General features: G+C 38.4%; 7 protein-coding genes and 1 non-coding gene across 9 annotated transcripts; 5 read left to right on the top strand and 3 right to left on the bottom strand.

The window, feature by feature from the left end:
* Positions 1-1,991: 1,991 nt before the first annotated feature.
* LOC141904711 (uncharacterized) lies at positions 1,992-3,333 on the top strand. Its single transcript, XM_074793351.1, has 4 exons — positions 1,992-2,368; positions 2,596-2,766; positions 2,934-3,046; positions 3,254-3,333. The coding sequence occupies exons 1-4, from the start codon at positions 2,214-2,216 to the stop codon at positions 3,331-3,333; spliced, it is 519 nt and encodes a 172-aa protein (XP_074649452.1). The 5' UTR covers positions 1,992-2,213.
* A 6,445-nt stretch (positions 3,334-9,778) lies between these two features.
* Positions 9,779-15,070, top strand: LOC141903949 (protein FAM241B-like). The gene is made up of 3 exons (XM_074792357.1): positions 9,779-9,872; positions 13,124-13,221; positions 13,410-15,070. The coding sequence occupies exons 2-3, from the start codon at positions 13,138-13,140 to the stop codon at positions 13,764-13,766; spliced, it is 441 nt and encodes a 146-aa protein (XP_074648458.1). The 5' UTR covers positions 9,779-9,872; positions 13,124-13,137; the 3' UTR covers positions 13,767-15,070.
* Positions 15,071-24,922: 9,852 nt separating this feature from the next.
* On the bottom strand, positions 24,923-50,429 carry LOC141903664 (serine/threonine-protein kinase/endoribonuclease IRE1-like). Of its 2 annotated transcripts, XM_074791886.1 has the most exons (23): positions 50,260-50,429; positions 46,750-46,858; positions 46,096-46,132; positions 45,781-45,923; positions 45,560-45,688; positions 45,033-45,075; positions 43,463-43,524; positions 43,296-43,355; positions 42,140-42,335; positions 41,987-42,068; positions 39,639-39,765; positions 38,888-39,180; positions 38,339-38,480; positions 38,097-38,187; positions 37,509-37,638; positions 37,112-37,271; positions 36,027-36,220; positions 35,610-35,751; positions 29,552-29,679; positions 29,353-29,476; positions 29,178-29,245; positions 27,937-28,307; positions 24,923-26,534 (listed from the first exon to the last, which is right to left on the bottom strand). In XM_074791886.1, the coding sequence occupies exons 1-22, from the start codon at positions 50,347-50,349 to the stop codon at positions 28,068-28,070; spliced, it is 2,790 nt and encodes a 929-aa protein (XP_074647987.1). In that variant the 5' UTR covers positions 50,350-50,429; the 3' UTR covers positions 24,923-26,534; positions 27,937-28,067. The 2 variants fall into 2 exon arrangements, with proteins under 2 accessions (XP_074647987.1, XP_074647988.1); XM_074791887.1 differs by lacking the exon at positions 24,923-26,534 and having other exon boundaries at positions 28,197-28,307; positions 28,406-29,245.
* Positions 50,430-55,379: 4,950 nt separating this feature from the next.
* On the bottom strand, positions 55,380-64,166 carry LOC141903672 (cytochrome P450 3A8-like). Its single transcript, XM_074791899.1, has 13 exons — positions 64,043-64,166; positions 63,800-63,896; positions 63,663-63,715; positions 63,467-63,566; positions 63,072-63,194; positions 62,892-62,980; positions 62,615-62,781; positions 62,155-62,294; positions 61,365-61,541; positions 61,130-61,276; positions 59,677-59,765; positions 58,727-58,870; positions 55,380-55,868 (listed from the first exon to the last, which is right to left on the bottom strand). The coding sequence occupies exons 1-13, from the start codon at positions 64,099-64,101 to the stop codon at positions 55,613-55,615; spliced, it is 1,641 nt and encodes a 546-aa protein (XP_074648000.1). The 5' UTR covers positions 64,102-64,166; the 3' UTR covers positions 55,380-55,612.
* A 7,910-nt stretch (positions 64,167-72,076) lies between these two features.
* LOC141904170 (SPRY domain-containing SOCS box protein 3-like) lies at positions 72,077-80,580 on the top strand. The gene is made up of 4 exons (XM_074792711.1): positions 72,077-72,606; positions 73,126-73,313; positions 75,392-75,620; positions 77,465-80,580. Exons 1-4 carry the CDS (start codon positions 72,186-72,188, stop codon positions 77,869-77,871), a joined length of 1,245 nt encoding a protein of 414 aa, XP_074648812.1. The 5' UTR covers positions 72,077-72,185; the 3' UTR covers positions 77,872-80,580.
* A 9,560-nt stretch (positions 80,581-90,140) lies between these two features.
* Positions 90,141-90,213, top strand: Trnar-ccu (transfer RNA arginine (anticodon CCU)). The gene has a single exon. It is a non-coding gene; the product is annotated as a tRNA-Arg (tRNA).
* Positions 90,214-100,068: 9,855 nt separating this feature from the next.
* On the bottom strand, positions 100,069-104,938 carry LOC141903223 (large ribosomal subunit protein uL16-like). Its single transcript, XM_074791296.1, has 5 exons — positions 104,859-104,938; positions 104,665-104,696; positions 102,653-102,958; positions 101,878-102,040; positions 100,069-100,276 (listed from the first exon to the last, which is right to left on the bottom strand). Exons 2-5 carry the CDS (start codon positions 104,685-104,687, stop codon positions 100,121-100,123), a joined length of 648 nt encoding a protein of 215 aa, XP_074647397.1. The 5' UTR covers positions 104,688-104,696; positions 104,859-104,938; the 3' UTR covers positions 100,069-100,120.
* An 8,613-nt stretch (positions 104,939-113,551) lies between these two features.
* LOC141904364 (uncharacterized) lies at positions 113,552-116,524 on the top strand. Its single transcript, XM_074792950.1, has 3 exons — positions 113,552-113,766; positions 114,621-114,764; positions 116,449-116,524. The coding sequence occupies exons 1-3, from the start codon at positions 113,630-113,632 to the stop codon at positions 116,522-116,524; spliced, it is 357 nt and encodes a 118-aa protein (XP_074649051.1). The 5' UTR covers positions 113,552-113,629.
* The last annotated feature ends 5,522 nt before the right edge of the window (positions 116,525-122,046 follow it).

The following is a 122,046-nucleotide window of genomic DNA, read 5'->3' as shown; positions in this document are numbered from 1 at the left end:
CACCATTCCACGGCAGCTAATCACAGCTAGGAAAGAAGCGGTTGCTGAAGCCATGATTTAATTGCAAAGAAGGTCCACTTTAGCTTCCAGTTTAGGCAGTTGGAGTTTTATTTAATGAGGCTCTGAGAAGTCCACAGAACGCGTCTTCAGAAGCATAAATTAGCAAAATTGTTCGCGCTTACGGCTGCCAATCAAAAATTGTGCCGAAACCGAGCGGTTCGCGGTTTGCGGGTATACTACGGGATTTATCATGTTGTGAGACATTCACAAAATGACCCTGGATCCGCGCCTGGCTATCGCTATAGGCCACCGGTTAAGCGTTGTCGGGAAACCAGGTCGTTGGTTCGAACCCCATACTGTCCCGGGGCAAGACGCTTGTCCTCATTACCTCTCTCCACCCAGGAGTACATGGGTACCTCATCTGATAGATTACTCCTGACTCCATATATGAAATGCGTCTCAGATGTGTTAACTAAGCTTAAAGATTACTAATGTGGATGTTTAGTACAGGATGAAATGTTGAAATGCATTGATAAGCCATGCATGCCTGAGCACTAGGGCGTTTTTTGAATAGCTATGGAAATATTCATCGAACAAAAATTGAACAAAAATTACCGATTGTTATGCATGTACGTTTATATGAAATTACTCATTTTGATAAATGACCAGAAAAATTGTTTGAAAATCACCAAATCACCGGATTTTACTCTTTATATTTTCCTGTGGGAGAAGTACAAACCAAGGTATTCAAAACGCACGGTAACACATTTTTTGAGATTATGATTTGGTATAAATTCAGGGTTGTATCACGAGACCCACCAGAGAGGGACAAAGGAGTCGAGCTAGAACGGAGTTTTCGTTAAGGATCCATAGCAACTACGTCTGACGAACGGACCAAGGGCATCAAAAAACCCCAGCCAAAACGGTCGGACTGCTTAGTACCAAACGGGTTGTGATCGTTGGACATTCAGTGGGCCAGGTGAAAATGCAAACAACTGACCATTGACGTATAAACTACCGTATACGTCTAGTTTATACGTCCATGCACTGACTTAGCACTGGTCAATAGTGACTTACTGACCAGACCAGTTAGTTAAGACGCTAAACACTCACCACTGGACAGAGGCCATTGTTCAGACCTGTCAACACCACTTTCATCAGGCGTCATTCAGTCCTCGTTGCCACCCTGCCACTCGCTTTGAACATATCTTCTTAAAGAGCCCCACTAGCTGGCACATCATTTTCTCCCCAATGTCAAATTTCGTCTATTCTTACAATTTTATACCCCAATTCAACGACTCTGTAGGCCTACTTCGAGAGAAACCACTGACCGCTCAATATTGACGCTCCCCTACTGCCTGTGTGTCCACAAGGGGTGTTTTCGTTATACTCTTCAACACGCGTGTATGACCATGGACGTATAAGCTAGATTTTATAGCCGCGATCACACGAGCATTTTTGGCCCGTGCCAAATGTGGCCCGGAACAACTGTTCACGCGGGTGCCAAATGGACCCGAGCCTGTTTGGCCCGGTCCAAATTTGGCCCGACCAAAAACGTCGGACCAGGCCCGAGCCAAATTTTAGCACCAGACAAATGATTGCGTTTGTATTGCAACTGGCACCGGAAATGGTCCACTTCGCTTTGTTTGAGCATTGTTTAGTATCGAGTGAATGGTTTGCGTGTGAAAATACGCAGCCAGCTCAGTTCCGTACTGATATCGGGTTTTCGGCGCGGAATCGCATTCCGCGCTTAATAAGCCGCGCATTTCAGTACAGAACTGAATAAGCCGCGAATAGGTCTCGAATAATTTCTAAGTGTGAACGCTTAGTACCGGACTGAAATCCTAGTGTGAACGCAGCTATAATGGAAACGTAAGCTTTCCGCCGGACCTGTATGGTCAAACCCCAGGTACCCTCGGAGCGGAAGAACACATTGAAGCGCTACATAGATTTACGTCTTGCAAATTTTGTGTACATCGCGGTAGGGTTGGTAAGAGCTGGATATTTGATCGAGGATGGAATGTTAAAATGCAATCATAAGGGAACTGGACAATCGGTGTTGTAATGTTCTGATTAGAGCACGACCTTGTTCAGATAACGCTTTTCGCCGGAAACATCAGATAGGAAACGTATATAGACAAGTTATCTACTACTATATTATGTTGGGCATTCAGCACAATTAGCGAATACAGAACAAACGATAAATCTCAGCCATGATCCGCCTCGTAATTTTTGCTGTAACTATTGCGTTTGTTGTCAGTTTCGATGATTTTACAGCTGAACAGAAACGCGCGCTGGCTCAGGCAAAGGAGAATAATCTTCCTCATCCTATACGTGAGATGCTCTCGCGAAATCGCCGGCAATTTGGGTAAGTTTCATCTATTCGTTGTATACATTTCCTTTTACACTTGGTTGGGAACAGAGAGTATTCATGGAATCTATTTCTTCATTGGGTATGGAGATGTATTTTGAAGTACATTCTAAATTAACTCTATTTTGCAATTTTAAGTGCATCTGTGGATTTGTCCTCGACGTAAGTACAGAAAATTTTAAAAGGGTAAACCGATTCAAAATTTCCTGATGGTGCGTTTTCAGGATCAAGCATTTCTGTTGCATGACTGATATCGATGAAAAAGAAATTGATGTTGACCAATTCACAAAAGCTGTCGCTGAATATAAGCAGGTATCTGAAAAGGTGAAGGTTGGTTACACTAATTGCAAATGGCTCGGAACTGGACGATGTTCCCAATACTCGATTCGTTACAGGTAGGACACATTGAGAATATTATATACGTATATTGTCGTATTTTATGATCCCTTATGGATTTACAACCACTCTCCACGCTTAAACGTTGATGATTTGCTATTTGTCTACTATGTTTTTGTGCATTCTTGAATACTGTGTCATAGTGTAATCAATTCGGGTGTTTTAGGGCCGACTTGATGTACAGACCCGAGACAATCCTTCGTCCCATTATGGGCGTATGTCCAGAAAAACAGATTCAGTGTTGTTCCGGTTTTATCAATGTGGCTGGACAGTGTCTTGGTAAATATACGAGTCCAATGCGTTCGAAAAAGTTTTATCCAAAATATCGAATTGTGCTTTAGATCAAAAGTACGATTTAGTTGGTTTTAGTTCGAACTCTGTGGAAAAATGTTGAATCTAATAATAGGCCACACTTAAGCACGTGTTCATCACGTATCAAAAAGAATCGATTATCAGATTATTCGATAGAATTTCTCTTATTTACAGCACGGGAAGGAATGGATAAAGATTTTCTTGAAATTATTAAAGATCTGTCTAGCAGTGGCTTACTTGGATTTCAGAAATAAGAACCGATTTCACATGTATTCAATTGTCAATACTAAGCATTAAAGAAGTGAAAACAATTTCAAAAGTAGTTGTGACTGATGTTGCTCTCGTTCGAATTTTCCATTGGTTGCACAGGATAAAGAAGTTCCAGCTAGAATGAACGATTCCATCAAAACAATTGAAAACATTATGTTTTACCGAGGCAAGTTAGTTGATCAACTGAATCGATTAGATAAATCGCTGTCGTAAATACGTAAATTTATAAATCAAATTTATTTGTATGTGTTCGATTTCGATTTAGTAAATCGACTGTATCGTTGCAGATTAGAGTAGATAGCTTACAATGAATAGAGTGCGCAGAAGTTGGATTAATATACAACATATCAACATTTCAAAATAATCTTCAGTTCCAACTAAATAACCAATAGTATTTGGTGCACTATGGTGGTTGTTACAAGCAGATTTACCCATGGAGTCAGCTAAAACACGGCCGTTGACGGTTCTGAAGTTTTACATAAATCTAGGAGCTTTTCCCCCAAAAGTATCAACAGCATGATTTTCCCTTTGAGTTTCCTAGGTAAGGGGCGAACACTCAACCCATAAACTAGATCTTGGTTACTATAATTTGATACAATACAATAGTCAGGATCATTGGCCATTTTCGCATTGAAACTCCCAAGAATAATACAATGGCCGGATAGGGAGTACTGTGCTACGTCATTTTCTAGGAACTCGAACAAATCATCACGTTTCTGTTCAGGAAATTGCGAATAAAGACATTATATATATACATAAAATATTCTTTCGAGAGGATAAACAGCATTCAGTATTTAACATAATATATGTATGAAAAGTTCGCGGTAAATAAAGTACATAGGATAAGTAAAACTAGTATACTACTTCAGCAGTAACATAAATGCATTTACAAAGGTGTTATTGGTGAGCCAAGTGGAGAGAGTTATGTTAATCTGGTTCTCTCACCAAGGAGGCTGGCAGTGGTTAAATGAGGTAAAAAGCAGACATAGGCGTTAGCTCGTCCATCTGAGTTGAGGGACTTAGGCCTAGAGGGAGGAAGGGTGTTCCTGGACCTAGACTTTTTTGGGGACTGGTAAGAATCAATATATGCAGAGGGGCCAAAATGGACACAGACAGCTTTTCGTAATGCTGAGGTTTGTTGGAGTCACCCATAATGTCTCAGATGGAATGCCATCTGTCCCTAAGTACCCTCCGTTTGAAAATATTTAAAGATGGGCAGTTTTCAACGCAATTGTGATTCACCAGACCAGATCTCAGCTAAAACACGGCCGTTGGCGGTTCTGAAGTTTTACATAAATCTAGGAGCTTTTCCCCCAAAAGTATCAACAGCATGATTTTCCCTTTGAGTTTCCTAGGTAAGGGGCGAACACTCAACCCATAAACTAGATCTTGGTTACTATAATTTGATACAATACAATAGTCAGGATCATTGGCCATTTTCGCATTGAAACTCCCAAGAATAATACAATGGCCGGATAGGGAGTACTGTGCTACGTCATTTTCTAGGAACTCGAACAAATCATCACGTTTCTGTTCAGGAAATTGCGAATAAAGACATTATATATATACATAAAATATTCTTTCGAGAGGATAAACAGCATTCAGTATTTAACATAATATATGTATGAAAAGTTCGCGGTAAATAAAGTACATAGGATAAGTAAAACTAGTATACTACTTCAGCAGTAACATAAATGCATTTACAAAGGTGTTATTGGTGAGCCAAGTGGAGAGAGTTATGTTAATCTGGTTCTCTCACCAAGGAGGCTGGCAGTGGTTAAATGAGGTAAAAAGCAGACATAGGCGTTAGCTCGTCCATCTGAGTTGAGGGACTTAGGCCTAGAGGGAGGAAGGGTGTTCCTGGACCTAGACTTTTTTGGGGACTGGTAAGAATCAATATATGCAGAGGGGCCAAAATGGACACAGACAGCTTTTCGTAATGCTGAGGTTTGTTGGAGTCACCCATAATGTCTCAGATGGAATGCCATCTGTCCCTAAGTACCCTCCGTTTGAAAATATTTAAAGATGGGCAGTTTTCAACGCAATTGTGATTCACCAGACCAGATCTTTAATTGCAATCCATATATCTCTTTCCGTTGTCCTTCGATTGTTTTATTTTTCGCACTAATTTCCGTAGCGAGGTCACTTAGATCATTTGACACTCTCTCAAAATCTTTTCTGAGACAGTTCTCTCGCTCAGACACAACTTCAAGAGAAATCAACTCACAATTGGTTTGGGTATCAGCATCTTTCGTAGAACAGACAGCCATGGCAGCAGAATTCACGGTCAACGGTTTACATATAACACTAGCTGTACTGACCGTGGCAGAGGTTTCAGAAGTCTTCGATTCAGGGCGATTATTTTCCTGTGCCCTTCTTTTGGTGATGAAATCCTGCATTCTCTGTTGATCTCTCCTCAGTGTAGAAGGTGGTTTAATCCAACGCGGTTTCGATCGAGACTGAAACTCATTCTGTTGACCCTATGTCAAGTTTACTCGGATGCTTTCTTCATCTGTATGGATGCTCCAAGATTTTGGCTTGTCTGAATAACCAGCTTCTTGCGGAGCTACGATCACGGCTTGTGGAAGAGAATTCATCTTTTGTTGTAGTGCACTTGAGGAACTTGGAAGAGGTTTTTTTTCTGTAGGTACAGAGTCGTGCCCGGTTCAACCACCAATTTAGCAAAACTATTTTCTGTCCTATTCTCGAAGAATGGTCGACGTTGGAAATCCGGAACAGAGCGAAAGAGTAACGAGCGAACTATCAGTTTGGAATACCAAAACTGGGCTGATTTATTTTTACACACAAACTATTTATATACATTGAGATACGAGACAGGTGGAGATATGGAAAATGATACAAAAACAAAGGTGACGAGTAGTGACATGACAGTGAGACAAACAACAATTAACACATTCTGACACAGACAAACAGTCTCAGAAGACAATGAGTAATAAGATGGAGACATAAAACAATAAAGAAATACGAAATATAGATGAAATATGTATAACAATTATCAGTGACATTTAATGTTGTTAAATCATCCCCCACTTCTTTCTGAAAGTTTTCGTCCCGGAAAATTAGATGAAATGAATTTAATGAAGAATTGTCAATTTGAGAACAATATTTATATATACATTAAAAGTATCGATCATTCACAAGGTAATCAAAATCTCATTCCTAACCAAACTATATTTCTACCCTTTTTATCCCATAAGTGTTTGATGATTCCATTCATGTAACGAGCACAATGAAGTATTTCGATCAATATCCTAGCATTTATTTTTGGAATTTGGTTCGCGATAGGTGAATGATTTTATATCTAAATCGTATCTGTTCAAAATGTCATAGAAAACTGATGATAATGATTGTCCCCAGTGCACAAAGAAATCAGCATATTTTCTCGAGATTGGATCTTGTACCCGGACCTCATATAATATTCCTGATCGTTTTGCAGCCATGATTTTCGGTTGGTCTGCTTCGTAAAGAGCCCCGATATCAGTTAATTTATCTTCGCATGTTTGAGTGTTTTTCGGATCTTTAGCGCAATGACACGGATAATTTCGCATTTTTAATTTATCCAATTTTGATTGTAGTCCAAAGATTTCTTTTTGTTGTCCAATAATAGTTCTTTCTTTTGATTCTAAAATTGACCTTCAAATCGACAAGTTCACCTGAAAGTTTCTGCGAGGTTTCTTCCAATTTCTTTATTTCAGCGGTAGTTATGACGTCCTCAACTGTCTGAGATCCTATCTCATGCATCGCGTTGACAGTCATGACCGCTGTGTCCATGGTAGCGTTATCTGATTTCGTTGACTTCGGAACTTCTGTTTTCAGCATCCTTCGGTTCAGGAATTCCTGCATACGTCTACGGTCCCGATTCAGAGTAGACATCGATTTCACCGCTTTCGAAGGCTTCGATGACTGGACTGTCCATGTCAGTGAAACTTTGATACATCCTTCTTCGGCATTAATAGTCCAATTCTGAGGTGCCTGGTGGTATTTTAACAAAACTAATTGTTCTAACTCGTCTTTCGGGGAAGCTCCAGCTACGATTAAATCCTGGGTTATGCAGCAATGAGAAAGCTAGTAGTTTTCAGCACTAAACGTAGACGATTTTATTCTGTAGATTCTCAATCGAGTAGCTTGTGAATTTGCCTGCAAGATGTATCAGGCTCCAAGACTCGTCTCAAACTCAACTACTGTTCATGGATTTACATTCTATTTATATAATACTATAAAAGTTGACAGACATGTTTGAGCACACAATTAATTACAAAACAAACTGTTATCACAGGTGTCGAATTGACAGATGTCTAACTGATTGTGTGAGTAATAATTAATTTATGGTGAATTAAAACAACAGCGCGATTAAAAGTATACATGTATATTATTTTTGCTAAACTTACCGGTACATTCCCGGTGACTCAATTTTGTGTGTGATTGTTTGTGGATCAGTCCGGTAGTCCTAGTTTCAATGAAATGAAACAGTCAAATGATTTCAGTTATGGTTTTGAAAGCCAACAGTGTTGAAAGGCATCACAACAGAGTGGTGACGTGATATGGGACAGCATTTCATTGAGTAAATGCCCATGTGTCCCTAGCAGTGGATACTGCGGAGTGATGATGTCAGTCGTTTTAAAAGTGTTCGCGTGTATGTTCCATTAGTTATATTAGCTCCTCATTTCAGTCGGTTTTTGAGTGGAGGTTAGGGTTTTGTAGGGTTGGGCTTTATTTGTGGGGTTGGGGATTATTTGTGTGATTGAGGGCTTATTAAATGTGGTAGGGGAAGGGAGTAGGGGCTGTGGTCAGTTGGTAAGGACCACGGTTGTTTTATATTGCTCCCCATCCTCCAAATACCGCGGAGCTGAGAACAATGACCAGTGTGAATAATATTCCATACGTAGTGACCAGTCTTCGTTTGGATCTTGAGTGGTGCATGTCGTTTGAGTTCTAGTGGGTCACGAGTGGATTCTAGTTGAAATATTCTATGTAGTAGGAATGGATTGAAAAAAATAGAACCGCATTTTAACGCATAACAGGGTTTGGCTTGGTGATATCAGATCCCGGTTTGTTTTCTATTGCTCCCCATCCTCAAAATTCCGTGGAGCTGAGAACTCTGACCAGTGTGAATAATATACTGTTAATATGAAAAAGATCCACTATCCTGTACACATTACAAATTTCAAACCATGGTTTATCAATCAAAAATAACGACACGACGTTCGATCTCACTATAGAGATCATCTTTTGACTTTGTACACAGCGAGTTTTAATCGTACATGTAATATCAATTCTCCGCATTTGAGTGTGACGACTATTCTACAAATACAAAGTTATTTTAGCAATGAAGTTTTAATTGCCATTATTAATGTAAACTATCCACTGGTAAACTCTTACTTACTTTGGGCAACTTACCGATCGTTGAATGGTCTCAGGTGACCTGCTGATCCACTCTTTATTATTTAGACTAGCCATAGAAATATACAGAATAAGAAGTAAATATATTAAAGTAATATCTATTTTCATATGAGGACTATTCGTGTAGGCAACGCAAGATCAAACGATATTCTATCAAGTCTTATGGTAGTCTAGATTATTGTGTATACATCAATAATTAGGTACCTTCCATGGAAACGAAGCAGCCGAAGTCTCACATCCTACCATATTTTTCTTAGGAACTCTCAGCATTATTTCAAGGGTCGGTCTTAGAAAATATGATGGACGTGTTCACAGGTTAACGAGGCCAAAAATCTTCCCAAAATTTCCTCAAACTTTTTGCTAAAAATTGTTTAACCTGACCAATGCTTGACCAGTACTGACAGTGACCAGTGCTAACCAGAACTGACCAAATACCCACATCATATCTAGCCGTTTGACGCCAGACAACTTTGTTACTTACAAAACAGATGATTTACTATATGGCCAGTACTGGTCATTCATTGGTCAGTTAGATACTAGACCAGACAGTTATGAATATGATTTGATACCAAACATGATTGAATTTTGTCGTTTGGAAATTTTATCCGTGGGCAATTTTCGGTCAGCCCTGGTTTCTTAAGATTCTTATTTTGCATTTTATCTCGAACTACGGCGAAAGAATGAATCGCTAATTAATTCAACAGATTATGTTTAATGAAAATAAAGAGCTTAAAATGCCGGCTCACACTATTTCATTGGTTTCAGTCCGGTTGACTGCTGCCCTCATTTGGATATCATGGGTCAAAAGTATTAATTTGTATTATAAAGTTACTTTATTTCGTCGAATAGTGCGTTTGATAAAGCGTTTTAGCGATGAAAATTGAATAAATTCCCAGATATGGATATTTCGCGGCTCCGGCTGCCTCGACACATTCACCGATTTGGATATGAGAGCGCTGCTGAGATATGGGTGCCCTGATTTGTATATTCTCGGAGCTACCCCTTTCTTGGCGCTGTCACACAAACGAACAATATGGCAGCGCCCATGAGTGATTGAAAAATGTGCCACCTCATCATAAGAAATTTCTCATCAATTAATTAGGTAATGCATCGAACTTATCGAGCGTTTTGTATCAGGTTCACTACCGCATTGGGCAGAGGTTAATGTAGTCAGTAACCTGACTGTGGTTTAGTTTCACGATCGGATATTTTCACAAACCACATTGTTGGACGATTGGTATGGTATGGGGTATAGGCCTATAAGTTAGCAGTGAGGAACACTTTCCAAAAACGGCTTATTCTGCCAATTTCGGCGTTTTCCGCCAATAACGGCAGAATCAGCCGTTTATGGATCACTCAGTTTTGAAACTTTTACAGTCGTTTATGGCTTAATCAGCCAGTTTCAGCTCACTAAGTTTCGAGTTTTGCTTTAAAGTTTTTTGCGCACTTCCGGTCAAATTAGCGCATGTTGCCGATTACGTCATAATCTCGAGCAGACGATAAGCTTTCATATGACGCTTGGATGGAAATTTTTGAGCTAGGTAAAGTGGTCAAATTCACGTTTTTCTAAATGATTACGTCATATGCAGCCCAAAAACTCCGGGAAAACTCTCAAAACTACTACAGCATGAAACAAGTTTATTAATCATGATTTTTGTTAAAAATAAATTTGGGAACTAGTTTTAAAAACTATTATAAAGTTTTCAATTAAACGTTGCCATGGGTACACATAAAAACATTCGCCATTTCTGGCGTATTCCGCCGTTTTTGGCGTAGCTAGTTTTATAATCATAAACTATTAAGCCATTATTGGCAGTCCACTTGTTATATAAGAGGATTCCCCCACCCGCTTAGACGTTTTCCCTAGTGTCTACACGGTACTTTTTTTCGGAATAAAATAATTAATTTGCTGAGGTGAACGGATGTGTAAATATTATATAATAAAGATAATTATTATAATTATCATTCTCATAAGACAAATCAATCATGGATCATGTATAAACTAGTGTATCAAAAATCTAGTTTTAAGTTTTGCCCATGGTCTTATCTTGCCTAATAAAGCATAGAATGGTTGAGGGATATATTGGACTGCATATGATGTTGGTTAATTGAAGGTAATTAACATCTTCGATGCCTCCCAGCTAATTGGACTTGTGATGGGTAGTGATTGAATGAATTGGTGGCCTATGACGTTACAACACTCAAAATCAATACAGCTGTATCTAGATTCATTTCAAAATAAAACAAACATTTTCGAAACAATTTGGGATACATGTATGTATATATTTATTACATAGAATACAGGTATACAGAAAGAACAGAATTCAAATACATTTGCCATCGGAAACCCGTACATTTATATTTGATTCTTTCTTGAAGCCTGGAATGGATCAATGAGATTAATTTTTCGGCGCAAATATACAAATGTATGCCAGCAGAAAAGCGATGATGTCATAATAGGGACTCCCATCGAACTAAGCACTATAAATAGCACCTGTAAAACTATCTAAGCTAAAACGCGTTTCTGGCGATGTAGTTTTAAAAACTGTAACAGCTGAAAACCGCGGAAATGGCGTTTTTTAAGAACAAGCCAAAAATGGCAGAAAACGCCGATTTCGGCTAAATTGGCAGAAGCAGTTTAAAACTGAGTAATCCATAAATGGCTGATTCCGCCGTTATTGGCGGAAAACGCCGAAATTGGCAGAATAAGCCGTTTTTGGAAAGTGTTCCTGACTGATAAGCTCATCTGATTATAAAAAGCTTACCACCAACGATTAGGTAACTAACTAAGGTTAATAATGGAATTCACCAGACAGGATCTGTAACTTAACAACCAACCACACACACAGAAAAAAAGGGACCGCCCGTCGGCCGATGATATTATTGATGATGTGGCGCCATTGATGTCCCACCCGATATATACTGATATGGCCATGGGGCGGGAAGGTTATTTCACTCCAATTTTTTGGTGTAAGACGCTGCCACCTGCTGTCAAATCGAAATACTATACGATTCATGCTTGTTTCTACAGTAGTCAGTAACCTGACTGGTTTAGTTTCACGATCGGATATTTTCGTAATTTACCTGGCATTTCATTGTCTCTTATGATATCCGTCTAATTTTTATTGTTATCAACGCACAACAGATTCGTAGTTTGTTTGATACCTACCTCACCTGACGATCTTAATCCATGTGCAAATCGGCCAAAAAGTGAGAGCAAATTTCCGTTGATTCAACGGCGGTCATTTTGAAAAAGTGTGGAGGGTGCTGGCACCTGTGGACTGAGGCCAGGCCCACAACACAAACTAACGAAACGACGAAATTGAAAAAATTAAGAAATCAACACTAATTCACATTTTTCTTAAACCAGAATTTATTTTAACATTCTTTATTATGGAAAACACGAAGGTTTGAAATATAAGTCGGAAAACCATCAAAAATAAAAATTGTCGTTTCGTCCTGGAAGTTTTATAAAAATCCTTGTAGGTCACCTTGTCTATCATGCCACATGTATGCAATACAGAGAAATGGCGGCCAATGGCGAAATTGGTGGTGAAATTAATTAATTTCTCAAAATAATGTTGATTAATCACTCGAAACATACATAGTATTGGATAATTTCGAAAGGTACCTGTGTTAGTTTGTGAATTAAGCCATTAATTGTGGACTGAAGTCAATAGAAAGTATATTTTTGAAGTGTTACTTTTTTCGACCGTGTTTTGACCCTTGTCATCCCTAAGGTTGGTATAAGCTCATCTGATTATAAAAAGCTTACCACCAACGATAAGGTAACTAACTAGTTTTTACAGCCAAACAGTGAATCATTTGATTTGACAGTGAATCATTGGATTGATTGTACTGCGCTGCGGCTAGTGCCGTCAACAGTTGTGTAACAAATAAAACATAGACCTATGACATGCACTCAGGCGCAGATTCAGACGGTTGCACTGTAGGCACGTAGTAGTGGTAAAATCTCACTGCGTTTTTTTAATGCCCTAATTAGAAAAGGGCACTTTTTTACAAGACGAGGTAGATAATTTTAAACAAAAAGCACATAATTCTTCAAGATTTTTTATTTATTACCTGGAAACTACATCTCAATGCAGTTAATTTGCTAGAGAGCACTTCGTGTCAGGACTGAATTGCTTGGAAATTGCAGCAAAAAGCAAATTTTCAGAATGCCCTTTTTATTTCAAAATGCCCTTTTTATAAGTTGTGCTACCCTCGACCGTGTCCCTGGATCATCAGTTGCAGCTAAGGGTTTAGTATGCCTGCTCCCAACTCCAGGGAGGTTGATGACAATGTCAATGTCTATTTCTTTTGCGTAAACATATTTCTTTGTATTAACTTTAGTTACGTTGGGGAAAATGGTGCGTATTCTGAGCTCTGGTGAAATTGTTCAAGATGACGATCCTCGGTTACGACGGTCAACAGGTCCAGAACAACGGCGGGTAAGTTTCATCAGGCAGTGTGCTGTCCACAAATGTACAAATTTAGAGTATCTACACTTGTAAGATTGATTCTGAGTTTAACATGACCTGCAGCGCAACCAGTCTTAATACGTGTAGACCGATTAATCTAGAATCCTCTAAGTGTACACAATGAATGTAGTTATATAATAACTATCTGTTTTTTATAGGCTAATATTCAACAAATTCAACACGATGATCCTCAGCAACAGCCAGAGGCAGCGGCTGGAGGAGGAGCGGCATCAGTTTTTGATACTTTAAATCAGAAGTTGTTAGATGTCGGAATACCCCGTTTCAACGTCCGACAATATACTGTTGAACCTATAGTTACCACGGGTTTTGTATTGGCTGGGTTAATAATGGGAGTGCGAGGACTACTGTTCTGTGGTTTACTATTCGCTGTCAGTAAGCTGAGTCAAGGACGAAATGGGGGACAGCAAGGTCAAAGAGGAGGTCAACTGCCTTCAAGAGGAAGACCCCCTACGGGCGGTGGTGGTGGTGGTGGACAGAGACTTGGGAGAAACTGATACACAATTCATCACATTTCTCTAACACCTTAACCATGTATTGTAAATAGATATCTGTCTTGTTGGATTGTTTCCACTTTGCATAGATATTGGGTCTGGACAAATGGTTAATACCATTTACCAGTTTGGAATTTATGTTATGTTGTGCAGACACAAAAATATTTATGTATATGTATATATTTAAGCATTGTTTCAACTAGAGACTATTTGATGGCTAATAGTCTGTCGAAACGTTGCTGTTTTCAAGAACTTTACATCTTTGGCTAAATGATTGTGGGATTTTTCTTGTATATTCCTCTTACACGGATATTGTGTAGCCTATTCATCAAATTCTTATTATGATCTCATTCAATAGTTAACTAACCCATATACCAGAAAATGTTATTTTAACAATGAATTGAATAAATATATGAGTTTACAAAATGAATAGCGGGTGCGCAAATTTTCTGATCGGGCAACGACTATGCGTGTGAGGTCATATGTGCTATACAGATTGCGTGAATAAGGCTAATAAAACGTGCACTGTACACGCATTATCAGTGTAAGTTTTATTGGTTTTTTCCAACTCGATGCCGACTGAATTCATGATTAAGCATCATTGGCTAGAACAAAAGTCCGGTCACGTGTGATTGGCTGCGCACACGAAAAATGGAGACATATAATGAACTACAACTCAGGTATAATCAAAATAGGTTTTCTTCATAGTTAAGGCTAAAAAAAAATTGACACCTTGTTTCTCCGCTCTGCTGAGATTAAAAGTTGACCCGGCTGACCGCCTATCTACCCTGTACATTACTTTTTGGTTTACCTTTGTCAGCAGGATGAGGTTGGCATTGAGCCAATTCATGTAAAATCGCGGTATGTTTTTTTATGTGAGCATTTTTTCATTGGTTCTCGGGTTAAACGACGTATAATCGTTGCGATTGAAGACATGACGAACCTCCGTCGATGACTTGGTCAACTCTGTTTAAATTCGACGAAAAAATGTTTTTGGCGGGAAAATTCTTAGCTCTTGCGTATAAAATTGCAATGACCTCGATTGTCGGGCGTCGTCTTTACGAGCGAATGTGATTGGCTGTTTTTGGGATATACGGGGAATTCCGGCCCTACTAAAATAATTATGGGGAAGCCATTTATGGCGAACGTTTCATTGGACTAAGTGTGAATTTTAAATGCTCATTGCTGGTGAGAATATAATTATTACACATATCGCCATAGGTATTGTTTCGTTTAAATACCCGTTGATTGAGATTGAAGTGAAGCGAGCGTTCACTACACAAGGCCTCCACGTGCGCGGGACGGGAGTGCTAAACATTAAGACTGGCTTATGTCGACATGCAACGCGACGCCTACCGACGCAACTGGGTTTATCGCCGATTAGCGGCAACTAGCGGCCTACGAGAGGCCGCCAGTTGCTGCTCTATCGGTTCGACATAAGCCGGCTTGCGACGGCAACCCGACGCCTACCGACTCGTCGCAAGCCGTATCCGGCTAGTTGCCCATGTTCTACTCCGGCCTACGATAGGCTTTCGATCGCAACCGACACGAAAGTTGCTTTCGATCGCAACCGACATAAGCTCATCTGCGACGCGACGGAACTGAGCGCAGGGGTTCCAGCCAATGAGAGACCGCATATACATAGTACAAATTATCACCGCTAGTTAGCGTCATTCGTCATAAACTTTCAAATTCAAGTAGTTCAAAACGTAAACCAAACCTTCAGCACGGTAGAGGACTGGACCTAAGATCTAGAAACGAAATTGGTAGAATTATGGTGTGAGCGGCCATCTATATGATGTCGCTAGCACGTTGTATTCAAAACAGAATCAGAAAGATCAAAGTCTTAAAGAAATAGCTTTTCTAATAGAATTATATTTCCTAATAATTCAAATTTATTCTCAAAATGCTTATCACATGACCATTTGAGCCGTTGCAGTTGCTAGTAATCGCAACCGACAAGCAGGGAAGCAACTGGGAGGATCTCGTATCCCGCTAGTCGGCCTCAGTTGCTGCAAATCGGAGCGCAGTCGACATAAGCTGGGCTGCGATCGCGGTTGCTCTCAGTTGCGTCGGTAGGAGTTGGTAGGCGTCGCGTTGCTTGTCGACATAAAGCCAGCCTTTAGACTGTTGCACACACAAACACACGCTCATACAGACTACTATATGGAGATGCTGTAACGCTGCTTGGCGCGTGCACGTTTGGTATGATAACAGGCTGAATACTCGTCATAGCAGAAGATGAGCGCTGTGTTTTCTGTTTGATAGAATTTGTAATAAATTGTAATTTCTTGTGACCTGTAAATACTAAGCACCAAACTATAGGTATAGGTCGAGGTCTGAATATTGTAGCGGTAAATTCCAGGATTTAAAACGATCTAATACTACGCCCTGGTGTTTTAGCTTCAGCGGCCATACATTGGCAGGCGCGGATCCAGGGCCATACAGTGACTACAGCACAGTGAAAAAGGGCACCAACTTTGAAAAGGGCCAGTATTAATGCCCAGCGAGCGTGTTTGAGTGTAATCGTGTCATGCCACTAAATGTGTCTTCACATTCAATTCGCTTTTAGCCTTTTTTAGATATTTGGTCAAAATTTGCCTTTTCTCGATTAAATTTATAGAGCGACAATAATTTATTTTTTAGAATAGTGCCCTTTTGAGTAAAAAATGCCTTAGATTGCCTTTTATGATTTTGGGCAATTTATTTCATCCACATTTCGCTTTAGGCCTTGTACAGAAAGGCAATTATTTTTTTATGACGCACAAATTGTGTGCCCTTTTATTTACTTTTTTTCCCGAAACATAGATTTATCAAGGGCATTTGAAAACTGCGACTACCGCACGTGCTGCATGTGCGATAGTCTGGATCCGCGCCTGATTGGAAGAGGTTTCGTTTCCAAGACTCAATATTAAGCCACCCTCTGATATGTGACATCATATGAATTTTATTTGAATATTTTTTCATATTGTGAAATTATTTTTTTTAAAATATAAAATAGTTTCCAATGCCGCGTCTACCTGTACTCTTCGAAATTTTGGACGTAGACCATAAACAAATGTTTATCTTTGGTCTTATTTGACTACAAAATAATTCTTTAAGAAAGATAAAATACAATATAAACTTCTAGAACTTTGAAGTCACGAATTAAAAAGATTTTTTCAAGCAATGCCCTTACTCCAAACAACCTCTAGCTTTCAAGGTAAACCACACTTTGCCCATGGGTAATTTATTTTTAAATCGTGACAGGGCCGTATGCAGCACTTTATATGGGTAGGTGCGAATTTATACCAAAGTGGAACTAAATACACCGCCGCAAGCGCCGCAGGCGCGAAGCCAATGAGAGGGGTCTGGGGGTCCTCCCCCAGAACATTTTTTCATTTAAGGTACTCTGAGGTGTATTCTGAGGGCTTTCTGGCTATCTTTCTTTTCTGACGTTTTCCATCATAAATACGGCAGAATCTGAATAATTTTATATAATCAGATATGAAAATTTGATTTAATGATCATCAGTTCATGTAATCATTGAATGCTTCCAACCTACAGAAAACTTATCTGTGCAATTCAAAACCCACAGAAAACTTATCTGTGCAATTCAAAAACTTAAAACTCATATAGAAAATTCATGACTGATATAACATTTATTTTTTTCAAAATCATTTGTATTTGAGGAGAAACATCCCATGATGAAACAGGAAATTAATCGTCCAGAAGGATATATGCAAACTTCATCCTCCTGGGGTGAAGACAGATAAATCTTTTCACAATCTCATCTCTATCAAACACAAAATCATAGTGAATGTGAGCTAGTGCCAAAGCCGACAGGCGCGACTGGGCCATTGAGGCGCGCATATAATTGTGCAGTCTCCGAAGCGAGCTGGCACTTCGCTCACATTCACAACTCGTAACGGGAAGTGTTGCTGCTATTCTCAAAAGAACTGCAATGTTTGGATACATAGCCTCATCGCACAGTTTAAGCGAGCTAGCAATTGTTGCCGGCTTTTCTTTTGACAGAAATTTCAACCGCCAGCGCGTAAGTTCCTGCCTTATTTCATCTGGTACTGGCATATCCGAGTAATAACATTTTATTGTCTCCTCAAGTTTAGGCAAGTAATCGATTTCTTTATGGTGACGGAGTGCTGAGGGTGTCAACAACAGTAACCTTGATGTTTTTTCGAGACTTCTGAAAAATTATTAAGCAAACAAATTGTGAAAAACAATTTCATATACCCCGGTACGAATTAGTGTAGGCTTTTTGATATAAATCTATATAATATTTACCTGTAAACTGAATATCGAATTCCGAGGTGATATGATCTAAAAGTGGGATTGCAAGATTTCGAAGATAATACTCTTCGACAGTTTCTGCCGGTGCATTCGATTTATTTATTTGTCGTGTAGCTGATCTGGGTTTCTCGATTGCCGCGCCGACTTTATCTGCCATTACTTTTGCTTGATTGATAACACATTTGTAATCCGATTCTATTCTTTCCCTCAATAGCTTGTAGGTTGACTTTACGTCTTCGATCTGCAAAATTCAAAACAATGCTATTTTTAATTACAATATTCGTATTTGAAATGGAGGCTCCAGTGGTTGCATTCGCATTAAATTCTTTACCTCGTGGAAAGCGTCTAGGATATCTAGCGTGGAACTTTGTAATTGTATTGTAACTCCTGCAAGGTGGGAAAAATACTGATATACAGTAAGGAAGGTTACAATGAAGTCAAATGTGGTTATGGCTGCAGAATTGTAAAAAACTGCGCATCTTTGACTTTCTTGGAAATTCTTTCTTGTATTATAGAGCCGATTATATGAATAAGTTCATTCTGAATAATAGGTGATAGATAGGTTGCATTCTTCATTCGGGTTTTTTGAAAATGCTCTTGCAATACAGGGTCTCTGGAACTCATCAGTTTTACGAGTGCGAGGAAATTCCCAGGATTTCCATAACTACCTGCAACGACATTTTCATGTTTCTCATTTGATGACCGCAATGCAATTCCCTGTTTTGCACAGGACAATATGCAGTCGACAATCGAATAAAGCATCTTTGTATTCTTATCCACCTGTTGCTTAGTTAGCGAATCTAATTTCATATCAATTCCGATGCCCAGGTTCTCCTTAGTACTGACAAAATTCTCACCTTCAATTACAGAGCTGTTATGATATGGCGACAGAGCATGTTCTAAACAAATCTCACCCGTTTTGTACCATTTAGAAAATGTACGATTCACTAACTGTCCTCGCGTTTTCCGATTTTAATTGCGGCTTGCAAATTTTGTGTTGCTTACCACATATTTCAACTGGATTAGCAAGTGCAATATCGGATTCTTTCTCGTTCTGTATATGGCCGTCACTTTTTTCTGGCTCTGTGGTGTTTTCCGCAAAAATGAATTGCAACGATTTTTTTCGTATAAACGAAAATACAAACTGTTTTGACTGGTGTAAAGAGAAATTACATGCCTAAAATAAGAGGTCATTATTACTTACCAAAATTTCTAGTGCGATGATTAGAAAGTGAGCTTTTCGGTTGTGTCTCATCATTCTCCGAACCGCAGTCACAATTTTCTGGTATCACAGTGCTTTCTGTAAAAAAGGAAAAACATTAAATCTGTATCTTGGCCCAAAATGTCACGAAATGATTCACTTGAGGCAAACTCGCACGTATTCATAATTTCAAGCTACTTACTTTCTTTTTCGCAAAAAATAGTCTATCTTTTTACATTCATTAGCAGCACGTTTCCGTTCTCGCGTTCTCTCTGCTCTGGGCGGCCCATGATCAAAAGTAAAAAGCGCGCTCTGTTCTATGTGGTATTGGTGCGTAGCTGCTGGCTCGAATCCTCAAATGAAGTTGCCTACCGGTATTTTTACAGCACCATAGATACAGACATCTGATATATATTCTTGCACCCATTGCATTACATAAACCCCATATCCATATAAGGGCGGCCATCCCCACCAAACAGACGCTTAAGTCATCACGTGAAGGATAAACCTATAACGTGAAGTATAATGTAGTAACGTGAAGGATTAACTCATAACGTGAAGGATAATGTCATGACGTGAAGGATCAACTCACGTCATCAAGGATAAACCTATCATGTCACCAGATGGAGTTCCAGTCGATCAGAAATAAGTTCAGTTGTGCGCAGGCGTCATGATATGGTAACTTGAATAAGTTTCTGCGTATTAGGTTCGAATCTATGGAAGACCTCAGACGACATACAAGATATGAGATATAACATACGAGATATGAGATGCAACATACGAGATACGACATATGACATACGAGATACGACTTATTTACAGTACGGGTGTCCGTCCGCTGGCGCCACCGCAGTGTATGTTTTTTCAATATTTACGAATCCCGCAAATTATGAAGTATCGATGGTTTACTTTGTTTGCCGCGTAAAAGTTTTCTTATCTCAAGTATGAAATGATAAACTTCGAAGGCCCCAGTATCTATTTGTATGTGCTATTAGGTTCGAATCCCGAAATTGTGTAATAGAAATTATTAATTTAATTAAAATATATATATTAGGATTTATTCTTACACCGCTATACATCTCAAATTTAAGCTTACTGCAAGATATAACCCGTTATCCAAAAATACGAAAGATCTTCTTAAGCAATTATTGACAAAAACGAGGAATGCCTGATCCTGGTCCGTCCGCAGTTGTGAGCAAAACAGAGTCAAATCGAGACTCACATCTATGAATAATTTTTGGGATTAATAGCACTGCTAATAGAATATATCAGCGACATTGTGGTCATCAATTTGAAATAAGGATAGATATTTTGTGGGATTCGAACCTAATAGAAACTACAGTGACGCTGGAGTCATTAAAGTTCACATGTCATGACGCCTGCGCACAACAAAATTTATTTCGACCGACTGGCACGCCATCTGGTGACATAATAGGTTTATCCTTGATGACGGGAGTTGGTCCTTCACGTCATGACATTATCCTTCATGTTATGAGTTTATCCTTCACGTGATGACTTAAACGTCAGTTTGGCGGGGATGGCCGCCAATGCTCGCATACTACTGATGATAGGTGGGCCAGATTGGGATAGCAACATGCCTGTTTATTGACAAAACCACAGGATACCAATCACATAAAGTGTAAGACATATAAACAACACATAACACATGGAAAATATGAAGTAACATTTTTCGAGGACAGGAAATTAAGCGGAACTCGAACTTTTGCGGGTAGGTGCGTTCGCACCCGTCGCACCCCCCTGAATACGGCCCTGCCGTGATCAATTTTACCATAACAGAACCGGCCGCTATGGAAATGAACTGTTTACAAATTTTATCATATTTTACAAAAATGACCCGGCCGCTGCGGAGAAACAAGTAACATTTTTTTTTAGCCTTACAGTCTTAACATATAGTTTAAAGGATTCGAACCCTCGCACGAGGCAGAAAGTGATAAATTGGTTAAAAATTCAATTCAAGTTACGTAGCGGGTTAGTATAATGAAACCCGGCTGTACGGCGTTTCGCTCCGATTGTCGATCCGGAAACGACCACTGTGGTTGTGGAAGTAGAACAGAGAGCAAGAGAAAAGGAGATTCGGGTTGTAGCTTTTTGGCGGGTTGGATGTCCAGTCTAAGACTCTCCGATATACCACATGGTTCCTACAGCCCCTAAAATTCTGGGATTCCTTTTTTAGGGGAGAAATACCCTAAAATTCTGGCTTTGATACCTCAGACCCCTAAAATACCGTAGTAAAGGTTATAAGATAGTAGTGAGTCGATGACGTCATTTTCGTGTCGCCACTTATAACTTGTTGGTGGGAGTTCATCGGAAGATTTGTCAAACGAATAAATACTCTAATCTTATTAATGCACAGTGTGAAATTTCGCTTTTTAGCCCACTTGGGACTTTGGTCCCAGGGGGCTATTGCGTTCACTTTTCGTCCGTCGTCCGTAGACGGAATCCAGTTATTTTGGGAAGTTTTGAAGACGCTTCAATGTAATGTCTTGATATTTGGGTTACACATGTATCTTCCCTAGACACATCTTCAGCCCAAAAACTGGCCCTGTCAGAATCAAGATGGCCGACTAGCAGCCATTGTTGTTCGCCAAAATCAGCACTTTTTACACATTTTTGAACTTTTTGAGGGAAATTTTGAAGACGCTTTGATTAATTACCTTGATCTTTTGTATATATTTGAATCCTCCAAGGGCCAATCAGCATAAGGAAAATTTGGGTCGATCAGACTCAAAATGGTCGTCCTATGACCTTTTTAGTGACCAAAAATGTCAATTTTTGCCGGAATTCTGGGTCCTGTAGCTTCCTACTGGTTTGCCATTTCTCATTGCAATTTGTTATGGGTATTCATTGGAAAGGGATGTTTCATACCTGACACAGGTATTTTTGATCAGCCAATTATGACGCAATTGGCGGCCATCTTGGTGTCATCAGTACTCATTGGTAGGTGGGAAAAAGTTTTTCCACATTATATTGATACCTAAGCATATTGTGTTACTACAATCAATTGAAAGTTGTAGCCCATAATGTGTTCTATGATTTTAGTGAGTTTCAATGTCATTGGTTTTTGTATATGGCCACCAGGGGGCGTTGAATAATACAATAACTTAGTATTTTTATATTATATTTGTACCTATGCATATTTTGTTACCGCAATCAAGTTGTAGCTCATGACATCGTCTATGATCGTGGTGAGTTTTATGGACATTAGTTATTCTATATGGTCACCAGGGGGCGTTGAATAGTAAAGTAACTTAGTATTTCCATATTAAATTGGTAACGAGGCATATTTTGTTATCACAATAAATTACAAAATCGTAGCTGCTGACATGTTCTATGATTGTAGTGGGTTTCAAGGTCATTGGTTTTTTTATATAGCCACCAGGGGGCGTTGAAAATTAAAATTGTTAGATTGTTGAGCATTTGAAACCACTTCCCAAGTGGGCATGGTGTCCCTGGACCCCTAGTTTTAAATATTTCCCCAAATTATTAGAAAATGCCGATAGTAAGACCGTGGGAAAGTTTTTATCGTTGAATGGGCGAATCACGGCGACAGAGTGCACCTGTGATAAGGCGGAAATAGTTCCATCTGAAGGCAAAGCTTTTAAATGATTAGACAGTCGGAGGTGTTTTACCAACTTTTTTCAACTATAGCGCTGGTCAATAGAAATTTACAAGTTTCTCTCCAACCATAGATTTAGTCCGCCCCAAAATTTGGAACAGACATGATTCGCTCTTTTAGGTCAGTCTAAATAGGTGCGTTCACACAACATTAATTAGAATGGTATAAATTTGGCCCAAATGGGACCAGACACAATAGATAAGCACTCAGCTTGGATACTTGACCTCTGAAATTTTGGTAAACATTCCCTAAAAACCCCTTAAATTCTGGAAAGTCCAATCTGTAGGAACCATGTACCAAAAACAAGGGGTCCAGGGACACCATGCCCACCTGGGAAGTGGTTTCAAATGCTCAACAATCTAACAATTTCAATATTCAACGCCCTCTGGTGACCATATACAAAAACCAATGACCTTGAAACTCAATACAATCATAAAACATGTCAGCAGCTACGATTTTGTAATTGATTGTGATAACAAACAATGCCTCGTTGACAATTTAATATGGAAATACTAAGTTATTCTACTATTCAACGCCCCTGGTGACCATATTCAAAACCCAATAACCTTGTAACTCACCATATTCATAGAACATGTCATGAACTACAACTTTGCAATTGATGATGGTAACAAAATATGCCTAGGTACCAATATAATAAGGAAATACCAGGTTATTCTACTATTCAACGCCCCCTTGTGACCATATACATTAACTAATGTCCTTAAAACTCACCATAATCATGGAAGATGTCATGAGCTACAACTTTGCAATTGATTGCGGTAACAAAATATGTATTGGTACAAATATAATATAGAAATACTAAGATATTGTATTATTCAACGCCCCCTGGTGGCCATATACAAAAAACAATGAACTTGAAACTCACCCCAATCATAGAACACGTTATACGCTACAACTTTCTAATTCATTGTTGTAGCAAAATATGCTTAGGTATCAATATAATGTCGAAAAACTTTTTCCCACCTACAAATAAGTACTAATGACACCAAGATGGCCGCCAATTGCATCATAATTGGCGGATCAAAAATACCTGTCTCAGGTATAAAACATCCCTTTACAAAGAATACCCATCACAAATTGCAATGAGAAATGGCAAACCAGTAGGAAGCTACAGGACCTAGAATTCTGGCCAAATTTGACATTTTTGGGCACTAAAAAGGTCATAGGACGGCCATCTTGAGTCATATGGACCCAATTTTTCTTATGCTGATGGGCCCTTGGTAGATTCAAATATAATCGAAAGATCAAGGTAATTGATCAAAGCGTCTTCAAAATTTCTCTCGTAATCTTCGAAAATGTGTAAAAAGTGCCGATTTTGGCGAACAACAATGGCTACCAGTCGGCCATCTTGAATCTGACAGGGCCAGTTTTTGGCTGAAGATGTGTCTAGGGTAGATACATGTATAAACCAAATATCAAGATCATTACCTTGAAGCGTCTTCAAAACTTCCCAAAATAACTGGATTCCGTCTACGGACGGACGGACGATTGGACGGACGGACGGACGAAAAGTGAACGCAATAGCCCGCTGGGACTAAAGTCCCAAGTGGGCTAAAAAGCGAAATTTACAGTTTGGAACTCTTAAAAACGTATTCTTTTCGTTGGTTCCTCACGGCCTGCAGGTCGTCAACCTATGGATCTTTAGCCCACTTGGCTTTAGTCCCAGCGGGCTATTGCGTTCACTTTCCGTTTGCTTGTCGTTCGTAGACGGAATCTAGTTATTTTGGGAAGTTTTAAAGACGCTTCAATGTAAAGTCTGGTTGGAATTAATACAAAAACATTTACGTCCAATAGGAATAATTTTGTAGAATCTTGCGGCAGTCGTATTAAGTCCAGATAGCATACAAGGATGATTTTGCGGATGCTAATAAACTCGGGATATAACAAACTAAGATTTTGTCAGAAATAAACATATTTCACGACAGCCCTAATGAATAGATTTCTGATCCCCTGAAATTCGTTTTATTGAGGATCAATAACAAACTAAAAACCAATATCACATTCACATTTATTTTCATATAAATATACTATCTGGCAAAACATTTTAAAAATATTTCAAATTTACGTTACAAATACACCAGAATCAATTTTAGTGACTTCCATGCACATACAATACCACGATATATTTACAACAAATTATTTACAATCATGATCATCATTTCTAGATTAACAAGTTTCTTTTTGTTGAATCAATTATAGTGATTATGTCAACGTGTTGGTTTTGACAGAAAAAAAAACAAGGGACACCTTTAATTTATACTAGTACATATATACATTAATGGCAGCTGACCTGAAAAAGCAATCTGCGATCATTCATTTCTTATGTATGCATATGATCTTGATTTTTATAAACCCTCCTCTCTTGCACACGTACTGTCTTCCTGATGCCTCTTTACTTAGGCCGACATAACAAATATACGGTCTTCAATCTATACTTAAGGCAAATGGCAACATAAACCTTTTCATAATAGATTGCGTGCCATGGAGCGGATAACCTTAAACAAAATGTTTTTAATTTCCTTACTCCAATTCATGTAGCGACTGTGCATTGTTGCTTGGACCATGGACTCTACAGGGTCCATGCTTGGACTGCCTCTGAGAAACCTCCAGAGAAGATTCCTTGGTCCTGCTAGATCTGAGACTATTGACGTGTCTAATGTATAATGGCTGTATCTACTATCTATAGTAATCCTTCAATTAATTCTTCCAAAAATGGCACTGATGAACAACGCTTTCAACAAGCTAGGCTATCTTGTGAATATAGTCAGGCTCCGCTCAAACCCTGTCATAAAATTAAGTTATTCAAACCTTGTCGAATTGAAAATTGAGGCTTTAAGAAATAGAGCTCATTCTTATTACAATGTACATGTACGGTACTTCATGTAAGATAAGTGAGGCGAGGCTGACTATGGACTGCAACACCGGCCCCCAAGATGAATTGCATAGTGTAAAGACCATTTGGAAAATTAGATATCTGGAAATGCTTTTTTCTGCCGCTTAAACAACAAGTGATTGGTTTCCAATTCAAATCCTCAACTGCCTGGATAGTCATAGATAATCATACATGTATTTATATTGGTTATTGAGCAGATCCAGGACCAATTTCCTACTGTATTCCGGATTTTAGAGTGGCACCTTATATTCTGCACAGGCCACCATGTATCTAATAGGTCCTCACGCATTATACCATGGACGTATAAACTAGAACTCTAGTTTATACGTCCATAATTATACTTAGCCACCTACACTTGATATGTTATATAAACCTGTTATTCATGGTCTTACCGGCAGAAATCTTTTTTGAAGTTGTTAATGCATAGACAGAAATTCAATAGGACACTTTAAGAGGGGCACTTTCCATCACTTACTTGTGCTGCACATAATATTCTGAGGATTCATGGATGGCAGCATGATCATGCTTCCTTTACCTAACACTGTAAAAGTATACAAGAAAAGGACTGTTCCCCTTTTTATGAAATACAGGTACCCTTGATGCTGCTTCTGCTGTGTCCTTGGCATAGGTACCTGCAAGGGTTGCCATCATGACAGACTTGACACTCTGGTGGCAGGGTTTGTAACAACTGTGTTGAACTTATCATCATTGATGACAACATCAAAGCAAAACCTGGCATACAAAACGTGCTCATTAATGAATAGAAAAATACAAACAAAATGCAAGACAAGATAGACACAGAATTACAAAAAAATATAATAAATACTACAATTACCTAAAAATTAACATTTTGGGCAATACTCCCTTCCTAACCCCTTCTTTTTTGAACGTCCTAGTCAGGACCATGAAAAAAATAAAAACCCCAAACACCTCCATCTATGATTTAATGCACTACCATCTATCTGTCTAAAGTGAGTATGTAAATGCAATTGTTTTCATTTACAGCTGATAAACATTTAAAAAAAACAGTAAAACCTGCTCAATTTGCATCATTAGCAGAGACAGATCCTGATTGTAGTTAAGGTAGTACATACTACGGTTAAGATATTGAGGGCCTTTTTCTTATCGAATACAAAATGTTTTCTACCTGGTGTAGGTTAGTTTAGGCGTCGAGATTGCCACGGTACGAAACCCTGCCACACTAGACCGAGTGCGCAGCTACATGCCCAGCTTAGATGATGTCAAGATATTCGCCAATCAAAAATCCTGTTTTACTTTAGCCCGGGTTTTCCCATTTATAGTTCTTCCGTGAAATCTACCTAAGCGATTACACAACAAGCAATCTGATTGGTGCCGCAAGTTTTCGTGCGGCAAGGCCGCGCATGTACCTGCGCATTGGACTATTGTGGTAGGGGTTCGTGCCATGGCTGAGTGTAGCGATGCCATCAGGTTCAAATCCATGCCGAGGGAGGATGCATAATACCAGGAACCTACTGTTCGACTGCGTCAGTTAAGGAATGGGGAATAGTGTTTTTGGTGCTCTTTTTTTTAGTACTATGGGCAGAAGTCACCCTGTCGCTGCCCATGATTTAGGGTGGATAGAATTGTCCCTGGGATGAGAAAACATCATAATTTTCATTGGCAAGATTTATCTAAAGGTGGAGCAAAAATACAGGCTTAGAAGAAATAATCTGTATCAAACTGAAACGGATTAAGGGGGTTTTTATGGCCTAATAAAATCTTGCTTGAGGCGTATTTAATGAATGTCTCTTTAGGGCATATCACACTAATTTCTTAAGCAAAGCCAACTTTTAAAATGCGTACCGGTAATTAAATTCATTCTCAGCAAAAATATTCTTAACAGTGGTCCCGATACATGTTTTCTCAAAGAGGTTACAGTAGATTCCAACTTGGAATAATCATTTCACAGGTGGTTACTCTACGTATTTGATCGCTTTGATTAATCCTTGGAGTTATCATTTCAAATGATTACTCCAAGATTAATCACACGTATACATGTACGTATATATACTGGTACATATATATCCCGGAAAGAGCAATTCATGTGATGGCAGCCACAGAACTGCTCGCCTCAGACGAAAGTAGTTTGATAGTGATTAATCTTGAACCTCACCTTGTCTGGAATGAACTCAATTTTCTGTTGAGTACGTGCACCATGATGAATAGACGGTCAGATTCCATTTACGCAAGAGTTGGTAGTAATGTTTAGCATCTCGAAAAATGGCACCACATGGCAACTAAAATTCACGAACTACGCTCCCCTAATAGACCATCAGATAAACTTTTTGTCAATCCATGGATTTTAGTTTCTGATTCTTGTAAATAATATTGATGGAATAAGCGTTCCTGACTGCAGCAACGCATTGCTTTGTAAGTGTGAATTAACAGCAGGGGAAACCTCGAAGTGAAGTATTGCACAAATTTATCCGGAACTGCTCCTAATGATAGCTGCACTTCGATGGGTAATTCTCGATAATGATGTTTCTACAAAATAAACAGAGAGTAAAAACTATGATTCTATTTACTACAAAACAGAAACATTAATTTTGACCTGAATTTTGACCTTTCAAAAATATATTTACATCAAATATGAACAATATATCCCCAGCAAACTCAAGTTGCTGGGTAATCTGTCCCAAAAAACAATCATCATCTACCAAAGTCTTATGTGTTATCGGCATCAGTATCTCAGGAAATCCCATGCTCAATATGCAATAGGATGTACTGAGGTATGTCTTGACTGTTCATAGATCCTATCCTTTGATGAACCTTTCCTCTGAACTACACTACCAGACATATGTATCAACCAGTTATGAAACGACGAACTCAAGTGTAAATTATGTCCATATGTATATGTATACATCACTGATCAGATTAACCATGGACGTATAAACTAGTTTATACGTCCATGGATTAACTAAGAGATAGATTCACATAATTTTACAAAACAAAGTTAACCTTCATTGGGTTTTGTACACAATGTTTGTATTGTGGTGTTCTGATTACTAATCTAAGCATAATCGTTGGCTAAAAATGCAGAAAGTGTACACTGGCTGATATCACGGATCGAAGTCTTAGCTTACTGAATGGCTAGTTGAGACCAGCCGAGTTAGATCATTAGATCAGGATGTTTTAAAGGTTTTCTTTGTTTTAACACACTGGGTAGGACATTTTCAATATGGAAGATATGGATGTGATGGAAAAACACTCAGCTGGTATATAGAGGCAGGTCGGATGTGGGCAGTTTGAGTGCTGACAAAATTTTTCATGCCATAGATTCAGGGTAACATAAGTAACTGAGTAAGTGAATTTTGACCTACATGAATTTCCGCTACACTAACCACATAACCTCACCTTATTCCTCATTGCCCGCATCAGATCTCTCACTGAACTACCTTTGTATGAGCGAAATCTTCTTAAATCTGAAACCAAATAATAAAATTCAAATCTACTGGCTGTACATACATAGAATCATCAATAAAAAGCTTATTTTAGGAAAGTCAGTTTCTAAGTCTGAAAGTCAAGTCACCAGTTTGTAGTTCTTCTGTGATATGTTTTCTCCAGTCTTTCTTCACGATTTCCAGGCCTCCCGATTCTAAGGACTGAACGACATAATCTTCTGGTGGCACCTTCTCAGTCCTATCACTGACATCCTGGAATGCAAAGGATTAGGTAGAATTCCAATGATGAGGTATTGGGGGATCAGAGCTGATTTTACACAAACGAACCTGGAAGAACATGAGCTGTTTCTCATAAGACCAGAAGAATGGATGCTTGAGAATTGATTTCACCGATGGACGACAGCTTGCCTCCGGATGTAACATCCAAGATATGAGATCCATTTCCACTGAATGCGCTAAAGAAAAAAAATCTCAACTCATTTTAAAGGTCTACTGCAAGAAATGATTAAAAGATAGTTCATTGCAAATTATTTTTATAGTACAGTACCCCTTAGTCAGATACGCCTATTTTTTACAGTCATTTTTTTCCGTTTGAGTCTAAAGTCTTTTCTATAGGAATCATTATATCAGAGTTCAATCAAAGAACAATTTCATCATGAACATTACCACGTAAAAATTTCATTTTTCGATTGAAAAATTATATTCCTGTACTGACATAATAGCCAATTTGCTTTAGACGACTAGCGCCCGCGATAACCGACTTTGAGAGTAAGCCGACCATCAGCTGGCACCACCTTCCCTACTTATCTTTGTTTTTTAAAGGCTCAAGATTGCAGGGATGGCTGGGAGGGTATATGCGGTATGTCAGTACCGGTAAGTATTTTTAGGGAATACATTTTTCAATAGAAAAATGAAATATTCCTGTCAAAAAACGTTCCCTGTACTGACATTATAGGCAGAATACCACAGAAAAGGATGGCTGGGAATCTCAAAGTCGTCGACCAACCAAGGTCTAAAATCTCTAACGATTAACTAGAATAAAAACATGGAAAACACTCACCCATTACCACAAATCGTGAGACCGGAGAGCCCTCCATCCACATCGAATAAGAAACCAACGAGATCGGTAATTACGAGGCCAACCCTCTGTTTCCCGTAGACATATAATAGCACCATACACAAATCTGCGCTAGTGCCAACAATTATAACTTACTGCTCTAAAATAAATCGGAGTTTACGCAAACACACGAACGATGACCCTAAATTACTATCATTGATAAAATTATAAATAAATAGAGCCATGCTTAGACCAGAAAGCTGCCTTGCAAACATGGTCTAGAGAACCTCCAGTGAAAACAGCCCAGGATGTGGCCAACGATCACACCTGGTGCGAAACAACCTCCTGAGAGGGCGGGGCACCTTCATGGTTTAACGCCTCCACTGACGTAATCCACCTAGCCACAGAGTCCCTAGAAATGTCCTTCGAACCATCCCCCACTATCGGGAGAAACAATCTCTCACTCGAGCCCCGTAATTGTTCGGTCTTTCCCAAATACCTCTTCAGGGAGCGTACTGGACACAACATCCTGTCGGGTAAGTCTCCTGAGACCCTATGCCCCAGAGATACTACCCTCCACGACCTAGCTGCTGCTAAGGATTTCTGATTCTTTGCTATGAAGGATAACCCCGGACAAAGTATCACGTATCTATCCTCGGGTCTGAAAACTATATGGCCCGGTCTGACCGAGAGTGCGTGAACTTCCGAGCGACGAGCGGCCATAGCCAAACAAAGCAAAAACACTATCTTCTTAGTTAACAGTGACAAGGAAATCTCCCGTAACGGTTCATAGGGAGGACGCATCAAATACTTCAGTACGACTGTAAAGTCCCATGGAGGAACCTCTCTCGCCTTTCTGGGGCGAGCTACCGTGAACCCCGCAATCAATTGGGAAATTCTCAAATGCGTGGAAACCTCCGGGACACCGGTGGACCGATGCGTTTGTGAAATAGCTGATTGTTACCCTTTAATAGTTACCACTTGAAACCCTCTCTGATTAAACAGAAAATGCAAAAAGTCCGCTAGCTCTGCTACAACGGGAGCGTCTCCCAGAGCACCAATTGCGAAAAAATTCCCACTTTGCATCATAGACTGTCCCTGTCGAGGGTCTTTTGGATGCCAGAATAAACGAGGCAGGCCCTTATGAAAATCCCTGATCCGCGATCCACTGGACTGCTGGACAGTGGCCAAGCGTGAAGATCCAAGAAACTCACGTTGAGGGTGAGACTTGAGATGCCCCTGGGATAATACTGTCGGAAACGTTGGGAGCCGTCGCGGCTGATCGCACAGAAGATTCAGAAGTCTCGGGAACCAAGTCTGAGCTGTCCAGCAAGGTGCCACGAGAACCAAGACGCAGTTGCGCACCTCCACCCGCTCCAACACCATTTATCAGGGGGACAGGGGGGATAAGCGTAGGCATGAAGGTTGTCCCACTCTAGGGAGAGCGCATCCACGGCCCATGCCCGGTCATCTGGGAGTGGGCAAAAGAACACTGGGCACCTGGTGTTGAACCTGGTAGCAAACAGGTCTAGATTGGGCCAGCCTATCAGTGACCTGACTCGATCCGCTACCGGCTGAGACAGCGTCCACTCTGTGGGAATCGGCTTGTCCCGACGCAACAACTGATCGGCTACCACATTCAATTTTCCTGCTTGATGGGATACTGATACCGAAATCCCCTGCGCCTGAACCCATAGAAGGATCTCTGCGGTTAACCGCGTTAAAGTTCGAGACTTCGTTCCTCCCTGATTCAAGAGGTAGACTTTGACCGTCGAGTTGTCCGTGGCCAACCACACATGGCGCCCGGACAGTCTCCTATGGAAGAAATGCATTGCTTTCTGCACTGCTAACAACTCCAGATGGTTTATGTGCAAACCTTTCTCTCTTCCGCCTTCCGAGAAGCCTCGTGAAAAGATGAACCGGCGTCTTGATTGGAGCTAGGGACGTGCCTCTCAGAAGGTTGACAGTTAGAGTCCACCACATGAGATCCGCCACTAGGGCCAGTGGAGGCACTGGGAGAAGACCGTCCCAGCATTGATTTGAATTCGACCAAGAACTTTTCCATAACTGCTGTAGTGGATGGCTGTGTAATCTGCCCAGCAGAATGACTAAGGATATCGATCTCATCTGCCCTAGGACCTGAGACCAGTACCACGCTGACCAGGGAATCCCCAGCCGGATACCGCTTCTTTGAGTTTGTGTACCCTTGGTTCGGCTGGATAAACTAGACCGACTTCCAGGGCGAAGTACATCCTAGATATACAAATATCTGAGAGGGGACCAGATGCGACTTCTCCAGATTCACCCTAAAAAGCCAACCGGTTTATTAAGGCCAAGGTTTTCTCCAACCCTTCCTGGCACTTCCATGCCAAATCTGCCACCACCAACGTCGTCCAAGTAAACGAATAGATGTACCCCTTGTGACTTTGTGAATAACCAGGGGGCGGCACTGAGCCCGAACGGAAGAAGGCGAAATTGGTAAGTCCATCCCGGCCACTTCACCCTGAGGAATTTGCGAGACCTCGGGTGTACAGGGACCTGGAAGTAAGCGTACTTTCAATCTATCGAGGCAGCCCATGGGCCAGGTCTCAACCCCTGAATTACCCCCTGGGCGTGGTCATCGCGAACTTTGGACGCTTGAGGAACTTGTTCAAGGACGATAGATCGATCACTGTCCTGAGACCCCCGGATGCCTTGGGTACTGTTGACTAACGGGAGTACCAACCGAGAGATTTGGGGTCCCGAACCAAATTCTAGGGGGCGTTTCTCCAACAGCTCTTCCACTGCCGGGAGGACGGGGGACTCTTAGTCTTGCCCTTTCTTGGGTCTCATGTCTGGTGGATTTCGAAACAGTCGTGGTTTCTTTTGAAACTCCAAGCGATACTCCGCAGAGACGATTCTGCTCTGCCAGGTGTCGCCAAAAATGTCGTACCAGTGGGAAGCGTAGTCCTGAAGACACGCCCCCACTGGCCGACCTTCACTGCTGCCCGACTGGGTTCCGGCAGTAAGGACTTCCCCATCTGAGGGCCTTTACTGCGAGACCGAATTCGTAGCCCTTCTTAGTGTCGGACCCAGACCAGCCTGATCTCCTTTAAACAGCGCCCTGGGTAGTTCCCCTTTCAAAGGTCTACTCGCTGGGTATTATTGTTGGACAAATTCTTTTTCGGAATCCTGAAATTGGGCTTAGCCCTAGATTCCTCCATCTTTTGTACCTGCTCGAAGGCTTTTGAACCCCATCCCGAGAATAAGCGATCCTAGGTTGCTAGTGGTGCCCTATAGAGACATGTCTCAATCGAATCGGGTAGTTTAGAATCTTTAAGGAAAATATGCCTGACCGACAGGGCTAAATTTGCCTGAAGCCTAATAGCCAGAGGAACCTGATGGCATACAGCCCGGCTCATAGCCTGCAGCGGTCGCTCCGAAGTAGCGATCTCATCTGCCATGTGATCCAAATCGGTATGATCCTACGAGACCGAGTCCTTGAGAGCTAATCTGAAGCAGCTGATCTATACGGCTGTGTGGCTTAAATGACGCAGTGGGGGTATTATAATAGACCGGTCTAAAACCTGGAATTTTCGGCTCCTGGGACGTGAAAAATCTAAAATCCTTTATACCCGATTCCAAGGGCGGCCATGTCCAAGCCTTGGAAATCCGGACCTCACCCCACACTGCCGGGTCTAATGCTTCCTTCCATTCCAAAGCGTTATCGGGATGTGGAGTGAGAACCACCCCTTTGGGTCGTGTGGGGCTTTAAATATCTTCGCACACAAGCCCCTATGTTGGGTGACCCGAGGCTTTTCCATGTCGCCTGTTTTCCTCACGTCTTGCACTTCACATATTGAAGGCGAGCTGAACCCCACAAAATGGTGCTCCGATTAGCATGATCCTGAAAAGCCCCTTCTTTCTCGGAGGGCTCGTTTCCAAATCGTTGACATTGCCTATTGACAATCGATCCCCTAGTTCCTTGTCCTCTTCCGAGAGCGCTTCGGGGTAGGGCTCTGTTTCCTGAGAGCGAGATATTCCCTGCTGGATTTGAGCTCTGAGTGAGTTCAACTCTGCCTTGAAAAATTCACAAATCTGCAATAAATCCCTGTCTCCCGATGTCCCAGCGGACGGCGGTGGAGGCAGAGGCTGCGGAGTAGGATCCCTTGACTGACCTTTATGGTGCGCTGGTGTCCTGACTGGTGATCGAGATCTAGAACGAGACATACTATGTCCGTGTGCTCAAGACCGGTCTTTATAGGGACGATAATCCCTCCAGGTTCTATGAACCCGAGAGCTCGCAGAACCTGACCTACATGACCTCCTTCTGGTATGACGTTGTCGGGAATGAGCCCTGTGGCCGTGGTGCCTCCCTCTGTACCTGCAGGACCTATGGCCCTCAGAGAGGAATTCCCTGACCTCCGTGACGAGGCATTCGCTGAGGTTGAGACAGAGGAACTCAAGCGCGAGTGGGTCCGTCCTCGGGCAAACCTCCGTGACCCCTGAGGAGACCGGGATCTACGTACAGAACCTGGGGCCGGGTCGTTTTTCGAGTGAACCGGTGGCCGGGATCTCTCGCGAGCCCAATCTTAGGCAGCTTTCTTCATCTGAGACCCATCACCCTCCGGCGGGGCCAGACAAGCCTGTCGGTCCTGGCCTTATGGGTCTGTGACCTGTCCAGTCAAGCCCATAATTCCTCCGCCCACTCCATGCATTCCCCGCAGGGAGCGGAGCGGTCGCAATTGGTGCCCCGCTTAGCCTTTCGGCAAGCACGGCAGATTTTGTGCGAGTCCCCAAAAAGGGGGCAAGAGCGCACTGCACAACTTCTCTGTCCTTGATCGGACATCTGAAATTAATAATCTGCAACGATAAAATCTATTATAATAATTCAAAATAAAATTGAATACGCTATTACTTGCTTGTAATGATAACTCCCCTACCGATAAAATAACACCCTTTGCGTGAGTCCCCTAGAATTACTGCAATAGGGATCGGTGAGATAAAATAAACGGCCTATGTGACCTGAAATAATAAAACGATGATCGGCCATGTGCGATGAATAAGCCGCTGTGACTAAGGAACGTGAAGCCACACACCCCTTTCCAAGATTTTAATAAAAAAAGACGATCGATGGATCGCTCTCACCCGCAAGAATGTCGATTTAGCCAGTAAAGTTAGTCGATGACGACCATCTTTCTACGCGCCATAAAACAAAGATGAGTAGGGTAGGTGGCGCCAGCTGATGGTTGGCTTACTCTCAAAGTCGTTTATGGCGGGCGCCAGTCGTCTAAAGCAACTTGGCTATTGTGTCAGTACAGGGAACGTTTTTTGACGGGAATAGCTCACCTTCTTTATCAAGTCTATCCAGTCTATATTCATTATTAAGTATATTCGCTTGACGATGAATTGAATCCCCAAATGGATGTTTGCCTTTAGAAAGCACATAATAAAAGACACAGCCGCTTGAAAATATATCCACTTTACAGGTCTGAAAGGCAAACAATGGCAATGAGAGAACAGAAATCTTATGCATGATAGAACACAGGTGATGAATAACCATGAAAAAATGGCCGATTTTGAGTAATAGGGGAGAGGAGTCGAAAAATTGAAATTTTATGCGTACGTAATAAATGAATGATCCCAACAGAAAGAACCTCTTCAATTACGTAGCCGAGAACTTAGGTGTAAGTTAGCTGATATTGAGCACTATTATTAGAGATAGGAGAACAGAAGAAGTTTTTTCTGTTCTCAATGACTACTTACAACACGCTGTTCTGGGTCGAGCATTTCAGGCGCGATCCAACCCTCGGTTCCTGCGGCTCCAGAACGTTTCGAGAATGACATACGTCCTGCTGACAGTTTCTTGCACAGACCAAAATCAGAGATCATAGCTCGTACACGGTCTTTACTATCAGGTAGAGATATGAGGACGTTGTGTGGCTTTATATCACGATGAACTAAAGATACAAACAAGAGGTCCATGAACCTTTAAACTTCGTTGAGAAAATCAATTTCGGAAAATGAAGAAGAGCCCTGAAGTCTGTCTGGGAGTTAATGTAGCTAGAATTATCAAGTATAATTTTCTAACTCTTTATATGACAAATACAGACAGCACACATTTGTGCTTAAATGTAATTCAAAATTCAAACATATTTGGAATTTTTGTGATTATCATACTCGAAAAATAAAATGACTGAAAATAGTTCAGAGACACATGGCATGCTCATTAACATATTGGTTAAATCACCAGAAAAGAATCTTGCACTGTAGGTAAAAGACCTATGGTCTTGTAGCTCACCTGACCATCAACTAAATGCACAGTTTAGACTTGTTAGGTCTAAAAAATGGATTAGACACTGGTCTTATTGTAAGGGCGATGAAAATTGAAATACACATTATGTTTCAAACCTTCTAAGGTTTCAAAAAATATCAAATGGCAACAACTCTGTTTCAATAATCGTATTCATTTATATCAGAAAATGATATTCATATCAAAGATACGATGGTAGGCTAATCCTAATCGTAACAGGAGTTTTGTCAGACTTGACAAGGAAGAAGACAAACCCTCATGAGACCGAAAGACAAACGAAATGGCGTCATACGCGGTAGAAGTGGACACAATGAGTGTCGTGTAAAACCGATATAGAACATGATGCATTATCGATCTGGAATGAAAATCGATTGATACATTGTTTCCCTACCCACCATAGTAAACAGGCAGGCAGAAGTTTTTCTTTTTGATAAAACACAGATTTGTTTAAGTTCTGCACCAGGCATTGAAAGACACTGATGAATGAACAATTATCGAATATCTTATGGGCAGAAAAAAGCTTTAATGTAGAACTCACCAATATCCAAACAATGTAAATGGTCGATACCCATCATCGCTTGTTTAAGTATCGTAACAGGATTTAACATGAACTTCTCTAATATTTTCCCTTCCACGTAATCCTGCAAAGTTGCCATGCACAGCTCTAGTGCAATATATCTGAATTGATTATCTTGTTCCTAATCAAAATACAAATACATGTAAATAAAACATACTCCACAACTGACCTAAAAGAAATTTTGCATTTTTGATGATAAAAGACATCAGGGACAGTTGTAAAAATACAAATTCAATAGTCGGGAGTTAAAGCTATCAAAACCTAGTGTACTAATATCAATCGAACATGTCACAGTGCTAGAACATAAGCAATTTGACAAAGGATTCAATGAGGATGGTCAATGAGTGAAGAATCTTACCATACAGAAATATCTGATAACGTTTGGATGTTGATCAGACTCCCGTAACAACTCTACCTCACGATCTGCAACACTAAAACACTCAGGCAATAAACGTTTCACTGCAACATTCCGATTGTCAAATCTTCCTCTGAAAAAAGAAACAACATAAAATTTATTCGACAAGTCCAAAATTTCTCATTTCATCACAACGCCAGAATTTTTTTATGGACATATAAAATCTGAAGGAATATTCTTAAATGACAACTTCGAAAGATTGATTATCTGCTTATGATTTGTGACCCAGTTCAATGCGGTTCTTGTTCAAAATTTAGGACAGTACAAGTTAATCAGGCTGGTTATTACTGACAAAATCACTTCAGTTAGGTATGACTGACCATGTGGTTTTTAAAAGTTTCATGATAGGATCTTTTTTTATAGTATAAACCATTTATCTGATTATCAAGGCTTAACACCGATGATTATGTGACCAAATCAAGGCTGTGATGAACCAGTTTGCTGGACTGTAAGAGGCTAACTCCCCTTAGTGGCGAAAACAAAAAACTGGGTAACCCCAATTCAGTTGACATTCTCAAAAACTGAACTTACTTATAAACGAATGTTCCCTCACATCCATGTCCTAAAACTTGTTGCGGATGAAACATTATTTTTCCAATGCGAACATAACCAGGGGGCACCTCTATAAGAATAATAAACTATAGTAAAGTAAACAAGAAAATGTGGTAACTCGCATTTAATAGGTACTATGTGTGCATAATAAAATGGTGGAGCAGGTATAAAAATTGTTATTCATAAACAATATATCAATTGCATGAGTGTTCAAAATCTACCTTCTTTATCAGTAAAAGCAGTTGGCCCTGCAGTTGACCAAGACGTCTGCATTGATTTCTGACGTTGAATTTCCTCCAAGTGTTGCTGTTTTTGTTGTTCAAACTGTTTCTGTAGCATTATCTTTATCGATTCTTCATTTTTCTTAAAAAACAAAACATTCATATCATCATTTTGCAGTTGAAACTCAACATAATCATAGAGCATGTCATGAGCTAGAATTTTGCAATTGATTGTGGTTACAAAATATGCATAAGTACTGCTTTTCAACTCCCCTGGTGTACATATACCAATACCAATGAACTTGTATGAAAGATCAGAATAATTCATTGAGACGTCTTCAAAAGGCGACTCGACTTACATGGCATTATGTCACAATTAGAAATTCTAGGCCTAAAATTGACCTACACTTTCATGCCAGGTAGACTTTTCTGCTGGTTATTACAGTATGTACTCCTTACTCAACATTGCACAACATATTACGTACAGTTAGTTTCTTGAATTGTCACATGATTTCTTACGTCATCTCCATGAAAAACACTCCGACTTACCCGAGGGAAGTAAAATAATGCGGCGATAACTGTTCCCAAAAACAGTACAACAGCTGTTATGAATTTGACGTCGCTGTTTATGTACTCCTCACGGTAGTACTTTTTACGATATTCTGGCTGTGACGATTGATCACGAAATTCATATGCAAATTGTTCCTCAATTTCCTCCTCTTCCAACTTAAGATCGTGTATGCCAACTGGCGGGATTATCTTATTTGAATTTTCGGATTTATCAGCGATTTGCCGCGCAGAAGCAATTCGAGATTTCATCTCTTCCGGAACTTCATGATATCCTAGAAAAGAGTATTTTAACATTCAGTTGATTGTTGTTAATGAATGAACCTACGTTCTCCTTCCAAATTCCTCAACAATATATAACTGAGTTAATCATTAGCAGTTTAGATGATTTTATAGGACTGGGCACTAAGAAACCCTGCTCAAGATTCAAATCCATGAACCTCTCAGGATTGACGAGACCACCATGCGATAGACCCATGTAAACTTCCAACCATAGAACTACTCTAGGCCATTGAACCAAGGTGCAAGTTTTAAAGATAAGTGTTTACTTAAACCCAGAGTAAACTCATTTTAAATCGAATAAATCCCTGAGTTACAGTTAATAGCAGTCTAAAAAAGTCGTTTTTGACAACTATTGATTGTGAATTAAGTAACACATAGCGATTATCTCAAATAAAATCATCTAAACGTCTATTCATACTAACAAAGTCATTTATGAATTTTTAATACTAACCAATAAGTAAAACATTTTCCATTCTGCGAACTGTATGTGCATTTGCCCTTTCTGTATGCATTCCTGGTTTAGGAGGCTCCTCTTTAATCGTTGGCCCTTCCAATAACAGCGGGCCAGTATTTTTTGGCTGTCAAAAAATTGAATATTATAATGTTCCTTTCATTATCATTTCATCAACAATTAATTACATTGCTTTCGCATTGACTCAGATGACAATATGGCAAAGTTCCGTATCTGGAAACTCAAGATGGTTGTTATGGCAGTTATAAAAAGGAGCAAGAAATGCTATTTTTCATAATGATAGTCATTACGCCAAACCAAACTTTTACAAGAAATTGCGAGGAAGCGATCAATGACACAGGGGCGGATCTAGGAAAATTGGAAGGCCGGGTCCAGAATGCCACATTGTAAGAGCGAGAAAGTTGATTTTTAATAGGTTTTATCTATGGACTGATCCTATTACACATACTAAGTTCAAAAGAAATCGCTCATTATTTGATGTGCGTAGAGCCCTAATAAGAAATTCAAGATGTCCGCCATAGCGGTGATTCTAGAAGAGCAAGAGAGCAAATTTTTGTGGTTGCCATCTTGGATGACCTATACATGTCAAAAACAATAGGGCTCAACAGCACAAACATACCAAGTCACAAGAAAATCAACCAAAAACTAAAGACAATAGAGCGGAAATAACATCTGCACACTCACTGGGTCCTTAATGGGCTAAAAAGAATATACTAGAAAACTTCAAACAAGTTGTCGGTCCCCTGCCCCGGTAGGTTTGAATGACAAAGATCGTTTTTCATTAGACTGGCTGTGTTTTATAAGTACACAGTACTAACAGAGACACTGGGGCTGGCACGAACGAATACCTCAGATCAATCTTTACCGATCGTCTAGTGAATACATTTGAATGTAGAATAAAATAAAATGGAATTCGATGAATTTGAATTTTCTGCTCAATAAAGTAAAATTGACTTGGATTTGACATTTTTGCGGAATAAAATTTCATTGAATTTGCAATTCGTGAACATGGCTTATTTACATATCAAAGTCATACATCCAATTTGAGAAAAAGCTATTTTTCCCGAACAATTGTCAAGGATTCATTCAGAAGTGCAAATAAAACTTCTCAAAAACCAAATTGACTAATGGTGTATCACAGGAATCTATCATGAAATAAAATTTTGAATCTTAAAATTAGACCCGCAAATAAAACAGTCGTCGATACCGCGGAATCACATGAACACCTAATGACTTCGGCGGCAAAGCCAATCATAGAGGAGACAATGCTCTCTGATCAACTTTTTAAACCTAACAGCTTTGCGTTCAGATTTTCGAAATAAACCTGATGTAAATTTTAACGAGGCCCGTTCTCAAAATTTGGCACGCTTGAATGCACGATTTGTATCATGAATATATGCCCAGGTTGCACAGTGAAAAAACCTTTCATCTGGAAACCATCTGGTCAATTAAATTCGCTCCATTTTTATAGTAATATAAAGGCTCACTGTACGGATGGCCTAAAATCAAAATCACTTCCCAATGTTATTCTTACATTATTTTGTTTATTTCATCAACTCACAGCGGCAAGATAATATATTTGTATAGTCGCGCACGTCAGCGCAATAGCACCTTGTTTCTGCTATGTATAGTACGTTTGTATGCACGCAGTGAGCATTCAGTGATGATAGTAAGAACAGCACCCTCATACATCGGCGGCGGCGCGCGTGTTAGCCTCTTATACATCAGACAAACTAATCGGCAAAGTTTAATGAAATCCATGTCAGGATTAAAAAAAACTGCCTTCTAGAGAGCGATTACCGTATATAAGCGACTAAACCTGTCAAATTGATCACTTCAGCACTTTGACTAGTAACAACCAATCATAGCGTGGTTTCCCATAGTTACGTCAAAAGCGCTGGCATTACCAAAACAATCAATCAGAGCGTGGGTTTTCCATAATCACGTCAGCACGCTCGACATAGTAGTGCCATGCTGTCAATATGTGCCATAGTCTAGCCATAATCTTTCAAGGAATTCTGTCAATTTTTTACATCAAATGACGGAATTATTGGACAGCGCAATAAACTTGATCTAACATTCAATAGTACAAATAAGTTGTATACTGCGAAAAGTGTATACATTGTGTTGTTACGGAGAAAACTGAACGGTAAGAATTTGACTGACCTAGGAGACAACATGACGTCATTTGAACAGGATAACAAAGATGGCAGATTATAGTTGCCTTAGAACTATTTTTCATTTCAAGGCCTTAGTCTCCTATTCTAATTCCCGGCGGCTTTGTAAGCAATATGGAGCGCAAAAGAGAGAGACAATTCAAAACTTACAGCAATTGTGACTGTATTTTCATCAACAATAGATGGCAGCGCATATAAACCAAATTCATATTCTCCTATGTACAAAGTTGGGCTGAAAACAGATCAAATCATTTTCAATGATATTCACTAATTTGCACATACGTACACCATTTATTTACTTACTAAAATATTTTTTGTTTTTGATGTTTGCCGTGTTGCAAGAACATATCTTTCCATTTAGTAGCGGCAAGTTGTCCAGTGAGATGCTGCAGTGTTTCTGGAGCCACAGTTGTGAATGGTATCTTATGCAATCCATCAATACCTAGACTATACATCGCAACCACAGGAGACTTGAAATCTTGAGTCCATAAAACATCCCCTGAATAAAAACAGCATTCTCTGAATATGGTACATTTTGTTTATTTATTTTCTAAATACAGTACAACTTAGAATAAACTTAATGGGCAAATGCTGTAAAAATTGAACTTTCCGCGATTTCCTAACGAGAAGAAATTTAAGTTTACATATGACAACCTGAGATCTGACTTAAAAAGTAGCTCGAATTGGCCGTAAATTGGGCATTTATTTATCCTTCACTCTGTGTGTATAGTTCACATAAAACCCGCGGTGGCGCTATTTATGATGTTATCTATGACAATCAACACAAGCACATGCGAGCGCTACCATGTGTAGCCTATGTATAATCGATCAAATAAACATTGTTTGTTCACCGAATTCGCAGACCTACACGGCTACTCACTTACATACCATTATCATGTCATACAGCGGTAGCAACAGTATACAATGGTAAGAGTTCAAAATTCAAAGATACTTCTAGAATGATTAAATACCCTATGAAATGTCTAGAGAAATGACTGGAAGCTGTTAGTGCTTGTCAGAGATGACGTCAGAAACGCGCACCTGCTAACAAAAACAATAACAGTGGGCACATGCTGAAATTGCCGATTTAAAAGTCGTATTTCTCAGTAATAGCTGAACCAGTTGCATATTTGATATTTGTGAATATTTCACATTTGAAAATAACTTTTACACAATATTCTACATGTATTTTGACAGCATTTGCTCTTTAACATCGTTAACGTTTATTTTCCGCTTCGTTCACTTTTTAAACAGAAAATGATCCGCGTTTTGGAAAGAAATTAAATGTGCACCGTACATCATTGTAACCGCTTTAGAATTCATTTCAATCGCGTGTACGATGCATTTCAATTGGAACATTAAACCAATGAGAATGTGGCACATTCAACAGGCAAACGATGCACAATTTTACTTAAGTTTATTCTAAGCTGTGCTGTATGCTCTAAAATAGTGTACAAACCATTTCTACTGTCTAATGTAACCATAATACCATCAGAACTTGAAGTAAAGTGACGTAATGCTAAAAAGAAGAGTAGAACATACACATCTGTGTTAACCCTATATATGTCAAATGCGTCGTTGCCCAGTGACAAGCGTAATTAGACTTAACGAAGGGCAATAACCTACCATATTCTTTTATATCGGCGGCAATATGTGACGATGAATAATCCATGAAAGTCGCATTCCATCTAAAGAGACATGTGTACCGGAATTATACATATGTAAGGTTTGCGATGACAGAAAATGCTTAATGTGATATTTCGAAATGCTTTTAGAATGATAGACCATTCCCTGCCTTGCTCCTTACCCCTTGCCTCTCCACGAATACTATATATTTTACATATAAAATATAAAACTACCGTTGGATAACAACATTTACACTTACAACATTTTATATACTAAAGTCATCTTTTAGCTGCCAAACATGTAAACACTTGAAATAATTGAAATGAAGTTTATTGATTATTGAAAGCTAGCTCCAGCACACGTTGATCCATTTACGTTCATGTTCAGAATTTAGTTAAGAATTTTAGATTTTGTATTTCAGACATGTACAAGACAATACATGACAGATTTAATTATCCTATATTCTTTTAGTTTCAATGTTTTTTACCTATTGATGCTACAATTGAACATAGCAAGATCTCAGAGGTCTTGCTAGTCTTCATATATCATTAAAGCTTGCGGAATATTTTGTATAAAATATAAACCTCCCTCCTCAATGATTTTTTTTCACATCTTCTGATGAGAATCAAGTAATTTATTCTATATGGCCTTAGGCCAATGTTTTTGCTAAGAACAGGTAGGCCTACAGGTAACTCTTTCTATAGTCTAGTACCTAGCCGTTGTTCCTGAAACAACGTTTAGGGCGAAAGTGCTCATATAAGGTTAATTTTCATCCCTCATTTTGAGGGACGAGGCTTTGAGCGTCTATTTCAACCCTTAAAACACCATCAACTTACCTCAAACTGACTGTTCTGTAATCAGATGGAAGTTAACTATTGTGTGTGCATAAATTTGTAATCCTAAGTAGCTTTTGACGATCGTAGTAGCTCAAAACTTTTGACTAGTCGCCTCAAAAAACAGTTGAAGTGAAGCAACATAACAAATATGGCGGCTTTTCGTGGTGCATGAGAGGAATGTAAATTACGGATTCGAACTTAAACTTGGTGCCAATGCAGATATTATTCTTGTTTCAAATTATTAAGGTTAAAATTGACCAAAATTTATGCGTTTTATCAACAAAAAATAACATTTAGAGTAATTTTAGAGAGACATATTGAATTTTCACATTTTATTAATTTAGTCCGTATTGGAAATCCCGATAGTGGCAATTAATTCAATTCAAATCAAATAAATAAATTCTCCGGTTCGCGATTTAAATCATCAAAAAATATATTATAAAACACGTTTTCAAAGTCAACAAGGTAACTGATCTATTTATTTTAGTACAAAGGTTTGATTTGACACTAAAATCAGTTGATGCATTGCAATTAACAGGAGTTAACCTCTATATGATACTTTAGCGTCAGACGTTGTACGGAACCGTAACAACGACTGGTATTCAGACTTACTCTTTCTACAGCCACTGCGGGATACATAAATCCACAATGATGTATAATACTTTCAATGTATACTCATAATTCATGGATTAATCAAGTGCACCTAAGAAACAAATGAAAATAAACGGTCTTACTTTTTTTCTCTGGTCTGGCTGTCAAACATTGCGATTGTATATTCTGAAAATAGATAAGATTGATGTACTAACCCAAAAACCTATAGGTCTATTGACATTTATAAAAATGGGCCAATACTCCCTCCCACGAATTATCAACATCTGGTAGAATCTCAATGATGGTAAATATGGCCGAGTATCTATGGCATCAGGTCAACTTGTCAAAAGCTAATATTTCAAACACTATCGGGTTTCGTAGTGTCTTATACATCAAGTTAAAATTCATGTAAGATGCTAGTATTAGGCAAAGGGATTTGAGGAAAAGAAATACCGAACAAATCTTATTTTGGCATAGTGGAGTTTGTATAATTTACAAAATTGATTTCAAACAACTTCATGCAGTCCAAAAAAATTCTACCAGATTTAAGATTTGCAGTACTCAAGTCAGGAAGAGCCACTAGCCAAGCGGCTCTGCAAACCACCAAGATATATAAGCTCATATCAGAGCTTAGGTATACATGTAATTTATTTTGCATTGAAAAACTTACCAGTCCGCCCAATGAATATTGTGTTATCACTTGAAGAAGGGCAAACTTTTTGAGTTCCATCCATTGACATTTCATGAACTTTTGTCCCTGTGGCTGGGTCGACAGCGTACCATGTATCCTTCTTATATCCTTCATGTAATAAAATGTTATAGAACATAAGTAATGAAAGTCTATAGAATGTGAAATTGAGAATCTAAAAAATCTCAAAACATTTACAGTACCAGTGTATAAGATTCCATCAGTGCTCCGACATGGGGAGGCAGTGACAAGTTCCGGAATAGTGAAAGGCAACTTCTTTAATCCTTCAAGACTTGTGCCGTAAGCATAGAGACTTCCATCTTTTGGGTCAGGTAAAAATGCTCTCCTAGACAAAACAGAAAATTCAATAACTAAATGAATAATACTGTAATACGATCAAATAAAACAGACAAACTGGTAACCATGGAATACATTGTATTTCTTTGAATTAAGGGTTTTATGATTTCTTTGTCCACACTGACTTCATACCCCCGGTAATTTGAATTTTGTAAACTTACCCAACTGGTATATTGACCGGCACTTTCAATACAGGAGCTGAAAATTAATAACAAAGCATTTATTGGTACTTCAGGATAAAAATCAGAAATAAAATATGAAAAGCACATGAAAAACTACAGGTCCAGGGACCCCATGCTAACTTGGTGGCATCACATATTTTCTCCTCTTATAGAACCCAAGAAGCCTGTAGCGATTGTCAATTCATCAGTGCCACTTGACGAATTGAGGAAAAATTGACGAAATTTGTTCAAAAGCGTTCTGTACTTTATTTTAGATGCGTCTAGGGTAGATATAAACCCAAGGACGAGAAGTGATTGCAATAGTCTGCTGGGACTTATTTCTAAGTGGGCTATTAAGAGGTTGATAATCAAATGGGTGTTGATTGAAAAAAACTTTTTCTAAAAACAGTCAAGACATCAGCGATATCAAGGAAGGATATGCCCTTTATTTCCATTAACTGTTCTGAATACTGTTGTTTCATAAGTCCACCCGATATTTGTCATGATAGTGGAACCTAGGGGATATATCATGAAAACATAAAGAAATTGAATAAACAGTTATCAAAATAGAGGGCGCACCTTAGCCACAAAAAAACATGGTAAATCTATTCATGGCAGTTACAATAGAATAGGCCTAGGCCTAGGGGCACGTACCTTCTTTAACTGTCCATCGTTTGAATCCACTGTACTTATTTATAGCAGAAAGATGGCCATCTAATGTAGATACCAACAGCAGAACTTCTTGAAGCTGGATTGGATTTGGCTACAAATATGAAATCAATCATGTGTCATGAACCATCTTATTTAAACATTAAAAGCCCCTAAAAATGAACTTGATGTCTAAAGGTGGACCAATTCTACAGATGAATCATGACATTTTTTCCCTGTTTGCTAAGGATAACACTCGACATAAATTTCATGTTTGATTAGAATTTTGTGTCAACCATAATATCACTTAAAGCTGGATGAATAACAATTATAAGGCTTAGTGCGAGAACCATGTTGAGGTGAGCAAAGGGTCCAGAGGGTTAGAATTAGGGCTCAGACTACAACACTACTATTACACTTTCATACCCCCTCCAAAAATAATTTCACTTCTGCATACTATTAATCAGGGAGGTCTGGAGAATCAAAACAAATTACTTTTGATTCTTATGTTTTTATAGTTTTTTTTGGTAAAGCGCTGTGATTAAACATTCATAATTTGGGACCCATTTTGTCGATCCAAAATGTTGTGTTGGCCTTGTTGCCATAAGTAATTATATCTGCCTCAAACCCAGTCAATAATCATATTGACGAGGAGACGAGCAATAATTAGCAGCTGCATCCTGGCAATGGATAGAGATCCATAGCATTTCTTTTCAATGTTTTTACAATAATGAAATATTTTTACAATAATGTTTGCCATGGACACTAGGAAAACAGAATATAGGCCCTACTTTTCCCCCTTTGCAACCCAATCCATAGCGCCTAAGGATGTTGTCCCCAATATCCGATTGGGATCCACAGCACCTGATTCCCTGCGTGAGTAGGTGATCCACTGCGCCAAATCATGGACAGCAAATGTGTTACCGCTTGTACTACTTGATGAAGTTACTCGAAAAATGTAGGTTTTAGTAGAGTAAAAAATAAGCATTATCTGACAGCAAAGAAATAGGTATGTAGGCTAAAAGGAATGAAGTCTCCCATAACTATTTTAAAATGTCCCGAAAAATAACACAGACACTCTGTCTCCATAGTTAGAATGGCAGTAAAATCATGTAAAATCAAATAAGGCGTTTTATGGAATTTCAAAAGAGACAGTCAAACATTATAAGAAAGTAAACTAAAATAGCGAAATCTCCATTAAAGAGAGTTTTAAGTATTTTATAATGGATCTATGGATAGAACAATTTCTAATTACGATTACCACACTCAAACGTGGTGAACGGATAATAAGATAAAAACCCACTATGTACAAATCAAAAGAATTTCTAAATCGAGAATTTATTTATTCAAAAAATCTAAAATGTAAATTAGGCCTACATGACGTTTCGATCTCACCCTAGAGATCATCGTCTTATAGCACCAATATTAGATAAGTACCAATTCAAATATGGTTTTTCTCCGCACAATTCCATTCTTTCTAAGTATATTACTTCATGCCTTGCCAAACACTAATTACTTACTCACTATTTTTCTCAGGTAACCTGTTCTCCTCTTTATATATAGGCCTACCCTCTGTTTTTAGTGATAATCTCACACCTGACGATGATTTCTAGGATGAGATTGAAAAGCCGTGTATTTTACAGTTTAGATTATTTGAATAAATAAATTCTGGATTTTAAAATTCTTTTTATTTGTACATAGTGGGTTCTTAATCTTGCTAGTAGACCCAGCGTAATTGCTATTTGAGTGATCTGAGCGCCAATGCTAATCAGCACAGATGCCCAGGGTCCCTGGAGTGTGGTTCATTTCATTGACTGGTACATTATGCTTGAAAACTTGTTCTTAGCAACTTTCAAAGTCATGATATTTCAGTGAGGAATTACTAACTTAGACTGACATCCAAATATTATCGCTCTCCGTAGCAAATCAATCAATGAAGATAATTCAGGCCAAAAATATCAACATTTTGACATAAAAAATGTGATTTTTCCTCAATCACTGATTTTGAATCCCTAGATCTTTCAGAATTTAGTATGCAGAAATAAAAACCTTGTTGGGGAAAGGCGAAGGGCTATGAAAGTGCAATTATATAGTGCCTCATAAAGCATAGGCATAGGCCATATATTAATATTGAGGTCCCTATATGGATCTAGCTCTAAATATACTCTGTCAACTTTTTAATCGAGCTAACTTAAACATTACTTAAAGAACTAATTAGATAAAAAGCGATCCAATAATGAAGACAAGTCAGAAGTTCATCATCTTCATCATATGAATTGATACAAAACACAGGGGCTCGTATCAGAGTTGTAGGTAATGTAAAAACGATAATCTGTTAATCCAATGTATATAGTATATATAAAATAACAAGGCGGCTAACGACGCTTACAAACTACTCAACTTCAGTCGCTTACTTTTTCGTTATTTTTCATCCGATTTTGATAATCCAGGCATGATATGAAAGCTAATACCTTCCTGCTTCTAACGAAACTAATCCCGTTAATTTCCGATGAATAGTTCGTGAATTATATGTCTTTGAACGCGAAATTAGGGCCGAAATCGCCTGGACCGAAAATGCTATGACGCCGGTTTTTGCCGATTTCGAAATTTAAAACGTTGAGTTCGACACGAAATCCTTCACCGATTTTGATGATCGATGGCTTCAAATGCGCAAAACATTCTATACTTCCTGGATATTGCGGTTGTTTCGTTAATCCATACGATCTTCCAGCTTTGCAAACGCGAATTTTCCGATTTTCCGTCAATTCACGCACTCGACACGCAATCTCAAGATGGCGACCTTGAACATGAACTAGCAACAGGTCCGCAGTGAATTTTATTTCGTAACAATTCAATCAAATAATGTTTTATCTTATTTAAGCTAGAATACACGATCAGGTTATAATAGATTCTGAATTTCACGTAAATATATATAGAAAATAAATTGGAAATAAAATTCATTTCGGTTCTGCATTGCGCTAAGCATTGTGGGAGATGACAATCGCCATTTTCAGATCGCGCATGGAGTTCGTGAATTGACGTAAAATCGGAAAATTCGCGTTTTCAAAGCTGGAAGATCGTATGGATTAACGAAACAACCGCAATATTTAGAAAATATAGAGTGTTCTGCGCATTTGAAGTCCTCGATCATCAAAATCGGTGAAGGATTTCGTGTCGAACTCAACGTTTTAAATTTCGAATTTTAAATGTCATAGCATTTTCGGTCCAGGCGATTTCAGCCCTAATTTCGCGTTCAAAGACATATAATTCACGAACTATTCATCGGAAATTAACGGGATTAGTTTCGTTAGAAGCAGGAAGGTATTAGCTTTCATATCTATCATGCCTGGATTATCAAAATCGGATGAAAAATAACGAAAAAGTAAGCGACTGAAGTTGAGTAGTTTGTAAGCGTCGTTAGCCGCTTTGTTATTTTATATATACTATATACATTGGATTAACAGATTATCGTTTTTACATTACCTACAACTGATACGAGCCCCTGTGATACAAAACCTTATTTTTTGCTCCATTGCTGCTATACACGGCAAGGTATAGAAGCAGAACTGCAAGTGCAATAGCAAGTTTTAATAACTTGAGCATCATCCGTAACAAAAAACCATTTCCACCGGAGAAATAACGAGATTAAAGTAATATTTGGCATCGGACACTTGTAACAAAACAAAAATACACGTTCACTTCCTGGTTAGACGTGCGTTGTCGCTAGGTGGCAGCACACTCTGGGCAAGAGAGTGCACGGGCTGGCGGGTGATGCAATCCAACTGCAATAGGATTCAACACGTCATCCAACTCACGTATGGGCGAGGACATCGATTAATCAAGATTTGATAGTTTCATATTCATGCCCAGTCCTGAAAATCTAGGAAAATAGCTTTGAACCAGGGGTCGTGACAACCACACAACACTTTATTCCCAATTAGCAATTCTGGGCTCCTGTCGCATATTTAGTAAAGTTTTAAGTATTAGTCAAGTTTAGTCCACAAAAAATTTTTGCATTAAGCCTATTAAGCCTATATGATAAACAGGGGACAAAGGGCTACATCTTCTCAGAAGCAAATCAAACTACGTACCATAGGCGTATATTGTTTGGCGCACTTGTTTAGACCTACTTTAGATTTACCAATTTCTTCCGAGAAGATTTGGATTACTACATGAAAGACTATTTGTATACGTATATTGTTAATAACCTTGTTATGTTTTTAAAATGTTCTTATTTTTCTCCGTAAATATATGTATTCAAACAATATTTTTCAATAACACGGCAAACGCCATGGCGAACTTTTTTCGATTCTGTTTTGTTATTGACACTCAAGACTTTTTCATTACTACCAGAATAGAATGAAATTATTTTTCTCTCCAAATACCATGGCAATTGAAATTATCTTATCTTATCTTACTGTTGTCGAATAAAACAATCCGTGCCTGCATATGTAAGTCCCAGCCACCAGAAAAATTCATTTAAAACGCACAACGTTTCGCCGACTTTTGACTAAGCAGGGCCATTTTTCAATAGCTTGGTTTACGGGGTGTATCTATTCAAATATCATTTTGGAGAAGGAAATAATAATTCTAGAGAATTCCCTCAGTGAGATGAAATTACTTTTTTAAGGAAGACGGAACTGTCGATAGGGCAATTATGTCAAAACTAATGATTCTATGAAAGTTCGAATCCCCGGAGCCCAGGAGGGGACATGGTGAGAAATAAATAATATCTTTTTTCGTCCGAGCAAATTCTGTAATGGATATTGTCCTTGATATTTAGAAGATTTAGGTGATTCGTTAACGGCTGCGACCGCGTTCCATGGTCCATCCCACCTACGAGCAATTTTGCTCGTAGATCCCACCATCAATCCACTTAAACTAGTGGTCGTGTTGAATAAGCCTTTTAACAGTTTTATGGTTTCAAAATTGTGAAATTTCCTGATATAAAGATGCGCGCAGGGGACTCTAGAAAACGTGTTTTGGAAGTTTGACCCACCATTACTTAAAAACTAATAAAGATAATTGAAAACGGTAAAAAGCACATACGACCACATAAAAATATCTATTGATCCTGAAAACTCCGAAAATGTAGATTAAGATTTGAAAGAATTATTGAATGAGATGAGTAATAATTCAAGTTGAATTATCGGGAAGACGACATCAATGTTTATAACTTCACCAGCGCGCATTTTTGCGTTTAATTCATAAATGAGTAATATCATAAAAAAGGGGAATCATCAGCTGAGTTCATTGATATTTTTACTTTTGTTTCTATCTTAATCCAATTCAGAGATATGAACGAAATAAGAAAATTAAACAGAGGAAAAATAGGGACAAAAATTCAACAATGCGGTCCCGGCGGGTACCCAAAAATTGGCGCCTGGAAACTGTAAAAAGGCTTGATCAGTCGATGAGTCGTTGAGGTCATCCATTTCGTTCGAACGAAATGATTTCGTTTTTTAATTAGTTTGAGCAGGCTACGGATCCGCATCCCAGAATTCGGAAATCAAATTAAAAACAGATTTAGCCCTCTTTTGTGTTTTCACCACAATTTCGGTTTAAAATGGCCAGATCATGACATGGGACGCGCGGCCCCTCTGGTGTAAATGTTAGAATATGATTGTTGAGGGTAAATAAGCAGAATCTATTTGAAAATACAATAAATGTCAAACTTATCTGAAGTGAAGTGAAGGGGATGATATTGAACGGATGTACATCGTGTAGACTATAAAAGACAATTTCACGAGTGAATTGAACGCTCTATTATCCTGGTTCCATTATCAAACAAATCCATGTTTGATGAATCGGTTTAGTTCAACTGTTTAGATTTATTTCACTAACATTCATAATTTTTTGTTCGATATATTCTGATTCTATCAATTGTTTATAGAAAATTCACCTACAAAAATTAATAATGATGGCGCCACCGGCTATCTAAAAATATTTTTCCATCACCATGTCACACATTTCGTTCGAACGAAAAAAAAAAATCTGTTTCTCACCATGTCTCCTCCGGGGCGCCGTAGAATCCTGCAAACTGTGATAAAAAAGAACCCTTTCTCGGCTTTTCATCATTCAAGCCAGGATTCTCATTTAGCGGAGGTGAAAGGAATTTTTTGGTCAGTTTGATAAAAAAAATCATTTTTATCATTTTCATAAAAGATCAGTTTAGACAAACGGTGATAGGAACATAAAAAAATTCGTTGATGAAATGTAATTCCCTATCCGCGGGTGTGATTACTGATCGAGTGGATCGCCTTTATCGGACATGATAGTGTTAATTGACATCGGGCCGAAGCTTATTGATCAACAAATGTATGAATACATTTTGAAAAATATCTATTTCGTTTTACCTCTTTATAATTTCATTATTCAGAATCGTGCACATATAGCCTACAACAAAAGGATAAACGTTCTGTCAACGTCAAACAGTGAACATGCGGGCGTAAAGCAGGAATCGATCGGCAACTATGGCGGCGAATTCTCATTAATACGAATAATTTTCTTATTCCCCAAGTACGTAGTGGTCGTCGTATAATGTACTACACTTTGAGAGCTTTTTGAAATCCGAAAATTTGAATGATACAGAAATCATATTTGATGGATAACGCGTAACGCTGTATAGTAAGTAAAATACCGCTTCAAAAAATTGAAGCGCGAGACTTATACTGCAAATGAACTAAAACATGGTGGATTTAGGTTCCAATTTCCGGTTCTGCATGAGTAGTGTCATCAAACGAGAAATTCCAGAACCTGAATTTGTCGATATCCCATATCTGCTATTTAATGTAACAACGTATTCTTCAAAAATCTGGACAAATGATCACTGGTAATAAGCACTGTCGATGAAGTAACACATCAATATTAATCACCATAATGGAAAATATCAAACAAGAGTTAAATGACCAGTCGTTGAAAACAAGAAAATCAAAGGGTTACTTAATGACAAGCGAGGAACTACAAATAATACAAAGGAAATTTGGACACAATATTGAAAGTTGAGTACCGGTACCTGGAACGCAAAAAAATCAATAGGTTGATGATATTATTCCAAAGCAGGAACTAATCAGAAATATTCTGAATACGGCTAAATGTTTTTCAGGCTTAAAAAGTAGCTTAATCTGAGACAGAAATCAAGGATGCAGTTGAAGAGGGACGTGAGATCTTTACAGGCCAGGAATAAGTGTGTATACAGGAGTATGTCAAAAAAGAGAAAAAATATTGATGCACTAAATCGTATAAAAATGGCAAAGAATCTCTCCAAAAGGATTTGCTCGTGAGAAAAGTGTAAGGATTCTGATGAAGATTTGATCAGAATCAGAATTAATTTCTACACAAACTTAATCGATACCAGCAACCCGTCTCAACGAACTTTAGGCCCTTCAAAGTTGATACCCTGTTTCTCATCCAAACCTCTTTTCTAGTCAAGACGAGGTAGGGCGAATATTTTAGTCGTGAGCTTTTTTAAAATAAAAAATGGAAATAAACTCTTATTTTTAAATTTCCAAGGAGGCGAGGGCGGGAGGTTTTTCTTTTTAAATCCAAAAATATTCACTGTGTAATACTTATATGAGACGAGGGCGGGAGTTTTTCAGATTCTCGATCCATAGAAGGTTAAGTGGACAGAACCAAGAGATGTTCATTTTCCTTATTTTCATTATCTAAACTACACAATTTCAAACAAATGCAGTCAAAAATGTCATACAATCTCTCAGGGTCACAAGCCCAATCATTTTGTTAATGGCTGGGAATGTCATTCTTGTCATACTTTTAGGTGCCTTCAGTATTCAAGCTTCGGCTTTTGTAGGTACCGTATCTTGGCTGTTGTATTAGAATTATATATTACGTAATGATAAATATTGTAACACTCTCTTAGTTTATTTATTCTTGTAATATTCAATTCTAATTCATTCAGAAATAAAGATGATGAAATGAAATGAAACTCTGAATAGATCAAAGTTAGTCTATGCTAATTTTTCTCTTGATTGACTGTTTTACTAGGACACAAAAGCACACTGAAGGTCTCTTCCACTCGATTGATTTGACTTGCTCCGGTTCATCATAGAAAAATATTGAAATGTTCAATAAGTACATTACTAATACACAATACTAATTATCATAAAGCGATATGCATAAAAAAGATTCATGTACAACGTGCGTGAGGTGATTTTATTTTAAAAAGAAAGAGCCGTCGACTGTAAACAATCTAATGCGTATGGTGGCTGATTCGGGCCATTCTAAAAACTTTTTCTGTAAGGCTAGAGCAACGATAAAAAAATTTCACATTGGCCCGTGTTTTTGGCTTTCTCGCGCGAGATTTCAAAACTTTTGGCGAGAAAACAAAAATGTTTTGTTTTCTCGCGCGAGAAACATTTTTTAGTATGGCCCGAATCAGCCCCACAGATGCGGGTTCCGGACTTTATATTTTTTTTTCTTTTTATTTAGGCACTTTATATTTTTTTTCTTATTTAGGCTTTGGGGGTGACGCGGGTGGCTTTACGATTTGATGAGAAACTTTGAAGGGCTTTAAAATGGACGTTGATGTTTCATCCGCCATCCCGCTCATATACTACTACTACTTATTCCAATATCGTACGTAGCTTGTCGACAAAGGCAATGATAATCATTATTGGTATGTTCCAAAACATAATTTATTTCACTAATATTACAATATTTCGGCCAGATCAATCACAACAATATCTAAATAAAATAATCTAATAATATAATCTGATAATATCTTATCATTACTTGTTATAACAGGACGTTAGAATGAAGGATTTTTATACATTTAGTTATAGTTTTCAATAAGTACTGTATATCGATAGTATCACGTACGTATCAAAATCTTGGTAGAAATTCCCATCCTTCATTTTGTCTTGTAGTCTCGCAGCCTTAGTTTGACGGGTATTGTGCCTCCTGTCGGGGCAATAGTAACACCCTCCGTTTTTCTTAAAGGCACAGGGGTATCGGCGCATTTCACCACCGTATATTTGTTAATCAGGGTTGCCAAAGCCAATTTACCCTCCAACAACGCAAATCGCATACCAATACAGTTACGCGGACCTACACCAAACGATAAGAAACTCATTGGATGGCGTTTTGAATGAAGTTCTGGGTCAAACCTGCAAAAAGAGGCACATAAGCATTATTTGGGTTGGTTCCACAAAAGTATCGTCATAGGTCCAACAATTACAATAACTAGGCTACAATATGCATTTTTGACATTCTCTTCCTTTACAGACTCGTAAGCTTTACATAAAACAGCCTAAATCAGATTATAACTAGGGGTCACAGAGATACCAAACCCACTTGTTTGAACATCTGAAAATCTCAATATTCAACGTTCCCTGACCATGGTAATTATGTATATGTTTTATTCGCGATTTAAATTACAATATGAAGTAGCAGGAATAGATACAAAATAATGTAATATAAGACGCTGGACGACTGGTGAAGTTAACATAAACTTATTACCCGAAAGGGGCCCAGTCGCCCACACTCTCGCATTCACGCACATTCACCCCATTCATACCTACAAGTTACACGACAAAACATTTAACATTGAAAGTATAAGTTCCATGACATTTGGTACATTACATTGAATCAATCAGGAATACATAATCTAATCTATATTTATTGAGAAATGAAATATTTTTTTACAGTATTTCCAAAGGATGTGAGGGATTGACATGATTGAAGATTCGCTTGTGGGTTCCAGAGTTTTGGGCCTTTGCGGATTATTGTAAATTGTCTATAGTTATTCTTAGTAAAAGTAAGATCTAATTCCTTGCATCGGTGTGTATTGTGACTGTGTTTAACTTTGTCAATCGTAAATAAATGCTTGTATTTCTTGGGAAGTAGATCATTCATAGATTTAAACATGAATTGGAGGACTTGTTGATTATTGATATCGAATATTGTGAGTTGTTTCGTAGATTTGAATAATGATCCTGAGTGCTCTAGGAAAAGTTTCTTTTTTATCATGCGCATAGCTTTTTTTCTGCAGGATATAGAGATTACTTAGTATTGAGGGGTAGTTGTTAGGCCAGACGATGATACAGTATTGTATGCGAGGCAATGCTAATGATTGATATATTGTTTTTAAGGTGTTATTGGGTAGTCTATATTTTGATTTACTAAGGATAAAAAATTATTCTTCGAATTCAATTTTAATTTCAACTTGATGTATATGGTGTTCCCATGTAATCTTCTCATCAATCATAACGCCTAAAAATCTGGCAGCAGTCACTTTTTTTAAATTTCTTTATCATCTATCATCAATGTATAGTTTAATGGTCCTTGCTATTCTTATTCTTCCCGAGAATAATAAAAGGTTGGTCTTATCGATATCCAAAGACAGTTTATTTGCGGAGAGCCACTTACTTACTAATTTAATTCATAATTCATTTCTGTTTCGAGGGTTTTAGAGCATTTATTACTGTGAATTTAGCTTGTGTCGTCTGCAAAAAGGATTGAGTCTAAGATTTTATGTTGATATGTATTAGAAATAAAAGGGGCCCTAGGATTGATTCTTAAGGTATTCCCGTTTCAATGGCTTCAAAATCCGATGATGCTCAGTTAATATTCGTTAGTTGACATCTACCTGTTAGATAACTCCGAAACCATGCATTTGTGATACCTCTGATCCCATTATGATTTAATTTATACAATAAAATCGAATGATCTATTGTATCAAAGGCCTTTTAAGGTCAAGTAGAAGTGCTGTAATTTTACCATCTTCCAGGTTTTTAGTGATTTTATCTAGTAATGTTATCAATGCTAAGTCGGTTGAATATTTCTCCGAAAGCCAAATTGTTTGTTGGAGAGAATTGCATGTTTAGTACAGAAGTTCGATAGTCGATTATACATAAGTTTTTCTAGAATTTTGGAAATAGAGGGGAGAATTGAGATAGGACGATAATTCTTTGCTTTAATTAATGAAATTATAACTCAACACAATCAAAGAACATGTCATCAATACCAATTTTGCAAATGATTGTGGTTACACATACAGAGTCGACTCCGTTTTGTTCGGAACCAATTTACTCGTATTTCACATATTTTATAGACGTTGGCTAGTCCGGATTATATAAAGGTCAAACCTTCAAAACATAATTCATTTTACTCGTAGAAATAACTCGTATTTTTGCCACTAGATTTTCGGTGAAATTACATAGTAATCATACCGGTTAAATCAGTACTGCTGAGATCGTCACCGTAAAACCACAGAAAATATACGTTGTCATTGTCTTGTTCACCGATCTTGGTGGCCAGTTTTAGTTTCATTTTCTCCAGGTTCTGTACGGCGAAATAACCGTTCCCATTCTGTATGTCCCCGAAGCCAAGATACTCAATCAAAAGTCATTCTCAAGAGTCATTCTCTGCTTCATGCTTTCGAAGATTTTGGGGTTTATCTCGTCAATGTTTAATACAGTACAATACATGCATAACGCATGTCAACAACAACTGAGTATTTTTAAAGTCATATACAGGGATTGTAACGCACCAAGATACGCGTTGTATGGCCACAAATCACCTTACTCGCATTTCCCCTTAATCCGTATAAAAGTCACCGGTCCCCAAAGTTACGAATTAAGCGGAGTAAATAGGCTACATAGGAAGTAAACAAATTCTGCATAAATCAATGTCTAACCGTCGGTGGACTGGTTAAAAACCCATCCGATTAATATGTTACAGATCCCTTCCCAAAAGTATTTCCATCGTAAATTTCAATGAAAAATGGCAAACCACAACCTGTAGATGTGTCTAAGGTAGATGTGCATGTTAAATATCAAGAAATCCACGAAAGTACCTGCAAAACTTCCCAAAATAACTGCGTTAACGATGTACGTACACAATTATTTTGAATATCGTGCGACATTGATTTCTCCTTGCAGACATCTGCAACGCCTTTGCTTTTAGTTTTTAAGGGTTACATTATTTTCATAATTCATATTAAGGCAACGTATTTACAAATTACCTTTCTGGGTCAAATTTATCAGGATCTGGTCCCCAAATATTAGGGTCGTTGTGAATCGTAAGGACATCAGCTGCAACGACCATTCCTTTCTTCACTAATTTCCCGGTTATCAATGTGTCCTTCAGGCATCGTCTAGTTATCACGCTACAAAAAAACGTTAAATGCAAATTCAAATACAAATGAATAAGATATATCTGAAGGCGAAGATATATAGTTCACGTGTAGAACAAGTGTGAGACTGATTTAATTTTTGGGGTCCAGGGACACCATGCCCACTTCGGAAGTGGTAACAAGATGTTCGACAATCTGATGATTTCGATATTCCCCAGTGACTCCTCGATCCAGAGAATTTGTAAGGTGGGGCAGGAATCCGTTTAAAGTGGCATATAGCAGCCTCGCCGAATCCAGGACATTTTGAAAAATGTATGCTCTAGATTGTATTTCCTGCATTTGACTTCATTTTTCATAAAGGAATTTTGATCAACGTTATGATTTAATCCCTCGAGCGAAGAAGGGGCATGCGCCCTTTAAATCCGATCCATGGTATACCAATTTGAAGTTCATTTCTGAGCCACAGATGTGTCTAGGGTAGATTCATGACACATATCAATATCATGTATCGAGACAAATACATCGAAGTGTATTGAAAATTCCGAATAATCTTTACTTCTGACAGTTTTTCGGAGGGCGGGAGCAAATTGAAGTTTCCGGGTGATTCCGGGAAGAAATCCTCCGGAATTCAACCTGTCCGAAAATGATTAGGTCAAGTGCAATATACGGAGAGACTGTCCAGTGAAATTAGAAATCTTAAAGAAAAATATTGCATAAGTCGCTGCAAATATCAAGACGACTAATACTGAATGAATTATTAAGTTAAGTGATTAAATCATGAATTCCTTTGTATTACTGTTTTGGAAAGTATACGTGCTATAGTAACATTTTGTACTTACGAAGGAGCTATTGGGTGGAGTCTCAATATTTCGTTAAACACCATATCTAAGTATCTTAGTTTCTGCAAAGATGTGTAATCGAGAGTTCCCTGAAATGATGATCAATCTTTCTTTCATCTTCTAAAGACCTTGTTAGAAGTTAGAGGACTGTTGCACCGGATCCGCTTACTTTTTTCAGGGGGATGGGGGGGGTGTTGGGTGCGGTGCATGTAATAGACTAATGAAGGGTACCTTACAGCGAGGATTTGTATTGGCGTGAGCTGCGGCTGAATGATGAAACCCTAACAAGCGAGGATGGCTTCAGCGGGAGGCAATCACACCCTGCCATGCGTATGGGCGACGATCCCCGCCAAAAAGACTGTGTTTAGTTACGCAGTATTAAAGCCGCGATAAAGCAGACAAATCCGCGCCGCAAAGATGTTTCCGCGCCACGGAGACATTTCTGCGCCGCGAAGTCATGCACTGAAATGTCAGAAGATGGCGGCACGTAGATGTAAATGACGTCATCCTGGGAAACCCGGAAATAATTTCCAAAACATAAGAAGCATTCAAAAGGAAATAAATGAGTTTGCACAGAAATACTTTGGAAATAATTGGAATATGTTTGTTGAACGGAAACCAACCGATACTTCTTCCGCGCATGCGCTGTCGAGGAGATCTGCTGTGGCCGATAGAAAACAACGGGCTTTCCCAGTTAAAAGGCGAACTATTTCCGGGTTTCCCAAATATCCGTCATTTCAAGAAGATCGCGCGAACTGCTATTCGAAACCTCGAAACAGCTAAAATGATAACGCTGAAAGAATTATTTCCGGGGCCACCTTCGATTATCTGAGTTAGTCGACTATAGTCGATCGAAACGAAACCGAATGTCCGTTAGTCGGAACTATATTCCAGAAATAGTACGAAAATCAAGCGCATTCGGTTATTAGTTCCGACCACTAGTTGGCTAGATACGAAAACCGAATTTGGCCCTGCATGACATAATTCATACGTACGTGGCGCCATCTATTGACATTTCAGCGCATGACTTCGCGGCGCGAAAATGTCTTCGCAGCACGAAAATGTCTACGCGGCGTGGAATTTTCTTTTACGCTACGCGAAACAAAACATCATCTTTTTGGGCGGGGATCGTCGCCCATACAAGCGAGGATATAGATTTGCGAGAGACGCCGAACAAAGAAATGGCAGCCGATTCATTAGAAGCTAGTTTGCGTTGTTTAACAACACACAGCGATTTTACAATTTGTAAAAATTCTCATGCAGTATCGCTACCGGTACTTCTTTTATGTCTGATCACGTTAGAAAATTTCAAAAACAGTCTTCAAAAATAGGTAACGACCACTTTCGGCACACGTGTGGAAGTGAAAAAGAAAACTTTGATGTGAGAAGTCAAAGGAATGACAATAGGGTTTTCTGTCGAATGAACAGAGAACCCTAAGCATCATGTTGTTACCTCTGCACCAAGGACCTCGTCCATCTCTTCCTGCATTTTTTCTTGGATATCAGGTCTGAATGCTAATTCATATGCCGCGTAACCTAGTGCGTTGCTTGTAGTTTCGAAGCCCGCTATGAGGAATAGCCGACTATTGGCTTCCATTTCCTGCAATGTACATCATTTGCTACAATTCCATTTGCCGAATTTCTAATTTTTTTCTCTGATATTACATCGAAAGGATGAACACACGTACGTTCAAGGTAAGGTGTTTAGTGAACGTTTCGCTGCTAGATCCAACGCCCATGATATATGAGTTAGTTTTCATTTCGTCAGTGGAAACTCCCTCTGAGTATAGTTCACCCTCCTTTGTAAGATCTATGGATTCGGTTTCGGCTGTTAACATCATTTGTATGAAATCCGGCCTATTGATCTAGAATAACATATTACCACGTAAGTTAAGATCGTCAGCATGATAATGGGGAACCCGCAACACCAGCTATCCCACCAAAAGGCGTGACGTAGGTCTTCGGTTGTCAAAATTAGTTCATTTTGAATGAACTTTGAACTTGATTTTTAGACTCACGAATCTATATATTATCACTGCACCTGCCAAATATACAACAAATTGATTCTTCTATTCAGATATCAGTATAGTTTCCATTGATAATTTCTGCTTTTAGGAGAAAAGTTCATTCAGTTTCAATTGAAATGTAGAACAAAACGATCGCTAAAGACCGACTAACTAATTGCGACACCTGGTGGATCCTCGCCTGCTTTACGTGGAATCCTTGATTGGCACGGTAGCGGTGTAGGTACCCAATTACGAAGTCACGTTTTGAGGAAAAGCAAATTCAAAGCAATTTTTGAAAAGAGAAAGTCGTCATTTATTATTTGTGTTGAATTTTCTCACATTGGTGGTACTCTTTTTGGCACGTCTAATATTTCTAGGAAAGGGCAATTCCAACTTCGGCAATTATCTTTTAGTAGCATTAATCGTGTATTCAAAAAATGCCTATGAAGTATAACAAGAATTAGTTCTTTACCGGATTTTCTTTGCGATCTGCGATAAGTGCAAGAAATTGATCTCTAAGATAAGTATCGTCTTTAATCACCAATCGACGCAACGGCGAAAAAGACGACAAGAATATCCAGCGTAAACAGCAACATATTTCCGGGAATGCAGCTACAAACAAAAAATCAAAAATCTATTATATACATCTGTCATGAATGTTGCCAATTTAATTCACTAATTTCTACTGTTAAATTATTCATTCTATGATTTTGCTAAGCCTAAAAAATCGTTTCTTTCAATGATTAGTGTTTTCTTAGTGAGTCAGCGCCGTCGTCACATTGCCATCATATAGTACTAATGTTATTCTTTATTGGGCTTTTATTTCGGATCGAAACGCTTTCAGGACTAAGCGATTTATGAGCATTTCACAGATAATCGCAGGTATGGTGTCGCAGCATTAGCTGTGCTGTCAATACGCAATAAACAATGACCTGCTGTCAAAATCAACGCCTTGAATATGAATGGCATATTCTTATATTCCATGTTTCGGAACATTCTTCGGCACGCCACCAAGAATGGCTCGTCGTGGTTACGTTGGGATACTTCAATACCGAATGCAGTCGATGATATCACTTCCATTGTTAAACCCTGAAACACTCTAGAAATATATTAAAGATCTACGTGAGATACATGAACGTTTTAGATTATGTATAATCTAGCTAGTCTCATAATGGAATGGGTCCGGAGAAAGAAGATAGATGAACTTACTCCAAGATATTAAACGGTTTATCTTCTCTGTGTTTTGCGTCCATTCTCTCCATCATTGTACTAACACAACCAGTCATCAACGGTGTCATCTGAAAACAGATCAATGGACCAGTCACACTTTTACAATCCCGAATGTATATTCAATCTATTTTATAAAGCTGAATATCGACTAAGCTTTACCGACTTGAGTTTGGAAGTGGTAAACACTGGTGATACTATACTTCTCAGACGTTTCCAGCGATAACCCTCGGCAACAAACATATTAACGTTTTCCTCTGATGTTTCATCATTTAGAGGGAAGCTCTGAAATTTAATGGAAAAGATATACATATAGTACGTTAATACAAGTGTAGAAAGCTGATCCAGTAAATTGTTGACATCCAAACACGCATACGGGGGTCAAGGCTCTTCCCAGTGCAATAGAAACGACACAAAAGCTGGGAGTATCATAATCCAGTGCATGTATTCAAGACCGATTTTCTGGCAATGTCTTTGCGACCGAACTGCGCTCGCGTGCAAATGTTTCCATTTGGAATCCCCCTTTCACCCATAGAATCGCGCCTGGTATCACTCACCTTACGCGCAGCAAATATGCTGAAGTCCTTCACGAATACATGTTGTAAAAAATCCAAATCAGTAGTTACGAGTACGGGAGTTGTAACGCCTTCATAATAGCTATAATATTAATTTAATGTACATGTATTTTTAAAATCTAATCTTATCAATAAAAGTTATCACACCATATATATATATGACATTTTACAATCTTACCCATAAAATTCCCCATACTTCTGTGTCCACATCTGTAATGTGTTTGCTGGTCCCTTAAACAAACATGAAAATCTGTTATCACGGATGAAAATGTTAGAAAGGAAGGAGAACTTAAGTGGACCGATCATTGTATTTACCAGTGGTTGCAGCTGACTGGCGTTTCCTAGGATAAAGCTTGGAGTCGGGCCGGGAATCCCGAGCTCTTTGAACAACGATATGTATTTTCTTCTTTTCCTTTTAGAAAATTGGACAATATGCATGTAGACATTCGTAGTCAATCTTTTATATCAATATGTTATATGTGCAGATTATCCAATGAATTCCAAGAACATCTCAACAACTTTTTCAGGAGAATAATATACTGAACTGCCATCACCTACCTGTAAAATATTACGAAAACCCATGTTGTTATTGCAATCAGAACTGCTGTGAGATACATTTTTGAATTGGTCTAGTGTACAGCACGGAGACAGTTTACGGCTGACAAATGCGTCATATATAACATACACTAACTATAGTGCGCGATACACACCAGTAATTGACCCCTTTCCAATACACATTATTTTTCGAACCGGTTCCACGAACTCAGCCACACATAATATAGGGGTTGGAAACTGTTTATTTTACGAGAAGTCTGTCGAAAGAATATGTTGTTTTTGTGTGTGTTCAGTCCTGAACATACACGCCGGAGGAAATTTAGAGGGGTGCAACCCACATCGATACCCTAAACACAACCTTTGCACCAATGTCTTCATCATTCCGCTTGATTACTGATTCCTTTTCACCAGTCGACAGTGTTCCGTCTGACCCGTAGGACTAAGTGGCAATGAGGTGTAAGGTAATTGATTATACGTATTATCTAAATACTAAGCATGACCAGTATTTAGACACGGACTTTAAAAGGAAGTTTAGATGGTCCATGATTTAGATTTAATGTTTTGTCATTCAGCAAACGCGCAAGCGTGCGCGGGTACGTACAGACGGCGGCTTTTCGCGGCGAAAAACTGGGATGTTCGACCAACATGTTAACTAATTATCTATACATAAAACTAATATCCATTAATAAAACAAAAATTCCCAATGTTATTAAATTATTTGTAGAACATATTTTAGACTCAACTTTTCGTTTGGTTTGGGGACTGGGGAACAGGAAGCCTGTTTGGCTCAAGAACCTCCCAAGGAAGTATCGTCGAGTACTTCCTCCTCCTGAAGCTCCTCATCAGACCCAGAATGACAACCATATGGCCTCTAGGCTTCTGACCACCAGACTCCCTTCAGCACAATCCAGTTACGTATAAAATGAAAGATTTATTCTTACATCTTATCAATCATAAGCATAATCCTGGACTTTCACCAAATTTGTCAAAGAAAGTATTTCAGAAAATGCTAAATGAGTGACGACGACACCGTGACTACTGGGTAAGCCTATTGGGGTTTGACAGGTCGAAGCGGGACAAATGATCTATGTTAAATACGCATAAGATACTTTTCAAACATATTTTGATAATACAGCAGTTATAAAGAGCGAGACATAAATGATTATTGCAGGGCAGCAGTTTTAATACGCGAGCGGGACCATACTCTCATCTGGATAATCTGGTTGGAAGATTGTTTTAATGAACCGGAACCGAATTTCTCAATGATGCACTTCGATTTAAACAAAAAATTCTGTAAATTCGAGCGACGAACACATGTGCTTCGATTTCTGATTTCATAATCAAACCCCGTTTCACTCCCGGCAGGTGTGGTGGGTTTTTAGGGGACACTCAATCAAAAATATTCAAACGAAATTTACCAATGAAGATAAATAACACTGGCAGGGTCAATCCCTATTTTAAGATTAAAAAAAAAAGTAGAGCGAGAGCCAATTCAGATAGGGATTCGAAAACATCGGACTACACGCAACACCCAAGTCCACCCAGTCAATAAGCCGAAACTGCCTCATCCATATCTTTTTCGCACTAAAGGAGCCTCTCTGTCCGACTGATCCTAAACCTAGCCTAACCGACCCGCGGCGATTTTAACCTACAGATTCACTACGCTATAGGCCTACGCGGACTCAGGGGCGTGGCCGCCGATGGTCTCAAAATTTTTTGAAAAATTATTTATTTATTTATTTCCTGAATAATTTACATCAATAAATAAATACCAGACAAAATGACAATAGATAATTAATTTGATTAGGCCCACTAGATGCATTTCAGAGGCATGTTGATATTATAATCCTCAATACACGACCATCCACTCTCAGGCAAAAAACAAAAGCGATCAATTGGAGAGTAATTATAGTATAAAATCTTTTTTTAGAACAACATATTTACATTTGCACCATAGAAGTAATGAGTAATCATAGGAGTGCATAAATGATTTCTAATACGCAACATCTACTACTCTACATGATAAGAACTCTTGTTTTTCAAAAGAAAAATATTTGAAGGCACATGGTGTCAATAGGTTGCTCCAAATTTTTTCACTGGCATTTTTAGGGGGAGCACGTGCCCCGGTGCTCCGCCAGTCTGGGAATCGAAAGTTGTTTTGAAGATAGGCGGAACAGTATTTTATTCGGAGGCACCTTAACATTATGAGTTTTCCGGTTTGCTCGGCTACCCGTACTGGCGGGGTAGTCTAGAGAGGCTAATGAAAACTCCGGTTTGCTGAACCACCCCTCTTTGCGGGGATGCGGTATGATGTTTGATCTGACAGTTTCAAGTGGTTAATGGCTGTTTCAAGTGCTTACAACGATGCTTATTACTTCGTGGTACATGGTGGTTTAAAAAAAGATTTCATAATAATACGCTCACCGCGTGGGCTTCGTAGAAAGACCACTGCCTGTGGCTTTCCCAAATTTTAATTGTCCTGTCCGATTTGGTTTCATCCAATTGAGAGACTGCCTTTTCCAGTTAGGGCATTTTTGGATCACGTCACTCCAGGAAATGACTTAACGCTTTTGGGCCCTTTCGTCGGTTCCACATGTTTCATTTGAGCTATAGACCACAATGGTGACACCATGATGGTCAGTAACTGACCAATTGAGATATCCCCGAGTCTGACCACTTGAATTCGAATTTCGGAAATTTATCATGTAATGTTTGTTTTCAAACCTCTAAGGAATCATCATTGCAAATTCATCACTGACCATCACTGACCACCAATGACCAATTCAAACTTCTCGAATATGAAAACGATATACCGCGTTATGGTGTCAAACTAGAAAGGATTCGCCATTGAAAATTCATAAATTGACCATCACTGACCACCACTGACCAATTGAAACTTCTTGAAAGAACGATATACCGGTACCGCTTTTGGTGTGAAACTAGAAAGGATTCGCCATTAAAATTCATAAATTGACCATCACTGACCACCAGCGAAACTTCTCAAATATCGTGGTCGAATTCGAAAGTGCTTGTCGTCGTATTGCTATTTCTAGAAACCAGCAGAAAGTTTTGCTACTGTTTTTGAATGGCGTTGACATGATGGAAATTTATTACCCATAAATGGGTTACACATCTGGATCACAGCACCTCACTTGCCGCAGTGCGTTATTTTCACTGCATAGTAATGCTAATACATAAACTTTTTTACTACTTGACTCGAATCATCTGAACAGTACTGCGTTTGAAAACTCAACGAATAGAAAATGTTTGCGGGATGCGCCTACAAATAAGTTATAATAAGATTAATTAATCGATGCATGAAAAACAATTAAATCACAAGGTGACTAACACCCGTCTTTCAACCAATCTGCGCGATACCAATTAATTAAATCATTAAACGCATTGGGTTCCTAATATTTGAAATCATGTGATACAATAGTTGTTCGTTAGACTTGGCCACTTTCATTTCAGAAAACCGCGTACTAGACCAGTGGTCACCGAGGCATTAACCATTCCTTCAAGTTTTGAAAATTCGATGGTAACGCGGATTCTTTGCCTCTAAAAACTGTTTCGTTAATAGTTGTCTTTATATTAAAAGTGTTCATAGGAATTTAAATTTGGAGCGATATCAGTCACAGCTGTAACCCTTTTTCATTGTCAGTTGTGAAAATATCAATGATGAAGTTCACTTATTATATCAAGTACCGTTTTTACTGTCGCATGCGAGTCGAAACAAAAAGATCTATCCAACTGCATATGTTCGGGTATAACCTGTGATATCCTTCAGTATGTTATGAATATCTTTAAAAATTTGTGTTCTAGTATAATACCCGAAGGTTTAACTATCGGACACATAAAAGATTCGCCATAATCAAAGTTTTTAAGAAAATCTTTCTTCGAGAAAGAAAGATCTTTAAAAGAACGATTGGCGTCAAACTAATCCATAATGGACTGTTGTGAATTTATTGAATAATCCACCTGACAAAATTTTAAGATTTCGAAGCGAAATTTATTCATATAAATCAAAAATGCATAAATAACTTGACGTTATTTGCGGGTCTCATGAAACACTTTCGTGCGCTCTTTTTAAATCTAAAATAGCATAAATACATGCGTGTTTCGTTATAAACAAGGTTAAATTCCAAACGCACATGAAATATGGAGCCTGTATCTCACACGATATACACATCTTGAATTTTCTCTAACTACGTAGGCCCTTTCCAAATGGGAATTGTTCAGTTTTTTAACGGCCGACAGTCAGAGGCACCTAAAAAGCCGGTTGTATAGCACTTGAGATTTTCAGTGTAGGGCACATCTCACATCGACTCGGCTCGCGGTCGGTGGTTTAATGGGAACACATCTGGTTGTTACTAGTTTAACAGTTGACGAATTCAGAAAACTTTTTTCAAATGTCTTTGATAACTTTTTAAACATAGTATTCCTCATAATTACATTTCGCTGATTCCATAGATATTTTTTCATGAAAAAGACTCCAGTTATAACGGATTTAAACATACATGTAAAATGATTATTTTTAAAATATTCAATTTTCTCCGATTTTGAAGAAATTCTGACACAATATCATCTCCACTCGACACATGATTTTACTTCGGCGCCTTTGAAGGGAGTGTCACTTGTTGTTGAGTTCATATTTAGTCAATAAAGAAGATATGCCTGATTCCTTTTTAGAATTTAGATTTCGACGGATATCATCAAATTACTAGAAAGGGACAGCAGCTTTCGGTCATCCGCAAAAAAATACCTAAAATGCTCTCCTAGGGTTAGGGAAAAACATGTCACGAAACATACGGAAAATCCTTTGTTAGGTAGACTGAAATTATTGAACTCTTAAATAGCAACATTCAGAGAAACAAAAACATAAGAATATATTCTCGCCCACCCTTTAAAAAAACAACGTGATTTCAATTGAAGATGACACGTAGCCTCATATCAAATGATATGAACGCAACAGAGCCTATTCATTCTCTTTACGAGGATGGGTCTCCACATTAATAGGATACGATACGAGATTCGTGGGTACGAATGATGAATACAACTGATAAAGCGCCAATTTCACTGATTCTTGCACATAAAGGTGTTTTAGAGTAATCTAGTTAACAGGTGTGTTTTAGGAGTATTTTGAATTTAAACTCAAATCGGGGTTCATGACGAATATTGAGCATTCTAGGGCTGGAGCAAGAAACGTGTGGGATCGTCCGCCAATGGTATCACCAAAGAAATAATAAGGAGCCAGTCCGTGGTGGCTATTGAAAGCGACGACCGCATGTGAATGCATTGATTGAATGACATCTCAAAAGTCAGATTTTATAAAATTGAAGATGATATATGGATAGGTTATTCAATATATACTGGTAAAAATGATGCCCAATATGTGATATAAATATTCAATTAAAAAGTAGAAACCGAATCCATACTTCAGTCTGATATTGTTATAACATCAAACACTCAAATTTAATCCTTTGTTAGATTGGTAGCCAGTGTAGATGAGCAAGAATAGTGGTCCCTAATTTTAATGTGGACTGTTCAACAAGTTGGAGTTTGCGAAGAGATGAATGAGTTTAAAATGGAGTGGAATTTAGATAATACTGTTTGAATGTCTATTACTCAATCTTTTTATTGATCATAAAAAATTGTGGTAAAATATTTGACTCTAGGGTTGGTTTTAGATTGTATCTCTCCACGCCAGAGGTAATCACGGATATTGGACTACACAAAATTCCGTGTGTACAGCTCAACTTTTTAAATCCCTGGAAAAGCTCGCCACGGATATATCTCAGTAATGATTAATTTTCCCACAAATTCTCCCCTTCGAAAAACCTAAACAACCAATGTACGCTTGCTCTAAGTTTGCCAATGCACTATTGTTACCTTTTCTAGCTATTTGCACTAGCTGTTTGTCGCACTGGTAAACTTACTAACTTTTGGCAACTGACCTTAGATCGTGGAATGGTCTCAGGTGGCCTGCTGATCCACTCTTTATTTATACTACTAAAGAAATATACAGTATAAGACGTAAAAAGTATATGAACATATTATTTATCTTTATATCGCGATAATTCGTGTACGTATGATTGAAAAACGATATTCTATCGAATCTCATGGTACTTATGATTATTGTGTATTAGCAACCCTCCACGGATACGAAGCAGCCTAAGTTTACATCCTACCAAAATTATCCTCGGAACTCTCAGCATTATTTCAAGGGTCGGTCTTAGAGAATATACGAAGGACGTGTTCACAGGTTAACGAGGCCAAAAATCTTCCCCAAAATTTCAAATTTTTACAAGCAAAGATAATATACTTCATGCTTTTGGTACAGAAAAAAATACATGTCCACAAAATGCAAATTGTGTTTTCAAAGTAAACGATTGAGTGTGGAATTGTTTCGAATTCAAGGTTTTCCCATTAACACTCCGGTTTTTTCAATAAGATAAGTCAAACTATTGTTGTGATGGCCAGTTGAATACTTCATCATTATATTGAAAGATATGTTATACTTAATGCATCTTTTCTTAGGCCTTACAGCTTTCTCTATTGGTTAGCGTTGTGATCACTCAAAATTAACCATAAGTTTGAATTCTCACTGATCTACTACATCTCTATAACAAAAATATATTTCATATCAGGCAATTAGCTTTGATCTGTGGTCAGTGGACAGCAGCTACGAAACATTTAAAACTACTACATTATCATTCCATCTATTCATGTAGGCCTATATATAATATGATATGATATCTTTTTTGTTCAGTTTAAAAGTCTTGATCGTAAAAGTTTGACAAGTCTCGCATGTTGGTACCGATACGCACGTTCACGCGAGTGAAATGTGCACGTTACAGGCTCAAATGCGCACGTTACAATTACAAATGGAAACGTTGTTCGTTCAAAACCCTACGTAAAAATCGTATGCATTTTAGCGGCATTTCAAAGTTAGCTCGCTACATACAACAAAAATCGGACAAGACTTTTTCAAGCGACACATTTAAATGTAAGAGCTAGTAGTACCAACGAAGGATTCACTAAACATATAAATTACTTATGGGGGTTCTGGTTAGCACTGGTAACTGGTCAGTACTGGTCAAGCATTGGTCAGTTAAACAATTTTTAGATTAATGCCCACATCATATCTAGTTATTTGACACCAAACAACTTAATTGTTTGCAAACAAATAATTTACTATATGGTCAGTACTGGTCATGCATTGGTCAGTTAAAAGACCATGGTCCACGCCACATTTGTTACCAAACATGATTGGATTGTGTCGTTTCGAAAATTTATCTGTTGGGCAATTTGTGGTCAGCCCTGGTTCGTTAGGTTCTTATTTTGCGGGCATTTTATCTCGAACCACCGAAAGACCGAATCACTAATTAATTCACCAGATCGTTAATTGCTGAAAATGAAGATTAGTGTTTAACTAATAGTCCTTGTCTGAACAAAATGTCTCTGGTATGGGTGCTATGGAATCATGTCCTTAACTGTACACCGTACTGTATCTTTGTACTGTATCTTTTTATGTTCACTACTACCGTAATTGACTATGATGTTTTCAAGTGGTCTTAAGTACCGCTAATAGCCGAAAGTCGTTGATTTATGTGAAATTTACATACAGCGCCACCCGTTGATAGTAAAACTAACCCGAGCAATACGGGTGTTAAATAGATACGCTAGCAAACCGGCATTCTCATTATGTTAAATCCGTTGGTAGACTTGAGCACTACTGTCGCTTCGGCAGCCCGTCCGCCCAAGAAATCTTGGGCAATGCGCCTAAACCAACGAAGGTGCATAGTGCGGCCAGGGTTTGAGTTGGCAGGCTTCGGCGCGCAGCAAACAAGCCCTGGCAAGCGTTGTCTGAATACCAGTCGTTGTTATAGGTTCTTTACTGTCTACGAGGAACAACGGCTAGGTACTAGACTATGGCAAGCGAGGATGCAAAAACCATAAGATATAAGATGAAGATTCGATATTGTCGGAAACACCCTTCATTTGATCATGTCCGGGTTCTAGTCCGTATGAAAACAAATGGCCGTCATGATATCTCTCGGAACCCGGAAGCAATTGAAATTAAAGAATTAAACCAGTGAATAGTAAATTTGGATGTTTAAGTTGCGTTTTGGACGCTTATATTATCATGTCGTCAGTCGAGGAGCAAGGAGCTGCCGGAGTTTGGTTGAATACGAATGATTCCGAAGATGATGAAGACGATGATATTTCGTATTCGCCAGTTTCACTACCAACAACAACAGCAACAGTAACTACAGCAGTAGCAACAGTCGGAGGCACGACGACGGCTGACGACCCTATTGACGCTGCTGACGATGTCGACAGCTTCGTTGAAGCTGATGCCAGTCAGCAGCAGCCACACACCAGTGGCGGGGCGACCGCCGGTTTGACTCGCGTAAATCGTGGTCCTCGTCTAAGACCCACTTTCTATTATCACAACTTTGGTGAACGAAGGTCGACTATTCAAATGCCCGCTAAAGGCGAACCATTCTGTTCTTGCCCAAAAAAGTCGCTGGCTTTATCATGTCATTGCGGCGAGGAAGACACAGGTATTTTTACGTGTTTTTACTTCGTTTGAATACTTAGGCCTACCAACCAAGCGTTACTGTCCCCTAAAATGTCTGATGTCAAACTGAGGAACTCCTGTTTCTCCCCTGTTTTTTGCAATGCAACCACAGATTTTAGTATCAAATCAAACCTGCACTCAAATAATCTAAACAGTTAAAGTAGTCATAATTTTGACACCATTTTATTATCCTGTGGTCACCCTTCAGTTACTATTGTTAAAAATCTTAGACATTTTAATTTGTGACCGATTTCAGGTAGTCCTAGGCCTATAGCCTACCCTCTGATCTTGTCATAAAATTGACAAGGTTATGGCCAAGATGATGTCTTTCTGACCATAAGCATAATATAGGCTCTGTGGAACCTCTGCTACAGATCGTACAGTACAGACAATGAACACATGCGTTGTCCCCTTTGGGGTTAAACAATTCTCTGTGTTGGTCGTATCTGATATATTTCAATCATTTTCAATCTTAATTGACCATATATATCTAATTTTTCAGAATTCGATTGGGTTTGGGATGATATGCACAAGTCAGCTGCTTGTGTTCTATCAGCAGACCATAGAGAAGTGAGATTCCATCCTGACTACAGTAGTGGTACAGCTGCAGTGAGAGGGGTTTTGCCGATGTCCGAAGGACAGTTTTACTGGGAAATCAAAATGATAACACCTGTGTATGGTACTGATATGGTACGTATAAAAAGGGTAGTTTTTAGCTCACTTGGGACTTTAGCTATTGCGCTCACTTGTCCGTCCGTCCGTCCGTAGATGGAATCCAGTTAGGCTATTTTGGGAAGTTTTAAAGACACTTCAAGGTAATGTCTTGATAGGCCTATTTGAGTTACACATGTATCTACCCTAGACACATCTTCAGCCCAAAAACTGGCCCAGTCAGATTCAAGATGGCCGACTGGCAGCCATTGTTGTTTGCCAAAATCAGCACTATTTACACATTTTTTAAGTTTTCGAGGGAAATTTTGAAGATGCTTTGATTGATTACCTTGATCTTTCGCATATATTTGAATCCCCCAAGGGCCCAGCCGCTTAAGAAAAGTTGGGTCGATTGGACTCAAGATGGCCATCCTATGACCTTTTTAGTGCCCAAAAATGTCAATTTTGGTCCGAATTGTGAGTCCTTTGGCGTCCTACTGGTTTGTTATTTCTCATAGCAATTCATGATGGGTATTCTTTGGAGGGCGATGTTTGATACCTGCAGGGATCCCAATCTTCCGACTTTAATCGGAATTCGGACTTTAAAAAATGGTCTCTGATATCGATAAAGATTCGATGTTAAATAAAGCTAAAGGGGGTAGAGGGTTATGATCGGTTATGGCACTTGTGGTCACGAGTCTGACTAGCTAGCCTGGGCGTGCATCTAGAAATCGATACTGTACCGCGTACTGAAGTATAGTATTGTAGGCGGCCACGTGCTGACACGATATCAATAAGAAAATAGTGGAACGATGTACGATAGCATTCATACATGCGCCTCACACTAGTGAGCAGCGTCTTACATTACTGCGTGCACGTGGTCTATTGATCAGGGCACAGCAGTAATGATCAGAATGACGCGCGCGTGATGCATACATATCATCAATCAAAACTATTCAATAAATCAATATCAATGGATCCAAAATGTCGACTGCCCGTAAATGTATTTTTCAAATTTCAAATAAAATTAATTATAACTGATGAGAAATCTTTCTACCAAGAAAAATATCTGCTGCTTCGAGGATTCGAACCCGCTTTCAATTGTTTGTTTGAAGATTTCAACCACCAATCAGAATCTTCGATACATTTTTTATAAATCAAACATGGCTTCCACATCAAACTGATATTAATTTTTGCTAGATTCCATTTCCGGTCCCGAGAATTTCTTAGATGCCCGAAAATTGCCTGGCAATCTGTTAGAAGCTTCGAAGCTTGTCTTTATCTGTTGGAAGCTTGGCTTCGCGCCTATGGCGCTTGCGAGGACAGAATGAGGCCAGATTGATTTCCGATTTTTTTGGTAACTACTTTTGGGATCCCTGTACCTGAGACAGATATTTTTGATTGGTTAATTATGACACAATTGGCGGCCATCTTGGTATCATTAGTACTTATTAGGTGGGAAAAAGTTTTTCCACATTATATTGATACCTTAGCATATTTTGTTACCGCAAAATATGCTTCCCCAACTTTCTGGCTGAAAATTTAAGTACAGCGGAGGCCTGGCGTTTCATCCCTTGTGATTTATACAGTAAAACGTTGCGACCGTCTGATGATGATCCTTAATGACCAATTGTTTATCGGAACTTTATAGCGGATAAATAAACAATATAAACACAAGGTATTTCGGTGATATTTTGAATTTATTCGCAGTTTATATTTAGCGCCATTCTCGCGAGATATCAACAACCCGGAAATAGAATCCAAGCCCATCGCCAATCCCCTGTGCCCATTACCATGTATATCATCTAAGTTGAACATGCTTACTACACAGTCCACAATGATTTCATCTTTATCAGCTGTTTATACGTCATTGCAAATCCATGAACAAATTGATTTTTGTGCTCAAAACTAAAATGTACTCAGTTGATCCTACTGACCCATGGTCTTTTATTGAAATTCAAAATGAACCAACAATTTGATTACAATTGTCAAACGTTCTGGCCAATCACTTTTTCACATTTACGAGAATGGTCATGGAGAAAGTCATTCAGGGCTGGCTCTAAATTGAACTGGCTTCTGCCATTTCCTCACCAGGTAAAATGCTTTATCTGTTGTAGATGGTTGGTATTGGACTACCGCATATAGATTTGGACAAACATTATGCTATGTTCTGCAGTCTGCTTGGTGAGGATGAGAACAGCTGGGGATTGTCGTACTCCGGGTTTATCTATCATAATGGACAGAAACTACAATACGCTCAGAGATTTGGACAGGGAGCTATCATTGGTGTACATTTAGACATGTGGAACAAAACGCTGTCATTTTACATGAATCGAAAACCACTAGGTACGTAAGTGCATCAGGTTACCCAGGTATGACAATGTCGAGTCATTCCTGTACCAAAAAGGAGCATTCAATTGCTGCAAATCAAAATATTCAGCCACACATGTTCGTTCATAGGTGAACAAATTTGGGGAATGCAAAATTTTGCATTGGGACACGTCGAAGTTAGTCTTGTGTGTTTTGGGCTTTTTTGCTCAGCTGTGACCGAAGATTAGCGGGGCTGATGGGTTAAGGGGGTTATCCGTTGATGTCTGTCCATTCGTCTTTCCGTCAACTTTCGCTTCAATTTGCTACAGTTCTTTTCTGATCTTAACGAAACTTGGTATGTAGATACTATGGGCCAAGGGCTTAAAAGTTATGGAGCCGTTTTCCCAATCAAGTCTCTCGGTGGCGCTTGTAAAATCTTAAAATTGCTAATTGTCCTACAATTATAATTGGATCTTGACGAAACTTGGTATGTGGATACTATATTCCAGGCAAGGGACCATTCAATTTGTTCGTGCACACAAAAGCTCCGATTTTTTACCCCCTCCCCCTATGTACGCAAGTGTACTAAAACTGAGACCCACCCCCTTTAAGTACGTACGCACAATGCGACACAGCTGTAATCATTAAGCTTCGCAAACAAGGCGATAAATGCATTATATTTTTCCGACATCTTCAGTTTTCCGATCTATCAAACTACGCGGTGAGACTAGTGACCTTGAGTCTCAGAACCAATGTTGTCAGGTCTCGGAAATAAATGGAACAATAAGAGATACACTATAGGCAATTGACCCGCTTTATTAATAACACTTTATTAATTCGTGTATGATGTGAAAAAGCTTCTGTTTGTATAATAGGTCTATCGCATGCGTACGTACGAAATTGTCTGAAGCACCCCCTCCCCCATACGCAAATATACACATTCTACGTTACCCCCCCCCTCCGTGCGTACATTCTAATTGAATGGTCCCCAAGGACCTGAAAGTTATAGAGCCATTTCCCAATTTAATCTCTAGGGGGCGCTGTACAGGTTGCGCGTTGTAAGATCTTTAGATTGCTACTTTTCCTACAATCATTATCCGATCTTGACGAAACTTGGTATGTAGATACTATGGGCCAAGGGCTAAAAATTTATAGAGCCCTTTTCCAGCTGCTTGTATTAGATCGAGTAGATAGATATTTATTTTTCAATTGCATTGGATAATATAAAAAGTATCATCCTCCCTGGTAGGGATTTGTACCTGATGGTATCACTAGTCTCAGCCACGGTACAAAAATCTCTGCCACACCAGACCGGGTGGGCAGGTGCGGTACCAATCAGATTGCTGAGGAAAATTTTGCGGATAAACTATAAATGGAAAACCCTGGCTAAAATAAAACAGGATTTCTAATTGGCTGATAATTACATCATCTAAGCTGCAAATGTAGCTGAAACTGGCTAGTATGGCAGGTTTTGTACTGTGGTGAGTCTCGATGCTTTAAGGTTCAAATCCCTGTCGAAGGAGGATGGAAAAGTGTACACACATGACATCAGGCCAGTGCCGAGGGAGGGTTAAGGGTAGCGGATGAACCCCCTTCAAAGTCAAGGTGTAAAGTGTGGGTCAAGATTTTTCGAAATTTGGATACAATTTTCATATTTTTTTGGAAACTGAAAAGCAATCCATTCTAAAATTATTTATTCAGTTTCCCAGGCACTTCATGTTTTAGATTTGTCCTTTTTCAATAGGAAAGTGGCCCTTTGCTTGAACTGCATTTTTAAGAAACTTGGCATTACAATTGTGGCCCGATGGCGCATAAAAAGCCAAATGCAGCTGTAAACTCTAAATGGGCTTCATACATTAATGAGTTGTTTATTTTTGTAGGTGTTGCATTTAGCAATTTGACGCTGAAAACCGCATATCCTATGGTATCATCTACAGCTGCGCGTAGTGGCATGCGTCTCATCAGATCCTGGTCGTTTCCAACCAGTTTACAGTTGTTATGCTGTCAGGTGTTGCGTGCGGCTATTCCTAGCCACCTTTCTGTGACAGATGTTCTAAATTTCCCGCCTGGACTAAAATCGTTTGTTGAGAACAATCTAGCGTGGTTGCTGTGGCCGAGTAAAGTCAACGAACAAAAACCGAAAGATGAACGGGTGGAGAACTCATTAAAACGCAGTCATCCAAAAAATAAATGTCAGGATTGTGGATCAGTTGGAAGCACCGGATGTGAATCATGTTCGTGTTGTGGGGGAATATTGGAAAGTACTGAAAAACGTCCAAAATTATAGCTCTTCGGACTTTCAGGCTTCAGTCACCCAGTCTTGTGAATAGAGTCATACATTTCAAAAGGATGATTACTTTATTTCTTAATTTACTATTCCTGTGCTTAATTGCTTTAAAACTGATGCCTTTGGCGGAAACTCTATTCAAGGCCAAGTTTTACAAAACAAATTACGTTGAAATTATGACAACTTTTCTTTCTCTCATTGACTCTGCCTATGGCTGCAGCAAGCTAGTGGTAATCTTGTTAAACTTTGTGAAATTATGTGACTGGTTTGCATTGATTGGGTGTCGACATTAGTATTGGAAAACTATGTAGATAACAAGCTGAGTTTTCCCTGGGTGCTTTAGCACCATGATCCTCCTGTCTGGTATGTTCTCGTGTATATGATTTATTGTTTACTGAACGTACGATCGTGATAAACACATTTGTTTTATGAAATTTTTTTATGTGAAAACGTTTAAATGACATCATATGAATCCTAGCGTGTTTACAACAAAATAACAGACATTTGAAGTACATGAAAATCATATGGAAATAAGTTATTTTGTATCGTTATTATATATGTGAATTTTCTGATGAGCAGTAGACACTACAGCCGCAATCACAAGGGGACAATTTGGCCCAGACCAAATTGGCACGGATCAGGCAAATTTGGCCCGTGCCTAATTGGAGAGCGCGTTCACATGCAATCCATTCACTCGATACTAAACAATGCTCAAACAAAGCGCAGTGGATCATTTCCAGAACTAGTTGCAATTCAAACGCAGTCATTTGTCTGGTGCTGAAATTTGGCTAGGGTCTGGTCCAACGTTTTTTGTCGGGCCAAATTTGGTCCGGGCCCATTTGGCACCTGTGTGAACAGTTGTTCTGGGCCAAAAATGCTTGTGTGATTGCGGCTTACATAGTGAGATTCCTGAGTGCTAGGTTAATGTCCAGACTAAGCCCAGACAAGCCCTTAGTACCAATTAGAAAGAATTGATTTCAATTTACTGTAGGAATTTTAGCGTTCTTTTGGAAGAATAAGACTAACCCTTAAGAATAACCCTCTCAATATGAATGAAACCCATTCGGTTTATGAGAAATCTGGATTAAACATTGTTTATTTATATATTTATGGAAAGGATCAAAATCCGTATTCAACTGTTTTACATAAAGGGGGGTCTACAGTATTGCCAATGGCCTCATGTGTAATGCCATCTTACAAAACATGTATTTTTGTTTGCACTATAGCAATTTGTTCATGGACAAAAGTCAAAAGCCCATAATGGATTTATTTCCATAGACCTCCAATTTTTGCTAATTAACATTCCAAGCTCAAATGTATCACTATTTCTATAATTAGAATCTATTATTAGATATTTACTGCAGATTTCCGACACATATTCTATTGATCTGCTTTTTATTTGATATATTCATTGATTTAGGATTTTGCCATTGTGTCAAAACTGTTAACATAGTGTTAATGCATTCACGATCCTCACCAGAGGTGGGGTGTGGATGGCCCCCCTTTTAAAATCCAAGTGCACCATTTTTTAGTTCCTAATTTTGTTTTTTGTTCAAATTTCAGAAATTTCATGAATATTTTGCCTTAAACGGCCCAGAAATCCAGAAATTGCCCCTCTCTAGCTTCGAATAAAAAAGATTAAGACAATTTAAGAACATTCAAGTAATTTCAAGGAATCAGATATGCTCGTTTTCCTTGGGCGGTCGATGGATAAGCTGCGAAGTATGGTATACAGATCTGCTTGTATTGATTCTAACACCCCTTAAAAATATTCCAGTGAAGCCCGTGTACATGGTGTTCCGATAGATTTTCAGGTATCATCCTTTTTTAGAATGTTGGTTTTCAAAACCAAGTAACACAAATATTCATTTGTTAGCTTTTTTAATATTTAAATATTTAATTTTAACACTTCATCAATTGTTTTGATAATTTGGTCACTCTCGATGTAGTGGTTAAAATCATTCTTACACAATAATTCCCATAAGACTTAATCTTTGATAAAATCATATGAATCAAGAATTACTGATGATGAGCTTCTGAAGTTATGAAATCTACTATAGATTTGTATTGTGGATTGTCAATATAAGAAGTCAACATTTAAAAAAAACTTCCCTCATAAACTGATTACAACATACCCTTCCACGTATATTTCTGAAACGAATTTGAATTCAAAAGCACATGCGACTTCACGGGCAAGGGTCTATTGATGTCTTACAGGGCTAACTTCGGTTATTTAAGTTAGTAAACTAGACCTTCACGTATGTGCGAACTAAATGAAACTAGAGGACTATTGTTCGGAGTCCAAAAATACCGAACCATGCTACTGCACACGGTTGCTGTAGTTCGCACCCAGTTCCAAGGGCGCTGACACTGAAATGAGCAAGACTGATATATAGAGATTATTATTAACCACTAATCCGAAGTAATTCCTTTATCATTTTTTCTTTTTGAATCGTAAATACGCTGTGTGAAAATAGCACGTTGCCTCAATCATTGTGATGAGTCAAGAAACATTTTTTATGAATACAAGTAAAACCTTCATGTAGATGACCAGGCGTATGTAACAATAACAAAAAACTTTGTTTTGCACCATAGAACTTTGTTTAATTGTATATAAGAATCATGATTATATCATGTAAGTGTGTAATTATATCATATTTACTTGAACCCACGTGCTTATTTGTAAATATATGAATAGATTGTAAATAAATGGACGCCATGTTCAAAATTTGAATCTGATCAATACTACATACTCATTTTCCTGAAAGTGGATCTACGAAATGAAAATATTCTTCACCCTGGCTTCACAGTGTCTGTACCGTACCATGAGCATATGTCTAACGTAGATAGGTATGTCGAATTTAGTGGTAGCTTGGAGTAATCGTTCAATGAATACTCCAAGGTGGTAGTGTGGCGTAGTGAACGAGAACGAAGGGATTCTCGGGCACTCTTCGGTTAATTATATCTACATGATCTGATGATCTGAAAAAATGAATGAGCGAGATCGGTTGGCATATTTTCAGTACGATTCAATACAAAATTCTTTTAGTTAATATAACCGACATCTTATGTCATAGTGTAGTTCGCTCCAAAAGTAATTGATAGTACGCAGTTGAGGAGTCCTTCTCTTAAACTTTTTAACCTATTGAATGGGCGTAGAAGGTTGCATTGGGAAATAGATTCCTTAATTTTCAAAAAACCACGGTTTAAAACTTTTCTCAGTAAGTTTAGCTAAAACCATATACATGTAAAAAACAAAATGCCATTTGTTCTTCCTGATTCCGTTTTTCATCTTAGCTCAATTGGCAGACCATACGACTGTGGATAGACTCTGACAAACGTACTGGAAGCTCAGTGACTTCCCCTACCATAACACTGACGCATCCTCGCTTACCAGGGGTCCCGTATCGCTCCCAAACTCGCTTCCACAAGCGGAACGGGTTTAGCTTAGTGAGTTGAATCCATTGACGGGTGAAAATGATGATGAACTGACTGATTTTGTTGTGAGGCAGTCGGGCCAGCTATACAAGTATTCAGATACGGCATTAGGCTAAAAATATACCTTGTTTATCATCACTTCCAAATACTAACCCACGTCGAAAACTAAACCGGTGAGATATCCATAAAAAGAAATGCGCCATCCCGCGTCGAGGCTCTGCAAAGTCTTTTTTATAAGAATTATTGCTTCCGCCCGCCGTGGAATATTAAGCAAATCGTCGAATTTTTTTTTTTCATTTTCAACACGTCGATCCAATAACACCAGAGTTATAAAATTACATCAGTGTAGAGGTCCTTTTATTATCCGAATCTTAGGTCTTTGCGTCAGTGTAAATTGAAGTTTATAATGAATTTCTTGTCTTTGTACAGTTTAGATGATTTTTGATAGTAAAAACTCCGCATCTTAAAAGGAACTGCATCTGAAAAATGCGTGTGCAATGAGACGTGTTTATTTCTACTTTTCTTTTAAACTCCATAAAAAAAACAACTCCCCTTCGCCAGGGCTTACAGGTACGAGAGGTGCGAATGAGAAACAAAGCACAGCAGCATTTAACGCAAGCCCCGCACACGAGCCGAAAATTCGCAATTGTGGTTAGTGTGATGCATGATACAACCATCTTCATAACTGTCATTTGTTTCCATAGAACAGGTCCAGGCTTTATGTTCCAAAAGCCTCTGTCGATAGAAATTTGATTTTGCTTACCTGAATACCTCGAAGCCCAACCTTTTCAATGAAGAAATGTCGGATTCTCAAAATTGAATTTTGGTAGATTTATAGGCTAACATTAGCTTTAGAGTTTACTTAACGAAACATATTTTTTACACCATCCGCTTACTAGGCACAGTTAAATCTTTAGGAAAAACTAAATGAGGGTTTATGGAACGAGAACTACCGATATTTAGAGACAGCCCCTATTGTATGCTAATCATGCTGTCAATCTTCAACTAAGAAGATGCATCGTCGAATGAATACGATCCGAGTCTGCTCATAGACTCTCAAAACGTCGAATCAAATACTAGATGATAATGGGTTTTGTTTTTATTATTAACAGCTTTGTTCCGGATTATTGGATTTCCAAGTTTTACAACGCCTATACGAATTCCTGTTTTTGAAACACGTTAGGCCTATTTATTGATACATGTTCGATTTAATACCAATCATGATGAAATGATAACGGTACATATCTCTTAGTGAGGGATGTCTCGATATTCACAATGTTTCGGAGAATGAAGATAGTCCAGTTCTAAACTGCCTGTCTATCTTCCAGGATGGAGATATCAACTCTCACTTAATGTAGAGCCTTTTGCAGGTTGACGCTTCCATCTCCTGCGATATGCCATTTGCCATATGATCGGTAGCAATCTATACTCCACATATACACAGGTATTTCATGGTCGATATTTCATACATGGCCTATTCATGATTACACCATATATGATATAGTCATATTGATGCGACTTGTTGACATCGTAACAATCATCATATATCGCGACTTTCTACCCACGCATTACCATCACCCGTAACTTTTTTTCTGAGTGAGCGAGTGGCCCGCCGAGTGCGTTGATCGCACTGCTACACGCTAGCGACGATTGTCGGATAGTTGGGGCTCCCCGATGAAACCTGGCTCAGGAGGTTCCACTAGCTTAGCAACGTCACCCAACTGTGGCCTCATCGATTCATCATCATGGATACATAGTTTCCATTACCTCGCAACGGATTACCTAACAACGGAGATGGATGTAATTTCATGTGTCATCTCTGAAAAATGTGGAAAATTAAGTATCTAGTTTATTCGCTTGATTGACGATAAAGTGCCAAGGCGGCCCCATTTTGGCCAAAGAATGGGGGGAAGTAAAAGTAAGGAGAATCGCAGGCCAACCGAAGAAGATTTGGATGGTGCGACATTTGATGGTCAAATCTGGCCCTACCACCTTCGACATTCGTTAATACACTTGATAAATAGTATGGTCGCCGAAGATGCAATTGATGACGCTATCGCTAAAACCGACGAACTAAAAAAGGTGAGATAAGTCTTTTGATAAAAAAGATACATAGGCCTATGATCCGACTGGTTGATTGTTATCGTATATCGGCTGTATATCAACTCGAATACCAACTCAAGAGACCTTGACGAGTGGTTCAATTCGGAATCTAATCGCAGCCGGTCACGGAGTTCTGCAAGGTTCCTCCATATCGCTGTCGTCTTATCCTTCTGGCTCGCAGGTTGTATAGAATTCGTATAAGCTTTATATAAGCACCAATTGATGCGAATGATTGAATTAGAGAATGGGGAGTTGAGATTCTGATATTGGGATGCAGCTCGGCAGCTACAAGTAGATCATATCAGTGAGAACAGACAGAGAATGAGATAGAATTTGATTGATGAACGACTCTGTCTTTTTAACCATAAATCGATAGTCTGATACACCGATATCGAGCAATATTGCTCGCCGATAAACAATGATAATAAACACATCAATCAGTTTAGGCTGGGGCTACATATAAAACATATGAACATCGACGTCGCTTTCCAATGCCTGCTGTAAATTGATGATAGATCGATTGCTTTGCGATCAAAATAACCGATACGGTACGGACGAAGGGTGACCTTCAATGAGATCTTTATCCCGGACTACTAATTTTGTCATTCTGACTTAAGTTTGACTTCACAAGCGAATATTTGTCAAGCATATACCGAATTCCAAAGTACTTGTTTAGGTCTACCTATATGGGAGCCAACACCCAACAACCTAGCCGGAGCCAGGGCCAAGTTTCACGAATGATATTGGTTAGTTTAAATTTTCAATAGATAAGCCTGAAACCATACAAATCAAAACTGTTTTAACCTTTTTAAAGATTAAAACTCTTTCATGGACCGGGACCTCTCTAGTAAATCACTACTTTCGCGAAGAAAAAACTTAAGCTACACTAGCAATACCGTTCGGGAGAAATGATAGACTCTACTTAAAAAAGTTAGTGTAAAACTGTAGAATACCGTATATGCATTGTAGAACGGGAACTATGTCACTAATGCCTTACACATAAATATGGACTTGAATGAACTACATCAGTAAAACATAGGGCTAATATTCCTTCCTCCTCGAACCCAAATACAAAGTTATAAGATCAGCCCACATAGACTGTTGAGCGGGATTAAGGCCCAAAATACACATTTCACACACGGATTTAGCTGTTGAGATAGCTAGGGAACCTAAATAGGTTAAAAACAGTAGAGCACATCCTCCTTCCATCCCTAACGTCAGCCCTAATTCAAAAGAAGATCAGTCGAAAACTGTAGACGGTAGAGTTAAAGGCAATAGACCATCATCTTTCCTTCCATGATCATTAATCCCCATACCTTATGAGAAAATTGGTCCACTGTAGAGTATGGGAACAAGTTCTTCCGGGATACTGCGGTGCCTGCGGGTCAAAGGGTAAAAAGAATGCAGAAGTCCTCCGACAACTTCCAATTATATGTGTCCGGACCCAATATTTCAATTCTCCAAAATGATAGAATAGTGAATTGAATACTGCGTAAGTCGTTTAAGCCGAGAACAACTTAGTTAATTTTTCTCATCCACATAGCAGGAAAGCAAAACTGAAACATTTGAATGTGCAAGCGATTATTGGAAGCGATTAGAGTATATGATTATATAATCTTGATAAGATCTTGAGATCATTGCATTGTAATTCTGGTACCGGTAGTGTAAGACAGGGTGTAAGAGTTGAATACCATAGGAAGTGAGAAACCAAGGCTGATTAGTATAAGTGTAAGCTGTTACCATGGTCTCCAAATTCGTTTTACAGTCCATGATGTTATTGACCACCAATAACTGATCAATCAATAAATATCGATCTCTCTTACTCGGTACTGATTAGCAGTTGGTCAGGAATTTTCTGGTCTATAAATTAGTTGCATGATTTGGGTCCAATAAATCGTGGGTATTATGAGACGTGATTAGCCTACATGGCTGCTCTGCGTGGGAACACTCCCGATACGGGTCTGTGCCTCGATCAGCTTTAGATCGCAACGGGTATCTAAAAGCTAACACCGACTACCCACGATTTTTGACGTCACTTTTGGTGATTTTATTCCAGAATGCCATTCAATATGACCGAATCTATAGAAATCGCGTTCAGACGTCATCAGGAAGTCGCTAGTTCCATGACAGCCGTCTTTAATCTGAATTTCTTCTGATCAATGTTCATGAATCGATTATAGATATCACATATAGGTGTCTATATCGAGAGTTTCCAACGGAAGAACGGTCTTCCTTCGTGCACTCGTTGATATTTACAGTATGACTGTTATAATAGACATATGTCATCGAATAATGATAATCGATTCGTCTTACGAAATATGTCTGGTTCGTATATCCGTACACGTAATTAACATCGATGCAAAGTTTCCTTTTGTTGTATGTTTTGTTATATCAATTCGTCACTCGGCTATTAGATTTCACGTCCATCTCCGGTCTCTGTAATACGATGAATTAACTAACCGATTATGGAGCCAAGAGACAATGAGGTTTATTCAGTTGTACAATAGTACACACTCAACGATGACTTAATCATATACTTTGTACGTCTGCGTACCATCATACTCTTATCTCGTTCACCATTATCGGTATTACAAGGGTTGTTAACAGAACTAATGAAATGTAACCAGTGATCGAGTTATTTTCCCTACCATAGAGAGAGAATATGCCGTTCGTTCTAGCCAGTGGTTGTAGACAAGGCACAATCTGGATAGTACATATAGTTTGCCAATCACACATCGGTCATGGGGTTCATTTCGGAAAAAGACAGTTACTGCGCGGTATTACAATCATCAGAATGACAACCGTATCTGATACAAGACTCCCAGTCATAAGCCTTGATCACACGGAGACGATTTCGCCCGGGCAAAATTGGTACGGATCAGGCTTGGGCCCATTTGGCACCCGTGTGAACAGTGTGCCAAATTTGGCACGGGCCAAATTTGGCCCGGGACAAAAATGCTCGTGTGATCGCGGCTAATGATAGAAATGTTGTAGCTTGGATCCATTACTGCAGAGATAACGGTTCTGACATACACCGTAAATAAAACGAGAAATAAATGGACCGAGGTTGTTTTGTGTTCAAATATTCGTCAATATTTTACGTTAGGCCTAGTAACAAAAGGTCACAGCTTTTCTTAATTTCCAATAGAAATAACATAAATGTATATTTATAAGCCAACAAAAATCTCGGGACTTATCGCGTGAAGATTCTGCTTTGGAACAATCTATGTGATGTTTCGATAAATTGCATAAAAGGCCAAATGCACATTCACGATTTTTGCATTTTCCAGTTGTTTGGCTTGGCATCTTCATCACCAGGGACGAGTGAGCCGGCTGCTTTTATTATGGACCAATCTGGGAGAGATATGGTGCTCAATTTAGAGTCGTTACTTACAGACCAACCCGAAGACTGGCGTCACCAAGCGGCCGTACAATGTTCTAAATTACTTACCCACATTACACCCCCTCAGATCCGAGGTAAATTTCCCGAAGGCCCTGATGTGGAAGAGATCGATTTATCAGGAGTAGATTTATACCTCAGACAAATAAATTTGGACAAAGTGATACAATTTCTAGAGGAAAACCAATCGTAAGTATCCACCAGGGGCGCTGATCTTTGTATATCGGTATTACGAAAACGAGCGCCGAAACGAACCTTCGTTTCTGCGCGTTTATGCGCGGTCATTTCTCGTTTTTCGCCGCGCAAAAACGAGAAATTTTCTTCGTCCGTTTCTTCGTCCGTTTCCTCACTGCGCAAAAACGAAATTTACCGCGCAAAAAATGAGCGCAGAAACGAACTTTCGGTTTTGCGCCCGTTTCTGCGCATTTTTTCGCGGTCATTTCTCATTTTTGCGCCCCGCCTTTTGCGCCTTCGTTTCTTCATCCGTTTCGTTTCTGCGTGGTAACATTGCTGTTTTTACCACGTGATACAGTCCCGAGGCCAAATTCGAAAATTAACAAAAAATTATCGAATACATACAAGATCAGCTTTCTCACTAACAATTGATTGACTAATGAGAAAAGTTGATTCGAATTTCATTGAAGTGAAGCAGGAACTTAAGCACGGTAACCCAGTGCCACTAGCGATCCTAGTAGATCATCGCTTGCCGCTGTAGCCATGCTGGTATCCCATTTATTGATTTTAGGTTTTTTTTCAATAAAACTTCCTTAAATCGATGGTTTATTGATTCTCTGATGAAAGCCAGTTGATTGTATCATTTGCAAATGTACAAATTCAAATGAAATTTATTCTTACTTATTGACGTCGAGGCGGTAACTAGTACGTTGAAATGTTTGAGTTAACAATTACTAAAATTGAAAATAATCTTACTTTACCAATCTTTCAATTTACAGTCAGAAACATTCGGTTTCGGGAACAGATACGCCCAGCTTGGTCAAAGTAAGGGAAAGGAAGAGCTCTTTAGTAGGCTACGATTAGAATGAATTGTCGAACTTTAGAAAACGTTGCCCCTGGACTGCACCACGTGGTAAAATCAGAAATATTACCGCGCAGAAACGAAACGGACGCAGAAACGCGGCGCAAAAAAGAGAAATGGCCGCGCAAAAACGCGCAGAAACAGGTGCAGAGACGAAGGTTCGTTTCTGCGCTCGTTTTTGCGGGTTTTTGCGCGAAAGATTTCATTCAACGAGAGTAAGCCAAATTTCTGTAGAACATTTAAACATATACGTTAGTCAGTGAAGAATCGACCCATTGAGAATAAGTTGAAGAAATCCAATTATATTTTTGCATCCTCTATGGGAATTGTTCAATCCCGTCGGAATACTGGGTCTCGTCAAACATCAATTGGGTATAGAATGCCATTCTTGAAAAGTAACAAACCCTCTGTAAGATTTCTCAATAAACCGAACGAGAAAAACTTACTTAGTAAATATTGGCGCCTGGTGGAAAAATGGAGAATGTAGTAATATATACATGTAGGTAAAATGTGACATGGAGTTTTGTGTATTTTGATTTTTCATGTAACTAGGGGTCCAGGGACACCATGGTCACTATCATGGATATGATTATAAGACTGGCGTATATTAAAGTTAGGCATCACCCATAATATGTCAGCTGTCATTAAGTAAATGTTATAACTTTTCACTAGGTGTCAATCCATGGGTTATATATTAATTGTAATGATTGGTCATTATCAAATTTGCTGCCTATTGGAATGATAGGAAAGAAGCAGCTGTTTCATGTTTGCAGCACACTATTGCTTTGAACCAGCACGAGTGTAGTGCCTCGAAGGTTACAGTATTAAAGTGAGTTAATTGCTTCTAACTGCTGGTTGTAAACTACAATGGACATGTTTCGATGACGTTTTGTGTGACTGTTTAACATCTCTCATTCGTAGTGGCTTATGAAAAGTTTTTACGGTTCTCATTTATGTACGGTAACGTCTTAAGAGGGCGCCAAAAACTTACTGCTGCGTTGTCCATGTTACGTGTAACCTTTCATATAGATGGAAATGAAAGGGATGAGGATGTCAACGATTGTGGATACCTCGGCATAATATTTGATTACAAATGTTCATAGGGGTACTTTAAATCCTAACATTCACACGACGACTAGTTAGACCGGTCTAAATGGGTCCGTACCTGGTCCGGTCCAGATGTAGACCGGACCAAATTTTGGTGAGCGTTCACGCGGCGTTTTGACACGCGTTGATACAATCGCTTGTATGGGCCCACAAGCTGTCGCCGTCTGCTAAATAGTTAACTGGGCCTGGATGAAGTCTTGCTTCCAGATTCTAAATAGAGCATGCATGACATTCTTCATTTGACCAATTCGATCCTCTGTCAGGTTTAGACATTTTTGTGAATTCGATTTTACTCTATCACCTCGAAACTCCAAGTGTCGTTTAAACACGGTTCAAAACACGGAAGTAAAATGGATGATGATCACGACATATACGAATATGCTTCAAACATTTCCATAATATAGAGAGGAAAAACAGTACTTAGTAAAAATAATCACATAAACGGTAACTAAAGCATTTACAACTTAATAAACTGGACTCACACTCTACCGCAGAGGTCGTGACATCTACCGCAGAGATTCAGAATTACGATTTAGACCGGACCTGGTACCAGTTTCTGTCCACACATATAGATTTAGACCGGTACAAATTTTGGACCGGACCTGGTTCGCTCTTTTAGACCGTGCCAAATTAGACCGGTCTAAACTAGACCGTTTGAACGGTATTTTTGCCCGTGTGAACGCTTGGCCCGGTCTAAATTGGACCGGACCAAATTTAGACCGGTCTAAATTTCGTCGTGTGAACGCACCCATATTCACATCTGCTTATCTCAAAATTTTCAAAAAATCAATGAAAGAAATATTCATTACAAGGGTATTAACCATATTAATCAAGTAACTCTTCCTTTTATCATTCATTATTTTTTTTTCTTAAGATTCCTTCAGTATTCAAGCTTCGGCTTTTGTTGGTATCATTGCTGTTGTATTAGAATTGTATAGGCCTGCTGTAATGATAAATATTTTTACATACACGTTTTTGTTTATTTCTGTAATATTGAATTTTATTCAGGAATAAAGATGATGAAACAAAAAAGTGTTAGGAAGTGTGACCATGCCATAAATTTAATGTCCGAATGCAACTTTAAAGCCAAAAAAGCACCATAGGCCTAAAAACTTGCTTATTTACAGAATTTCACTTAATATATCAACGATTAGACATACATGGTTCCACTATAATCGGTCATGTGCCTCCGTAGCCTAATGGATATGGCATCGGCCTCCTAAGCCGGGGGTTGCGGGTTCGAGTCCCGCCGGGGGTATTTTGGTCAATCTTACTTAGGTCTGAACTTTGATTTTAAAACGATGAAGCATTTCGGGGTTTTTCTGTTCTAATACACTAACCACAACTAAAATGATGACTTGTTGACATGTACCATTTCAGCTGATTTGTAATCCCCTTGATACGTGCTACGGAGTTTGAATGTGTTTAAAATACATGATATACAACGTTGGATATAACCGTGTCTGTTACAATTCACGCGATAATTTGGTCTGATAACTTGCATAGTTACCTTTCTTCGTTTCAGCCATCATTTAGATTCACTTATTAGCGTGCGTAAAGTTTGTTAGCGACGTTATTATTATGTTCTGCAGGGGTGGATCCAGGAATTTTGAAAGGGGGCGCATTTCTGAAAAAAAACCTTTAATCGGATGCGAAGCCGAAAGTGCGAGCGCTGCCGGCGCGACGCCCGTGAACAGGGCTCTCTCCCAGAGAAACTGGTAAAAAGGAGTGTTAAAATGTATACTGAAAGCCTGCAGTACAAATTGTACTGCAGCAATAAGGTAGTTCTAAGTCTTTCTTTCTATTGAACTTGAATATGAAAATGATAAATTTGCGAACATGATGTAGGGCAGGAGTTCGACGGTTTTGGTCCATTGATGCTCTATGAAATTATCTGCATCGTGCTGGCGGTTTTTTTCATAATATTTCAGTACAGTTTGTTACCTGTTCGTGTCGGTGTTAGCCGAAAAAATCTTTTCGTCTGATGGCATATTTTATCATAATCCTTTATGTACTAAAAATACCCACTGAAACTGTATAATTTAGAAAAAATGCTAAAACATTATTGAATTCGCCCCTGAGGCAAAACGGCAGTAAGTTTTTCGGTTCATTGAAATATCTTAGACAGGATTTGTTCCGATTTCCTATATTCACGAATCAATCTTTTGACGAGAGCCAGTATTCTGACGGGACCGAACATTATTTAAAAAAGAAATTAGTTTCTTCATTCCCTATTCCCTGTATACGTAAGTCTTAATCATTCCTAACCGGGGTTGCGTGATTGTATGATTCTATTTAATCACGTTCTGCGTAGATCTAATTGTGATTCCATGAAATATTCGTTGAATCTCGAAACTTATTTTGCATCTGCCGTCGGAAATCAGACAGTTGGTCTTTACTAAGGTGAAAGTCTCCAAAGGGGGATGACTTTTTTATCTGACGTAGACTAACCTATTCATTTCAATAGTTCTTTGCGAATATTCGAATGTATCGTTACGTGATTGCTTTTTTTAGAAAATCAGGCGACGCCTTGTTGTACGGAATCGTGCAAACATTATTGAGACATTTTTTGGCTGTTTTGAATGTTTTTAGTGAAATATATTTCAATTTGAATTTGAAATTTGCTTTTCGTATGGTACACCAGTCAATCCATCCCTCTAGCATTCTTAGCATCGGTTCAATGCTAAATAGGCTATATTTCAATTGTAGTGTCATACATCATATAGTCCCTGTTTCTTGGGTGTTATTTTCATAAAATAATCTGTGCGTTTATAACCACTTATACTTAAATCATATACACTTAAATCAGAATTCATCTCGTCTGTTTCGTCTGGTGCCGTTTTGCGTTTAAGTTGCTAAATGTTGTTTTTAATCATTGAAGCCATGGAACATAATCGATGTGCACGTCTGGCAATTAATCATTATTTTTGTAAAGTAACATGATAGCCTATTCTTGATGAGAAGAGTTTCGATTCTATCTAGATTGCTGGGGTAAATATCGTATATTGAACTCGCAGATGCATGATATCTAATAATTGTTTCGTCTTTTCTCTGCCAGGATAACCCGCGTTGAGCTAGGATATACAGGCATAACCAATGATACAGTGCACGTACTGTTCCCTAAACTGGCTAAATTACCTCATTTACAGTATATAGGCTTACAAGGCAACAGGCTTGATACCAGGATTATATCTAGATTTGTACAGGTAAGAAAGTATTTGACAACGTTTCCCCAACAGAGGACAAATCAAAAACGTGCGAACACGATTAGGCGAAAAAAGATTGGCTGATTGGGTGGTAGGAAAAGCCAAGCCGGAAAATGGATATACAGCCACCCGTTGCACAAGGGTCAGTATCATGGGTTGTAGGTACTGCGAAAGTGATAATGTGTTAAATCCAGGGTTTATAGAATAATAGTATCTGGATTTGACATCATCGTTTTGCAGTAGGCCCCTCATTTGAAATAATTACTCCAAGCTACAGCTCTGTGGTGACTGGTTCGGGACATCTAAAAAGAATTTCTGTATACGGTTAGAGGAACAGTAGACAATTTTCACATTGGCCCCTTTTGGTTTTCTCGCACGAGAATTCAAAACTTGTGGTTTTCTCGCGCGAGAATTCTAAATTTTTGGTTTTCTCGCGCGTGAATTCTAAAAGTTTGGTTTTCCCACGTGAAAATTCTATACTTTGGTTTGAAAAATTTTTCTGAACGACTAGAGGCTAGATAATGAATTGGTTAACATAGGCCCATTTTTTGGTTTTCTCTCGCGGAAAAACAAAACCTTTTGAATCACACGCGAAAAACTGATATGTCAACCAAAAGCTTTGAATTCTCGCGCGAGAAAACCAAACTTTTTTAATGTGAGCCAGCCCCTGTGATTCGTCGCCTCACGCGGTTCTCTGCGACCCGCAGTCAACATTAGACGCAAAAATACCAAATTTACTGGCAAGAAAGTTGCTCGGGAAAATGAGAGAGAATTTATCTTTTAGCCTTCTTTAAACCATAATTGTTGAGTATCTTATGCACACTGAAATATATGTATATTTTCTGAAATATCTGAATTCACATGATTCTTGGAATTCGATCTTTTTCAGTTCTTGCAACACAGGAATCAGTTCCCGCAACTGAGATGGGTGGATTTGCGTAATAACCACAATATATATACCTTACCGAGACTATTCCTGGAACTATTGAGAGAACGATGGAAATCAGTAACGTACATGCCCTCGTTCAGGGATCTTTCAGAGGGGCGCACTGTTATCATGAACGATGGTTCTACTTCGCTTAACGTATAAATCAGTATTACACCATACACCGGACTTTATATCAACGGTATATATGACCGTTTAATTTGCGAGTATTACACCGTACACCGGACTTTAAATCAACGATGCCCGTTTAATTTGCGTTATCCGCCAAATAGGAAAATCGCTTTCATCTTAACACACTCACTCATTTACCTGTTGACGCTACTGCACCACTAGTAGCAAAAGCCCGTACTTCAAATAATCCTTCGAAATACTATATTCATGTATTTGTCTTTATGTTTACCTTTACACACACGCATGTAGGAACAAAATCATATTTGTACCATTTCTTCTTTAGTCATGCTATCTAAACGTGAAACGATCATAGGTGAAGTTTTATATGTAAATACGTATGAGTTCAATAAAATTCCAATGTAACTCGTCAACAACTAATTCCTTCCAGAAATTAAATGAATATATTCAAGATGACGTAGCCACAAGATACTTCTTTATCGTAGCTTTCATTTTGAGGTACGCGATGTATATTTTGATGGCCTTAAAATATCTAATCAATACAAACGAACCTCTATCCGTTCATGGAACTCGACACCATGGAGATTTCAATTGAGGGGATTTTAACTTACATTCGTATATACCGGGAATAAAAAAAGAGATAGCCAGCTGTCAACAATGTGCCGCATTTTTCAGTGATTTTCCATAGAAAGTCACATCAATCAAGCATAAGCATACATATCCACAGTGACACATATACAAATTATTCACGTGTCGTCACAGTGACGTCATTGGTCATCAATTAAATGCACGCGGCTGAAAATTCACATGCCTATGTACTCACTGTAAAATATAACGCGGCGAAAACCCCTTAAAACAGTTTTTCGTCGGCAGTATGTGTTACACGTCAAATGACAAAAAAAGACAGAGAAATTTGCCGATTCCTTAAAACGAAATTTCCATTGAATATACATGTATACAGTGGAACCTCGTTACAACGAACTTCACGGGACCAGAAAATGTGTTCGTTATAACCGATCGTTCGTTATATCCAGTATGAAATTAATCAAATTGTCTTATTTTGAACGAAATTCAATATTTGTTATATCCGATGAGTCGTGACGGTGTATCCGAGTTCGTTATAACGAGATTCCTCTATAGTATCTAAAATTACAATATGCACATAACAAATACGACTACGTTTACTGTTATACTGAGTGAAATAAAGATATCTTATATAATACGTAATATTACCAAATTGTTGTACCGACTGCTCAGTCGTTACTGGATGTATCGCCGTGAAAGTTTGGTAGATCTGGATGTCTGTTATTGCTTGGGATGGTTTTCTTTGAAATCCATTCTGCCAAATGTTTGTAGATTCTCATACTTTTCATAGAGGGCGCACGGGTCTGCTGGTCAGCCACTGACTTGAACCGCCACTGATGTCAGTCATATGAAACCTAAAAATTTTCTTGTTGCCAATTTCTCAAAAATCAAGGAGTTTTCAAGAACTTTTGGGCATTTTGTTCAAATTCAAGGATATTCAAGGACTTTGGTTTATGAGTTTTCAAGGAATCAAGGTGTCGTTGGCACCCTGTGTTTTCTATCGGCCAATTGTGACAATCCTGATATCCCTGATTTGACTTCCATAGGATAGTGAATCACTAAGACCAAGTCTTGACCAGACAGCATATCCAAAATACAAATTCAAACTAAAGGCACGCTAGTGCAGTTATTCACAAAACCCAGCTCTATAAACCTCATCGCTCTATCAGAATTGAGGAGTTTCACCGCCACCTAAATCTCATTTCATGATTTCGAAATGGAATGGGTATCACACACAGACACATTCGTTTGAGTTGAGGCAACACACGTTAATCTAACCAAAAAATAGATCTTGGGAGACTTTCTGTGCAAGCATTACGTTGGTCTAGGTCCGGGAAATCTCTCAGCTCCACTGCGTCGCGTCGAGGCTATACTAGGTCTAGTTCCAATAACCAAGCCCCGATGCTCTGCCCAAGTGAGAACACCACTGAAAGGACGAAAAACCGGGATGAAAAAGGTGGTTCTGAGTGATTAGATGCGATAGTTTGACTCGAATAGTAAGGCCACAAAAATGATGCATTGTTTCTCATTAATAAAGGAAAACTGTATGCACAAAAGTGACCAGACAGGCAGCATTTTATCTTTATTTTTTTCCATTAAAAAGTATGATTCATTTTCCATCAGGCCGGCCTTTATTTATGTTTAAAAAAGTTTCTAATGAAAATTTCTAAATAAAGAAAAATTAAAAGTACAGGATATGGTTTTGAGAAAATCTTACTGTTTGTCAAATAGTAAATAGTACAGTAGGTCTGTAGGTCTTGTTTGATTACCAGATGTTGGATCATTCCTAACTTCCTGTTTTTCCCAATTTTCGAGGATACGTCAACTTTTCATAGAGGACGCACGGGTCTGCTGGTCAGCCAATGACTTGAACCGCCACTGCTGTCAGTCATAAAACCTAAAAATTTTCTTATTGCCAATTTCTCAAAAATCAAGGAGTTTTCATGAACTTTTGGGCATTTTGTTCAAATTCAAGGATATTCAAGGACTTTGGTTTAGGAGTTTTCAAGGAATCAAGGTGTCGTTGGCACCCTGTGTTTTCTATCGGCCAATTGTGACAATCCTGATATCCCTGATTTGACTTCCATAGGATAGTGAATCACTAAGACCAAGTCTTGACCAGACAGCATATCCAAAATACAAATTCAAACTAAAGGCACGCCAGTGCAGTTATTCACAAAACCCAGCTCTATAAACCTCATCGCTCTATCAGAATCGAGGAGTTTCACCGCCCGTTAACCTAAATCTCATTTCATGATTTCGAGATAGAATGGGTATCACACACAGACACATTCGTTTGAGTTGAGGCAACACACGTTAATCTAACCAAAAAATAGATCTTGGGAGACTTTCTGTGCTAGCATTAAGTCGGTGTAGGTCAGGGAAATCTCTCAGCTCCACTGCCTCGCTAGGACTGTAGGTCTTGTTTGATCAACAGATGTTGGATCATTCCTAACTTCCTATTTTTCCCAATTTTCGAGGATACGTCAACTATTCAACTATTTTTCTAAAAAGCCAGGGTGGAAACAATAAGCAAGAGACTCCGCCTAGTTAAGCTGCCAGACCTTGGATTAATCCTAACTACCGTTGCTTTTACTTCCCGTGGCTACGAATAAACTTTGATAGATATCAAAGAAACGCCATTAGAATGGGAAGTTATGATTCAATCTCGTGAAAATACTAATGAATTGTTATGAACTAAAAATCTAAAAGTTAATGAAAACATATTCTCCAAATCCAATACAAAAATCATCGCCATTCGCACGAACAAAATATAAGTTACCTTATCTCTACAAACTAATTATGATTTTTATATTACAACTTCAATACAATGATTTTTTGACAAATAATTCAAGTTATAATTGTTCGTTTGCCCCCTTAGCTAACAGAAATACACACAATCATTTCGACTTAGTCGTAATGATGCACATGGAGTGGACGGACAAGTCTGCATACCAGTCGATGTTACGGGTTCCAGAACAACGGCTAGATACAAGACTAGAACTAGCGTTGTAGTAGTTTCGAATCCCGAGCTCACGCTATTCGGCATCTGATTTTTAAACAAGTAATAGTTTCCATGTATATTACTTATTGTCCCGGGTTATTTTCATCATTAAAATAAGAACTCTTAACTCCATGCCCGGCCGGCAGCATTTTACTTCTACGATTTTTACCGTTAATTAATCTGACTATTAATGAGAAACAAGGTATCATTTTCTTGCCTGAGAGACCTCACATGGTTAGAATATACTTAGACTAGTTGCCTGTCCATTTCTGGATAGAAAACAGGTAACCATGCAGTCTAGAATGTGTCGATGATAATCCTGCTCACAACAACGCTAATGTGAACCTACCGAACCAATGAGAGACTAAATAATGTCCAGCCCCTGAACTTCCTTGAACAAAAAATAATAAACTATATGTTCCATATAAAAAAATGATGTCTTTTATTATCATAATACTCTGTCTTAATATGAAATAATAACACAGATAAGCCTGTGTAACCAAAGACAGTAGAAACTAAGATGGAACAGGCGGCGCTCCACGCACTCCGACGTGAACTATGTGAGAAAAAAACTAATTGAGAGCAGGCCAGGGGTGATATGATTTTGAATGTATAAGGTTTTCTAAGTCAGAACCTCGCCTCTGCTTTCAATCGGTCCCAATAAGAAATCAGTAAAATCACGTTGAACTTCCCGATTCCGACTCCTGTTCCTGGCTTGAAATCGATGAAACCGCAATCAACAGTCCTTTAATTGGTTGTGGTTAGAGTATTAGAATAGAAAATAAACCCGCATTATTTCCGTATTTAAATCATTTGTAGATGTTAATTTAATATTCCGCGTAGGAGTAATTAAGTAGTTTTCAGAAAACGGTTGCAAACGGTTGCTTATTCAAAGTTGGACTTTTAAGTCGGAGTGTTTTTCTTGGTCTCAAACTACATGTATCCGACAGTTTACACATGGTCTACCGTTCTCTGTAGTGGGCAGGGACGGGTATAAGCTCAACTGTTCCACATCTCCCCATTACTTTTTGCCATGAAGGTAATGAAAATAGCAGACCTGGCAGGAACAGATTTCAAATTTTATTGCAGTTTACAAAAATGACCACCAGCTGATTATGAGCAGTTTACAAAAATGACCACCAGCTGAGTATGAGAAACAACGTATCGTTTATGCGTATCAAGTATGAATATACAAAAACTGATGATTTCGGCTGATATCGATGAAAACTCACATGATCATAATAAACAGTTCATTTCTATTGTAAGTCGCAGTTCTTTGCGCTGATTTTAGTTCTATGTGCTTAGCAAAAATAGTCTTTATGAATTTTTGGCATTAGATATATAGGTTTAAAACCCCCTTGATTGAATTGAGATACGGATACGAAATCCATTTATTACGGTAATTTTCCGTGAGGCTTTAGGTGCCTTCTAAAATGATTTCGTCTTGTTGTAGCCCTAGGGGTGCTGTTAATTGATAACATTAAATCAAAGAAATGGACAACAGCTCACTAACATGTATCTAATACAGTACGATGATTTTAATAATTGAAACTTGGGCCAGGTAACAATCATAATTGCATTGTCACCATGTCCATCAAAATCTTTTAATTCGGGTCGGTTTATATTCGGATTTTCACATATTTCGAACTAAAATTCAAGTCCCATAACTAGGTTGTTTACGTTCAAATGAGAATACATTATTCACATTTCGTTCAATGGAGACAAAATTTCCCATCCCCGACTGGTGATCAGAATTAAGCAAATTTTCTAATCAACTTTTGGGCAACTGTTATATTATGTTTAATCGTTTTTATTTTGATTATTTTCCAGTTGTTGTTTGTTTATATATTTTTGCTTTGTTTTTTAGTCCTTATGAATCCGTAAATAAATGATTTCTCTGATTGATAAAATAAAATTCAAGGTGAAAAATTATTTCATTACTGCAGTAACCCTCGCATAAGTCGTAGGCCTATTATTTTGGACTAGCAAAGCAAATCCGATAGAAAAATCCGACTATCGGCAAATGACAGGTGTTTATTTATTTACTATTTCAACATTAATATCCTGGTTATGATGAAGCCTATTTTTAACGTCTGAAAGAAATGTGTAATTTTATACATGATTAATAAATGATCCAACTTTGAGACAACAATTTGAATACATTTAACATTTTGGGACCACACCACGACATCGAGTTTCCGACTAGTAAAATCCGACTATGGGACAGAAATTTACTTGAAAATACGATGAAAAAAACGGGTCCTCTAAATTTATAAGACTTTTCCGTTTACCCGACTTCTCCGGATCCGACTTATGCAAGGTTTACTGAGTATGGTTTCTTCAATTACTTAGCGGTTCAGCCGTGGTAGTTGGTCCAATTCTCTAAATTCTGTGTATTCTATTTTCCACGGCCAGAACCAAAAATCTACTATTGGGGTTTAATTAAACAGCGGCAATGACGTAGCAAGAGCGGCAATTACAGTTCTGGAAGCTATGATTGTAAACCCGCATGGACCATCCTCGCTTGCCAGGGGTCCGGTATCACTCCCGAACTCGCTTCCACCAGCCCCCTGGCCTCACGAAGCGTGATTTCATTACTGGCGCTCCAACGACTCGTGAGGTCAAGGGGTTCGGGGAACAGCTTTAGCGTAGTGGGTTCGAATCCCTTGACGGGTGAAGATGGCATGGACAGGCCGCTAAGTATAAATTGCGCTCGAAGCATAATATGGGATTCGAACCTACTCTCAATGTACATGTATTGCATTAGCTCGTCAAAAGATTCCGTTCACAGGCAAACGTCAACCAAATTGCTACCAAATTGCCAAACTCGTGACTGCTAGAATCAGCTTTAACATTCACCATCAATTACCGTGCCTCGGAATGCGAAACCAGTTCTGTTGTCGGACACCAGCGCCAACTACGCGTCCAATAAAAAAGCACAGCCGAGTTTAAACCACCTTGCAAATTACTTCATAACATTTTAGTTCCATGTTTCAGCAGTTCTTTAAGGGGGTCAAGGTAAAACGACCCATCCTCGATTGTCAGGGTTTGATTACCGCCCACTGGAGCTCACCATTATACATGTAGAAACCCTTAATTAAATAGACCAATGGTTTGTAATGGCGTTAATTCGATATTGCAACATACAAATGCAACACTTCGGACAATGTGAAATCGTCGAGTAAAGCAGTCGATTGATCCGACTAGAGGAAACAATGTACACGATCAATTACAAACAAATGATTTCCGTCAAGTGGGTACATTTAATTTATTTATCACTTGTATTTCAAACAGTTCAAGCTTTTTGGGCATTTTTCCAGGCTTGTAATGGACCATGATGGGGTTTGTATTGCGCTACTACACCATCTGGAACTAGGCGACCATCAGCTCTCATTTCCTCGTAATCCTTTTTGTCCCATTTTGTGAATCCCCATTTTCTCGAAACGTAGATCTACAGAAAAGAGAAGGGTCACAAAAATGTATGCACACCATTAAAAACATGTTCATGTTTGAATAATGAATGAGACATCTTTGTCCCGTTTAGCGACATGGTTCTGGAGTATTATAGTGGTCAGTTAGAAAATGCATTTGCGCGAGTTTAGCGTACATTTAAGGGTGACCTAATTATTTCTTATTTTTAACAAACACACTAACCATTCATATTGTCAGTTTAATTGAATTTCAATTCAAAATATAGTCAAGCCTTAATTAGTTTATCTTTCGAAGGTTGCATATTCCATAAAACACTGTAGATCCCATCTAAGAGGGCTGATTTTGGTAAAAAGTGGCTGCCATTCGGCCACCTTGATCTGATCGGGCTAACATTTTGGTCTGTGTCTTTAATAGATCCACGTACATACATAAATATCAATCCATGTGCCGTAGAGCATATTTCATACAGCAAAGTTCACCTTAGTGAGACATGGCCACCTCGGACTTCATCACGAAATCATTTTTCTGATTTCTCAATTCATTTTCCTATCCTTTCCGTGGATTTTGGTTCACTCAGACTAATTTGCTCGTCTCAGTTAGTCATGTGAGGTTTACTGTTACTTAACATTTAAATTAAGGGATCATTCATTTATTACGTACGCATTAAGGGAGGGGGGAGGGGTCAGTACAATTGCGTACTGTAATGCTTAATGTATACGAAAAAATGGCAGATTTTGCGTACAGAGGGGGAGGGGGGGTTGAAAATTTCAAATTTTATGCGTACGTAATTAATGAATGATCCCCAAGGTAAAGGCCACTAGCTTCTTGCCTCACAGTGTACGGAATCATCCAGTTAAATTAAATGTTAGCGTTAGCCGAATCAGAGAAAAACCCTCCATTCCTGGAATTATCAAATCAGATGAAAGCAACAATTTTATACAAGATAAGTGATATGGTACCCTTCAAATCTTCATCGACTTGGCCGAATAGGTTGTTTTGAACCATGTTTTCAATAAAAGTTTCTTGCAGCTAACTATAGACTCGATACAATGATTATGATCCAACTAGGGGTGATTTTCGTATGATAAAAGATGAGTGTAAGAAATTTATTGAAAATCATTCGACATGCCCGATTATCCAATCAGATCCGACTTGACTTCACAGTTCAGTTTAGTGGATATTGAATGAATGAACCCTTCCGTGCAAGGAAAATCTGCCAAGATTGATATTTATAAATAATAATATAATGTACGCCAACAAAGTTCACCAGAAGTGTCGTTGGCACATCCCGATCAGACATTAGTGGGCTTGAATGTAGCCCAACAATTTCCACTGTTGCCCAAAAGATTTGTACCGAAAGATGTTCAACTGAAAACACCAAACTGTACGAAGTTCATGAAACACGGTCTATGTTCTTTATAATGCCACTGTTGGGATGATTGATTCATTAGTAATGGAAAACATCGCGTTATAACAAAATTGGGGTCATAAAGAACGGTACTTTCATCAAATTTGAGTTAGATCGGGCAAATTTGTTCTCCAAAAAATGTCGGCATAAAACGGGCAATGGCAATATAACGGACATTGACTGTACATTCAAATGGATTTTCGATCACTTACCTTTTGACGTCCAGGGAACTTCATTTTAGCACGTCTCAAGGCCTCAATAACATGCTCTTTATGGTTATCGCGAGCTCGTACCGACATGATTGGCTGTCCAATATTCACTCGTGCAACAGTACCTTGCGGCTTACCAAACGCACCTCTCATACCTGTCTGAAGCCTACAATACAATACAGCAAATATATCAATAGGCAAACATGTGTCAGATACAGAATTTCAAGGAAGAAGGGTCCTCCTACAGAAATTTTTAAAAAATTAGACGTGGAGAGGCACGATCAGAGTACGTCTGACCTGGAACCAGTCCAGTCTTTCAATCAAATGCAGCAATGAACATCGATGAAACGCCATAACTAGAGTACTGCTGAAAAAGCATTGGTAAACGACGATGGCAGCTAATGCCCGTAAATCCCGTAAACAATTAGACGCAACGAACTTGATGAACTTGTGTCTGCATAACCTAAACCAAAATTCAGTACAGACTACATGTTTTGTAGTCGAATCCAACAATATTTTCAGCAGCCAAAGCGTTCTACACTACTAGACGCTATTTTTTGGTTAGATATCAATCATGCATTTTAGGATTCATTAACACCAGCGAAACCCTGTGAAAACCATTAATGCCCCACTATCTAAAAATGGGTCTGCGATGATTTCAAAAACTTTTTTAAGTGACTAGGATTCCATCTAATGAGGGATCGATGAAAGTACAACGATCTCCAAGAGGGTTAAAATAAATCTGATATGAAAGACCAGCCAATAAGCTCGTACATACCTATCAGCTCCAGCGCACGACAACATTTTATTGATTCTTAAAACGTGGAACGGATGCAGACGAATTCTGATGTGGAACGCCTCTTTACCGCACATCTTCACCAAATACTTGTTACAGCAGATACGTCCGGCTTCTAAAGCCTCCGATGACAGCTGTTCGTATTCATCAGATACGAGATGCACACACAGCGGGAAATCGTCTACGCGAGCTTTCTTTCGTCCCAAATCGTAGATACGGATTTTAGCATCTGGCACACCACGACAGAAACGCGATTTCGGGTATGGCTTGTTCTTACAATACCGGTAACTTAAATACAAAAAAAAGTCTTCATGTTTAATTCTGAAATTAAATTATCAATTCATACAAACTAGAGGTATGACTGTTTAAGTCAGCTTAACCCATTTGACCACAGTACGTCACTCGACATTCGACTTGTATCTCCGCAGAACTACACCTGTACTATACCGCCACCTATATTTTTTACCTTTGAAGGGTCAAAGGTCAAACTTTTGATCGACCAAATCTATACAGCAATAGAAAGACTGTATAATTATCTTCAAAATAACCAATGGTTGCAGTAATGCACCATTTTCAGTAGTTTTCACACTGCATCTCTACTCAATTTTTTAAGTCTTTAGCACAATTAAATATAAATTTGTGCCAAAACAATAGTTGACTATCATCGGATTATAGAACAGTCAGCTTGAGAAAAGTTGCAGGTGTTTTAAGGGATGAAATAGACGCTCAAAGCTTTGTTCATCAAAATGGGGGTTGAATATTAACCTTATGCACTTTCGCCCTAAACGTTGTTCGATAATTGTGATAGAGCAAGGTTGAGTGCTATATGTGGTTAAACCTTACAGCTGGATTGCTGCAAGAACCTCGGTGGTCTAGTGGATGAAAGACGCTACGCTAGCAATATGCTGGCCTGGGTTCAAATCCCGCTATTAGCACATTATTTTCTTGAACTATGATCTCCAAACTTGCCTTGAATTTTCTAAGTGGCGCACCTCCCTGCGCATGCGCGGCATAAATGAGCCAATCAGCGACAATATATGGTCAAATAGCAGAAGTAAACACTCTGTTGTCTATGGCTAAGAATCACCCCTAAATATCCACTGCCTTTATAGATGGAAGTGGATATTTTGCCAATGCTGCATTATTTTAGTAAACGCTATTTTTCCAATGGCTATATATAATAAGATATAGTAATACAATATTACAATAACATCATTATATTGGAATTAGGGTTAATGTTTCGATAGGGTTAGGGTTTAGAGGGTCCAGAGGGTTAGGATTAGAGTTAGGGTGAGGTTCAGGGTCCCATTTTTACCCCTAGGGATAGGGTTAGGGTAAGGTGAGGCTTTATCTAGTGAAAACTTATGGGTGGTTTTGAGTGAGCCTGGTGGTAGTGGAAAGATGTTAGGCTGATAATCTGCTGGCCCGGGTTCGAATCTCGCTCTCGGCTATTTTTTTTCTCTATCTCTTGTTCTCCAAACTTTCCTTGAATTTTCTAAGTCACGCACCTCAGTGCGCATTAGCCAATCAGAACGTGCAAGTGACAAAATAGCGTTAACAGGAATAATGCCGCATTGGCAAAATATCCACTGCCTTTAAATACACAAATTTGCTTGCACCATTTCGGCATTTTGAGAGAGGTGCGGATGATCAGCACTTTTACCATTTACCTCTAAAAACTGAGCAACGGCACCCAACTTTAACCATTTGAATAAGATGAAATAGACATTTTTTATGCATTGATGCTGCAGTTGCTGTTCACATTCAATTAATGCTTGATCCGATAATCATAGTAGTAGATGTTGATGTTCAAGATTCATCATTACTGACATTATTATTAACGAAATGATCAGTCCATGTTAAACGTTAGCGGAATGACAACAAGGAAATTTCTCACTCCGCATTGAGAATGTCTGTGAGGTAAATATCGCCAACCATAGAATTATCATAACATTATGACGGGTAGATGATAGAGAAAATATGAATAAACTCACCAGCGAGCAGGGCGACGACCCATCTTGACAAGCTAAAAATTACAATATACACACGAATTAGAACGGATTTTAACAAATTAAATAGCGCAGGAATAATTTTGCTGTATGGTGAAATAGATTGATTCGCGACAATATCCCGATTAATTCCGATTGAAAACGATTTTGTAGAGAAAATACGACGCAAACGAGCTTACTTGTAAATAACCGGAAGTGAAAGGCTTTACGATCACGTGATACGCAGTACCGGACCTAACGTCCGGGGCGTAGTCATACGGAACAGACCACTGGCGCGCGAAGGAGAGCGTTACCCGGTACGGTTCTCGGTAGAGATAATGTAATCAATTCACTATGACTGGCTTCCTGCAAAAACTCTGAAATGAAATTTGGGAAAAATAGAAGTTTATATGTATTATACATTCAAAACCCAACGAGTTGACATTCCGAGACCCAACAAGTTGAAACTGGATTTCAGGCGTTATTCGATGACTAAATCCGCTAAAAACTCATCGCCAACAAACAAAAATGTCCGGTATTTCGATCTATTGACCAGTATAATCTTACTATTAATGGAACATTATTAATGGAACTTCCTCGTTACTTCATTTCTTTAGGTTGTTTAGTTTTCGATGGACACATGCGCCGGTAACTTGTAAAATTCCAAACGCAAAACCAATCAAGGGATAGTTCCAACTGCAAATCATGCTCTATATGGGCTGTCGATATTATAATTGATTAGCAATTTGTTGATCATGTCAGTCTTCTGGATTAAACCAGTGATCCGATCAAGATCAATTTACGACACGGTCATTAAGTGCTACGTGGACACAATACACTACGAACGTACTACACAATGAATAATGCCCATGCAAGTTATACGTACCGGTACTGTTACCTACTACTATATTAGACATTAATTAATACAAACACATATAGCCATATATACAAAGACTGTCTAGCAGTAAGGTTAAGGAGGATATTCTGTATCTCGAAAAATAATTGATTGTTACATAATAGGACAATCACCCTCACAGCATTCCTGGTGTTTATATAAGGTAAGGTTTGGGATTAACGTAAATATGTTACAAGGCTTGCCCCCAAAATATCGCTGTATGATGCCAAAAAAATTTAAAGAATAGGTCAGATTTTGGGTCTTGCTCCCTCCGCTTTTTTTCTCCATTCCACATGAGGTGGCGCCGCCCCGGTTATACTATATCAAAAGTCACACGTATGCGGTTAAATAATAAGAGCAAGCGTAAATATTTTTCTTCTCGTCGATATCTTTTTTACCGTCTCCACTTCACGACACGTGAAAATAATTTTTAACCTTGAGAGCGCGTATTCTAAACAATATCAACCACACATAAAGGGATGACCAATTTCATTATTTTGGAGGTCTTTTCTACGTATAGACCGTTATTTTGAAAACATGTATGTATATAATGTACAATGCTGCATGATATAAAGCATTGATTTTCAAAGAGATCTTTTTATTCTGTGCTGATAGAAAGATTGCCTTGATAATTGAAACAACATGTGTTTTATAATGACACACTGTATACAGGTGTGTTGTAAGTACAATATTTTTCTATAGTTTTTACAAACCAGCAATCATTCATTTCTGTCATTCGTTGAATTTTTAGGTGTATTTGAAGTGACACCAACGTAAGGTTAACTTAATGCAGGTTCGCTTTTAGGTGCGTCGAAATATGTCTTTTCTTTCTTTTTGCGTATGTGAAACTATGTTATCGTTGAACGGAAGACAAAATTGAATTCCAATTGGAACCTGGTTACGTATGCGCAATCACAAGTTAACTCGAAAATTATTTCCAAACAAAATGGTGGTGCATTTGGGAAAACCTAGCCTCTCTAAGAAATGCATGATGGGTATGAAAAGTGGAAGCAAAACGCTTACGTAGATGGAACCAAAGAATTACTTGAGTCATTTAGGATTTTAGAAAGCCATAGATTGTATATGTGACATAATAGCAATATCATTTCGGTTATTAAAGTGTTGGTGCGTCCAATTAATCTATATCTTTAACTACATACCGGCACAAACTCGTGACATTTTGCGACCTCTTATATGATCCTGCAGTAGTAAAGGCTTCATAATATTGAGTATGGTCATAATATGGAAATCCTGGGAGATTTTGTGCAAAAATAAGATGCAAAGAGGAGCAATATCACAACTTCTAGCAAATTCTGGGTGAAAATCGAGTTCTACCCATTTTGTATATCAAGATACCACATTTGAATAGATCACCTACCAAATCAACTACGCTAAATCATCACATTGAATCAATAACGACGGCTAATGGAATTCTATAATGGGACGATGTTTAATGTCCCAGCGTTTCTATTTTTGAAAATGACTTAGTTGCTATGACGAAGACTCCAGACCGCGTGTGAAAATATAATGTTCAGTGACGAATTATTGATAAAAACAAATGAAAGTATTTTCTATGTATTTCATTCATCGTCACGCTACAATCGGGTAATTGGCCGGGTATGTTTCCCAGTGAGGTCCCATAACACTAAAATTAGCTCCACGCTGAGCCCTGTGCGCTTTAATTAATAGATATGCCGCTCGTGATACCGAACATTAAAAAACTGCGTGTGAGAGGATTCCTGCTGTAAAAAAAGAGAACAAATTATACACCTTCATAAAATTGTCATTTAACATGAATACTACCAATGTTGTTTATTAGTCACTGAACATGTTGGTACGTATTCACAATATTCACCCATGTCATTAACATAAAACCGGTCATAAGCATTCTTGTGAAAACTAATTAAAAAGACATATGATGTCCATCTCAGTCCTGATCAAATCCAAAGCCTCTTTCATCGAAGTAGGCCTAACATTTTTCATCGAAGTAGGCCTAACATTTTCCCACTCCGCATTTCGTTTATACAACTTTTTGTGCCAGCAATTTTGAGATAAGATGGTTAGATTGTAGGTGAGTATATTGTAGGTGAGCTCTTTATTTCAATGATGAGGACCAACTGCATTACATAGTAAGTTACTTAAGTATATCCGTATATTATGGCTATCCTTAAGATGAAGATATACATATATATATATTCATCTAAATTCCTTTGTACGCTGCACGACAACGACTCTGAATCGTCGGCTGGTATTCAAATCAAATTAAAGGCTCTTTAACGCAGAAAACTTCATCGAAAAATCTCTTCATCTCTTCTCGGTTGTTCAAAAAGTTAAGGATACCCATAATATGCGGATATACCTCTTCTATATATACATATATAATAATACATATATATAGATGTCATATGTGACTGCCTTTTGTTGAATTTGACAGGAGTATTGACGGAGTTTTAGAACGTTGTATTATTATTATGCGAGACAGTTACATTTCATTCAAAACGAGATTTTCAGACAAGATTCAAGGAGCTCTGAGCGACTGCTTTTTCTGCATTAATCCAAAACGGGTATATTTCACATGCGGCGGTTAACAGTGGGAGTCGTGCAATAAGGCAGAAGGTCGCACAGGGGTTCCTGTTATGCGAAAAATCCCCTGCAGTGAGAACCCATGGTTTCGAAATAGGACATTTTCGCGTGGTTAGAAATTCACAGTAATAAAAAAGATATCCAGGAGGTATTCGAGTCTTTATACATTAAGAGAAGGTTCATAAATGAACATGTCTTTCGTTGAAATTATGTCCTCTCGAAAATCAAGAAGACATCTTTTATGAATGGCAGTACGCTTTGCTGGTCCACCCAAACGTGAGCGATCCCCCGATTGATATGCTTCGTTACTGGTTGCATTCTATGATGCGACGTATCTTGATTATATTGGGAACTCAACCTCACGAATGAAATGTTGACACAACAATGTCCATTAAAGTGATTACTATTGATCCCGTGTGGACTATAGATTTATACTTAACGCGGTAGTAACGCAGGTAAAATGTGAAAGCCTATTGGTGAGATCGGGTTTCCTCTGCAGACTAGACGAGAACCACTTTCAATCGAATGAGACCGACGAGCAATCAATGACTACTCGTAGATGAGACACACACTCACGACCACACGGAGGGAATGTGTCACATGCCCCCTGCTGTAACTTCCGTACACTTAATTTTTCCGCGTAGATGGACTACATTATAGGTAGGTCGGTCAGTGTTTATCATTATTTCGCTCGCTACTAGCTTTTAATCGTACTGAACACGTATGTATATGCAATGAAAAGGAAAACATTTAAAAACTAAACAATTAGAATTGTTTGAATTCGGTTACGTTGATGCATTGAGTAACAGATAAAATGGGTTGCCTTAGGGTAGAAACTTTGCTTACAAGATAACTAAAAACAAATGATTTCGCTTTGATCGCATACATTTTTATTTGAAATGAATAGGCATGGGTACATCGTTACAAGTACTACCGACGAGATTTCTCACTGCGCCATATGGTTTTATTGTTAGAAATTCACCGGGGTACTTGTCCCGACTCTTCAACTCCTTTGTGTCGCTAGCTACTCTTTAAATCATTCTCTCCCTCTTTAACTGTGATCAAAGTTTTCAAACGTTTTGCCTCAGAACCCACAGTTATGCATAACCCGGATTTTCATTTGCATAATTGCGTTGAATAGTACATAATACCATGCAATCGCATCTACAGAAAAAAATGCGAATTTAACCAAGACTAGTACGCAAGTAATTAGGTATCATTTGAGCTAGTTCTAAGGGGGTATACATATAAGTACCATCAAAATGTTTGAAATAGAGACGCTTCTCTATTTACAGTAAAGTAAAATTTGAAAGAGATACACGTTTTAAAGCCTATTGATTCAACTATTAGACAGTTCTACAGCAACAAACGTATATTTCAATGCGCTGATTAAATCTAACTGGTCGAGCGTTAACCGTTTTATGTTCACGGTTTTTAACACACGCTTGAACAATTTTAGGTGTAGGTATTGTCGGTTCGACGTTTTTAGGTTATGATACGTGAGACAAAACCTCAGCGTGTAGGCTTGATCACTTAAGCCCGAGATTCAAATAATTAGTAATCCCCTTTGGCAATACCAGTCAACATAGGCAATGGACAAAATAATACATGTAAAATTCTATATGAATAAGTGAGAAAAATCGAGCCTTTTCCCGAGGTTATATTTCGATGACGGGTCAGTTGGTGCAATCATGGACAATAAAACGATAGCCCATCGTTCTCGATTAGGTTGAGAAAGTCCATTGATCGTCTTAACATAAAAACCTCATAAGGCTAGCTTATGTCGGCGAAGATGCGACTGATACTAACGGATAGCGACACAACTGAGAGTAAACGCCATTGTAGCCCAGCCTATGTCAGATGCACTTCGATTTCCAGCAACGTGCCCTATTCCCGCTTATGATCACTGGCAACTGAGCTGACTGTAGATGGTCATGTTAAAAATGAAAATGGTCGTATGCCCGCTTAGTAGAATTGGACAGCCCGTGTCATGAGCAATTCAATCAGAATTTCTTTGATATTTGAGCATATAAGTATTGGTTGAAATACAAAACAAACACATTAAACTAACATATTTAGGAGTTAATAGGCTTCGTAATTTCACAAAGAAATGCTATATTTTTTTTCTCAGTCTAAATTCTTATTTGTATTTTAATAAAACAATAAAACAACTCCTTGATATCTGAATTACCACGAATGATGACGCTACATCCACGTGCATCTCTGATTGGCTTGATAAAAAGAATCCTTGACGGCTTGCAACGAGTCGCTATATGTAGGCATGGTTTGCGTCGTAAGCCGTTTATATGTCTGGATGATATAACAGCAATACTTCCCACTTCCCGCAAGTTTCCAATAACCCCGTTGCGTCGGTATCCGTCGCGTTGTAGCCCGACGTATACCTTAGTTTTTTATATGAGAGCACCGTGTTTCATATATAACCCGTTTAGTGATGAATTATTTTCTTTCATCGACGTTCGATGTATAAGAACAAGATTAACAAAAAATGCTACGTTTAAAATTCTCCACCGCAGCACATTGCACATAAGTGGTTTGGATTTATGTATCACAAGCGTTCTTCAGATTCTCGAAAAGACAGAGGTGTTTAGTCAATACTATTAAAACCCAATCGACAAATATCCCAAGCAATGTTTATATTTGAGATCAGTTGACAATACATTTTCCTTGCAGAACTTTCAATCACTTCATCGCTTGAAATATATATGCAGACATTTGAGCAGTTCATTGAGTACCGTAGTCGACGTCACGACTTAGTTTATTATGAATGGAAATACCAGTAAGGCCACTGTCATATTAGGCCATCATATTGTAGTGGTCGACGTCGTGAGCTCTTGGCTGTCCGACCCCCACAGAATGGACGTCTGTGCAGTACGTCATTTTGGCCATCTGGCGCGCACAGCTAAGCCGAAGTAAAAAAACCACGGTTATCGCAATGTTGTGATGCTATTATAAAAAGTATTATACTGTGCACAATGTTGACTGAACTAGAATAAATAAATGGTGTGTTAACGATAAACTCAATCAAACTGACGAATCGTATTCTCTGTTGATAATTCGCAATTAAAGATACAGCTATATAATCTTCCCAGGCACAACTAAGCTTGTCAAATATCAACATTCTGTTTTCAAATATTTGCCCAGTTCGGTTGCAAGTGTGAGTGCCCTCAAAAAGATTCAAATCATGATAATTTTTCGGTCAAAAATATCTATATATAAACATCAATGGAAGGCGTGGATTGCAATACGACATTTTTCATTTAACGCTTTTCTATTCTGCGCAAGCTGTGATAATTATACCCTATGGTATAGGGTACAATAATCTGTCGAATATGAAGACGTTTAGGCCTATACATAACCGATTATGATGTTTTACAAGGACTGAGAATTATTGTAATTATTTGTAAACAAGTTTTTCAATGGTTTTGATCGAATGTTGAGATTGTTTATCTGTCTTCTAAAACAGCATTTTAGACATTATATACATATACAAGGTCCAAGATAACATCTTCAACATTTGATGTTACTATCTCGCATTAGCAGCCTTTCTCATATCATTCAGTTACCTTGTAAGGTTGATGTTTGTCTTCGTGTGCGTAAATGAAAGGTTAATTATAACGAATAGATCATCATGAGTCGATATAGTATAAATTCTGGGTGTGGCCTCGATTCAACTCATCTACGCCATGTAAGCGTCATATAAGTAAACCTGCGTTTCGTAGAGGGTTCAAATGGATCGGAAATATGAAATGTTGTTAATTTTCGCATCGGTATGTGAACTCATTGGCTCGTGAATATAATGATACATCAATTACTCAACAAGCTTTGGTGTGAATATCTCCAAATACTTTTCAAACTAAGTGCAATTTTCACTCTCACCAATTGGAGTAGATTGTTTTTGACAATTCTTCGATTTCGTATCAGCAAAATTGATAGTCTTTATGAATTTATGGTATCAGCTTTATCAATACAGCTTTAACCACAAGCGAAACGCATAAACTGGCTCTATGTTGTAATGTAATGCTCTGTATCGTACTATCGTTTTATATCTTTATCATATTACTTATCCTGTTTTTGTGTAAAGCGTTACGAGTCTGTAATGAGAATAACGCTATATGAAAATAAACATTATTATTATTATTATTATTATTATTATAGACTCAAAATAGTACGCAGTCAAAGCATAAAGATTATGAGACAAAATTTCCACATTTTAAGATTTGTTAATCGTTAATTAATGTTCCGTAGTTGATTGCTAATGTGGTACGAATATGCGCCAATTATATTATAATACAATCAATACAATCGATTACTGCCTAGGTGGTGGAAATCAATGGAGCCGTAATTTTTGTGGATGTCTAATAATGCGGTCAACATGACAAAACCTGGTCAACGATTGTTATATTTGTATGATGGATTACATCCACTTCTAAATCTCTCTAAATCTATTCACCATTGTTATTCTGTACGGCCAAAGCTGTATATCTCTGTGTATGGTAGGCTCAGCGTATGCGATCAGTTAGGCAGGAGTTAGGAAATTTTGTGCGCTGTCTGCCATATATTTTTATGTGTTATGGAATAATAGCAAGTGTTAAATCAGACTAACACTGGTGAGTTGAAATATTGGTTTACGCGTGCGCCATTACGATTTGCCCGTTTTTTTTGCTTTATCTCTATATCCGGCGGTTGAAAGCAGTATGTGTTTCTAATATCTTCAAATATGAAATTTTCCTTTTTATCTATTTGAATTTATGATTTTGATTCGGTGTTTCTCATGCAACGAATGAAATGTATTTGATTTTGAATTCGCAAATCGAATTGTTGGATGATCGGTCGAATTACAGAATTTTTGTTTGAATCACAGTACATCATGGAAATTTTGGTTCCGCTGATTCATTTAGTTCATCGACATTTTGAAATAACTATAAACGGTCTAAGATCCTATTGTCCATTTTCACTTTCTATGGTCGTTTCTACGACTAGTGTGAATAGTCCGAAAGTCGTTTTGTACCGTTTTACTCGAGTAGATGTTGGTACAAAACGAATACCCTGAATGTTGTTTTCTTCACGCCGATCCCAATCCCATTCTTCTGAGAAATTGTCTCAGAATTGTTTTCAGAAGGAGACGGGTAACGTTGTTTCCGCCACTGCAAACGATGTAATCGTTTTTCATAGTGTAGTCTCCAAATTAAGACGTAGTTGATATTTTAAGGTTTTAATTTTGAGTTCAAACGTGTAATTTCACCATTGTAGGCCTAACTGTTTACTCATCTATTTTAACTTCTCAACTTTCATCTATTCTATCATTATAGGCTATCAATACTTACATGCAAAAACGGAGACTTACATGATCTCGATCACCTTCTTTTACAGTCTCTCAACAGAGGTGGTTTGAAAAATCAATCTAATCAGAATCAGACGCATTAATGTATTGATAAATGGTATAAAAGCGAGACAAGGTAAACTGCTACAGATATGAGCATAGAAAAGATTCAAGACAATTTTCCTCGGATAATCGATAAAGAAGATACAGATCTGTTACCCATAGAAGAGAAGCCAGAGGTACTAGATCTGGATGATCTCTTTGCAGAAAATGATCTTCAATTCGATGTGTGAGTAACCATTAGAACACTATTGTTTCAAATTTAAAACACTATTGTTTCAACTATTATACAGGCCTATCACATTGTGGTACTCCGTAGCAACAATTTCACGATCAAACTCTGTAATGTTGCGTAACGAAAGCAATAATCCGGTTATTGTTATGAACAAGTGACTTCATGATATGCATCATCTACTGAGGCACTTCACCCACCTGGGTCTCTAATGCGTACGCAAGATGTGCTCGTGTGCGGGCGTCTTGAATCTGGACTGAGAAATATTACACGATTTCTTTAAAAAAAAACATTTTCCAAAAATATGGAAATTAATCATCAACTAATGCTTTTAGTATGTGCCGTGACAGCCAAACAAAAACTGCTTTTTCTAGAATATTATCGAAAGTCCTAACGTCAAACTAGAAGAATGATATAATTTAGAAGAAACTCTAACGAGGAGAATAGGTGTTAAGTTTAAAACCCACCATATACAGAATTCAAAAGCTATTTTCACCTGACGATGTTTCGTCGTGTCTTTTGATCTTTTACTTTGATAACAAAATTCGCTTTAAATCTTATGAATTTTGTATATAATGGGTCTTTAATCTGTTATTGTATTTTCATACCGAGGGAAGTATATATGTTCATTGTATAGTCCATGATAGAACATCATGAAAATAAGAAATTATTTTCAATCGAAAGAGTGTAGATAGTGCTGCCACCTTTTCAACTTTAAAGCAGACGTGTTATCTCGACCGCGACTTTCAAATTTGATGAATACGTAACACGTGTTTTAACACATTGACAATTCTAATTTTAAGTAATCTATTGATTTGTTTTTAGATTGTTTTTTATCTGTCTTAATCCAGATCAGACCACAAACTTCCACCAGAAGAATATACGTTTGAAGATTTCCACTGTTGCAAGGAAGACGGTGACACAGATTTTCTAAGTCCGAGGTGGTGGATAGAAGAGAGGGAATCGGGTATTCTAATGGTTGACGCCTATGAATGGTAAGGCTGAATGGAAAACATGATTTCATGAATTCTATTATAGGAATTCATTAAGAATTTCTGCTTGCGCGAAAAAACTCCTCTTATCCCATATCCAAGACTTTCTTACGGAAACCTCAAACGACTGTTAGTCAGGATAAATATTTCAATGTGAATATTTAGAGACATTTTAGGGCCTACTGGAAATAAATACCCACTCGCTGTTCCCGGGGTACACGAGTTCAGTGTTAAAGTGGACTCATGAACCGATACACACAATCCTTTCAATATGCAGGGTACCTGTAAAAGTGGAAATCCAGCAGTATACTAAGCAAGGATTTCGTAGAATATCAGAAACCGTCGGGTTGTTAGTTCTTCTGGGGTCAAAACTGCGTTGTGACTGGAATATGGTAATCTCGGGGTCCATTTTGTGTTCCTACATTTCCAATTATGGGAATGAACAAGGTGGACATTCAGATGAAGTAAAAAAGCGCATCGATTTTAGCAAAATTTCCTTGAACTTTTTGAACTTTTGGGTTTCATAGTTTAAGTTTCGTTCATGTAATTTCCGTTTAGAGTTACCGTTATGCGAAAAGACTAGATATCTAGGGAAAACGGTGACAGCCAAACAAAACTGCTTTAAAAAAAATGTATACCATACAAATCCTACTAACGTGAAGCTATTAGAATCCTAGTAGAAAAGCCACACCCTGATGTGAAGAATATATGATAAGTTTGAAACTTACCATGCAACTATATACAAAATTAAAAGATTCAAATGCGTGCACTTTTTCATCGTGACCGGACGATGATCGACACGTCATGTCTTTTGATTTTAATCTTTGATTAAAATTCGCTTTTAATCTTTTGTATATAGTGGGTATCTAAATTTGTTATCAGAATCCTGTACGGTATACCGAATGCATCACGTCGGTGATGATCATTGAAATGAATTTCGTATATCGAGGGGAGCATATTAAGAAGGAATGATTATTGATTTTCCGAGGCCCTTTTCTTCGATGAAGTTAATTCATAGCATATAGATAAAACATGTTTAACTCTGCATTGAACAAAATGTGTTTCAAGTTGTTGTAAAATGAATAGCTCACTGTTCCAATAGGCGCAAGAAATTTGTATTTAGCCTCTTCAATATTGCCTGCAGTAAGTTTCATTACAGATTTTTTTGTCTCTCATAGATTTTCACTGTTGTTTTTCAATATCTTCTTCGATACAATTGCAACGACGTATCATAACTTCATTTTCAAGTCTCTCCCGTCCATTTTCTAATGATTTTGGGCTGTTCTGCCTTCATATTCTTCTGTTTCAACACATCTACGTACATACGTTTCTGATAATCTTCCTTTCTTCATTTGATTTGTGTTCCACCAATTTCTTCGTTATGATACGTTTATGGTTACTCATATCAAATAATGATACTTAAGAAAAGCTTTTGTCTTTGTCACGTGGTTCGTCGTTATAGTTTCCATATTTACACGCATAATGTATATACCGGTATGTATATATTAGTATCTAGATTGATTGTTTATTCATCGAAAGGAATTACTTACGCGTTGCTTATTTTAGGAGATATTCCGATATGCTAATTGACACATTTGGGGCAGTGATACAAGTAATAAAAGAACAATAGTAAGACTGTCTAGAAGGATATTTAGACAGAAAGTCTTACGTTCAATCTTTTGTTTAGCAAGTTTACTTGGAATACAGCAATTGTTGGACACCCAACTTTAGAAGGACCTGGGCGCCGATGGATACGTGGATAATTATAGCATACTAGTCGCCTATGTAAATGTGGGTTATTTTTGGATTTCGGATGAAATAATGTTCAAAATGAATCGAATAAACCACTGTTGTGATATGTAAATACATAGCAATACTTATCACAAGGTTGCAACCATGTTATGTCAATGGACTTCTGGATTGAAGGGATAGAAACTAACATATTCAATTCGAACTTAGTGACAGATAGTGAGGGGGTCAACGATCCTTCTGCAAAGTCTCGGATATCGTTTAATGGAAATCTCTTATTTTGATGGACTTGGCTTTTTACATCAATAGGAATTCCGGAAAATTAACACGTTGAAAAAATCAATTTTATAAATTTACCATCTAATATTCAAAGACTGGTGGAAACATATTTTCAAACACCACGATAACAGTGTCAAAGTATATTCATATCTATTCACGTTTTAACTGGGACAAGTACCTAGGTATAAGAAGTGAACGTTGCGCTTAATGTTATCATGTGAAAATTGTAAGCAATGTAGGACGTCCTTTACAAAAAAATGTCAACCAATGACTTAGCTCGACGTGATCGCAGACGGAGGTGTGGGGTTTGGATGGCTCCATCATTACCCAACCATCCGGTTGTATTTGGTGGTAATGGGTTAATATCAACGCGTCGCACTGAAAGGTAAGTGACGCATGCAGACACTTATAATGCAACGGGGAGTTAAATTGCACTCCAAAACTCGGTGCTCTCGTACCATAAGTGTAAGAACAACACCGTCCGTATCTAATTATATCAATCCCGACTGATTGAAATTGGTTAGATTGATCAGGGAAGTGTGATGAGATGGAATACGGACGCTTTTAATTGCCGGATGTAGGCTATTCAATTCAGCCCGTACATCAAAGGTTACCGCAACAGCAGTAAGCTACGCTTATCGAGTGTGTGTTACCAGCTGAACACCAGTCAACATCAACTTTGATTTGGTCGCAGAACAACCCGCAATAGTTTTAGCCCGATAAATGTTCTGCGATCGATACTACGCATGCGCACTGCAGTTCATTGAACAACGGAACAACGTGGAAGTGGCTGTGTATACACATATTTTTCTTCAGAAAATCGGTTGAAATTCAACAATTTCTCGTAAAATTTGTCCAAAAAGGTATGTATTTTTATTCTTCTATATCTCCGAAACCCGGTATCGGAACATTAAGTATTTATATTGTGATTAAAGTCTGTTTTTATGTGTTAAACATATGTTTTTGCCAGTTCGTTCCGATTCCGGGTTTAGCGTTATTTGGGCCTTGAAGATGTCAAATATTTCGGCCCAGACTCGCGCAGCTTTCGTTTCTGACGTCATGTTGCTATGTTACGACACAAACATATACACGAAGTATGATCTTTAAAATGTGTATTTACTACATAATAATGTTACTTAATAACGCTTACATTAGGCCTACAAGTTATTGTCCCCCATATAAACCAAGTTGCCTAAATAGCATCAGCAATCTCATTTAATTAACCTTTTCTTGTTTTTAGTCATGGATCTTTGTCGATTGTGTGGAAAAAATGCGAAACCTCCGGATCGTCATCCTATCGATAAAAATAATTTCAAAAGCCATGTGAAGGAGTTGTTCAACATTGATTTTGATGATGATACTGAACAGTACCCGATATATATCTAATATGTGTCGTGTCAAATTACAAAAATGGCGTAAGAACAAAAACGTTAAAAAAAACTGTCCCTGTGACTATCAAATTAAAACAATGGACATGTAAACCACTGGTTAATTCCAAGTCTGGACGGCGACGTATTTGTAGTCAAAATTTTATCGATCGATTTTCCATAATGTACTGCTGCCATTCCATTTGAACTGAATTTAAATACTCGATGGTTAATCACTTCAGTCATAGCCTTTTCCAAATATATAGTGTTCCTGCGAAAATAATGATAATGATTATTATTTTAACATGTACTTATCTGGATTTTTTATATTATGTTTATATATTATTTTCTGTATTCGTTTATTATTTTATAACCTAAAAGGATTGTATTGATTATAAAAATAAATGTAAAAAATACCTGTATGTGTGTTTTCTCGTGTTCAGTTCTCATCACACTTCCCTGGATTGATCTAATCCGTGTAGTGCTTGTCGTCATCATATAATGACCTGACCCCCTTAGCCATAGATACTGAAATTTCCATTTATTAATTCATTCCGCAACGAATGACGTACTGTACCTCGAACAGTATCCTCGTTGACATCATGAGATCCCCGCTGCAACTACGAACTATTAATACCAACGTCAACAGTTTGGAGACCATTTGATCAGTCTTTCGTCATTGTAATTAATTTATATATCGGTTGTTGTTGTATTTCGTGGGCGATTTCGAGGAAATTCGTAGACAAAACTCCCGTGGAGATCAATTAAGAATGCTTGTTTGTCCCAATAACAAAAGTCACTATGTCATTGTTTTTATCTGTAGTAGCGATATCGGCCGGTGTTTGCGCGGATTTGGATTGAGTTGACATTTAGATTCATAGTTTACGCTCACCGGTGAGTTTTATCTCGCCATTCTTACCCCTATCCGGCATATTATTCGGACATCAACTGAAATTACACGTCTGAAATTACACATCCGTAAACGTAGACAATGAAGAATATTCGTCGGACTGATGTGAAACGATGCGGTCTCAGAATTCTTTGAAGACATTCAGAATCATATCCTTTGATACACGTATCATATACTTGCCCACCATGAGCTTACTTTGGCAAAATGTGTTCAAGAAATGGAAACGATATCGAATGAACGAAACGGAGGTAGTACAAATGTATTTCAATCGATTGAGATATGCCACTCGTAGCTGACTTGTAGCTGGTAAGTTTTTACGTCTCATCGCGTTTCCATTTAGGGGCATATATGGCCCATACTCGTAATTTAAGAATATCATTCGAAGTTGTCGAATGTGTTAGTTTTGCATTCACCGGGGATTATTCTTTAAACATGGCTTTGTATAGTCGATGGCTGTCGGTTAGATCCAATCATTTACTTTTTGTTAATCGTCCTTTGGTAAGCCCCAGACACGATTGCTCTTTAATGGATTATCGTATGATTCAAGCGAAAAGGCGAAAAGCTTCATTTACCACAAGCGGCTGCTTTGCAAAAAATTCTATTGGAATGATGATAAGAAAGGCAGCGGCGATTTATCACGCTCGTAGCAACATCCAGCTGGTATTCAATTAGCAATTCGCGCAGGCAGAAAAATTCTCGTAAAACATCTTACCTTTTTAATGGACACCGAAAGGAATCATTCGTTGGGACGTGTGTAAAATTTGGTTTACGAAACCACCCGATGCTGTGGCGGCGTTTCAAAGGAGTGGAAACATCGTGCACTGGAAACCTTCAATGATGATTTATTTTCTAAATACAGCTCAATATCTACAATGTCATCATCGCATTTTACATAAAATGAGACAAGCTTTATTACAAAAATGCAATCATCGGAGAACTATACTCAACATGACGTTGCCAATTGGATAAAAATCTTTACACAAATACTGATCATAGAAAACCTCTTGCAGGTCCTTTAAGATATGTTTTCAGATTTTATTTAAGATATTCAACTGAAAGACTGACTAGGTAGAACATTCCAAAGTTCAGTTTAGCGGCACATTTTAAATTTCTACTGTTGGATTCGCTAGTTGTTTAATATAGAACAGGAGGTTTCGACGAGACTGGATATTTCATTAGCATTTCACCAGGGTCGTATGATTGTGGTGATTCGTAACTCATGCTTTCCTTGTGACGACATTTCGAGTATCCTAAGGAAGTTAAGCAACGCTAATTATTAACTTTCAGTTAGTTCACTGATTTTGGCGGAGATGAACCGGCGTCAAGTTGATTCACTGAAAGGCAATATGATTTGGTCGGCAATTCCAATGCAGAGAAAAAGCTACCATTTTTCTTCGGGATTTTATACCTTTGGATTCTCTATCGAGTAGCTTGAGGTTTTACCGGTAATATGTACAAGACTCTAAGACTTATGATCTCTTGGCACGGCATTACTTCGCATTCATACGGTATAGCTGATATTTGCGTATTCGGGCCGAATATAAAAGGGATTCATACAATATACCATACAAAGGATATTTCGTTTCGTTTCGCAAAACCAGGCGCTGAACCGAACCGTCCATTCTGCGCCTTCCAAAAATTATGCGTTTAAAAGCAATTAGACTCGCTTTTATAGGAACAGCTATAGTAAACAAGCTTTACATTTACTTTCATTGTTTTTAAGCAGAATACCACGTAATTAATTCAAATAGAATGTATTGATAAAAAGAATGAGACGTTTTTTAGGCAGTCTTGGTATGACAGAATGTTCACTTCGTATCTTGCCAGAAATAGCCCGGCGCACAATCGAAGATCGTCTCCGTGTCTAAGAAGTCGGTTAACTTCGTTTGAAGCAAAAACGAAAAATCACCACAAAAAAGCGGGTGAACATATATTTTTGCATGGCATATTGCATGTGATTTCTTTTTTGGGGGGCATAGAAACCGTTACAAAAATGCATTTATAACAACTATGCATTAACTAAGGGGTACTATTTAAAGAGTTCATGTGCACTACGTCATCAATATTGACGTTCTAAAATAACCATTACAATTGTTTATTTTGTCATTAAGTTTGTATATTTAATGACGCTTATTTTCTATCTGATAAATTTTCGTGTTCCCTGTGTCACCCAGAGGCGCGTTAGTTTGAAATCGGTTTGTGTAAACCGGTTTAATTATATATCGGTTCGTTGCGTCATAAACCGGTTTGCCGTAGTGTGAACAAATGCGACAGAACGAAAAGTGGGGTTGAGTCAGCTGACCGCGGAAATGTACTTATTCCGCCATGTTGGAAAAGTCGGTTTGATGACCTGCAAACCGCTCGCAAAGCGGTTTAGTCGGTTTATGCAAACCGTTTAGGTTTACGCATAAACAAAAAAAAAACCGGTTAGTAAACCGGTATGAACAAAGACGATTTTCCTACCGACCGTAACGGTTTGTGCAAACCGATTTCAAACAAATGCGCCTCAGATTGGAGCAACCCTGGTTAGACTGGTTGCCGGTCAAATCAATTCAATAGTTAATATCTAAATTCGAAATAACTTAATTGATCCTTCATTTAGGGTCTGACTATTTCAGATGGCTGGGAGTCACCTTCATTTCGGTCAACGAATCATACATTTAGACTTCACCTACGATGTAACGTAGCCCAATACACTGGGTTCGAATCCCGTAAATCGTTCCACGAACTCGGTCATTCGTTCAAAGAAAATTCCCATTTTTTGTCTGAATGAAATTCAAATTAATGACCAAAAGAAACTTATTTCCAATCAGGAGATCGGCTATCCAAAAGGAAATTCCTTAAAAAGTCCTCCCAAAACCATGAACATATATGTACCATACAAACTTTTTTATTTCACAAATTTCTTAATTTGAATAAACACCACATTGTTCTGATATAAATCCACAATTTTAAAATTTGAATATACATGTACATAGTT

This window comes from Tubulanus polymorphus, chromosome 4, assembly GCF_964204645.1.
Source record: "Tubulanus polymorphus chromosome 4, tnTubPoly1.2, whole genome shotgun sequence".
NCBI classification, from domain to species: domain Eukaryota; kingdom Metazoa; phylum Nemertea; class Palaeonemertea; order Tubulaniformes; family Tubulanidae; genus Tubulanus; species Tubulanus polymorphus.
Note: the sequence above shows the minus strand (reverse complement) of the source record. Positions and strands in the feature narration are given on the sequence as shown.

Excerpts from the sequence above, each read along its gene's own strand:
- LOC141904711 (XM_074793351.1), top strand. The coding sequence starts at position 2,214 with ATGATCCGCCTCGTAATTTTTGCTGTAACTATTGCGTTTGTTGTCAGT. Across the intron at positions 2,767-2,933 it reads CAATACTCGATTCGTTACAG|GGCCGACTTGATGTACAGAC; the intron begins GTAGGACACATT and ends CGGGTGTTTTAG. Across the intron at positions 3,047-3,253 it reads TGTGGCTGGACAGTGTCTTG|CACGGGAAGGAATGGATAAA; the intron begins GTAAATATACGA and ends TCTTATTTACAG.
- LOC141903949 (XM_074792357.1), top strand. The coding sequence starts at position 13,138 with ATGGTGCGTATTCTGAGCTCTGGTGAAATTGTTCAAGATGACGATCCT. Across the intron at positions 13,222-13,409 it reads CAGGTCCAGAACAACGGCGG|GCTAATATTCAACAAATTCA; the intron begins GTAAGTTTCATC and ends TGTTTTTTATAG.
- LOC141903672 (XM_074791899.1), bottom strand. The coding sequence starts at position 64,101 with ATGTATCTCACAGCAGTTCTGATTGCAATAACAACATGGGTTTTCGTA. Across the intron at positions 63,716-63,799 it reads CCAGTCAGCTGCAACCACTG|GGACCAGCAAACACATTACA; the intron begins GTAAATACAATG and ends TGTTTGTTTAAG. Across the intron at positions 63,195-63,466 it reads GCATATTTGCTGCGCGTAAG|AGCTTCCCTCTAAATGATGA; the intron begins GTGAGTGATACC and ends ATTAAATTTCAG.
- LOC141903664 (XM_074791886.1), bottom strand. The coding sequence starts at position 50,349 with ATGATGCTCAAGTTATTAAAACTTGCTATTGCACTTGCAGTTCTGCTT. Across the intron at positions 43,525-45,032 it reads AGCCAGACCAGAGAAAAAAA|ATGGAATGCGACTTTCATGG; the intron begins GTAAGACCGTTT and ends ATGTCTCTTTAG. Across the intron at positions 29,477-29,551 it reads AACAGCTCATGTTCTTCCAG|GATGTCAGTGATAGGACTGA; the intron begins GTTCGTTTGTGT and ends TTTGCATTCCAG.
- LOC141904364 (XM_074792950.1), top strand. The coding sequence starts at position 113,630 with ATGAGCATAGAAAAGATTCAAGACAATTTTCCTCGGATAATCGATAAA. Across the intron at positions 113,767-114,620 it reads AATGATCTTCAATTCGATGT|ATCAGACCACAAACTTCCAC; the intron begins GTGAGTAACCAT and ends GTCTTAATCCAG. Across the intron at positions 114,765-116,448 it reads ATGGTTGACGCCTATGAATG|CAAGTTTACTTGGAATACAG; the intron begins GTAAGGCTGAAT and ends TCTTTTGTTTAG.
- LOC141904170 (XM_074792711.1), top strand. The coding sequence starts at position 72,186 with ATGTCGTCAGTCGAGGAGCAAGGAGCTGCCGGAGTTTGGTTGAATACG. Across the intron at positions 72,607-73,125 it reads TTGCGGCGAGGAAGACACAG|AATTCGATTGGGTTTGGGAT; the intron begins GTATTTTTACGT and ends CTAATTTTTCAG. Across the intron at positions 73,314-75,391 it reads CTGTGTATGGTACTGATATG|ATGGTTGGTATTGGACTACC; the intron begins GTACGTATAAAA and ends TATCTGTTGTAG.
- LOC141903223 (XM_074791296.1), bottom strand. The coding sequence starts at position 104,687 with ATGGGTCGTCGCCCTGCTCGCTG. Across the intron at positions 102,959-104,664 it reads GGTCGTCGCCCTGCTCGCTG|TTACCGGTATTGTAAGAACA; the intron begins GTGAGTTTATTC and ends TTTGTATTTAAG. Across the intron at positions 102,041-102,652 it reads TCGTGCGCTGGAGCTGATAG|GCTTCAGACAGGTATGAGAG; the intron begins GTATGTACGAGC and ends ATTGTATTGTAG.